Genomic DNA, 144,179 nt, shown 5'->3' with positions numbered 1-144,179 from the left:
AGTATGTGCCTTAGTAAACTCCACCTGTTGTGTCTATGTCAATCAGGACATGCGAATCGAAACTGACATTCGCAAAATCCGAAATCAGTTAAGGGTCCTACATCAAGTGGCCTCAGAAAATACTGACTGGGGTCTAGAAGAAATGTGGTCTTGGCTAACCTCCTGGCTCCCAGATTTCGGGGCCCTTGGCAAGAAAATCCTGTATGGAATATTGTTTGTCTTGATAGTTCTGATAATGTTCTATGTCTTAATGCAACTGATCCTCTGCTGCGTGAAAGCCAGCAGGGGAAGCTTTAGCAAGGCAAGAAAACCCACAGCAGAGTCTAGAATAATGGTGTTACAAAAGTGTGAGCAGATTGAAAGAAAACATGAAAGGCTGCATGATGAAATAGAGGGGCTCATGAGAATGGAAATTTAAGGCTAAAGTGAGACTAAATAGTCTCAAAGGGGGGGGCTGTGGAATCAGAAAAAATATATGCCTTAAACTTTGATTATTTTAGTTATAAGATGACATAACCGCTTTGTGTAGAATTGCTGGCTCGGTACAGTAGAACAGATAAGGGCAAGTGTTTGTTCTTTGTAACTCTTCTGCAAATGCTTCGCTCACCGCGGCCTTGAAGGTAGAAAAAAAAAAAAAGTATGTACAAAGTAGATTTCCAGGTGCAAGAAGGAGGTTTGTGAACTAACCCTATCTCCCCCATAATTCCCATCCTGATAACAGCAAAGAAATAATGAAGTAATATTATAGCCGCTTTTCATGCCAATTTCACTATATGATCACGTGAGTTGTAAGCGACTGTTAAAAAGTATATAAGCCTCCTGATTTTGCTCTTGGGGGGGGGACCCCTTCCAAGTGCTTGGAAAATCCATGTCACTTTGGAACTCCCCCTACAGCTGTAGTTTCTTTTGAATAAAAGCTTCTGCTGACCTGACCCAAAAGTACTCTGTGTGTGTTTCCACGACAATACACAGACCCAACCATAGGGTGCAGCTTTCATATCTACCACAGTAACGTTTAGTGGAGTCAAATGTTACCTAGCTGCTACCAATGTCTAAATCAGTTTTGTGTAAATCTAAACTTTGCAGTATCCACATAGAGTTACACAGGACCTTCCTCCTTGGTGTGCCTGTTTCGTATATCTTGTTTTACTGCTAAATGAAAAGCAGAGCAAGTTCTTCACGACTCTCATTGATCCATATTCTTGGATTCCATAATTCTGTCTCAGTTGCTGAAGAGTTTACTATCACTGACACAAGGAAAACTATTTTGGGCGCTCAGGTAAATATTTGCTTCAAACAACCTAGTCAGTATCTTTCAGCTTAATGCTAGAAATTCAATCTGTTATAGTGACCTGCACTGCAGGGTCATGTGGTATTTGACTGACGAACAGAGAAAGACTGTTTCAGTGCTATTTTTTACACAGAAATATTTCACATGCACTCTAAACAGCAGCACTTTCCATCCATTCTGTCAATGAGCTGATATCCTTTTTTTGCTTGTTATAATTGCCTTCTTCCCCCCACCCCCCAACACCTAAACCAAAAAAGGCAGTCAGGATCTGGGAAGTGACAATACAAACAACCAGTCTGTTGCTAAAGAAAAGTCTGAACTCTTGGATTCACTATAATGTGCTGTTGTATCAGTGAATGGGACTGTTACCTTTGCCTGTGGTCAGGTGCCCAGCCCCACTGTAAGCAGTAGATAGTGTGCAGGCCGGGCCCCAATCCCGCCGCCAAGTGCGAGTCGGGGGGGGGGATCCGCGGCCCGTCTTTGCGCACACGGGCTGTGGCCAGCAGCCCAGGCACGCGGGGTCAGAGAAAACCGGTGGCGAGCTAGAATTAGTCACAAACGCGTAGTGGTTGATTGAAAGATTATTTACTTACACCAAAGATGGTCGCAGTGCAGGCAGAAAACTTGCTTGAGTTACAGTTGCAGATAGAAAAGAAGGGAGACGGACTAGAGTTTCTCCCCGTGAACACTCTTCTAGCCCATCCGATTGGAGGCTCTAAACCGCGAGCCCGTTATCCCAACTGGAGAAAGTACGTACGGTAAAGAGCTCTGAATACACTCACTCACACGAAGTTTGCTAGGCTCCGTGGATCCTTTTTGCGCGCAGGGAAGAAGGATACGTTGGGATTGCGCTCGGTGACGGGGAGAGGCTAGAGGCTGATCAGACCTCTGTTGCCTGCTTGAAATGCATTGGGTCCGTGAGGATCCGCAGCGCTTAGAGATCTTCACACAGTGTGAAGTCTCCTCCTCCTGGTGTTCGTGGAGTTCTCCAATTTGGGTGGAAACCACACAAGCTTTTTATACGGCTAGCAAGCCAATCACTAGCCGCCACGTGTGCATAATTTAGAACTAGCCAATAGCGGAACACAAATTTGAATACGAATGGCGGGAACTCCTTGCAACGTGCATCTCTGTGCTGCAACAAAGAAATGCACCCTGCAAAGAAAGCTACAAAATGGCAGGAATTTCTTTTGCACCCGGGGTTCTCCTTTGCAGCGGAAAACTCCACCGTGCAAAGAAGCTGCAATTTGGCGGGAAATAATTCAGTGGTGCCAATGCACACACAAAACAAAAATCACAACTTTGGGTTGTGACAGATAGAACTGAGAAAACCCAGCTTCCCTTCATGAAAGCAGTGGCAGTGGTTCTGCTGTAAAATAAAACCATTAACTGAATATCCTTTACAACAACTTGAGGAAATGTCTCTGATACCCAGTGCTTTCTGATGGAAACTGACTTCAGTCTTTTTGGGCACTGTCAGAATATGAAGATATCAATTTTGGGACTGAGCTGCTGCTGCACCTAGTACTACTATTACTCCAACTGTTATATAATCCTTAGTTTGCTGGTAGAGTTTTACTGTTTGCTAGTAGATGAAAGAATTACATTGATTTATATTACACTGAAGTTTTCCACTGAGCCATTCCACTATTAGCCACTAGGGGGATGCACGTAAGTCACATGATCTGTACTTTCCTCCTTGGGAAAGTTCTCTAGGTTGCCATATGTCTGGGGAAATAAGGTCAATCCTCAATAGAGCCCCTATCCTTTCTAATACATTGTGTCAATACCTAAAGTCCCTTTCTCACATTCTTACTTCTTTTCTTTCTTCCCTTTTCATAGATTTCTAGAGTCAGAAGGGACCTGGCAGATCATCGGGTCTGACCCTTTTATTTTTTAATCCTATGTGATTTCTCTTTTCAATCTGTTTAGTCCATTTTGATTTATTGAGAAGAATTCCTATCTAGTCCACAAATGACTATAACTGCAGAACATCTGCTGGCTCTCCTTTGCCCCTCTCCACCCCCAGTTAGAAGATCAAATTGGATGGGAATGAGAGATGAAATGAAGAGGGGGAAGAGAACTGCAGCTATACTTGCATATATAATTTCCTAATATTGTTGCTCCGGTGTAAGGGCTGTGGTTGCCTAATGGATATAATGGGATGTAATGCCTTTCTAACAACATTTTGTCCACAAAACAAGAATGTATAGGAGCCCCCAGATTCTGCATTGCACCCTGTATGCCCCTTGACACACTTTTGGGATATTTATAGGGACTATAATAGCATTTCTTATATCTTAACTAATGATGATGAAGCAGAGATTCTTTTCTTAATCACTGGATCAAATTCCTTTCTGGTGTAATGCTATTGAAAGTTATTCTTTTCCACATCTCCTTGACAACCCTGTTTCTTCTATTTGCTCTTCCATGATTAGCCAATAAGACACTCATGACAAGTGTTCTGGATTTTAGACCGTGATTTATTTTGTGAGTTTATTTGAGCATTCATTTTCCTTTACTCTTGTCAGAAATAGTAGAATGGTATATTCTACTTGCTTTCAAGGGCCTGCACAAATTTAGGGTGTTTAGGTCACAGAAAATGACATCCTCAACTGTTCCCACAACATTTAAGCTGAAGAATGTAATCTAGGAGAAGGATAAGCACTAAAATATTGTTTTTGGGTATGGGTTAAAACAAATCAAAACAGCATATAGAACATACTTTTTTGTTGATATAATTTTAGGAGCCCACACCCTTGACTCCCCAAAAGAACCCATATTCATCTGGCAACAAAGATTTTTTTTACATATATGGATTTTTATGTTTAGTACAATGTCACCGATCATGTGAAAGCACAAATCTACTAAATAGTAAAATGAGGGATTAATTCCACTCATCTGTTGACAGACACTTCTCTAAATTGGATCAAACTGATTAAAGGTATTAGAATGACGTCTTGCAGATCCAGATCAAATTATTTGAAACTTCTAGATTGTTTCTTCTTTGCTTGGAAGGGACCACCAGAAATAGCTGTAGGTGCTCTTTGCCAATTATTTTTATTAATGTATAAGTAACTTGGAATTTTAGATATTTACTTGCTCAAACCATAGGTTAGGGAACTCAAGATGGACAGACCAAGCAATGGCTTCCTTAAAATGATCTCATTCAGAGTTTTTTAACTATCTTGATGGTTCTTTCTAAAATTTCTCACAATCAAGGAAAGGATTGATACCGTGTAGTCTTCTAGTATCCAACATTACAAAGATGGCATTGATGAAAATCAAATTTACCCAGAAGAAGAGAGTAAAACTAGCTCAGGGACTATGGCTCATGAACTGGTTTTCAGTGTTTGCAGGAATCATTGTTTTTAGCATGGGATTGTTCCTCAAAATTGAGCTCCGGAAGCGAAGCGAAGTGATGGACAACTCTGAAAGCCATTTTGTGCCCAATTCCTTGATATTGATGGGAATATTATCCTGCACCTTCAATGGCTTTGCTGGCAAAATTAGCTATGATTCTCTGGATCCCACCAAGTTTGCAAAGTGGAAGCCTTTTCTGAAACCTTATCTGGCATTAAGTTTCTTTTTCAACACTCTCATTTTTCTCACTGCCCTGGTTTGCTTTCTCATGAGGGGCTCCCTGGAGAGTACACTAACCCAGGGGCTAAAGAATGGCATGAAGTTTTACAAGGATACAGATACCCCAGGAAGATGCTTCATGAAGAAGACAATTGACATGCTCCAAATTGAATTCAAATGCTGTGGGAACAAAGGTTTCAAAGACTGGTTTGAGATTCAGTGGATCAGCAACAGATACCTGGACTTCAGTTCTAAAGAAGTGAAAGAGTAAGTCATTTCATGTGGTTTATTTAACACTGTATTATTATTTGATCCATATCACATCAAAGGACTAGATGTTGAAATAGAGAGAGAACTATGGTCCTTATCTGGTTTTTATGTGGGATGGATTTTCATATACTTTATTTGAGAGACTAGAATTTCAAGTTATCAAACAGATTATTTTGTCTCCTGATCAATTCACCCAGCACGATCCAGAACATAAGTAACAGTGCGATAATTATCCTCCCCTTATACAACCTTAATATTGAAGGAATTTCAAAAACATTTCCTTAGTTTTTCTTTACCAGTTTGTCTTCCACGTCACAAGCCCAACTGTGCTGAACACATCCATACCTACTACAAAAATGAAGTATATGATAAGAGGATGGTACTGAATTACTGTAAAGAGGATCTCTCTCTGATTTGTAGGACTAGTAGAATTGTAAGGCTCTGGCACAGTCTCTCTCATGAAGACAAACTGAAACATACTTCTTCCTCTACTATATGGTCAGGGTTTTTGTTTTAAATCAAAGTTCTTTTTCATTTAGTTGCATGAATTAATTTACTGTTACAACAATGCTCTGCAATTAACTGCCATCAGGAACTCTCTGCCTATCCTTTAGTGTAGTACTTCTAATAAATCAGATAAACACTGTATTTTTTCAGTTTGAATACATTTTATCCCAAATATATTATGTAAAATTAAAGCAAAAAACACAGAGAAGAAATAGCACAGATTCTTCATGAAGTAGATTATGGAACATAATCACAAACCTTCTCTCTAATGCTTTTAAAATATGCAAAGTATGCGAACATTACATACAACAAAAGTGAGAAAATTTCAGAATGAAGGTAGGCTGTACCTTCAGGCACATAAAATTGGGCTTATAAAATCCTCTGACTAGAGAGAGGAAGTTTAAACAGTTCGTAGGCTTCCTATAGATCTCTCTACATTTAAATGGATTTTACACTGTCTTCTGAATTAACTAATACACCGTTTCTTTGAAGCAAGCGCTATGTAAGGATTATCAGTTACAAAAAGGAAAACTGACACTGAGGTTAACAAACTTGCTAATGACATCTGGGAGAACCAGTATCAGAAAAAAGATCTCCACAGATCAGCCCCATGCTCAGACTTTCTGTTAGGCAAGGCAGTGTGAGCCATCAAAACTCCTTTGAATTCTGATAAATAATAGAAAATCCCTTTAAGAGTGTATCCCAAAAAATGTAACGTCATCCCCCCACTTTTATACTTGATACTTCAAAATAAATTAAGACAAAGACATTAATGTTCTTTATCCTGTTTTTCTCTTTGATAATAAATATGTACTTGAGATCTCAATGAATGTATAGGAAATATTGACTGCTGATAAATTCCTTTCAAGCTCAGATAATTTCAGTGAAATAACTCTAGGGTTTTTTTAAACAGACCATGTAATGGCTGGCTCTGAGGTCACAGCATAGGAACACTTTGGTCTCTAGATCAGTTCAATGATAACTAATTTCACACCATAAAACAAACAAGCCCTTCTCCAAACCTTAAGACAAATGCGCTTTTTGAATGAAAAAATATAACAAGTCAGCATGAACATGCAGAAACCTTTTGGCTAAATTAAACACCCAAGGGCATTGTGTTGGAAATAATAAGTAAACACAGTTTTATTATCATCTGCATGAAAAATGTCTTAAACCAGAAACACATCTATGTTTTAGATATATATTATGCATGTTAAAAATGACTGAAGTTGTTTAAAAAAAACCTCTCTCATGCCCCAAGCCAGCTCCCTATGTGATTTTGCCTGTCTGTATTATTTAATTTGATCTTTAAAAACCTGCAGTTAGACATTTTATACTTAAAACAATGATGGTCTTGATTGTGCTGTAGCATTTTGACCTGACATTGTGACAATACACATATTTTTTGCTTAAAATAGGAGCACTGAATTGCAGGAAATGCCCTTAGCTATAAATACCTACTTGAAAACATAAGGAGAGGTTGACCCTGCTAGTATTATCTTAAGATTTGCAAACTGGAATGTAATCCATCAATGGCAGAAGGGCAAAGCACAGGGAGAAAACAGGATTATATTGTTCTTAAAAATGGGGGATATGAGTGCCCTGGTAATTTCCTTGGAGATTTCTTCAATGCTAAAACAAGTAAGAAGGCCTTACAAATTCATGTCTGTGGCAATTTGGGACTGTGGGCCAAATTCTGATTTTTGATAGTGCTGTATATTGCAAAGCATGCAGTTTATTAACAGCGTATGAAACCCTGCAAAACTTCCAGTTATTTCAGTGAAGCTAGGATTTAACCCACAGCATCTTATTTTTGCACTGACAGGCCCTGATCCAACTCCCACTGTTTTGCTAGTCCTGCCAGCGACAGACAATGTCCTAAGAAAAGAAAAGGATTCTGCTCAATATTCAGACATGTTTACACCATGTTTCCAAAATTGGTTTCATGCTTTAGAATCATAGAAAATGAAGGTTGCAAGGGACCTCAGGAGGTCATCTCGTCTAACCCCTATCCCCAACTGGATCATCCCAGCCAAAGCTGTCTAGCCAGCTTTTGAAAACATTCAAAGATGGAGCTTCTACCACCTCCCTCAGTAACCTGTTCCAGTGTTTTACTACCCTCCTAGTGAGAATTTTTTTCCTAATATCTAACCTAAACTTCCTATTGCTGCAACTTGACACCAGTGCGCCTCATTTTATCATCTGCTACCACTGAGAACAGTCAAGCTTCATCCTCTTTGGAACCGCTTTTCAGGTAGTTGAAGGCTACGATCAAATCCCCTCTCAGCCTTCTCTTCTCTAGACTAAATAAGGCCTATTCCCTGAGCCTCTCCTCACAAGTCATGTCCCCCAGTCCCCTCACCATTTTTGTTGCCCTCCACTGGACTCTTTCCAATTTGTCCACATCCTTTCTGTAGTGGGGGGCCCAAAACTGAACACAGTATCCAGATGCGGCCTCACCAGTGCAGAATAGAGGGAAATAATCATTTCCCTTGATCTACTGGCAACACATCTATCAATGCAGTCCAGTATGCCATTATCCTTCTTGGCAACAAAGGCACACTACTGGCTCATATTCAGTTTATTGTCCACTGTAACCTCTAGGTCCCATTCTGCACAGTTGCTGCCCAGCCAGTCAGCCCCCAGCCTGTACCACTGCATGGGATTGTTCTGTCCCAAGTGCAGGCCTTTGCACTTGTCCTTGTTGAACCTCATGAGATTTCTTTTGGCCCAATCCTCCAATTTGTCTAGGTCACTCTGAATCCTAGCCCTACCCTCCAGTGTATCTAGTACTCCCCCCAGTTTGGTGTCATCTGCAAACTTTCTGATGATGCACTCTATGCCATCTTCCAGGTTGTTGATGAAGACATTGAACAAATCCGGCCCCAGGACTGACTCCTGTGGTACTGCACTTGATACCAGCTGCCAACTAGACATTGAGCCATTGATTACTATTCTCTGGGCCTGATGTCCCAGCCAGTTTTTTATCCACCTTACAGTCCATTCATCCAGCCCATACTTCCTTAGCTTGACTGTGAGCATGTTGTGGGAGACCGTATCAAAAGCCTTGCTAAAATCAAGGTACATCACATCCACCAGTTTCCCTGCATCCACAGAGCCAGTCATCTCATCATAGAAGGCAATCAGGTTGGTCAGGCATGACTTGCCTCTGGTGAATCCTTGCTGATTTTCCTAATCACCTTTTTCTCCTCCAAGTGCTTAGAAATGGATTCCTTATTCATAGATTCATAGATGTTAGGGTCAGAAGGGACCTCAATAGATCATTGAGTCCGACCCCCTGCATAGGCAGGAAAGACCCATAGTGCTGGGTCTAGATGACCCCAGCTAGATGCTTATCTAACCTCCTCTTGAAGACCCCCAGGGTAGGGGAGAGCACCACCTCCCTTGGGAGCCCGTTCCAGACCTTGGCCACTCAAACTGTGAAGAAGTTCTTCCTAATGTCCAGTCTAAATCTGCTCTCTGCTAGCTTGTGGCCATTATTTCTTGTAACCCCCGGGGGCGCCTTGGTGAATAAAACCTCACCAATTCCCTTCTGTGCCCCCGTGATGAACTTATAGGCAGCCACAAGGTTGCCTCTCAACCTTCTGTTGTGGAGGCTATAAAGGTCCAGGTGCCCTAGTCTCTCCTCGTAGGGCTTGGCCTGCAAGCCCTTAACCATACGAGTGGCCCTTCTCTGGACCCTCTCCAGGTTATCCGCATCCCTCTTGAAGTGCGGTGCCCAGAATTGCACGCAGTACTCCAACTGCGGTCTGACCAGCGCCCGATAGAGGGGAAGTATCACCTCTTTGGATCTATTCGTCATGTATCTGCTGATGCACGATAAAGTGCCATTAGCTTTTCTGATGGCTTCGTCACACTGCCAACTCACGTTCATCTTGGAGTCCACTAGGACTCCAAGATCCCTTTCTACTTCTGTGCTACCCAGCAGGTCATTTCCTAGGCAGTAGGTATGCTGGATATTTTTCCTCCCTAGGTGCAGCACTTTGCATTTCTCCTTGTTGAACTGCATTCTGTTGTTTTCTGCCCACTTGTCCAACCTGTCCAGGTCTGCTTGTAGCTGTTCCCTGCCCTCCGGCGTGTCCACTTCTCCCCACAGTTGTGTGTCATCCGCAAACTTGGACAGAGTACACTTCACTCCCTCGTCCAAGTCACTGATGAAGACATTGAAGAGTATCGGTCCAAGGACCGAGCCCTGCGGGACCCCACTGCCCACACCCTTCCAGGTCGAAACCGACCCATCCACCACGACTCTCTGGGTGCGACCCTCTAGCCAATCCGCCATCCACCGGACTGTGTAGTCATCCAAGTCACAGCCTCTTAACTTGTTCACCAGTATGGGGTGGGATACCGTATCGAAGGCCTTCCTGAAGTCTAAGTATATGACATCCACCCCTACTCCTGTGTCCAGGCATTTTGTAACCTGGTCATAAAAAGAGACTAGATTAGTCAGGCATGATCTGCCTGCTACAAACCCGTGCTGGTTTCCCCTCAGCATGATTTGTCCTGCCGGGCTCTCGCAAATGTGAGCCTTGATAATTTTTTCAAAGACTTTGCCAAGGATGGAGGTGAGACTGACTGGCCTATAGTTGCCCAGGTCCTCCTTCCTCCCCTTCTTGAAAATGGGGACCACATTGGCCCTTTTCCAGTCCTCCGGGACTTACTTGGCCCATGCGCCACGAGCATTGAAATATTCCTGCCAGTGGCTGTGCAATGACATCGGCCAGTGCCTTCAGTACCCTCGGATGGAGCTCATCTGGGCCTGCCGAGTTAAAGGCATCCAGTTCCTCCAAGTGACTCTGCACCATCTCAGGGTCTACGCATGGTAGTCTGGCACCTTGCTGCTGTCTCTCTACAATCCCAGTGAGAGACTTGTCTTGGCTCTCTCTTAGGAACACTGAGGCAAAGAACTCATTGAGGAGTTCAGCCTTGTCCCCCCTGTCTGTCACCAATTGCTTCTGCCCATTTAGAAGGGGTCCTATTCCTCCCTGGGCCTTCCTTTTACTCCTTGAGGACCTGCTCCACTATTTTTCCAGGGACTGAGGTGAGGCTGACCAGTCTGTAGTTCTCTGGATCCTCCTTTCTTACCTTTCTTAAATATGGGCACTATGTTTGCCCTTTTCCAATCATTTGGGACCTCTCCTGATCACCATGATTTTTCAAAGATTATGGCCAATGTCTCTGCGATCTCATCAACAAACTCCCTCAGCACCCTTGGGTGTACCCCATCCGGCCCCATGGACTTGTACATGTCCAGCTTTTCTAAGTAGTCCCTAACCTGTTCTTTCAGCACCCTCAAAACTGTACCTGCCATGACCCCCAACCTCCTATTTTTGCTTTCCACTGCCACTGAGGAAGGAAGGGTTTGGAAGTCATCCACATTGAAAACAGTTTTGGAAATGTTGCCCTTATACTTCATGATTTTCAAAATTCTTAAGAGATTTTTTGCACGCTTCATGCATCAGCAATGCCACTCAGAAATGTTCAGGCTTGAGACAAGCTCTTCATTCAGGTCCTCCTCCCTGTCTGATACCCACATATGCCATTTGTGATCCATTAAAAATGAGCCAGTCCAGATAAAAGAATAAAATCCCCAGGTGGCGCCACTACCATGGACAGCAGAGCATGTCAGAATTAAAATATTGTTTGGGCACCAAATATTGGACATTTTAGAAGCTAGTGGTGGTTCTTGAAATCAAAGTCCTCAATTCAAAGTCAGATTCTTTGACTGTTGCTGAGTCTTATTCAAGGTCACAGAGAAGCAGTGGTTTTTTCTGATTGTCTTCCTCCCCCATCCATAATGTCAAATGCTGTCAACATTGGTAATGGGTTGATTGGTGAAGGGACTGGAAATGTTAAGTGCCCACTATGGAGTACTGGTTACACACACTAATCCAGCAAAGATGTTACAGAAGTCCCAGGAGAAGAAAAGCATATGGTACAAATGTATAGATAGGGTGGACAGAGACAGGACACTGGGCACTTCATGATCATAGAACGCTATAGAAAAAAATCTGCTTTTGTTTCTCCCTTTCCCATATATTAAAGTTCTGTTTTTTTCCTTGACTCTACACATTGACACTTCCTTCTGCCCTTGTCTATTATATAGTCGAATTAAAAGCAATGTGGATGGAAGATACTTGGTTGATGGAGTCCCCTTCAGTTGCTGCAATCCTAATTCCCCAAGACCGTGTATCCAGTACCAGATCACTAACAACTCAGCTCACTATAGCTATGACTATCAAGCAGAGGATCTCAACCTCTGGGACACCGGCTGCAAGGATGCACTTCTGCGCTACTACACCAACATGATGAGTTCCATGGGCATTGTTGTCCTCTTCGTCTGGATCTTGGAGGTAACTTGTGGTTATGGGAATTTCTCTAAACATATCTGTTGTATTAGAACACTGATTGAGGGAACACAGAGCGTTCTTATCCCACAAGAAATTCATTTCTGTGTTAACTATAAGCTTAAATTTAAGAATCCACCAATATGTGGTTGCACATATTAACCACTATTTGTACAGGGGGCTTCAAGGCCTGGGTTGCAGGAGTAGCCTGCAGCCAGAGGAAATAAAACCTGCATTTTCCTGTGATAGATTATAACCCCTCTTTCCAGAAAGGTGTTGGTGTATCATGGAGGATACTAAAAAACATACTAAAAGCCACACAAAAAAGGCACTAGCTGTTGATTTCTAATTTAATGCAAAATACCTTTTGCTGAACAGAAAAAAGCAAGACAGAGATATGGGTCTTTTTTAAGAATACATCACAATTGAAGGAGAATCATATGCATTAAAACATGAATAGTGTATTTTGGAGCAGAAAGTGAAATTAAAGTTCAATACAGAGATGACATCATCCTTAAAATTTTAATCTGAACCAGGATCCAAGTGCAAGACAACAGGGCTGGAACATGGAGTTGCATCTAGCATTTTCATCTAGGCACTAAAGTTGGTTCTACAAATATTCTGGGCAAAAAGGATGGTTTAACTGAAAAGGCGGGATTTAGAACTGCACTTTGAATTCAGTCATGGTGCAAACACCATGACTGGTGGTGATGTGATGTTTTAAGATAAATTCAACACAGTGTGAAGAATCCATGTTCTCTGCATCTAAGTGAACACTGACTCCTGGCTGCTACATTTGATGAACACTAAATGTGAATGAAGCAGAAATTTAGGTTCGAGTTAGCTGGAGCTAGCATGAAGAAGTAGGGGCAGGAGGGAGGAGAATAGATCATGCTGCAAATACAGAAGTAGACTTAAAATGGCTGCCAACAGGAGGGAGGAGCCATTTTAAATATTTAATTGTAAAATTCAAATATATACAACCCAAAGATTAACTAAGGCTCTAATTTAATTTTTATCCGACTCTCATTTACTTCTATGAATGACCAAATTTGCTTTTTATTGACAGAAACCTATTGAACTTTTCCATTTATTTTCCATCACTATGGTTAGAATGCAGAAGATGGCAAATTACTTTTTTTTTTTTAAACCTCCCATGAGACCATGTGTGGCTTGTCTCCATGGCTCTTATAACAACTATATAATTTCTGGCAAACAAATAAAATCTTCAGCCAGAAGATTTGATTTAGGCAAAATCAAAAACCAAGATCTCTTACATAGAGGGGGATGAAAATACATTTCTGAGTAATAAAAATAAGCAGGGGCTTAAAGGACTGATAAACAGACCATACAGCAATGATATAAAAAACAATCTTGGATCAGCCTCTCCAAAACACTGAGATTTAAATTAACAATGTGAGGGTTTGTTTTTTGTGTTTAAAAATACATTTAATTGTATGAGATTTTTGTTTCTAAACCATCAGGATGCATTTGGGGAATATTTTCAAGCTTCTTTGCAGATGTATGGAGTACACGTTTTAAATGAAAGCTAAGTTTTTCATGGAATCAGAAAATCCCTATAGTCTGAGGTTTTAAGAAAACATGAAAAATGACGACCCAAAAGAGTGAGAGTTGGCAGTACTTGACAATAATTGTTCAGGAATGGGACACCTCACCTATGCCTGGCTTCATGTTCAGTCCTGTTCATAGGTCTGTTCAGGCACAGACAATCCAGATATAGGTTCTGGGCTCCCTTTGCTGTAGAGCTGGATGACCAGCATACAGCCCCTGTCTAAATAGATAAAAGAAACCCATTTAAAGTCAATGCTTCTCAGTGAATACAAGCTATAGTAACACAAGGCCTTTGAAGAAAAAAAAACAGTCTAGGAAACAAATAGACACTGCTTTATTCTCCCATAATACAGCACAGCTTTCATAAAATGCATAGAGTAATGCGGCTGGAAGGGAACTCAGGAGGTCATGCAGTCCAACCCCCTGCTCATAGCAGGATCAGCATTGTCTAAACCATGTCAGTTTTGAATAAAGAGAAGACAAATAATCCTGTACTGAGTAACAATGATATATATAAGGACACTGTCCCCAAGCCAGAGTTGAAAATTCAACCTGGCTAACAAATGGCAATCACATGGGGGAGTTATCTTTCAAACTTCTAAATCTCTCATTATGTTTTCACCTACTACTGCTTTGCTGGGAAGCTGAATATAATAGCTGTACCACAGCCTCCCCATTTTGCTTTGCCTCTGAATACAATGAAAGTTCAAAGCAGCAGCACTATAGTGGCCCCTGACTAGTAAATACCATTCTGGGTGTTGCAGAGCTGTGCACATTCTAATGATGGCATTGATCCTAAATTTCAGAAAGAGGATTAGAGAGAAAAAGATGCCCACTTTAGAATCATGGGCAAAAACAAAAGGTGCCCAATGTAAAGAAGTGAAGTGGGAGGGGAAAACCATTTAAGTGAAAGCTTTTGTAGGAACATGATGAGCTAAAGCAAGGGAATAAGTTTGATATATTAAAGTGGGTATAAAAACATGTGACATGATGTCTCTTTTGTAAATATTTACAAATTTACACACCAGGAATTCTGTACATGCTGTTTCTAATAGCTGAAAATGTACACTCCCAACCCTTGCTTTAACAGACAGCCTTCAATGTGACAAAATAAGATCACGCCACCTTCCACACAACTAATCCACTGCAAGCCAAAGCTTAGTAAGCAGATGAGACTTGTCTCTGAAGGTCAAACAGTGCAAGCTCTGCTGCTTTTCCTTACTTGCTTTGACCAATAGGGAAAATAAGCACCAGATTTAAGGACTGTCCACAGAATGTACTGTCCAGAGCAGTCCAAGCTGAGAATGCTTAGGATAGGAGGCTCAAGTGGTTTGGTAAGGCTGATGAAGTAGGTTGTCATCTCATGCCTCTCTCTGAACCATTTGGTCTCTAAGGGCATTTATAGGCGTGCTCTGGGAGTGGGGAGGGGCACTTTAATTAGATGGGCTCAGAAAGCCATCCTAATCAAAGCACCTGGAGCATCATGTGCATCAGCGAGCTTTAGTTAAAGCACCCCTGCCACCATTTTTCAGCATGGGGATGCTGATACAAGTGACACTGGAGTCTGTCGGTATGCAGTAATTGCCACAATCCAGAAGACTCCATTAATCAAGCCTGCTCTGAGGTGCTGTAATTACAGTGCATCAGAGCCACCTCACTTTACATGTATAGGCGCCCTAAGGTGCCACCCTGTCCTACCTTCTGCCAGACTTCAGACTAACTTGCCTGACCACCTCTTTGGCATGGAAGGCATTCCAGAAAATACCGTGATGGACAAGGCAGAGACAAATGGGACTTAGCCATCACAATGGTTCACAGGGGACAAGGTGGTCTTGTAAGTAGGTCTAATGTAGGAAATAATATAGGGAGTGTACTCCACAATTTTATTTGGACCCCAATGAACTGTAAAATCAGAGATGTATTTGATGTGCAAATATAATATGATCTGTATTATTTACACAAAAAAGACAACATGCTGCTACCTTCAACATTTAGACAAAATTAATGGCGGGGGGGCCATGATAAAGGCAATCTGTTACTTCAGTGCAGGGGGTGACAATGCTAGAAGTAGACAGGGGCCTAAGTGCTCTCTAGTAACTAAAGATTTGTTTCAGTAGAACAGAGATTCACCATCTTCACTGGATCCATGTGATGCTTTCCTCCACCTACCAGCATTCCTGTCTGAACTGAGTGACAGCTAGTGGAGCACATCTCCTAGCTTAGTAAACCACTGTGAGAACAGAGACCACAACATGTTCAGTCAAGGGATTAAAGCTGAATGCCATCATTCTGTAGAACACAAACCATCACACCTTCTCTTCTTGCATGCTCCTGTGCATGTTGAACGGTAATAGTGAAAACATTTACAATTAAGGAAGGAAGGAACAAATAGTTTCACCAATAGGCTCTACCCATCCCTCTCAGATGCAGCAGCAAGATTGCAACGCTTTGTTATGCAGTGTCCACAAAAGCTATAAGAATTGTTACAAATGCTCATTCATTGCGAAGAGGAATGGAACCAGCAGAGCTCTCAGGCCACAGCTATCAGTATTTCTCTGCTGCACAGTAATTAGGTGAGCCCCTACTTCAAGTAAAAGCATCAAGGCAAACTGAAGCAGCAAACTTTAGTCTAGTTATGTTATTTCTTTCATAAGAATAGTTCACTGCATGTAGCTTTCACAGTCCTAGTCAGATGCCATAATAAAGAGTGCCTGGACAAGCAATGCTGGTAGATAATTGACTGATAACTTGATTAATAGGAGAGGTGGCCCAGTGCTCTATGCTGTCATACCAGAGATGCAAGCTCACTTTTCAGACATTGGACTTCAGCTCCCTAGGCTCTCATAAGCTGGTACTGCAGCAGAAATGCAGGTTCAGCCCAGAGGTTTGGGTTGTAGCCATGTTGGTCTAAGGACATAGGCAGACAAGGTTCCTTGGGTGAATTTAATATCTTTTATTAGACCAACTCAAATGGTTGGAGAATAGTTATTAAGCAAGCTTTCAGGTTCAAAAACCCTTCGTCAGGCTAAGGAAGCTTCAGCAGTTGCTGTGTGCTCTTCCTGGATGGGGGTTCAGCCCAGATGCATTCATCTCCAGGCAAGCCTCTCTCAGTCCTGAGGGGCATTTGGGGCTCAAGGTCTTTTAAAACCACAAAATGAGGCCTTGCAGGAAGAGGTGGTGTTAAATTGGTGAAAATTACTGGGAATCTTCTCTGAGGCTGCCTTAGCTACAGGGCATGAAATGATGATGCCTTACTGCTAAACCATATCCAAACAATGAGAGCACCTCTGGCAAACTGCCCCATACAAGCAATTTACTGTCAAGTAGTAAAGCTGCTGAGGCACTCTGCAAAGACCTTCTGTTGATGAACAGTGATGAATGCAAGACAAATCATTACTGGACAGTTATAGAGACTGTATTTTAGGCCCAAAGCCTGAAAGCTATTTATTGGCTCATAGCAGTAAGCCTATAAATAGCACTGGTCCCATAAGAAAAAATAATAGCATTAGGCTCAAAATTGGAAGGATTGATCTCTCAGATTGTCAGAAGTCTGTTAAATTCTAAGTGTGATTATTGTGAATTAATGCTTCCTTTGATAGAGGTATCCGATGGTGCCATCTGGTTAAATGAGAATTGAGGCACTCAGCATCTTCCAGAAGCAGGGCCCTGGCGTATTTGTAAAGGTCAGGGATCTCAAGGGTCTTTGTATGTGCCCTGAGAGCCAGCTGTCTTTGAGTATGGAAATATGTGGACATTTGGCAAAGCCTGTTCATTTAATCAACCTTTTCTCTTCTTGAATAAGAAAGAACAAATACTGCTACCTGCAGTATTTGGAGGAGACTAAGAAGTAGCCTTCTTTACCCAGGAGTTTGAGACAACATTTAGATCTATCCAATATGCTAGGCCTGGTTAAAATGAGAGAGAGTGATCTTATAAGTATGTATCTAAGCACCTTAAACTTAAGAAGCATCCAAAATCTGGATGTGAGTTTTGCAGATAACCGTAATTGGCTGAACCAAATCTATCCATATGCACCACCACCAGAATACTGTAAGTCTGAGCTTAAGTTTTACAATTTGCCCCCATGTCTAGTTAAAATAGTGCAGTAAATATTAATGCTTTACATTTATGTGACAATTTTATATCATAAGATTGGTGCAGTTACAGCTGTGCCATAAGATGAATAAGGGACAAAGACCATAATCATTTTAACCATTACTGCAATATGGCCTCTAGGATTAAAGGTGGGACCAGTGCAATGGTTTAGGATCAAGTGAAGAGGACTATCACATTCAGTTCAACCTGGAGGGAACTTGGTAAGACAGGATTGCAATTACTTCATTTAAAACTTGAAGAAGAAAATGGCATTAGCCCCCTTTTCTAGTAGAACAAATGCCAAGAGATTGTTAATGACAAGTGATCTAGACCTTGGTTGTATGCAACATCTGAAATCCGTTCCCGCTGTTAGCCTACCTGTCCTTCCACTGCATGAAGCTTTTCCTTCAGAACAGCATTTCCTCTCTCTCTCTCTAAGTCACAGACAGCACAATTTCTTTATAAACACAACACAGCAGGAAGTTTGATTTTTCTGAGCCATGTTCAAAGATAAAAGAATACTTAAAAACCAATAGGCTCCTGTGACTTACCATATTTTGTTGGCAGGCAGGTTGGAGACAAACCCACCATAGTTCTTTAGTATGAAGAAGGCTTTGGGGATCAGTAAATATTTTACCCCAGCCAAAATTTTCTTTCAGATATACACAATGACAGATAAAAGTCAATGCAATAGGTGGAGTATAAATATTTTTTGTATAAAAAAGCAACATAGACAATTATAACTGAGTAACTGATGGGTCACTTACTAATCCCACTTATTTCTGGATAGCATGATCAGCTTAGGTTCAGGAAACCTTTTTTTTGACCTTCTTGATACATTTACCAAAGATGATGATGATGAATGAAAGAGTCAAAGTGTTTTATTCAGAATTCAAATGGACTGAAGACAATGAAGTTAATGTAGCACGTATAAATAGTTTTAATAAAGGTTAATACAGAGTTAAGGTTAAAATTCCTTGGGAAATCCATACACCTCAGATCAGAGCTTCTAGAAGAAATGGAGAGCCATGTACAAAGTAAATTTAGCCAGAATACAAATGTATGTGCAGACACACACATGCGCACATGCACAGTCAAGCCCATCATTGCACAGCAGCCTGACACTACATTTGCTTCATGATTTCGGAGGTACCAGCAAAATTAATAGATTGATGCACTGTCTGTCAGCCAGATACTACAATGCATGTTCCACCCCGTGGTTATTTTGTGATTCCCAGATTCCAAGCAATGCAGTTTCTCTTTTCTACTTCCTCTTTTCCATTCCTTACTCCTCATACCGCCTCACTTCTTTCTATTCCACATTGGCTGGCTGTCTGGAGGTGATGGGATCTGTTTTCTTTCCTCCTTCTGTTATTCATAGGAGCTCAGGTGACTTCTTTCATTTGGGGAATTCGTGTTTCACTGTTTTCAGCTGCATGGATTTTTCAAAGTTTGTATCTGGCAAGGCGCTGGCTCTTCCTGAGTGAGATGCAGGTAAAGCAAATGAAATGCTACTCAGACCTGCAGGGTCTAAGAGTCAGAACAGTGAATATTGCTTTCATGATACTACATGATGACAAGGGGAAGGAGCATATTCAGTTGCCTGAGGATCTAAGATGTTTGCTGGATTTCACTGCCTTTTCCAATTTATCCCACCCAGGTGACAGTGATGATTGGTTTGCGTCTTTTGCACACTGCCCTAGAAAGCATTGCAAACCCTGAAGACCCTGAATGTGAAAGTGAGGGCTGGCTTCTGCAGCAAAGCATGAAGGAAACTATCAAGCTCGTGTTGGACACACTGAAACAGCTTGGTAAGACCAATCAGGTAGAAGCAGGAGCCGAAGGCGGTGAACCGACTCCAACTGTTGCAACTGTCAGTTGAGCTTCTTGATTGATGTGGACTTTCACTGAAGTTAAATGAAAAACTGAAAATTGTGAAGATTTACTTTTAGAATGTATGAAACATCAAAAACACATTTCTACATACACCTTTTTATATATGGCGACTGTGACACATTGTACTTTAGAGTGATACATCTATCCTCATAGTAAGTACATGTGATATTCATAACTTCCATGGGGCATGAGCCCAGCTGGGGTTTTCAGACTCCTACTCACTGGTAAGGGATTGTTACATCAATACATAACTACAAGCAGTTCGTTATGCCTCAAACGGATGTAAATTAAAAACAATTAGCTGACATCATTTTGTGATTCTTTCCATTTCTTTTTCTTGGAAATAAGAAAAGAAATTTGAAAAACCTAATAGTTTTTTTTAATTCAGGTTTACAAAGGTATTCAAACAACATACCTTGCATTTTTAAAGTTAAGGCAATCTGGTTGATCTTCTGGGGAGTACAAACATCAGAAACCAAACTGAAGAAAATGCAGTCAGAAACTTATATAAAACTTTTTAACTACTATTTTAAGGAATCTATCCTGAGACAAGATCTTTGTTAATATATTAAGAGATGGTATTTTATCTTAAATTCATAAGATGCACAAAATAGAGCAGAAAAAAACTGTACTGAGAATTTATGCACTGTGCAAAAATTGCAGTATTGTGGAACAGTGCAACTAACATGACAACATTAAGGTAAGGTTTGTGCTTACCATTTCTCAGATATTTTCTGCCAATATATCCTGAATGAGCATGGTAGATAGTACACTGGATCTTATATATAAACAAGCAGAGGGTTGAGGGCTCCTCCTCTCATGGGCTGAATCAGTAATTTGTGCATCTGTAATGGTTATTCTGCATACACCTGACCAGTTAAAAAGTGTATGAAACGTTAAGATATTTTCTCCAGAGTATGTGTGATAACCAGCTCCAAAAACAAGACCAGAAATGGTACCTTGGAAATCAACACTTAAAGTACAGGAGTTTTCTAAGTTATTGGCAAATCCATTCAATTTGTCCATCAGTAGTCTAGCCCTTAGACCCTTGAGGAAAATAAATCTTTTCAGACTGGCCCTGAAAAGACTAGCTGGCCAGTTTTCAGTCCTTTGATTTCCTCAACCAGTAACCACACTGAAGAAAAGCTGCTGAGGGAGACAAGCTAGGGTTCCCCTCTAGGAATCGTCCAATTCATAGAGTCAGATATTATTTGTAGGTGCATTTTGAACATACAGCTCATCCTAGAATTAGTTGGAGGATCCTCAAGCAGTTATTTATTTTAAACTCAAAAAAGTTGGAATAAAACATGGATTGAGTTGGCGGTGGTATTTGGGATCCTGTAAAGGAATAGAACATTATCTTTGGTATCTGCACAGCTGCCAGATAAGCCCAGCTAAAGAAAAGCAAATGGTAGAGGGCAAAACTTAGCCTAACCCTTATTGTTAGTAGTAGAATGGCAGAGCTAAAGATACCAGCTCAACTTTCTAAGGTTTGGGCATCAACATTTTTAACTATATCTGTGCAAAATTTTACTACTCTCTGCTCTAACTGGGAATATTTTCTCAGAACATCTTTGCAGTCCAGTTGTTGCTGGTTTTCAGATGCTATGTCGACAGCTACCTGATCGCTGTACAGCTAAGTAGTTTTGATTTTCAATCAGCTGTTTGTTTTCCTCAGCTGAATTCCAGAGTCACAGCTACTGTAGCGGTTGTTTAAACTAATGGACAGCTCCTCTTGTCATGGGTAAAAGCAAATAATATAACGTGAGAGCTACAGATACTCTGTATGTTGAGCCATATCCTACATTTTAGCATCCAGACTATTACATAAAGGGTTTTTTTTTCTTGTTGTACCTTTCCATTTCCTTGAACTGATCTAAACAGGGTTCTTTGCTTTTGGTGTGGAAAAAAAAATTAAATTCTCTATCCCTAACAAGAAGGAAACAGAATGAGGATGTTAACAGAAAAGCTCATTTGCTAAACACTACTGGCTACACATCTAGCTTTGCTGAAGGAAACTGCATGGCAGAGCTGCACAATGTACACAAACTGCTTTGTTCTCAGTAAGAGAGCTACATGACCTGCTGCTCCTCTCAGCTGGTCCACTGCCGAGGACAAGCTGTTGACAGGTGTATCATATGTTCAAACCCATCAGTCAGAATGGTTTTCAAAGGGGAACCAGATGGAGAAGAATTCCGGTACAGGGAGTCCAACCTTTCTGCGTGAGCTGCCACTGTTCTGTCCCCTATACACACCATCAAAACTTGGGGGTGGGGAAGGAAAGATGTAGGTTAATTGCTAAACTAGGTGTTTGGTTTAGCCTATCACGTATTTCCTTTACATGTGGCTCTGTCCCATTATCTGTGCTTCCTATTTTGTTCGCTACATTGCTTAAGAGACATAACAAACCATCGGGGGCTTCTTCCAACACCACGCAGTCAAAAAGCCAAACCCCAAAGCAATGGCCTCATTGTGTTAGATAACCTGACAGACTGTAGAAGACAAATTTGCGTAAGGACACAAGAATGGTAGTGTGTTACTGAAACTGGATCTTGCGCAGATAAAACAAATAGTAAATATGCTAACATTGTCTATGCTGAAGCCTCCCAGTTAATGAAGGCCTTTGTACTATCTCATGGTTATTACTTGACTGTAATATGACAGCTTTGTATTATATAACCTGTAACATAAAATGCATTTGTCCACTCTCAGTCAGAAACAAGAGAATCTGTAACATTGTAAATGCTGTTCTAGACATATTCAACTTTGCTGCTTGCAAATGTAAATTTAGATATTAAAAAGATACTGCAAGAAAAAAACACTTGTTAAAAGAAAATGTTTAAATATATACCATTTCATACAGCTTTTCCTTAATTTGCATGCTTGCTGACCTTTGAACTCCAAATTATTTTGTCTTCAGTTTGTGTATAAATTACTTTATTTTATGAGTTTCCATAATTGAAAGCCTTCCTTTCTGTGAATAGTGTGTCCAGTGAAATCAGCTGTTCCCTCCCTCTTTGCTAAGACAGAGGCATGGACACACCTTGTTCCACATGGAAACACAATTCAAATGACAGGTCTCAAATTTGATTCAAGAGAACAATTTGAGTTCCTAAGACTTAAACTAAATTCACTGTGGCTTTTGAAACCGGATTCTTAACACATAAGAATACTTAATTCCATGGGAGTCAAAGTAGACGTAAAGGCCAAGATTTCCAAAACATAATAGCCCAGTGGTCCTCAGCCTTCCAGCCCCACAGGTTTGGGTCCATGAGTGCAATCTAGTGTGCCAGCCTGGTCATGCATGCTGGCCCAACATGGCGCACGGCCCAACCCTGCCAACTGGATCTAGCATCCTGCCAGTGCAATCTAGCACGCAGGAAGAGCCGTGTCATCTGACTTGTGAGGTTCCCCATGGGTCTGGAAATTTGGCAGCAGAGGAGCTGCAATTGACTCTGCCACTGTTTCCTGACTTCCAAATCTTTGGACCTGTGGGGAGTCCGACAAGCCAAATGCTGTGGTCTCACAGGCTGGGCCAGAGGTTGAACACCCTTGCAATAGCTCATAGGTGGCTTCTTAAGGCTATATTCAAGCACCTAAGTAAATGGGCCTGACTTTAAAAAGTGCTAACAGACACCTTCTCCCAATGTCTTCAGTAGCAATATAGTTCCACTTGGCCTGATTTTCACATGTGTGACCAACCAGGATTTCAGCTGCAGTCAATGGCAGCTACAGGTGCTCAGTATTTCTGACCATCACCCCAACCATATTTTACAGTTCAGTTTCTCAAATGAAAAACCAAACATATGACTCTCAGTGACAGACATTAAAAAAATACAAATCTTTTTTTGAAGTTTAAAGCCAGTTTTCAAACCTGTATTCCTTGGACTTTGACTTCAAAATCCATATTTAGGCACTTAAATGGCAGTGTTCTGATTTCCAAAGGCACTGAGCTTGCATTGTGATTTCAGAAGTGTGTGAGTTTGTCCATTACTGATACAACTAAGACCCCTCCTCTTTAGATGCTTAATTTAACATCTGGCATTTAGATGTGGATTTGGGAATTTAAATTCAGACATTCAAGTCTGAAAACTAGCCCATGTGAAATGTTAGAAATGCAAGAAATAGTTTAATATGTTAAAAAAAAATGTGGCTCACACAGCCTAGACAATATTTTATTTGAACAGCTACAGGATATTGAATATAACATTCCAAAGAAGAAAGTATAAACAGCTTCTTCAGAGCTAATAATTCCTAAGTAACCTTAATACAATTTATGAGATTAGCCTTCTTGCATTACACACCATTCTGGTCACCTTATAATACCAGACAAGTGTTTCCTTCTTTGTGTGGGTGCAGCTTAGCAAGTAGCAAAGGAATGCTATATGAGGCTCCCCAAGCTACCACATTCTTAGTAAACAATTGTCAAAGACAACTTAGAAGGATGTAGTAAAGATAGCGCATTCCAGCAACACTCAGTTGCCGAAATTTTACCAATTTAAATCATTGCCCTTAAATTTGTCATTGTAAAATGAGGACAGATTACATGATTACTTAAAAACATAAAGAGCATTAGAGATTAGTTAATTAAGAGATAAGGCCAGAGAAATAGAACAGTGTCATGTGACAATGGCTCCCTGCTGGGAGATGAATGCCCATGTCAAATTTATTCCTTGCAAACAAGCGGTGAAGGAATGCAGAGACCTTTATTTTCAGCTAAATCTAAAGTGGTCAGTACTTGTAGCTACTTTCTTCTGCAATGACTTTACATGTGTTATGCTCAAAAAACTGATCCAGTAAGCTTTGATTTTCTGGCACCTCTATGCCAAGATCCCAAAGTACTTCACAGGCATTAAAGAATTATGTCCTTATAGATGCTTCAGAAGCAGGGAAGCTCAGCAAAGCAAGTTTCCAATTAACATTCCTAATCCTACAGTTAAAGCTCCTGGCATGCTACATCCAATCATTCCAAAATATTCTATTTTAAGGGTGATAGCACAGTACTATAACAGTGCCTCAGTGTACCTTTACTTGAATAACTATGCTGACTGACATGTAGAACAGATGTAGTTAACTTGTGCTTAAAAGTAGGGTTTCTGCATATGCACACACACACTGCAGCTAAATGAACAGTCTTACCTTAATTATTTTTTTAATTTAAAAAATTACTGACAATACACACAGATCAGCCATCAAGTTCATTATCTGGTAACCCTTCCACATGATATAACAGTAAGGCAACACTGGTAGTTAATAGGGCTGTGCAAAGCTTCAGTTCCAGATTCAATTTGGCAGAGATTCGGCCCCATTCGGTGGCCAAATCTCTGAATTCAAATTGAATCAGAGGACACTTTAATCTCTCCAAATCAATTCGGAGATATTCAGAAAGATTCAGTGACTCAGACATAGGCACAGCTTTAAATGTTTTTTCTACATACCTCGAGGTACCAGGTGGCTCGTGAAAGCTGTGATGCTGGGGTGGATGGAGCATCCCACAGGAGTGCAGAGGGGTCCCCAGCATGCTTGTCAGCAGACCCGGAAGTGGACCAGGAGCACTTCTGGTCCACTTCTGGGTCCTTCAGGGAGCACGGGGGGGGGGGGGGGGGCCGCAGCCCTCCAGCTTGGTGATTGGTGCCTCCTGGGTCTGGGGGGGCACCCAGGCTCCCCCTATGGCCAATTGCTGAGCTGGGAGGGCGGGGGGGCCCCCTGCGTATTCAGTGGCAGACCCAGAAGTGGACCAGAAGTACTTCTGGGTTTGTTGCCAAGCATGCGGGGGGGGGGGGGGGGGGCCATGCTCCTGTGGGACGCTCCATCCACCCCCCCATCACAGCATTCACGAGCTGCACCTAGTACCTTAAGGTACGTCGAAAAAGCATTTAAAGCTGTGTCTGTGGCCGAATCTCCGATTCACCAAATCAGCATCAAATCTTCAGATACGGATTCAGCTGAATAGAATCAGGAACAGTGATCTGAATCAACAAGTGAATCACTGTCCCCAATTCGGGCTGAATCCAAATCCGAATCCTAATTGAATACGGCCCGTTTCACACATCCCTAGTAGTTAAGTCTCAGCACATTTGAGTGCCATGCCACTTATCACAAAAGAACCAGCAACCACAAACTAGAAACAGAAACTAGGGGATACAGATATTGAAAGTCAGTTAAAAACAAGTCTGAGAGCGCCAGGGGAAAAACAAAACCCCAAAAAACATATTTTTGGACAGTGGAGTAGACATATGCTTTTCCAAATTGACAGGCAAGATAAATAATGCAATTAAAAAGAAGACAAAAATGACACACCATTCTAGCAGTAAAAGGTCAAAACATGTCTTCAAAATATGCAACAACCTGCCAATGAAATAAACAATAAAATTCAGGGAACCATTATTACTGTCAAGTATATCCTAGATCAACAGAAGTCAAAATCTCTGAGCATTTCATATACCTGCACAGGCACAGCCCATTTGATGTAGTTATTTGGACCCCAGAAATATTGCTGTTCACCAGAATGCAAAACTTTAATTTAAAATATGTATCTATACATTTAGCCTTTCAAATTAGACTATTGCAAGAATAGTCTTTTGAACAGAAACAAGGATAACTATATCTGAGACAAATTACTGCTCCAAGAAATGTGATTCGTCCTATTTATCTTAATTTAATTTTGTCTGATACCGATACAAATTTAAAGAGTAGAACTAACAAAAATGTCAGTCAAGTCGTGTGTGCTAAATTTGCAGCTAATGTGAGTGCCTAATTTGTGTAGATGCTCCCTAGATTTGAAACTGCAACTGGCCAGATAACAAAGAGTAGAAATAATTCTAGTCTTATAAAACCCTTGAATCATTTTTTTTTCCTATTGAGTGACATTATGCCTGCTTGGATGTAATTTGGGATCACGTACCACTGATCTATATTTTAGTCAAAAGCTGAAATTTAACAGTGTAAGAGAATCATCTAAAATTTAATTCACTTTCTCTCTAACCTGTTACTTGCAATAAACAAGAAAGTGTTTGAAATAATTAATAAAATTAGAAAACATAAAATGGTTAACATGTTTCCAAAAAAACCTGTTGTCCTAAAGTCTGCATTAACAGTAAGATGTTTTCCATTCTAAAGTTTGCAAGGGAAAAACTAGGCCCACAAGATATGTAAACATTTAGATTCCTATCTTGCAATTGATAGTACAAACACAAATAGTGCAAGAACCATACTGCAGAACCATATTGGTCACTTGGTCATTTTTTTTAAACACAGAAGTGAACAAAACACTCACCTTTACTGAAAACCTTGCACATCACTTAATCAAACCTTTGATAATCACAGCAGAAGGCACATTCATGAACACTAGATTCAGCTGCTTCAGAACTAGTTTGCATTAGGAGCGCAAAGGAAGAACAACATCCTACTGGGGAAAAAAGAAGAAAGAAACAGGAGAAATGTAGATAAACCAAAATATACCAACTAGAATAGGAATTTTGACATGTTGATTTACACACACAGGGTGGGAAGGACTCTCATTAACTGTCATTCTTTTAGATTCAAATTCTAACGTCATAAAGGGCCAGTCTGTCTGTCTGTAACGCTTTTGATCAAGTGCGCATGTGCCGCCACTGAGATAGGATTACCATTGGTCTGGGTTTCCCCGGATGTGTCCCTGCCCTTTTTAATCCCTCTGATCTCTGTCCAGATGGGTTGTCTGGTGGGAGCAGAGGGAGAGCGATTGCAGGCAGCACACACAGACCTGCCTGCAGCTGCAGAGGCACGCAGACCCATGCAGTGCTCCCTCTGCCTGCAGTCACCCTTCTCCTCCTCCCACCCCTGTAGCAAAGGAGAAACACAGACATTTGGTCAGCCATGAAACGCAGTCATGAGACACTGGCCGGGGGTGGGGGAGGGAGGAGGAGAGGGCCATGGCCAGGCTGCCTGGTGCAGTGCAGCAGCCTCATCCCAAGGCAGGGGCTGCCACAAGCCTCCCCTCCTCTTCCCTCAGCCTGCGCTGGGGTTGGACATGCTCCGCCACCGCCTGCATGAATCGGTGCCACCGTGCACCGGCCCAGTCAGGCCAGGGACAGCTGGGCCCCTCTGGCAGGGCTGGGGGGCAGGGGGCTGTAGGTTGGGAGTGTGGGGCACCAGCAGGGCCGAGGAGGCAGGGTACTGCAGTTTGGGAGGGAGGGGTGCCGGCAGGGCTAGGGGGACTGTGTCTTGGCAGTGAGAGGCAACAGAATGGGCAGGGGCAGGGCCACCCTTCAGGGTCGGCCATGTAAACACTTCTTTGAAATCCAACATTCATGATGGGCATTTGACTAGTATTTAGATATATGCAAAGCAATTTTTTGTGGATTGGATAATCCACTTTGAAAGTAGATGAATTTTGTTTCAGGATGAGTTTTATTCAAGAAAACAGATCATATGGACATATCTATATTTCAAAATTCACTTCTCTGTTTCTAGAAGTGGCAGTTTCAGTTTGTACTCCATTTCTGTCTGACACTGCAGACTTATGCACTGGATCCACTTGTCTATTTACCTGCATGTCCTCTGCCACTCTGGGGTCAGGCCAATGGGATGTCACTTCCCTGTTTACACGTTGACACAACATATACTCCTAGTCATATCTAGTACCAGATATGGCTCATGCATATGCATGAACCTGTATAGAGATCATGGATCTACTTCATATCTGGAGAGATGACAATCCAGTCCTTCCTTAACAACAACCAACAGATTGCCAAGATATTTGAACCAATATAAAGAGAATAGCGGGGGCGGGCTCATTCCAGGACAACACAGTTCTGACATAATAAAACACAAAGTTGCAACACAGTTCTGACCTAACAAAAAAACCCCCAAACCTCCCATAAGGATAAAGGCAAGACCTCTAGCAATACCCCTCACATCCGTCTCTGCTATCATGAGCTGTACTGGATTTTGTGCTAAGGCGGCCACCACTAAATCCTGGTATTTTGCAGCTAAGTGTTAGGGGATACCCAGGAGAGCAGGGACCCCAAAAAAGGCTCCTTTGAGATTTCCTGAATGCACCAGAATCGTTTCCCCACACAAGAGCATGAAGAACAAGATACTGAGGAAGACAGGGTTTCTGACACCCATGAAGACACTTACCATGACAGTGCTCATAATGGCACTTTGCTTCAAACATGCTACGTGGTGGGTTACAATACAATCACTGGCAACATGTAGGGGGCACACGGCACACTGGTGCACCCCCTGACAGCCAGTACTCCCCAGTTAGGCAATAGGCGGTGGGGGCAGGCAAGACCCCCTCCCTAGTTGGGATGATTGGCCATGGGGGACCCCCCTGGTCGCTGACTGGCTGCTGTGGGGGCATGTGCCCCCTGACTCAGGAGGCTCCAGTCACCCATGTATACACTAGTGCTAAGGGTACAATAAAAAATAGAAAAAGACTTTTGCTTTGGGTACCCAATGGCAATTGTTATTTTAAGGGGATGTGATGCACCATTCTGACCCTGCTCAATTTTTACTGCCCTGCCCGCTAAGTCATAGTCCAAGTGATGACCACACTGCAGTGATAGAAGTTACAATTTATAGATGGTCCCTAAGAGAAGACTGAAGGAATTGGAAAATTGGAAGATGGTCCCCTCAGATAGGTAGCAACAGTTAATCAGTCAGACAGGCCGTGTCCACACAAGCAAGCATGTCTGTTGCAGCACCTCAAAGCACTTTGAGACACCGCAGAAGGCACACCACAAATGAAAAAGCGTTCCCTGAGCTGCAAATACACAGTGTGGACTCCAAGTTTAATCCTGGGGAATCCCAGTATCAAAAGAAAACACTCTGGAAAAAACAGTGCAGAAGCAACTGGAGACTGGGTTGTTCAAAGAGAGGCTCTAGCACCTGGCCAGAGCATCTCTATGCCTGCCACATGCCCATGCTGCCTCAGCATGCTAGAGGAAATAGAAGCGGGGCAAGACTGGCAGCAGTGGTTCAGAGCTGGCTGGGACCTAGGCTCCATCCCCAATAAGCAGGGACATGGAGGCAGGGAGGGGTACTGTGTATGGGTGGGGAGACTGTGGGGGTCTAGGGGGACCGTGTGGGAGGGGTGGGTCCCCTGACCGTCTCCACCATGGTGTGCAGCCCCCACCACTGGTGGCAGCAACAGCAGCCAAGAGTGCCCCAAGGGCCTGCTGATGGCCTGCTGCAGGCAGAGCCCCTAGTGGCGCACATCAGGTGACTCGCCGCCTGAGTTCTGGGGGCTACATGTGGTGCAGAGCCGGACCAGTCTGCTGGTGCATGCCTTCAGGCAGGACCAGGCTAGCTCCTGCCACTACCTGGGGCTTCCAGCACTGTGGTGGGCACGTGGAGGCAGGAGCCAGCCCAGCCCAGCCCAGCCCAATGACGCATGGGCCACATGGACGCAGGAACCAGCTCAACCTGATGGTGTACGGGGCCACATGGAGACAGAAGCCAGCCCGACCCAATGGTGCACAGCTCCTGCCTGCAGTGCCGGGAACCCCAGGTGGCAGCAGGAGCTGGCCTGGTCCTGCTTAAAGGCACACGCCAGCATACTGGGCTGGCTCCATGCTCCACAGGTAGCCCTCGGGTCTCAGGTGGCATCACATGCCTCCAGGGGGCTCTGCCTACAGCCATGAACGCTCCCAAGGGCTGCTGCTAGCAGTTGTGCTGTGGAGGGGGCATGCAGGTAGTTGGGCGTGTGGTGGGTCCTCCCCACAAACCCCACACTAACCTCCCCTACAAACTCCCCACGCCCCACTCACAAACTCCACACCCACAACCACCCCAAACCCACCCACAAACCACCCCTACCAACATACACATCCACAAATCCCACACTGACGAACCCCTCCCCACCCCCCACAATCCACCACAAAACCCACAGGGGAAGCTGGCCTGGAAGAAAAGGGGGTTATCCAGCCCTGAGTCCCAATCAAGGGTTTCCCAGGAATGGCATGGGGATCACTGGGGCCTGGACACAGGCGCAGGGAGCAGAGCAGAAAGGGCTAGTACTGCTCACAGCCAGAAAGCAGCGAGTGGGACAGCTCCAGCTGGACCTATGTCCTGGTGCTGGGAGAGAGCTAGTGAGGGGCAACCAGGGACTGCAGATCAAGAATGAGGGGCACTGGTGGGGCTATGAGACGGGAGTGAGGGGCAAGATCATGGGCAAGGCACCAGCATATCAATGCTGCTCAGTGCCACAAAGCAGCTGCAGGTCCAGCTGCAGCTGTCTCCACATTCAGGTGAGCAAAGGGGGCAGGGCAGCTCTGATTTTTCTATCTTAAAAAAAACCAAAAGCAAACACCAAAGTGTATATTTAGAATTTATTTTATGACGACAACAGAGGCACTGGTAGTCCATTAGCACTGGTAGTCTTCCAAATTGCTTTAAAATTATAAATATATCAATAAAACATTGCCCAACTGATCTCTCTCTTTATATATATAGTGGCATTTCATTTTAATCACAGAACAACACGGATTTGGGGTATTTTAATGCGAAAATTTTGGGAAGGTTTATCAGAGAATTTACAATTTTTAAACAGGAAACACCAGGATCCCTACTGGTGAGGCAAGTGGCTGGAATCAGGCAGAGGAGCCTGCCCAGGGCTAGCACCAGGGACCCAGCTGGAAGACAGACGAGGTGGCTGACCTTCTAGCCATTTGGGGCCAGAAGAACACACTGTGACAGTTCAGCAGGTCACCACTCCACGAGATAGCAGCCCAGTTGGCAGAGCAGGGGCACCAGAAGACACAGAAGCAGTGCTGCACAAAGGCCAACTGTGCAGCCATAGCCCATTCTCAGCTGGTCCAGAGATGCAGGCAGTTCTGCTGCAATGCCCATACCACAATCCAGGTGGCCATGCAGTCTCAGTCTGGCTCTGGCAGGCACACAGCCATGGGGCCACAGGTCCAAGGGGGCGGATGCTGTCGTAGGAGGCAGCAGGTCACAGCCAGGCAGAAGCCCCCACTGCCAGACTGCTGCGTAGTGAGTCTAAGTTAGGGCCACTCTAAGTTAGGGCTTCTTCAGCAGTCCAGCTGGCACAAGGGGATAGTGTCCACAGATACCAGCTGGCTGGGCCTCAGAAGTTCCCGAGGGCAAATAGCCCTGAGCTGCTCACCAGGTCAACTTTTTATACTGCTTTTATCCTGCTGGGCCCAGCACGGATGCTGACCCCAGCCTCTAACTCCCCCTGGCTGAAGATCCAGGAGTAGCTGGGCAAGGTCAGTTTGCCCCAAGTGGTAAAATTTGCCCCACACCAAAATGCATGTTCAGGCACGTATGCAGAGGCACAAATTTGTGCCACTGTTACTTGAGCTGCTGCAAGTGCATATGCCTCCACGTGTGGATATGCCCACAGAGACCAAGGGTCTGCAGAGGTTACCTATTGCTCCACAATAAAGTTCATTGTTTAGTTCTTCACATTCGAGTATGCCTTGATAATTGAACCTGGTGATCCGTACAGACTAGAGAAACTGCACTTTAGAAGCAATTATTTGTCCAGAATTTTCATATCTTCCTTCTCATCCTCAATCAGCTCTCTCACCCCACTTAATATTCTTTCTCCCTCCATATTCACTCCATATGCTCAAAATGGCATCCACTTTATTACTATTCAGCATTTATTCCTTCAAAATATCAAGGAACTCCTTACCACTTCCAGTCAACTGCTACTACATGTAGCCCCTCATACTCAACAGTGGCACACACCATAAAAATGCAGACATGATTGTTGAACTGGTAGATACAGAAAGAAAAATTGCAATATAGACAAATACCTTTCTTTATAGCTCAAAGCAACTCACTAAGCTTTCAGCATTTTATGATGAAACATCAGTACTGTATATTTTCCAAAGCAATATATTTAAAAATGCATTTGGTTAGTTTTAGACAAAGTATTGTTAAGCACTTGGGTTCAGAATAGTTACTGCAGATATCTATTTTTCAGTAGAGTGTGTGTTGATGTGCAGGTGTTGTAAAAGATAATTTAACTAAAATATAATCCTCTATCCTGGCAAGCAGCCTTCTCATAGCTGCCTCTACAAGTAGGTGTTACCCTTCTAGTCAGGCAGCAACTCTGAGCAGAGGAACACTGGTGAATTATATCACTATGTATATTTTTGGCTCATTCATGGCCTTTTTGAACAATGCCTTGGCTCAACCGTGTGATATTCCAGTTACCCTCCTCCAACAGCATGTAGAGGTGTGCATGGAGCTACACATTGGCTCCCTGTTGTCTATCACTGACATGCTGATGGGTGCATGTATTATAGTAAAAATTCTGTTAACCGGCAGGTTACAAGCCGGCATGCTCCACTAACCGACATGCCGGGTTATAAGATAAAGTGAAACCGGAAGTGCCCACCGTGGCACTTCCAGTTTCTCCAAGCCCCCATGGCTCAGGGCAAAGCAGCCTGCACTGCTGAGCCCCTAGGGCCCAGGGGCATAACAGGCTGTGCAGGGCCCACTGGGCCCCATGGGAGGGGTGGCGATGTAGTGGGGGGGGCGGTGGTGATGCCGTGGGAGAGGCAGAAGGATGCCCCAGACAGGGCGGGAGATGTGGCTGCTCGGGCCACTCAATTAACTGTCGGGGGATGCCAGATAACAGAGCTTTTACTGTACTACCAAATCTCCTGATAAGCCACTCTAGCTCTAGCTCACAAAGCTGTAGCTCACCATTCACCAGGGATTCTTTAAGGAGTCCTATACAAAGGAATAGTAAGAAGGAAAACTTGTTAGCCATGTCCAAAACCCCCACTAGACTAGAAGGAGACTATGGGAATCACAATCCAAAACAGATGAACAAAACATTTATTTAGTGTTGCTTAGAAGACCAGAAGTAGTACAGTAAATTACTTTTTTCAGTTCCATATCCCAGAAGAGGAATAAAATGATAAAGGAAAGGAAAAATGATGAAGGAGAAAGATCTCCGTATGTAGAGGGAAAAAAGGTGAGAGAATTGACACAGAACAGGGTTGAGAAAGTAATTCAGAAACAGCCCCTGGAACTGATGTAGAGGCAGACAGTCCTGCTAGGCAATATTTTTGTACAGGGTTTCTACCCACCATCGTAACTCCAAAGCACCCCTGCTCTACAGTCTTAGAAAAATAATGGAACACTTCAAGCAGCAAAGCAATTGCAAGCTCAAGCCACAGGCGTCTCATTTGACCTGGGACTGACTGTCCTGGATTTTGACTAATCACAACAGGAGTGGCACTGCTATATCTACATGTAGCCTTTCCAAACTGCATTCCTGTTCTTCTGTGAGTACGTGGCCAGGAACTGCACATGGCCTGATTCAGATGTACTGAACCCTGTCATTTGTGCCTGGAATGAACCACAGTTAAATTGAGTTGCAGTTACCATAAGTAGGTCATAGACCCCAGGATCTAGGGACAAAAGCCTCTGCACTCACCCCCTTCAACTCCTACACCTACTCCACATCTGAAAACTGGCTGGAAATTAGAGCAAAATCAGGTTCCATAACAGCCCCTGAGAGAAGAAAACATTGTGGAAGGGATTATATGGCACATGTGCATGACCCCAGGGGACTGGACTCTGTGGTGTTTTGCCACCCTGCCATTCTACATGCCAAGACAGAAACTCCTCACCTATATGCATTTGTAACCAGAACAGCACACATACACGCACTCAGCACTAACTAACATGACTCCACACCCAGACTGACACGGTTCACAAAGTTTAGATGTTTTTGTTGTACTGTACATTCCACTAATGTAGAGTTTATGGTATTTGGTTCAATGAAGGAGTATATCACTGGTACTTGCACCATTTCATATTCAGTAAAGGTTACTAACAAAAGCACCACGGGGTTTCATAAAAGCATACACAGGCCAGAAGATCCTTCCTATCGAATCACTGCACAACAACAAACAAAAATACAGTTAATTTCAAACTTCTAGGTTGTCACCTCTAAGCAGGAGCCCAAAACAAGCCTGACCCCTTGGTCCTGACAATCTGCTGTAGTTTGCGGAGACTTTATGAAAATCTCTGCACCCCTGCCTCCTGCCGGTGAGCCTGTCTCCCTTGCCATCATCGATATTGTGAAAAAATGTACTTAAGACAGATAGTACTGACCAGTTTCCACAGTTGCCCTTTAAATGTTTTTCCATGGGGAGTCCAGGAGAATAATATTAAAAACAGATGCACTGAACACTGTCACTGCTGGGTCTCCAAGGCACCTGCCTATACTGCTGTCAGTGGAACATTAGGTCAGCTGATGCACTCAGTTCTGGACCACCATTTTGCTTTCCAAATTACACGTCATTCTGCAGCTAATTAGGGTACAGTCAAATTGTTCCTTTCAATCCAGATGTGCAGTAAAAGGAACAACTAATCAGGGAGTGGGGAGTAAGGTCTTCCAAAATGAGAGTAGGAATCACCACCATTAGTAGCCAAACAGAAGACAGGGCAGGGCAGCACTTTAGGGCACCTTTACATGTTCTCCAACATGTTCCAATTCGAACTCGGAGAGGACTTGATTAATTGAATCTTCTGGTGCGTTCTAATCAAAGTGTTCCAGTATGCTGAAGCGTCTCCTGTATTCAGCACCCCATATTTTAACATGGTGGTGGGCCTGGGGTGGGGCGCTTTAACTAAAGCATAATGAACAAGCTTTAAAGCGCCCCCAATGCCGTTTTGAAATGCAGGCTGCTGAATACACGAGACTCTCCCAAGAGCCGCTCTAATTAAAACACACCCTCTACCCCAGAGGACATGTATGGCACCCTTAGAGATCAACTGGTTCAGACAGACACAGCTTTCAAAGACAACAACCTACTTCATCAGCATCTGTCCATTCATAGCATCAGACAAAGTAGGTCATAGCTTTCAGAAGCTCACACCTCTCTGAATCAGACAGTTCCTAATGTGTCACCCTGCACTACTTTCTGACTTGAGACTAACAATGCCAACCATCTGCCTGCATCATTAGTGGCCATAATCATTTTGGGCATGGACTTTCCCCTCCTTGAGGAAAACAACCTTGAATTTCTATACAGCCTTATGAACCAATAGTATAATGAACCTTCCCTGACTATTTCCGCCCAACATTAACAGTGGAAAATCTTTTGCAGCAAACAGCCAGGTCTTGGACTAGCCTTCTATTTGTTAAATCTAAGATTCAGTGTAGGGGACAAAGAAGAGGCACACTGAAACGTTTGGATGCTTATCTTGCTGGGATCCTTTGACCCTAGCTGACTTCCTGCCCCTGGGGCAGGGGGCTGGACTTGATGATCTTCAAGGTCCCTTCCAACCCTAATGTCTATGAAATCTATGGTGTCATTAAAAGCTCCAATATAATTTGAGAATCTCAGGTCACACACGTCCATCCATAACCTCTTACGCACCATCAAGCTTTGTAACTGAGGGCATCAGCACCCCCTTTATAACATCACACAACAGTCCCAACAATAGATCTACTAACACAAGTTGGTAGTAATTGTATGTGACAAGCTTCCAGATAGCAATGGCGATCCAGTTCTCCAGGAAGGCAGTTTTGCATTCGTGTGCTGCCACATCAGCTCCACAGCAACTCTACACAGATTAAAGTAAATGTCTCTTTTCTGTTAGTCATCCCATACTTGCATCACTAGCCTTTTCCACTAGTCATTGCTAGCTTCCCAAGATACAGCATGCTACTGAGCAAAGCTGCTCCAGAAAATTTTAATCTGCAAGTGGCTGCTTGAGTTGTTTTTTCTTCTTCCTCTGCCCAGATTAACTCAGCAGCACAGCATCCAACTCCAAAGTAAAAGCTATTTGGTTACAAGACCACAAATGGAAGTACAGGTACTCCTCACTTAACGACCTACCTGTTTAACGACCGCGCGGACTTACGACCAGCGAGAACTGGTCGTAAGTACGAGAACTTTGGTCGTGGAAACAGCAGCGCGACGTCTCAAGCCAAGGCACGCAGTATCAAGGGGCGGCTCCTCGCTTATTGACCAATTCGCTTAATGACCTAGTTGCAGGAACGGAACTCGGTCATTAAGTGAGGAGTGCCTGTACAGCAATCTCTTTGTGTTAATGTCAGTCAGGATTGGAGCACAAGTGGTTTTCCCTCTACACAGTGGTCAACAGTTTGAAAATGAGGGGAAATGAGGAGTTTGAAAAGTGGGTTAAGAGTCCTGGGATTAGCACAAGACTTCAGCCTACGGAAACCCAGTAACAGACAACAGTGACTAGTCAGTGCAGACTCATAAACAACACTGCCATCAGCAGCAGTGAGAGTAGAGGCAGAGGCCAAGTTGGACTGTGTCATTATTGTCCCAAGAGGTAGGCTAGGGACAGTGCAAAGAAGTGGTACTATGAAGCCTAACAGAAGGCCCCTGTGAGCAAGCCAGAGGCAGGCTCATGGAAACAACAGATCAGATATCAATTCCTGGTTTTCTGCTGAAGGAAAGTCTCTCTCACAGGGTAAGTGACATTGAAGGGGAGTGTAATCTGAAGCAGGTATCCTAAGTGAGAAAGCTGGCCTCTAAAGAAGCGAAAAGTTAACCTTCTGGTAGCTGTGCTCATCAGTCCAGAAGAACATAGCCTAAGGATCTGAGGGCTGAAAAGATAGGCTGCACTGGAAAGAGTAAGAGGTTATAGCTGAACCTGGCTGAATGATTCTACACTGAAACAAGTAAGACCTGTGTTCAGCTGCTGCATGTGAAATCCCAAAACTGCACAGTCATCAGCATTTTAGGACTTTGTGGCCTTTCACAGAAAAGTGAATGTGAGGCATATCTTAAGGAATTGAGGCTCATTCACTAAACAACATTAGAGACTATAGTACTGGAACAGATTTAACAGATTATAGTTTAGGAGGGACAAGAGGAAGAGGTTTAGACAAGAAAGGAATGAGAGAAGCCCAAGGGAAGTTAAGCTTAAATTAAAATTTTCTACCAAACAGAATCTGTTTGCAACATTAAAGACAATGTCCTGCACACCAGGAAAAGGATCAACAGACTTCTGTTGGTTCCCTAACATGAAACCGACTCCCCTGAGTAAGAGTAAATTGTGTTTACTGCCTACTGCATTTCCAAAATCCTTGTGAGACTGTTCCACTTAATGGCCAGCTGAAACTTCAGCCCCTTACAAAATGTATCTTAATCTCTTAAAATGATGATCAGACCTTCAGGTAGAGGTCAAGACAGGTTTATCTAATTGACACTAATATTATAATCATCTTAAATTTTTAGTCAGGGAACTGCAGCTGTTGCACATCCAGGTATTTGTTATCCTCTGATTAACAATGTGACATACTTGGAACATCAAAACAATCAAAGTTAACAATTCAAAGGCTCAGCAAAATTCTTTCTAAGAATAAAAAGTTTAAAAAGTACCAATTTAATGTCAACACCTAAAGCATTTATTTTGATGCTTTCAATTTTTTCTTTTTACATATGATACATTCCAAATTTTACAAGTCATCCACAGATATTAAAGTTATAGCCAATTTATTACATGTATTACACTTCCCTGATACTGAAACCATGTTATATAAACATTTCTACAATGAACATAAATACATGCAAAACAAATCAGAAAAGAAAAAGAGTTTAAGTAAAGAATGGCTAACCTTACCAAAAAACCCCAAAGAATAAATTGTGTACTTTGCAATTACTTGCAGTCATTATTTATCAGCCCATTCAACCTCAGTCTCAAGACTATGGTACCCAAGAAAAATAAGTTCTATCAATATTTAGTTTACATAGAAATTCTGTCAGTATTATTAATTGTACCAGATCACCTTTCACTATTTTTTAAATATCTATGCCCATGGTAAACTGAATTTTTAAATTCAAATTTAAATAATATGTTACCTGAAGCTATGGAATTCAGCAAAAGCAGCAAGACCGTCAAGTCAAAGAAACAGTTTTGTAGCAAAGGAAGAATCAAACTATTATGTATTGTGCACAGCAAAAACTTGACAAGAACCTAATTCAAGAATGGGAATGCAAATATGGAACCTCAGTGCTGATTATCTTTCTAATGATTCTGCAGATGTAGGAAGAAAGACAAAAATGGACTATTTAATACTGGCCTAAGGAAACAAGAGTTGAAATTGGCCAAGTTTTCTATTTTGTATTTCATGTCAATACTATTTCCAAGCTTTTGGAAAACTATCCTGTACATCATAAATATACAAAATTCTGCTGAAGCATTACATCTCTAAAAATGAGCAATTCAATCAAACCTATTCTAACTGAAGACACAACAGACATTAAAAAAGATTACTTGTCTGGACTGAAGAGGAAATAAGAGAGCAAAACTTTGTCAAAGTATAGTTTTGATTATTTAAAAAAAAAAATCAGAGTTAACTTGCCAGAAGTCTGGCAGGACTTGAGGTCATGGATTTTTCTGTCAATAGGCATAAAGTCACTTTGAGAGATGTCTTGGAAGTCTAACACAGTATTTGACTACATACAACTAGAAAATTCACTGCCTTCAGGCACCCACATACCAAGTGCAAATCTGTGCAGTTATAGAATATATTTATAAAATATACTATAAGCAAACATCTTTACAGAACTTTAGCCAAGTGCATACTATGCCAGAAAGTAAATATACCTGATGATAAAACAAAAAGGAAATGAATAGATGCAAACACACAGACAGGGTAACTGCTGCCCTTCAAACAATAGAGTAATCTGCTCATTTGTGTCTGAGAGTTTCTATTTGCAGAACTGAAATTTAATAAAAATGGGATTTGAAATTATAGCTTTTAAAATTAACAAAAATTAAGAAAAAATCCTTCTGTGCTTCTCCAAATTAATACAAAAATCACATTTCACATGACATTTTTTGTTATGTATTGTCATTGCCTTAAAACATCTCCTAGAGCACAAAGTCAACCTTAAATATTGAAAACCACCATCAACCCATGGAAAATAAAAAGGTTTCCCTGCTAAATTCCAATGGCAAACTATACAATACTTCTATGGAGTGCAGTGCTCTGGAAATAGCTTTAAATTGTTTTACATGTTAAGCTAATATTAATTATTTTAGTAAAAAAACAAAAAAAAGTCCCTATAAGAATACAAGTGGCAAAATTATTTTAGATGCGCTAAATGAAATAGTTATCCACTGATACAGACAGCAACATCCATTTGCTACATTATTTGCATCCTTACTTCATTCCATTGCATGTACACACAGTTAAGTATTAAAATGCAGAATAATAAATAAAATAAAACGGCTCAGATTACTAGCACAGGGCAAAACATAATCCATAGTTGTGCTCAATTTAGTCTCCATTTCAGCAGTCTCTTTTCCTCTTTTAGTTCATAAGAGAAATCATGGCCAGACTTCCAAAAAGAGTCATTCCTTTTATATGAGAAGCTTAAGTTCATTTGCCCAGGTTCTATAACCCAAGAGGTTTCATGTGAAGGAAGCACAGTGCAAATAATAATACTAATAAAACCTGCTTACATAGAAAAAGAAGCTTACATGGTTATTATAACTTGTATCTTGACGAAATAAACTGGAAAACAAGTTAAATAAAAGGACTGGGTTCTTTTTATTTTATCAGACTTTTTTTCCTAATCCCTCTTTTGTTTGAAAAAGCTTATTGGGTTATAAAAATCATCATCATCATAAAGTTCCAGTCTTCAGAAGATAACAAATTATAAATGCTGCCAATCAATGCCAACAAGGGTCTGATTTGCTTCTTGTGCGTGTCCAATTTCTTCTGTGATACTGTGCTGTTGCCAGAGCTTTTGAATCTTTTTAAATCGTTCTTTGCAGAGATGCAAGGGATTCCCACGTCTGAAAATGACAGAAGATACACATCAGGGAATGAACATTTGTAAAGGTTTTGTTTTCACATGCTAAACAAAATCTTGATATAGCCTTGAAAGTTACTGTCTGAATATTACAGTTGCTAAAATTACATTGAGTATTGATACCAAAAAATCTGATCCTTTAGTACCTACTTCCAGAGACATAGCAGCACAGCTCTACATGCAGGTCACTGCCACTTCACGCTATGCTGATAGGAGCAGTATGATCAGCTACTGCTGCAGCAACAGCTACTTTCCCACTCCTTCCACAAAAGCATCACTTGGGGCTGCTGCCCTGGTGCACCCATCCCCTCCCTCCCCAGTTACATTACTGTCTACTACAGACAATACCAAAAGTTTCATTCCTATCTACATGATGTAAAGGGCTGTCTTCTTTTAACAGCGCTCCTTATGTGCACCTCTTGTGTCCAAGACAAGGTGATACACCAACTTGTCTTAGCCTATGGTCCTATACTCCCCATACTAAAAAGTACACAGGAGAAACATAAGCTGTAAAAGCAGAAAAATTAAGGAGAGAAACAAACGATGCACCTCTCATAATTCCATTCTTTTGGGGCTAGCTGGTCTGGGCAAGGTATCCATTATGTCAACCCTGGAGAGAAACTAATATGGGTCAAATAAGTCTTTTAAGTCCGTGAAAATATAATGCTAGATTCTAAGGTGTAATTATGCCACTTGTCCAGTATTATTGGTGTCATATGACCAAAAAATTACTTAGCTGAACAAGGCAAGCAAGATCTTGAATAGGCAATCCAATCTACACTCTGGCCAACATGCTACTCATCTTACCTCCAGTCATCGTTGCAGACAAAAATGGGCCACTTATATGAAAAAGAACATGCTAAATCATAGACTTTTTTGTTCCCTGTGACTGCTTTCAAATGCCATAATTCAGAGCAGCCCCTGAGCAAGTGTAAATTGATATCAGGATGAGGGCATTCTGAACGTAAGATTTAAGCAACCTTTGCATCTCACTCCAACTATTACTACATTTTAATTCTGAAATTCCCCCCAAATTCTTCATGTCTGCAAAATTAGTAAGTGTTAAATATGCCTGAGCTCTAAACTGCTCCTTTCTGAAAAGGAAATGACCTCGTCTCCCTGTTCTATCTGTCAAAGATTAGGGTGCTTTTGGTGTCTTTGTAGCTGTGTGGCACGGTTGGTTGACTGTGTATTTAGGTATAGGTTATAAAAGGACTCATATGCAATGGTTTGGATGTTCGAGAAGGTGGTTGGACAAGATAACCTCTTGGGGTCCCTTCCAGCCCTACTCTTCTAAGATTCTATGACTTGAGTATAGAAACAGATTCAGAATGACAATATTAAATGAAACTAGAGGCAATATTAAAGGTGTGAGTTCTGGACAGGATAAGTCTATGGGTACCCACAGTAATTTGCTTACATGTTTATTTCAAAGTCAGTGTTTTCAAATATGCCCCTTGCTTTATATTAAAGTGATGTTAAATGAAATCATCTCAGGAGGCTTTTACTGAAGATTGACAAGAGTACAAAAATATATTTAATAATAAAACTAAATCAATTCTACATATAAGCATGATCTTTATTTGTCAGTAGCACTGTTTACAGAGCTTCAGAAAGTCTCAGAGAATATTTAAGAATTCATCCCCTTCAGTATACCTCTTTATATCAGACAAGTTTTCATGAGATTTTTCTAACATTAAGTAAATGTTAATTCTAGATTTATTTTTAAAAGGTTTATTTAGCTCTTTTTGCTGCCTACAATTACAACATTATTGCCCAGCTATAGTATTTAGCTTAGATAATTATAATGTATAATTAAGACTTTATGAACCTTTATAATCTTCTTTAAAAAAAAAAATTACCTGAGTCCCTGATCTGTCTCTCCATAGTCATCAAGATAAGGAGGAGCATAAAAGCAGCCCTTTGTTTTTCCAGCTAAAAAGAGCACTTGACATTCTCGTACTCTGAAAAGAAATACACACAGGACATTATGGTCATTAACTTTATAATGTAGATGAAGTTTCTAAATTACCCTGAATTACCAATAAGTGTGAATATGTGCACACTGCAAAGTTTATAGTATAACTGCATTTGCAAAATAAGGTGAGAAATAAATGGGAAAAGTCTCTTATGAGGAGTTTTCAATTTTTTAAGAAACCATACTTTTATAAAACAGAAAGGCTTCCAAGCGTTGTGTTCTGAAGTACAATGAAGACAAAAACATGCTACTTTTCTTCAAATAGTACTGTCCTTACACACAATATACTGTTAGTTACATTTACTGGTAACATTCACCTTATGTACATACATACTACATAGCCTACTAATAAAATTTTTAGATACAACTATGTCCTTACCTAAGAAATATGCCCACTCCAGAGCCACATAAATATGTATGTGCAGTACAGGCTCCAACATCTTCCCCGTCTAACTCTGTTTGACAACAGTAACTCTGAGAACACAGCATGGTCCCACATACAAGGCACAATGTTGGTGCTCTGCTTTTATCACCACCTGATTTTGGACACCTTAATGTGAGCACACAAAAAATTTATATACGATGGTGAATAAAGTTCAAACCTTTACTACAGAATAAAGACTTAAATGGCAATCAACAGATCTAACTTCATTCCAGAAACATCTCTAGTTAAAGTTATAGCCCCAATAACCCTGAAATTTCTATTTCATAGGTATCTTATTAATCATAAAAGAAAAGAGCGCTATTAACATGTATTATTAACTTTGGGTGTACCCAGCTGTAACCATAGGCAGTGGAAGGGGGGGGGGGGGCACGCTAATGGGGCTTAGCCCCTCTAAATGTGGGGCAGTGATAGGGCTGCAAGGCAGCCTGGCCACGGGCTTCTAGCGGCTGCAGCAGGGGTGAGGAGGGGCATGCACACAGCAGTGAGCGATGCAGGGGGGCTGGGGCAGGCACTGCACAGCCAAGGTGGGATGTGGGACAGAGCTGTGAATGGCTCATCCAGGGGGCATGGCTCCTGCTGCTATGTGCACCCTAGGGGGGGCATGAGGCTGTGTGCCTCTGGATCAACGTGCAGGGCAGGGGCGGGCTGCTGCTGCAGGCTAGAACTGGGGGCTGTGCTAGGCTCTTCCTGGCAGGGTGGGGCTGGGCCACGCTTCACTCATGGTGGGTGGCAGCAGTGCTGGGAAGGGGCTACAGGGGGGAGGGGGGTTACATACAGGGGGTAGGGGGGGCTGCAACCACCCCAAAATTCACCTTGGGGGAGCTCCCAATACACCCGCCCCACCCTCCAAAGGGGTGAATAACTCCTAGACTGAACTCCCTCTGTTCCCTCTATCCCCTCCTGTTCTGAAGAGAGAAACAGGCTGGGAGCTCTGCAGACAAGTTAAAAAAGATGCTACATTTTGGAAATCTTTATCTGATACCTCAAGCAATGAGGGGTCAGATTTTCACCTGATTAGCCATTTTTGAAGCTGTCTACAGCTGTGCATTTGTGTTTGGTCACAGCTATAGACTGCTTTCTGTGGCCAGATCGGGTGAAAATTGTCAATTCTGTCTGTACCCTTTATAATTTTCTAAATCCTTTAGGAGATTTTCCACTTCATCAGTATCATGGCTTTTAAAGCTCCTCATCGTAACAGCATAAAACTTACGAGAAATTAGATGCTTGATTAATGAGGCAGCTGTAATCATCTGGAAGGTCTATTAATTTGTTAGAATCTCTTGCATAGCTAGAATGAAAAAATAAATTACCACTTAAAGTTTAGTAAATAATGGACACAATCATTGCAAAAGTCATTTAATCTTCCCAAATGTTACACAGGAAACATTTTTGTAAATATCAACACTTTTTGATTTGGCTTTCATACCTTATATCTTTCCCTATCTATGGCACTGCATTACACTGGCATATAGCTGTAATAAGTTACATATTAAAATTACTGTAAACACACCATGCTCAAAATATTGTATAACTTACTAGAAATCAAAATGCACTCTTGGATAATTAACTGATAATAGATTGCAGGTGGGGCATGCTAGAACTATTGGTCTGATCTCAAACAAGAGATGGCCTTCCAAAAGAAGTACAGAATATGCATGCTAATTTTCTGCTGATGATGTCAGCAATGTCACTGAGTCAATCACGTATCTATGTATTACATAAAATTCAAATAAAAAAGCAGATCAGCTTTTAAATACTTAGCTGTTATCATTTAAATGTTTGCTGCTATGTTGCACTATCTACTTAGCATCTAGGTAGCACTTACTTTTCCTGCTCTCTACCCATCTGAAACAGCACCTATATGTTAGATATAACTGATTTACAAAAAAAAAGATTCCAACATCCCACAACTGAAATACTTCCTGATTCTTTTGCATGGAGCTGGATTTTTATTGTTATTTTTCAGAGCCACATAAAAGAAAAATTCCAGAATTATATTCTTCCACAATTGTGTATTTTAGCTAAATCCCAGTCTGAAGCATTTTTCCTGCTTAAAGAGATATAAATATTGTAAGGCAAGCCTTATACCACTAATCTGATCTAATTGCTAGATCAAAAGACTTTTCTGCTTTAGGGAATTTTTTTTTTTCTGCATTATATGAACATGTTAATGTTGGATATTCATATAGTTTAAAAATTATGATTCTTGATGTCAAGGTGTTTTCCCCCACTGATTACTAAGATTTTGCATTGTGTAGAATCTTCCTTTCAAGGAATAAAACAATCTGGTGGTGAAATTCAAATTCAAAACAGTCCAAGAAGCAGCGCAATGTATCATGTTGAGAGACAAAAGAACTACCAGCATATCAGTCATTTGCATCTCTTCACTGCTTCATGAATTGCAAAGAACAGAAATAAGAAGCCTAAAAATCAAATGAAAAAATCTGTCTGCTATTTAGTTAGAATATTCTACTGGTATAAAAGGTTACTCAATTTAAAATTAATCAGATGACTGATAACTCTTGGATTTTTAACACATGACTAGGTACTATGTACAGATTTAGCAAGAAAGTTAATTTCTATTATTTAGCATGAAAACTTTATATTTAAGTTTTTTGGGGGGGGTCAGTTTTGTTTCTTCCTTTTTTTTGAATTAGGGCAGTGGAACACTAATATTTAGCCTCCTTCAACAAATAATAAAAAAATTAAAAAGACCACATCATTTAAATCACTTTCATCTATTTTGGTCTCAATGATAATGTTTTACTTCTTAAAACAGATAGTTTAGAAAGCACCTTTGATCACCTAATGTTTTTAATTAAGATTAGAAATCTTTTAGAAAGACAGGCTCTAAACTAATCTAATCAGGCTTGATTCAGGAGTTACTGGATATGATTGTATGACCTACATGTACTGCAGATCAGACTAGCTTAATTAAATCATCCATTCTGACTTTTGACACCAATTTTTGTAAATACTATCTTTACTCAAACATGAGAAGAAGTGTTTTTCTTCCAATCAGGATGGGGAATATAGCACCTTGTCTTACATTCACATATAAGAAAACCTTTTTAAATATCATTAATCTGCTGCCAAAAACAGCATGTACTCAGTCATGAAAACCAACTATGAAGCTGATTTAAATAAAAACATTATAAAACACATGGCCCCTGTTGCACAAACATACAGGAACCTACCACAAAGACAAGTTAGTACAGCCAATCTAAACAAGATCTATGGTAGTGCTCACTGAGCTCAGTCCCCTTCAGTGCCAACTCTTTTTAAAGTCATGGTGAGCCCTGAGACTGACTATATTTCAGTATGTATTCCCATTCACTAACACAGCTGAGCTGTACCTTTCTTTCCCATTTCTTCCAATTCCTGTTTCTTCACCAGCCTTAAGTGGCTAGCAAATATCACCAAATGGTGCCCTAAACAGGTCACCCAGAATCCCTCTGTTTTCCCCTCTCTCATCCTGGCACATATGATTAGTGGCCCCACCCTTTATCAGGTGCAGCAGGACCAGGCTGCCCTGCACCTCATCTGCGTAGAAATTTTTGGAAGATCCCAGGACTCGTGACAAAAACATCCATTTCCAGTCATGAGTAGGGGAGTTAATTAACACATGGATCCTTTGTGGGGGTTACCTAGAGTAGCCCCCAGTACTAAACAGTGCTGAACTACCAGGTCACCATGGTTTTGAATATTGTTGACTCCACTGGGGCATAGCCCAATGGACTATATGGTAAAATCATGAGCCTTTCAGTTTTGGACTAATATCATACACAGTTTCTACTACATGTAAGTAGGTACAAAAGTACTATTTATAAGTTTATGCTTATGAAGTACCTGTTCCAAAACTGACAGTAGTTATAAAAAAAGTTCTGGACAAACTAAATCTATGCATTCCCATAGTAATTTGCTTATATGTTTATTTCCAAAGTCAGTGTTTTCAAATTTGCCCCTCACTTTCATGCGTTTAGGGAGAGCAGTGTTTGACAGCAAGAGGAGGAGGGGCAGAAGGCAAGGGGGGCACCTGACTCCCCAGATATATTCTCCCTGTTGTAGCAGTGGGAAAGGGGCAAATTCAAGGCAAACTGCTAATAATTAGATTTCATACCTAGAAAATTATAACATATCTATATTTTTTCCATATATAGAATCTAATTATTGGGAGACAGTTTTAAATTTGAGTAAATATGGTAACCTTTTACTAGCAGATAATGTGCAGGGGAAATTGCTACATTTAGTCACATAAATGAGCCTTCTCCCTTCCTGACCTGAAATCCTACCCTACTTACCTTATGGCTGGTCTCTTGCCTTCCAGGTATCTTTTAACTTCACTGTTACTACACCAACTTTAATAAAGAAAAATAAAATGCCTTTTAGTTTACAGTAAGCAATGCTTTTCCCAAAACATACCCTAACCAATAAAAATACTGGTGTATATCTATTTAATATAATCTCTATCCCAAAATACTTTGTTGTGGTTGTATTAATCTTTCACTCAAGAAAACATGCATTACAGGGTAAAGATTTATACTACTAGTAAATTGCCCACCATGAATAATGAGGGGGTGGGAAGGCAGGGACAGAGCACCACCACCCAGTGCCCCATGGTGTTGCCACTCCGCCTCCAGCCCCATGCAACTCCAACCCCCGAGCCTCCCCAACCCCCAGGGGGCCCCATGCTCCGTCCTGATATCTGGTCCCATGGGCATCCCCCCACCCCTCCTGGTGCAGGCCCCCACTCCTCCTGCTCCACCCCACACCACCGCCAGCTCCCAGGAACAAGGGGGCAGGGGAATTTGCATGCAGCAGTGGCCACTAACACCCAGAGCCCTGCACTGCCACCAGTCCGCATCTGGTCACACATAACATCCCACCCCCCTCCCCTTCCTCTCTTCTCCCTCCCTCCCCACCACCTCCCTCTCTCTGCTGGCTGTTGTTGAGGCCAGGTGGCAGTGGGGCACTACCATCAGAAACTCCCCCATTCCCTTCTCTCCATCCCTTCCTCCCCTCTTCCCCACCACCTCCCCCTGCCTGCAGGGGGGGGGGAGGGGGGCAGAGGGGCAGGGACAGGGCGCCACTGCTCATCATCCCATGCCACTGCCACCTGCCAGGAACAAGGTGGGGGGAAGCTTGCCCCACCGTCCCCACCGCCAACACCCCACATCACTGCCGCATCCAAGGGGTGGCTTGCCCCCCACCTTGGAGGTGGAGGCAGCACGGGGTGCTGGCAGCACAGCACTGGTCTTGCACCCCTGCTCCATCCCCTCCCATCATGGAGGTGCTTTGCTGCGCCAGTCCATCTCAGCCATCCTCTGCGTTCCCCTGTCTGCTGGGGACGGAGCTCCGCCATGATGGTGGGGACAAAGCTTGCCAGTGCCACCTTTAAGGAGTAGGGCTGGGGGTAGGGAGTGAGGCCACCCCTTGGATGCAGCAGCGACGGCAGAGCAGGGTGGGGCCAGGCCAGCGCTGCGCCGCCATCACCCCACGCCTCCGTCCTCACTGTCATGTCAGCACTCCACCATGTCAGTCTGTCTCCACCGTCCCCCTCTGCCTCCAAGGAGCAGGGCTGGAGGCGTGGTTGAGGCCAGCGCCGCGGCCTCTGTCCCCGCTGTCATGGCGGCACTCCACCATGTGTGGTCTGTGTAGAGCACTCTGACTGGTTGTTTCAGTCAGCATTGTGAGTGGCTGCTGAGACAACCCATCAGAGTGCTCATAAAGCATTATGGACAGACCGGCTTTTAGGCTCTTATTATATTATAGTTTTTTGGTGCAAGATTACTATACTAAGTGTACATTGTACCTAAATTAGAATTAAGTAAAATTTTTCATACCTTTCTACTAATGTGTTCATAATTTTGTTATTTTCTTGGAAAAGGCAAATAAGGTTGCTTGGCAGGGAAAGATAACTACATAAATGTTCAAACTGGTTTGCCCCATTTACTGTAAACATAGAAAAGAGGTAGGTCAATATAATGCTAGCAATTTTTGAAAGACATTACCAATAGTATATAAAGTTTGACCTTTGATACAATTATTCTACAAAAGGGTGGCAATTTCTTTTTGTTCCTCCACTCCCACACAAAAATAGGATGTTGATTTACTGCTGAACAATGCCAGGCTTGGAAGCAAAGTACTGAGGTACTGACACACAAAACAGATAACAAAAGCAGTGGCAGTGCAAACTCTCCCATCCCACTCCACAGGGTGCATCAACCTGGACCTACATGAACTACTTCATTGTTCTGTTCAGTCTCCACGCTCCATTAAATCTAATAACATTTTCTCTTTTGAGTTTGCCAGGGAAGTAACTCTTATGAACTATTAGACGGGCCCTCCATTAAAGATGGGGTTGAAAGTTTGGGAGATTCTATTAAATAAAATTAACATCCTGGGGAAAAGGGAAGTATTCTTTTATTATGCAATGCAAAAGATGTGTGTGTTGCTACTTACTGGACTAATAAAATTGCAATGTTCACTCTTTTAAAAGTTTTCTAGAAGGACTACAATCTCAAGGATATGGTCTGTAAGAACAACTTACCTAAACAATAGTCCAAGGAAAACTACACGTATTAGTTTATTAGGCATTTAAAAACTTCAAATATTTCAATTTTCAACATAAGTACCCTGATGTTTGTGTGCATGCACATGCATGTGTATGAGACACAGATGGAACTTTTCTTTTTTTATAACTTATACCTTCAGATTTATCTTTAGCCCATACGTCTATCACAGCTGGACCTAAACTAGGATTGTTCCTAACATGGATTCAACTATAAATGGAGCATAACATTACCATGTTTGCAGATTACTTAAGGACCTGCTGCTAATTTCACTGAAATCAGTGAAAGAAGAAGCAGGTTTCATTTGAAGAAAAGAATGCCAGAGGTAAGATTTCAAATAAACAACCACACGATTACTTTGCTTCAGCATAATTGTAGGACATCAATATAGGCGTAAAAACATGTGGCTTTTACTTTAGAAACACAACTTTTAAAAACTAAGCAGCATTTTCTTTTGTATTTTTGGGTAGATGCAGTATTGCAACAGTCCTGCATCAGTAATAAGCCTATATACATTCATTTCAGTTACTATTGAAAAGAAAACTTAGTTCAGTATACTTTCCAATATTGAAATAAATGTTTTATATAATTTCCAAAGCTGTACAACCCAACACAACTAAACAGGCCTTACCTTTAATTTCTGGTGGTGCTGGGACCCCATTTAAATAATGGAAAAACATAGCAGAACATCTCAGGAAAGGCATGATTCCAGCTTTTATACTTCTCCACAGATGCCAGCCTGAGGAAATTTCTTTCAAGGCACTTAAAAGCAAAGATTGTATATATTTTTATAATAAGGATTTCTGACTAAATTAAAATGCAGAACTAATTCAAGAAAGTCTGGATTGACAGAAGGATTAACATAATAAATCTTAACTAGTTAACCCTAGTTTAAAAATTAGACTGAAATCAGGATTTATTTTGAAATTAGCACTCTAATAGTAAAGCAAAATTAGAGAGCCACTAAAATATATATCTCTAGTTACCTAATAAAGCTGAAATCTATATTGCTGATTAGCAAATTATAAAATTGTACTGATAAATCATAGAACTGTACCAACTTGTCATGTAACTATTTTAAGTCAAATGAATCAAGACTTATTGGACATATCTACATGTGTAATTAAGATGAAACAAACGCTGGAGCAGTTTGAGCTGGAGTAAACTGCTGCTGGGCACACCATCTACACGTGAGCCCAAGACAGCACCAATTTGAGCCAGGGCAGAGCAGGCCCGGACTGGCAGGGAGCACCGGAAGGTGGGGGGGGTTGACAGCCCCAGGCGGAGGCATTGGGCAACAGAGGGGCTGGCTGGGGTACAAAGCTGCTGACCATGTGGAGCCACGGAGCTAGGGGGTAGGCAGGAGTCTGGCCCCTGCCCAGTCACCATCTACATATGCATTTCAGTGCGGTTAATTACTCTGCCATAAGATAGTACTGTCATGGACAGTACTATCTTATGGCAGAGTTAATTAGTTTACAGCGTCTTAATACCAGTGCACATGTAGATGGTGATGCTTTACTGCAGAGCTAATTAGTTCACTCTGCAGTAAAGCACAGGTGTAGATACACCCACTGAGTAGCAAAACTTCGGACATCAAAATGTAAAACATCAGTTTATAAATTTAGTGTTGTGATATTGCAGCTTAATGGAGGAACTAGATGTGAAACCATGGCTATATACTTAGAAACTATTATTTTACCTTCCTGTACACTGGCAAAGAAATTTATGCAGAGCAAGCACTGCCAATTCTTCTTCACTGTTTGTGTTTTCTTGGTCCATGCCATTTTCTTCTGAAAAGCAAAGGAAAGATAAATGTGGCACATTATAAAACCTAGAAACAACTTGAGTTGTTACTTAAGTTGTTTTTAATAGATAAACAAGTTTTGGGAATGGAAGATTGAGAGGTATCCAAGAGCAGGCATATCCATCCTCTGGCCCATGAAGCCATGCATCCAGCCTGGAGAGGTCCCACCAAGACAGAAAATTTGGTAGCAGGGGAGCAGTAGAAGCTCCATGCAGCCAGATCAAGCCTCACCCCAGCCATTGCTGTTCCCTGTTCTCGTGGATGTCCAGATCAGGGTAACCCCAACCCCATCCCTGCCTCCCATCCCACACATCCAGATGGGGCCAGACAATTCCTCACACTCCCATACCCACTAAACGGACAGATCAGGGTTGGGCTTCATACCCTGCTATGCTAGCTTGGCCTACCAGACTGAGCCCACTAGACAGATCTGGGCCACAGACAGGCTTGACACTGCCCACCCAGCCCTGGGGCAAAAAGCTTGGGCACCACTGTACTAGAGGTGTACTACTACAAGCAAAGACCTGGCTATACTGGCACCTCTGCCAAACATCTAAAAATCAGGGCTGCCCAACTGGCAACCCACGGGCTGCATGTAGCTTCCTAGAGATTAACATATGGCCCTTGGGTTCCTGGTTCAAGTACCACTTCCCCCTTTGCTCTGCTGATGGAGTCCCTGGGTTCCCCCTCCCTCCTTGAGCTTCTGCTACCTGGGAGCCTATGGCCAAAAACCTCAGGGTGACCCAAAAACCTTGCACAGCATTCATGCTGGTGTAGTGCACCAGAAGTGGCCCACTGTGGGGTGGGGGAGAGGAGGGAGCAGCAACGTACTACAGCCTATCTGCGTGGCACGGGGTAGGCCCGGGGTTGGGGGCACATGGCATATTGCAGCATAACCATGTGGCATAGAAACAGGGAGAGTTAAGTGGCACATCCACACAGGATACGGAGGGGATTAGATAGCGCATCGGAAGGGGGAGGGGATGGAGGAAGCTCATGGCTTGTGGAGTTCACATGGCACATCAGCAGCCTGTGCTGTGTGGTGGGCTGGAGGGTGGAGCCCTCACTGAAGTGTGCAGCCCGTTTCCAGGTTGTGCGTGGCCTTTCTGGTGTGCTGCCGAAGGTCCTGCAGCCCCTAGGCACTCAGAATTTGGACAACACCAATTTAAAATGATACTGATGTATAACAATTTTTTTAAATGAGAGACTAAGAACATACGAGTAAAATACTCCAGTAGACAATTACACCTCTGATAACACAAGAAAAAGCAGATTGCCTCACATAAGGAATCCGATGCAACTGTCAATGACTGTATAGACATCCAATACTACCAGGAGGAAATGTCTCAGAAAGTCCCCACCCTCTCAAGGAGAGGGAGCAGTAGAGACATGCAGTCTGTAACCACCCCTTCTCCCCTGCTTTGTGCCTTCCCAAGACAAGGGTGATCCCGTTCTGGGGAGGGGAGCAGTGCCTGCTTTACTCCTCTCAGTCCTCAGGGGGAGCAGAGTAGCAAGTGAAGGTACCTGCCCATGATCAGGCTCTGGGAGCAGACTCCTTCACTCTACTCCCAGTCTCTGGAAGCAAAATGGAGGGAGCACTAGGGCAAAGTTGCTGCCCCAAGCAGGGCAGTGGCCAGCTTGGAGAAGAGACAGGGAACAGCAGCGTCTGCTCCTCTCCTCCCCTCTCTCAGACTGGTCAGACAGGAGAAGGGAGTAGCGAGGCATACCCCCCCAGCCCTCTCTCAAGCTGAGCATTTTCCCTGGCTTGGGGAAGAGGAAAGGATTAGTGGCGACCACTCCTCTTCCTTTCCCCTCCTAGACTGGTCTGAGATGGGGAGGAAGCAATGAGGAACAGCCCTCAGCCTCTTCCCAAGCCCAGGCTGGGGGCTGTGCCTTGCCACTCCCTTCCCTAGCTAGACCAGTCCAGGAAGGGAGTGAAGCCATGGAGCAAAGCTCCCCTGCCTGGAGCAGCTGCTCTTCCTCTCTGCCCCCAGTCTCAAGGGAGAGCAGTGGGTGAACTAGAACAAGCAAAACCAGTAAAAGCACAGTCCTGCTGGTATAAGCTGCACTCATATACTATGAGCACTTTACTGCTACTGTGTGCTGGTACAAAATACTACACTAGCAAAGCTAAATGCTTGTTTAAAGAAATACTGGAAGAGAGAGAGAGAGATCATTACCTGTTGATGAGGTAAGTAGAATTTGCACTATGTGTGCCATAGTGACAAGATGGAAGAGGTGAAGATCTCCAGTGGCTAAACTAACGCCTGAAAAATCCTGGCAGTGTATGGCAGGGAAGGACAGCACCAAGCTTACCTGTAAAATAAAACAAAGAAGGACATGTGTCTTCTCCTTTCTCCACCATAGCTCAAGAATCTGAACTTTTATTCCTGCACAGGTTGTAGCCACAATCCTATGTGCTGCAGGACATTTTGATGGGACAAATTTTGAAGGCAGTTTCCCCAATGGTTCATGGGATAGAGAAATAACTATTAAACAGTGTGGGTTTCCCTGAGGCTGAATTTTGCTTCCACAGCATTCCCAGGGAGGGGGATAAAGATTAGTTATAGCAAAAGAAGTATTAAAATGTTAAAGGAAAACATATGTTCCTAAATAGCTATACCCCTTCCACAAAATGCAATGTTACACAGAAAATAAAGCATTGAGGCTTGGACAAATAAAGATCCTCATGGACCAACAATTTAGTTTATATGAATTACTTACCAATAAATGAAGCATGTCAATATCAAGTATGCATGGAAGATTTCCATGTTTTTCATTAGGCACCAGTGCTGAATATTTAAAAAAAACAAACAAACAAAAAACAACCCACAAAAGGTCTCAATTTATATTATCCAGCAAAAAGATTCTACCTCTACTTTTTATACAACCTAGATTACAGCCACCAGACTTGTACATTAAATACTTTAAGGGCTTATTGAAAAATCCTTTGTCTTGGTTTGACTTGGTTTACACTACAGGAATAAGTTATTTCATTCACTAGCCTTTAGACTGCACCAAAATAAGGCAAAAACAATACTTCTAAAATTAACTGCTTTATCCACAGTTCTGATTCAGATTTTTCTTCTCCTAATTATAGTTAGGACTTAAACAAGAAAAATAAGGTAACAGTATTCTCCCCAAAACTGCCCCTCAAAAATACCATCTCTCCTTATAAGTCAAAAGAACATTTGAGACGCTGCTCACTGTATCACTGCAGACTGCACAAATGTTCAAGACACAGCATATAACTGTCTTAAGTCTGCTGGGTTATTGGTGTTTGGCTCCCCTCTGTGGACTTAAACACATCTATAAATTCTGTCAGATTCTTTGCATCTGGCTCTAGCAACCCCTCTCTAAAGGCATCCTTACTCTGAATTTTGCAGATCTATAGCATCTTCTTTGCCTTCCTTACATTAAAAATGAATGATACAACTGAAATTAACTCATGCTTCACAGCAATACCACTTCTGAGACAAATGTGTTGGTTCACGCTTCAAAGTTATTGTCCCTGGCTCTCAACAGACCTCAGCATCGATCACATTTGGTTCACATTTGAGGTTTGCCTGGCAATTATAACAGCTAGAGATTTGCTTTTATATTATAGGTCAGATTGCAGAGAAGAAGATAACCATATAGCTTACTGATATTTCCTAGATGCTGCTACATACTGGCTTAAATGAAACTTAATGCAAGCCTTTATTTACCACTCATTTCATGTTGCACTAATGAATTTCTACTGTGTTATAATATTTATTTTAACTAAGTTTAGATCATGGAAAGATTAAAAAAATCATACTTCATTATTACATTATGCCCAAAGCAAATAAATCTGGACATTTAAGCTAACAATAACCAAACAAAATGTATAAAGCAAGCAATCTGGACAACAGCTAGACTTCGCTATTCCTTCTGCATTCACTAGAGCAATGGGGACAAATTTTCAGCAGGCATGCCAAATTAGACCTTCGTTCTGCCTAAGTGCCACTCCAAACCTCTTCCTGATCTCCTGCTCTGTTTTTTGTTCCTTACTCTGTGTTCTCTGCCCAATCTCCTGCTCTGATTTCTGCTCCCTGCCTTGCCTGGTGCTGTACTGCCTGTCCCCTTCCTGATCTGTTGTGTGCCACAAATAGAGGCTGCTTGTACCCCTTGCGGTAATCCTGCTGCAGGTTGGTTATCCCTGCACTTAGATTCATTTAAAAGCAAACAAATCACGCATGTTTTAACATTCCAGCCAATAAAGAACGTCACTAAACCTTGTAACCCCTAATATAAAAATCTCAGATTACAATGAAAATCAGGGTAAGACTATTTTAATTGCATCACACTGTAAAGTAAACCAGCCACCACACTGGACAATATTGAGAACTGACAAAAGTCGTGTGTGCGCAGGACATGATTGTCATGGGTGACTTCAATTATCTGGACATCTCTTGGGAGGAACACTTGGCTGAGTTAGACTGGTTACGTTCCTTCCTGACCTGCACTGAAGAGCTCTTCCTGGCTCAGGAAGTATACAGACCTACCAGAGTTAACGCTCTCCTAGACTTGGTCCTGGCCAAAGGAGATGACCTGGTGACCGACTTAAAAATAGAGGGTAGTCTGGGCAACAGTGACCATGAAGCCATCACATTCACTGTCCATCGCAAGGCAGACAAATCTGATAGCAGGATTGAAGTCTTGGACTTCAAAAATGCAAATTTCAACAAGCTCAGGTCACTAGTAGTGCTGCAGGACCAGGGCCCAAAGGCAAAAGATGTGCATGAAGTGTGGTCACTCCTTAAGGACACGATCCTTGAAGCACAAAGGAAGTCCACTCCCATGTGGAGAAAGGGCAGCAGAACGGCTGGGAAGCCCTCCTGGCTAAATAGGGAAATCACAGTCCTCCTTAGAAAGAAGAAAGAGGCGTACAAACAATGGAACCTGGGGAGAAGCTCCAAGGAGGAATATGCAACAACTGAACGCACTTGTAGGGAACAGATTAGAAAGGCTAAGGTGGCAACTGAACTTAGATTAGCAACGGGAATCAAGGACAACAAAAAGTCCTTCTTTAGGTACATAGGAAATAAGATAAAAGCAAATGGGAGTGTGGGGCCACTGCTCAACAACTCAGGAAAGCTGGTTACCAACACTCAGGAGAAAACTGAACTCCTGAATGACTACTTTTGCCTTGGTATTTCACAGGGCCATGGGGAAAATTATGCTGGATAAGGTACAGAATGAGCAGGGCAGAAATGAGTGCCTCCCTACTGTTGCTGTAGAACTGGTGAGTAATCAGCTAAAGAAATTAGATATATGTAAGTCAGCAGGACCAAATGAACTCCATCCGAGGGTGCTGAAGGAGCTGGCCAATATCATTGCAGAGCCCCTGGAAAAACTGTTCCAAAACTCATTGTGCTCTGGAGAAGTCCCTGAGGACTAGAAGACGGCCAAGGTTGTGCCCATCTTCAAGAAGGGGAGGAGGAAAAACCTGGGTAACTATAGGCCAATTAGCCTAACTTCTATCCCAGGGAAAATCCTGGAAAAAATAATGAAGGAGTCTATGTGCGATAGGCTTGCAGAAGGTAGGATTCTGAATGACAGCCAGCATGGCTTCGTAGCAGGCAGGTCTTGTTTTACCAACCTCATCTCCTTTTATGATCAGGTGACTCGCCACCTGGACAAGGGAGAAGTGGTGGATATCATGTACCTTGACTTCCAAAAAGCCTTTGATCTGGTATTCCACAATATTCTCACGCGTGGACTTAACTGCGAGATGGTTAGGTCGGTATGAAACTGGCTGTGGGGTAGGACCCAGAGAGTCCTAATGAACGGATCTGTGTTGTCTTGGCGAGAAGTGGGCAGCGGTGTCCCACAGAGGTCAGTGCTTGGTCCTGTACTTTTCAGCATCTTCATCAATGATTTGGATGAGGGCGTGAAGAGCTCACTGGCCAAGTTCGCAGATGACACCAAGTTATGGGGAAGCGTGGTCACACTTCAAGATAGGTTACGGATACAGGTGAATCTAGACAGGCTAGCAAGTTGGGCAAGTCAGAACCAGATTAAGTTCAACATTGAGAAATGTAAAATGCTCCACCTGGGGATAAACCTTCCCATGCACACCTACAGGCTTCGCAACACCAACCTGACCAGCACTACGAATGAAAGAGACCTGGGGGTAATAATAGACCACAGCATGAATATAAGCTGGTAGTGCAACTCTGTTGCCAGCAGGGCAAATAATACTCCGGCATGCATCAATCGATGCATCTCCAGTAAGACCAAGGAGGCAATTCTTCCGCTCTACTCAGCACTGGTGATACCCCAACTGGAGTACTGCATCCGGTTCTGGGCACTGCACTTTAACAAGGACGTGGTACAACTTGAGAGATTCCAGAGAAGGGCCACCCGCCGTATGATTAGAGGCTTGCATGGCAAGTCATATGAGGAAAGACTGAGGGACCTGGGACTCTGAAGGCTGAGAAGGGACTTGGTAGCAGTTTACTGCTACATTAGGGGAATACATCGGGGGCTTGGTAAACAACTATTCACCAGGGCACCCTTGGGGAGAACCAGGAGTAATGACCACAAACTCCTGGAAGACTGTTTCAGGCTCAACATTAGGAAAAACTTCTTCACAGTTAGGGTGTCCAGACTAGAATAAGCTCCCTCCAGAGGTGGTGCAACTGCCTACCCTGGAAATCTTCAAGAGGAGACTGGGTAGTCATCTTGCTGAGGTCACCTGACCCCACCTGTCTTTTCTGCCTGGTGCAGGGGGCTGGACCTGATGATCTTCCAAAGTCCCTTCCACCCTTACAATCTATAAATCTATGTCTTCTTATAATTACATTTCTTGCCAGTTATATAGGTATATAAATAACTTCAGATTAGAAACATTTATAAACTTTCCTAGCTTCACATTACTTCTATTGCCTGATTTTATTCTCAGCATTCTCCCTTCTTAAGCTTCAACACAGCTTTCTTCATTATCTGAAAGACTGCAATACAATTCCTCTTGAAAGCCATTCGATAATGAAAAATACATTGAATAAACACAACTGCAGTCACTACCCTGCACTGGACAGCTTATCTTTCTTCTGTAACAGTCCACAGAATTCCAGTCCCCAGGCTTGAATTTATTCTCAAAAGAAGTCTTTACATACTTCAACATCATGTGTTCTGGTCACATATATAAACGTAAGAGCTAATGGTTTATGACCTAAAACTGTACACGATAAGCAAATCCGTTCCTCAAATGATCACACTGCTAAATGTAAGCAAGTCTGTCTGCTTTAGGAGACTGCACTTTTATGCAATAAAAAATAATGTAAGAGTACATGCTTACATGCTAAAAGTGTACAAAAGTGACCCTGTACTGCCGACAGAGAGGCAACTGTCCAGTGTGCTGCTGCAAATCTCGTTAATGATGTAAGGCAATCATCCTAAGAAATCAAATAACAGAATGTCACAATTAAACCAGGTCTTCAAGATAAAACAAAGTTTAGTCTCCATACACTATATATATCAGCTATGTATTGACAGTATTTAGTACATTTATTTTTAAGGACAATCAATGCATCTTTCTGAACATGTGGGCTAAGCAGAGACCGTCAAAAAGTCCGAGACTGAATTGATTCAATCTTTGTAGGTTAGTCCAAGCCAGGGGTAGGCAACGTTTCTGGCTGGAGTGCCGAAAAACACCATAATGCCTACCTACCTTGGAAGGTGCCGGAGTGCTGGCATGCCAAAAAAACAACAAAATAAGGGCAAGGGGTACATGGCAGGATGCCCTGCTTGTGCCTCCTGCCCTCCACCCAAAGCCCCTGGTCCCCAGCCCTACTGCCCCTTGCCCCACACGCAAAGCCCCTACCCCCCAGCCCTACTGCACTTTCCCCCCAGCCCTACTGCTCCTTGCCCCTCACCCATAGCCCCTGTCCCCCAGCCATACTGCCCCTTGCCCACCACCCAAAGCCCCTGCCCCCCAGCCCGGGCTCTGTGGCTGCCAGCAGCTACCCCAGCTCTGGGTAGCTGCTGGAGCCCAGGCTGTTCCCAGCAGGGCTTGCAGCGTCCCAGCTGCCTGCTAGGAGCAGCCCTGGATCTCAGCTGGCAGCAGCTCCCCAGAGCTGGGGCCGGCTGCAGCCGGGAGGCTCCAAACATCTGTGCCGGACTCCAGCATCAGCTCCACACTGGCGCGTGCAGGTGTGCCTCTGAGCAGGAGGTGGGGGCGGGGCCTGCGGCAGCGCAGCCCCTGTCTCTCCCCTGCTTCCGGCACAGAGGTGATGAGCCCAGCACAGCTGTTTGCAGCCAGCCCACTGCTTGCTGAAGCTGACCAGAGCCTGGGCTGGCTACAAACAGCTGCACTGGACTCATCACCTCCATGCCAGGAACAAGGGAGAGACTGGGGCTGCGCTGCCACAGGTCCCGCCCCCACCGCCCACTCCAAGGCACGCCTGCACATGCTGGTGCAGAGCTGATGCCAGAGCCTGGCACAGCTGTTTGGAGCCTCCTGGCTGCAGCCGGCCCCAGCTCTGGGGAGATGCTGCCAGCCGGGATCCTGGGCTGCTCCCAGCAGTTAGCTGGGACACAGCAAACCCTGCTGGGAGCAGCCCAGGCTCCATTGCTGGCAGCAGCTACCCGGAGCCGGGGCTGACTGCAGCATGCCAAGCAAAATGGCCTTGGTGGCACACATGCCAGGGGTTGCCGACCCCCGGTCTAAGCTGTGTAGACTGAACCAATAAGCAAGTGAACAGACATTCATTTTTGATTCTGGAAATGCAACCGTGCTTGCAATGGCCAAAGCCAGAAGCCAGGGGGGGACCAGAGCAGGCCTCCCTACACTGCTGAAGCAGACAGCTTTGGCCATGGCTAGACTACCCACCCTTCAAGGGGGGTGGTTTGTGGGGAGGTGCAAAGCATCCTGGGATGCATGAAGACTGAGTTAACTTGAACCTACAGAGGTTCAGGGACAAAAGCTCAATAGATTGATTTAACCTAAATCAGTCAGGTCTGATACTACATCCATCCACGTTTATCCTCAACCTGTTTTGGCCATTTTGAAAGAGGTTTATGTACACTGAACTTTTGTTGCGTTATAGATTTGAACCAGTTTCTGATCATTTATACCAGTTTATGTGTAATTTCTGTCCCTAGCCCTAATAAAGATATCAATGTGTGCATAAACAGAGAACGTACTGTCAAACCACCTTGCTTAGGCTATCACATTCATGACTCTGAAAGAGGAAAGGGTGGGATCCAAATTAAAAAAAACTGTCCAATATTTATAATCTACATTTTTAGCATTGCAATTAAAAAAAATAGACAATCTATGCTCGGTCCAGTGATTCAAAGAACTGAAGCTGCTATTTAATCTTACCTGTCGGCAAGGTAAGTGACCAAATAATGGTTTATCTTCATCAGCTAAAATTCGTTCTGCAGGAGGTAAAACAAAAATCCAAATAAAGTCTCAATACTGTGAATTTAAGTCTGTCTGTAAACACATATTAATGTATACTAATAAAATATTACCTATAGTCTGTATTGTGTAAGCACAGCTACCCCAGCACATTATGGGTACACGTGGATCCTCTTCATTTGGATGAACCTTCAGTCCCACCTTGTAGGTTGCTGTAGCAAATGTGGTCAGCATCTCTCTAATGCTCTCAGAATATGGATTCCTAAGAGAAATAAGAAACATACATTTGTTTTATCTGCGAGCTTAAAAATATTCTCTCTCTACCACATCAGAAAATTTTATTCTGTTAGCAGACAAGTTAATCAACGAGTAGCCTCATCTCCAAATGTTCTGATGTGTAAAAATTTGTCACAACTTAAATATCCTCCTTACCTTGAAAAAGCATGTAGAACAGTGGGGGCCAGCCTTTTAAATTGGAATGCCACAAACTAGCCCTGCATCCTCCTCAAGAGCCACTGCGATCTTCCTCTGCCTGATCTGCTGCTCTGCTTTGTTCCCTATTCTGTGCTCTCTGCCCAACCTCCTACTCTGCTTTCTGCTTCCTGTCCTGTGCTCCCTACTTGATTTTCTATCCTGCTTCCACTTCCTGCCCTATCTGCTGCTGTGATGCTGCCTGTCCCCTCCCAGTGATCTGTCACATGCCACATGGAGGTTATTTATGGCACTTGAGGCACTCGTGCAGCAGGCTAGCCACCCCTGAAGTTAGACTATTTGACCTACTTGACTTGCTTGTGTGAATGCTTTAGGAAGAATTTGTCCCTTTTTATTATTCAACTGCTTCTCTCAGTTGGAGGGCAATCCAATTTTAGTATTTTTGATCAGATTGGAATTTTATGAGTTTATATACCAGTAACCATGTTCTGCCCTGGAAGAAACTGGATAGAACACAATTATGACTCTACTGGAAGTAGCAAGTACAATTCTGAAGGCAACATTTTGTAAACAGTTAGGACTATAGAGTTTAATATATGTGACCATACTGACAACCACCAATTAATGAAGTACATTCTTAGAATACTCTCCTATTACAGGAAAATTATTAACATACAAATAGAAAAGTATCCAAATATCTTGGTCCTGTAAATTACATTTTAATATGTTAAGAAACGTACAACTTTGTAATTTAAAAAAACTGTATTTATAGTTATATTGAATTTTCTAACTCAAGTAACAATCAACTTTAATTATGACTCTGAAATTATGTAATAGATACAGAATCATAGAAAGTTAGGGTTGGAAGGGACCTCAGAGGGGTCCTCTAGTCCAACCTCCTGCTCAAAGCAGGACCATCCCCAACTAGATCATACCAGCCAAGGCTTGGTCTAGCTGGGTTTTGAAAACCTCCAAGGATGGAGCTTCCACCACCCTTCTGGGTAACCTATTCCAGTGGTTTAATACCCTCCTAGTGAGAAAATTACAGATTTTGCCTGTTCACCTAGAAGTCATGTCAATCCCAGAAACAGGTAACTGTACAGCCCCTCTGTAACTACTATTTATGGCCCAAATTGTCTACACTAGTCAGTACTCAGCATTGGCTCAGCTCTTCCACTGAAGCAATTCAGAAGGCTTTTCCCCACTTTTTTAATGAAGCGCCACAGAACATAACTGTACCCTGTTTTTGTCTTATATTCCCACAACAAAATATTATTTGTTTATAAATATACGAAACATACTTTGGTTGGAAATCTGGCCTAAATCCTTCAGGTAACTGTAACTGATCCATTTTTTCCGAGTTACCACAGCAGTTGCTACCTGTATAAATAAAAAGTATCATATTTTGTGAGTCTTTAAATTTATCTCTGTGAATTTTACTGTTTTTGAGCACTGTAGATTTGACAGCACTGAAAACTGACATTATGAATTATTCTCAGCATAGTTTTTAGCATAGACACTGATTATAGATACAAGCATAACCACTTTGTCACCATTTTAACTCCAATTCAAGGTGAACTGGATCAGCACTACAGAAAATATTAATTCAACTTTCATTCTCACGTAATCTTTGTCTTAATATTGAGACTGTCTTAGTACTGATATTTGGAACAAATACAATGAGAATTAAGCTTATATTAAAGTCAATTCACATTACAGTAGTTAACAAAGGGAAACTTTTAGTTTCTATCAACCCGATATGAATTCCAATTAGAGATACGAAGACATAATATATATAACAATGCAATATTTCCACAACTATGTACACAGAAAATTTGTATCATCATACTTACTAGCACTTTCTTCATCTTGAAGTAAGCAGAATGTTCTTATCTGCTGGGATACTGTTCTGATCCAATGAGTTAGGTGTGGCTGACCTGCAAAGTCTAACCTGTCAAAAGACAGAATACTTGCATTCTTTAAAAACCATCTAAGAATCCCTTTTTCTGCAAAAAAATGCATCATCCCTATTGTTTAAAAGTGAGCATAGAGTTCAAGATAGTAATAAAATTAGGTATTAAAGTTATGATATCTACTACTCCTGAGTGATTGCTAAAATCTAACACTGCTCCCCTGTGGTATGGGGGACATGGTAGATCTAAGTCAGGGGTGGGCAAAATATGGCCCATGGGCCAGATGCAGCCTGCCAGGCCATTCTATCCAGCCTGCAGGGCCCCTAAACATTTTAGAAAATTAATATTTATCTGCTCCTGGCTGCCTTTCAAAGATGACAGGAGCCAGGAACAGTAGGACCCAGGGGAAGTTGACAGGACCCAGCAGCCTGGCTCTGCCCCCCAGCCTCCCTCTGCCAGGCCCTGTACTCCTGCCTCTCCACTCTAGGCCCCGCACTCTTCCCCAGTTGTCACTGCTCTCTGTGCACCCACTTGCTGCCACTACTCCCCTGCCCCCCCGCTGCTTTCACCATTTCCCTGCCCACCCACCAGCTGCTCCTGCACCACATGGCTCCCGGCTGCATGGCCAGGAGCAGGCGGGGGGGGGGGGGGGGTGTCTGTGTGTCCATGCAATGAGGGAGGAAGGGAGAGCGAGCAATGAGGGAGGGACAGAGTGTGTGTGTGTTCATAGGGCGAGTCCCACATGCACACCTCACTATATACATTCACTCACACACCCCCTTGCACTGCCATACATGCAAACCCTCACACCCACACCCCCTAGCCACCCTTCCTTCACACAACCCCCCACAAACCCCATACCCACCCACAACCCCCACACACACACACACACACACACACACACACACTTACATGCTCCCTCACCCCACACCTATGCACTCCCCACAGACACACCTACACCCCACATACCCACAGTCTCCCGCAAACCTATATCCATCCCCCATGCTCCCACCCCTCCCACAATATACAAGAGTAAAACTTTATTTTAAGCTACTGTGCAATCACCTCTACGTACACTACACATACAGATGTAAATCGGGACAAAAATATTTTTTGAAACCAAATAAATGAATGCTGTACATGTTCAATTTTTAGAGTATAATTTGGTATTTTTCTGGTTCCAAGATGGCAAAACCCCTTGCTGAAAGGAATACTTCTGGAGGCAAGGGGGGTTATTTCTGGTGGCAAAGGTCAGCAGTTAGAGGGTAGGACTTCTCGTGACAAGACAGCGACCAAGAAATGGGGCACCTGTCAAGGGGCGGGGCTACCCCTCAACAGCTTGCCAAAATTCGGTAAGCGGCCCTCCACCCAAAATAACTGCCTGCCCCTGATCCAAGTAGTTTATAGAATAGCTGCTAAGTCACAGGTGGTCAAAATGGCAGATCTGGCCAGAGGCCAGGTTCCATTTCCCAGCAGCCACTGCATGCATCGCCGTGGCCAGTTTCCACGGACACCCCAGCAGCAGCAACACCGTGACATCATGGGGCCAGTGTTTCCATGGAGACTGGCCCCAGTAGCACTGGCAGAGTGGATCTTGCAGTGGTGACTGTGTGGTCCTGAGCTGGGGCATGCAGGGGAGCAGATCACAGCTCTGCCCCAGCTATGCTGTCAGCACCACAAGATCTCTGCCACGGAGTAGCTCCCTGCCCAGGTGCGTGCCCTGCCAGCTTTGCTGGGGCCAGTGTCCATTGAAACCCTGGCCCTGCGCTGTTACCATGCCACCACTGCTGGGGTCTCCATGGAAACCAGGCAAGGCCTGCTGGGAAATAAAGTTTGCAGCAAACCCAATCTGACCCACAGGCTAGACTTTGCCTGCCCCTGTGCTAAATGAAGGAAGTTCCTTTACTTTTCCTACAGAAGTAGCTATATTATTAATATTTTATTCAAAATAAATATTTTGCACACAATAAACAAAAATTAAATAAATTAAATCCTGAAAATCTAAGGTCTCCTTAGAGATGTTTTTACTAATGAGTGAATTTTTTTTGAAAATACTGTATTTTTTGCATTGCAAAGATATTTCATTTTTCACCCATATTAAAATTTGCCAACAAAAAGTCTGCTTCAGGTTGTGACAACAGTTTTGACACTAAACTGTAAAACAACTGCCACAATAAGTCAGCATTCAACAGAATAAAAAACTCTACAGTCCCCAAGATAATGATAAAACGAAGAAATGATCTGAAATCAATCAAATTAAATTCAGTAAGGGCAAATGCGAAGTCCTGCACTTAGAACAGAACAACTGCATGCAGAAATACATACTGGGGAAAAACTAATTAGGCTTACAGTATACAGAAAAGGATGGTGGATGACAAGCTGAATAATAGTCAATGGTGTACTCTTATTGCAAAAAAAATGGCACTAGCTCAGTGGGCTGTATGAACAGGACAGTTGCTTGCAGACCAAGGGAAGTAATTTTTCTGTTCTATTCAGCACTGATGAAACCACACTTAGAGTCCTGTGTCCAGTTTTGGGCCTCTCACTTCAAGAAAGATCTGGACAAATTAAAAGGAGTCCTTCAGACTGCAACTAGAGTAATGAGAGACTTGGAAAATAATGCATATAAGGAAAGACTCAGAATGTAGGATTCTTTAGTATGAAGATGGGGGAAGATGGGAGCATGTGACCACTTCTCAAATACCTGAAGGGTGATTATATTAACGATGGAAATAGACTAATCTCTGTGGCTGCAAGAGATAGGACAAGCAGCAATGGGTTTATATTGCATGTTTACAGTCAGGTTACAATTCTGCAGTTTGCTCAGTTTAATGACCAGTTTAGAATTTAAAATAGACTTTTTCCTATTAACATGGATACCCCTAAAAGCAAACTGACCTGTTAAATAAAGCTCTTGGTGGAGGAAGCAGAGGAATAACAGTGTTGCTTAAACACTCGCAAAGAGGGCAAAGGAATTCACCATTTTCTACATCATAACTTGTATGCACGCGTAATCTTTGTTGTCTTCTTTGCTCCTTTGCCTGAACAGCATCAAAATACCTTTAGAAAAAAAGAACAGCACGTATTAATTTTCTATCAATACAGTCATTATTTTAGTGTATAAATCTATGTATACTCTGGCAGCATTTGTTTTTTCTAGATATACACAAGTATATTACTTAAAAGAATTATTGGCTATTACCTTCCTGTTAGTCAAGGTTTACTAATTACTATTTGTTGATGATGATTTTTAAAAATAAGTCAGTCCACTAAACCATCAAAATTAAAGCAAGACTCTTGAATCCTCAAGATCAGGATTTCCTGTATTATTTTTTTTAAAAGAAACCTGAAAGACTTAAGAGGAAAAAAAATACTGATTTTTACACAGAAAATCTAATTTTAAAGTATGCTTACATATGACAGCATACTGTTTCATCTTAATACTTGATGGTGCCAGGCCATAGATATACAACTGCCAGCCTGAAAGCTAATCTCTGAAGTGAGCAAAGAGCCAGTATTAACCTCTACAGTAAAGTGCCATATAGAGTTACTAGACCTAGCTCAAGTATTGGAAGCAACACAGGGTAAATTCATTTATTTAGCTCTGGAGAACTCATGATTGCATAACAACTGTCTTTATACTTAATGTCCTCTTGGACTAAGGAACACAACTGTCAAAAAACAGACTGAGAACAAGTCTTCATAAGGAGTACAAAGAAGCAGTACATTCCTCTCTATCCTGCTTCTACAGGGAAGTTAACCCAGGTGGGATGCTGCACAAGCACAACTATATTATTTCTTGGTACTCAATCTAGGTTGTTTAGACTCAGCTCTGCATTGCCTTACACATGGAAATACCTTTAGAAATAGAGTGCCTCATTGCTCACTTTTTTTTCCCTCACTTTGCTTGCTCTCAATTTTGCTGGATAAGGCCAGGAAGTTTCAAGTACAAGCATTTTTATGCTTTATGCAGTCATCAACAGACCAGAACTAAAGTAAGAATGCTTCAAGTGCAAAATCCTAGGTGCACTGTGAATTCAGACAACTGCTTCAGTGAGCCACAGAAACAAATGCTGAAGGTAAACCCAACAGTTATGGTTCTTTGCATGTTCAACTCAAAGTTTAAATGTTAACAGTATGTAAAAACTGATGCAAGTGAAATTAGCCACTAGTGAACCTTTCTTTTCAGATGCAGTTAGTGAACAGAATACTGAAAACAAAATTAATAAATTAATTTCAGAAGTGAGCTGAGCTATAGCAGAAATAAAACCCTCAAACTGAAAGTGTCTATAGAGGCATATGCTGAAAATACATTCCAGCATTGTGTACAAGAGAAGTTTTTGTGGGCAAAATCTTTTATTGGACCCATCTGATACTTAACTCTCCTGTGCTTGATGCTCTGTCAGAGACTTGAGGAAGGGTACCGTGATACCCAAAAGCTTATCTAAGTCTATCCCGAGCACACAGGTGGCCCAATAAAAGATACTGCCCACAAAAACTCTTTAGCATATTTCCAGGACCATTATGGTTACATATATCACTTCAAACACTTCCAGAATTGATATTTGGTAAATTTAAAAATGTAGACAAGCCCCTACCCTATTGCTGCTATCTTTCACAAGTTTTCAAGCTCATTTTCTGATTAAATGGGTTGTTGGCTGATTAGATAAACACCACACTCGGTTTCTGTTGACCAAACAATATATCAAAGGCTCAGGTCCTAAATACTGAATATTTGAAGCAAATTATACTACCAAAATCATCTACCAAATTCAATTTAACAAAACTACTGAATGCCCCACAAGTAGATAAAATTATGCTAATCAAATAAGTTATTTGTTGCAAATTATTTATTCAACTCTAGGTTTAAAATATTCTTGCTTTCCTGGTTAATTTTTACATTAATCAACAGCTGTAAAAATAGTAATCACATCAGGATCCATGTTCACCATTATGGCAATATGACAATTTTTTCAAATACTGTATACATATGCAGGGAAGTTCCTTTAGCTTGAAGAGAAAATTTCACCTCTTATCCTCTCAATGTTGTCTATAATTATAATTTACAGTCTACTTTTTTTAAAGCTACACCATTCATGCAACTCCCACTCATCAAGATAAGAACCTTCAAATTAGTTATGAGGTTTTCAATAAATTACTCCCATTTGCAATATTAAAAATTTTCTTAGCTATATATGGTGTATGTAAATGAGCACACATGTGGTATGTGACACCACAGACCCACCTGCAGTGCTGCATACTGTACATGCTGCACATGTAGGTATTCCCCATGCTGCTAATTTGAAACGTGGGGAAAAGGGGGGGTGACACCAGGAGATTCCAGTGTCAAAAAAACTCACGCTAGAAAAAAGCGGGGCAGCGCACATGGCAGCAGTGTGTGCCACCTGAAACTTGAGTCTGGCTGGCTGGAGCCATGCTCTGGCTGCTAGCCAGGCTCCCTGCTGCTGGACCACCACCACTAGAGCCCCAGGAGGACCCAGGACCCCAGGTAAGGCTGCTAGGGCCAGCCCAGGTGCTGACCCCAGCCTCCCCTACCTGACCTGGGGCAACTTGCTGCGCACCAGACCACAGGTGCACAGGTGTTCCCCAGGGACAAGTAGCAGCGGCACAACTATATGCTGCTGCTATTTGACCCTGGGGAAACACACGTGCACACTCATCTAGATGCACACAATGTCTTTGCTTCTTCTAATCTGTGACACCATTTTATTTTTTTAAGTCCATATTATGGCCTAATTCTTTCTTAATGTAAACATTAAAACTCAAACTGAAAATAATGGGAGAAAGAATGGACTCAACACCTAACTGAAAATAAAGCCTAGTTCTACCACCTTTAAATATGGTAATTACCTCTGCCAACAGTGGGCATGCATAATATGTCCACAGCTACCTGTGTGTGTTCCACAAGATAAATCTGGGTGCATGAATAATGGATCGTATTTTTCTGCATAAAAAAAACAAACAATTATGCATTTAAACCCATCTTTAGCGTATTTGTCACATACCAAAATCCTATAACGTCATTTACATGCTTTATTAAATTTTAATGTTATATCATCATGATTTCTATTTTCAAGTTAATTAAGGTATATTCTAATCCTTAACAAGTATACTGTCTTAGCTGCTTCTTTTATTGCACAATACAACAATGCTGAACACCACCAGCATCTGAGCTTAAATGGGCATTTCAAAGGTTCTGGGCACGCAAAACTTTCATTATCTGCAAACAGTAAGAGCTATGGTTTGGTAGAAGAAATATATAGTGTATTTACACACTAACCAAAAATGGGTTGTTTCAGAATGTCTTGAAACCAGTTTTCTTCCCCCACCCTCCAAGTTTCTTCCCCAGAAATAGTCTAATAAAAAATAACCATGGACAGATGGAAATGTTTTAAATGGATTTCTTCTGTGTACGACACCAGAGGAATTCACTGCGGCCAAACTGTTTCACAGAAAATTAGGCAGAACTACTGGATACACTAGTCAAATTGTAACATAACATGCCCCTCAGTTTAGATTTGGAGAGGGCAGGGGTAATGGCTTGGACCATTTGAGAAGGGCAGAAATGGGAGAGGCAAGGAGACACTTCCAGAGAGCTCATTAAAAAGTTTCACCAAGTGGGGCAGCAGTGAAATATCCTTTCCACACTGTGGTCAGTCTTTTAGCTAGAGGGAAGGTAACGAAGGGATTGACTTTTACCTTTAAAAGTTTTTAATTGTTTGTGCTAGTTTATGACAAACACTAAGATTTTTTTTTTTTTTCCTACAGGGCTTTTTTTTTTTTTTAATTTTTTTTTATTTAAGACTTTCCGTAGGGCCAAAGACAACTCAGACTCAAAGGGCATTTTTGTACATGCAAGTGCTGCAGTACCGGGAAGCTTTGAAAAGCGCCCAGCACTGGGACACTTGAAGCTGTATAAGCAGCGAAATGCACATCAACACTGAGAAAATGGCAGCAGCCTGCTTTTGAACTAAAACACACTGGAGGTGCTTTAGTTCAAAAGTGCACTGCCACCATTTTCTGCGCGCTGACACACATTTCGCCACTTATACAACTGCATGGGGCACAGCGCAGTACACATCAGCTCAATTTAATCGAGTCTGCTCCAAAGCAGCGGATCTCCAGCATGGTGCAGGACAGAAAAGTATGTGTATAAATGCCAAACTGTTCTGTTGTCTGAAATATTTTATGTCACGACCTATTGCCTTGGTATAGTGAAAACCTAAGCTTTTTGTTTGTGTTTGTTTCTGGTTTCACTTGGCTTTATTATTTCACATAGGTTTCTGTAGTTGCTACAAGAAAAGTAGCTTCTGGCACCTGAGTATCTCCACTGCACTGCATGAGGTACAGACATCCTTTATCACAGAGAGCTTATCAGGGTAGCATTTGTGAAGTGAACTGTCTATAAAGATGTGGGTCACATTACTCTAGATTTGGAAAACCCTTGGGTTATACCAAACTATTAGTTCTGCTCCTATACTGCTTAACAGAACTGTCTCTGTAGTTAGATTTCAGCATCAGCTCTACATTTATTTCTGCATATTTTGTTTCCAATTCTGCCTATGATAAAGAGGTGTGTTGCTGCCAGACTTGCACTATTAGGGGCCATTACATCAATAATGGAATTGAATAAAGAAAAGATATGAGCTTAATGTCTGACAGCATTTAAGGACAGTCTCTGAATAAACTCAACTGGAAACTGAAGCTAAACAGCTTTTGCACGGAAATCATTAACAACAACTTGCATACCTGGCAGTGTATCAATGCTTCCTCCCCCTCTCATTCCTGGTACCATAAAATACAAACAAAATTCCTTTACCTGATATACCTGTTTTCCATAATTATAAATCTGAACGGTCTGCTGGAAGTGCTTAAGATAATATGCTACCTCTCCATTTTCCCCTATTACTCTAGATAAGGAACACTATTTCACTGAAAACACTGAGAATTTTGCTACCGAATACAGAATTTGCTCACAGTTATATAGTTAACAATGAAAAGTATAGTAGCAGAACAAATCTATTTCAGGGAAAGATAGAAGACAGATATCAAATATTCTGCCTTTCAAATATTATAGTAACAATATATACAACTCACCAGGATCCTGAATTATTTTATTCCGGTTTTTAGACAGTACAGTTGATCTTTGAACAAATGTTGCCAAGACCATGGCCCTACTGTCCACTTTAACTTCCTCCTCTTCTTGACACAAAATACAAGTAACCACTTGTCTCTTTTCAGTCACTCTAGTTTGCTCTGGACCCAAAGCTGTAAGCTTTGTATCTGAAACTGTAGGACTAGAATCAAATTATATTTGTGAGAGTATGCTATTTGAAAAATATTTCAGTTAGCTCATGTCTTAAATTCTCTTAGAAAAAGGTAATAAAATTATGTTACATGTTCCCATCTTGAAAATAAGCAACATTCAGCACATATTCATGCATGTTTCCCCAAAAATTATTGTACAAAAAATGCAATTCAGAGAAACCATATGTCTTCTAAATCCATGGTTCGCAACCCTTTTTTGTACCAGGACTCATTTGTAAACATTAATGGCCAGTCCCGACCCAGTGCCTGCCCCTTATTCCTGACCTGCTGTCCCCCACCCCCCGAGTGTGTGGGGTGGGGAGGGGAGGTTTGGGGAACCCCAAGCAGCCCCTTGCAAGCTGGAACTCAGCCAGCCTGCAAGGGAAAAGCCATGGTTTCCCAGTTTTCTCCTTTAAAGGAGAATCCATTTTTAAAGTTTATTGATTCATCTTTAAAGTCTGTTTGTGACCCTTTCATATATTCTTGACACCTGCTTTTGGGTCATGTCCAAATGGTGCCACATTTAAATATTCTTTGCTTCAGGTCATATAACCAACCAAACTAAAATTATGGTTAAATCACTAAATTGCTGATTTTGAAACAAAACTGGCAAGTATATCCAAACATGAGTCTTTAGTTTAATTTTTCTTTTTTAAAGTGTAGGCATTGAAATATACTGCTAATTCAGTGCCCATGTGATTCAGTTATGCACTATACAAATTAGCCTCCCATTTCAACTGGTAGGTCAGAGCTTAGAAGGTTTTTGGTTTTCGTTTTTTTTTAATCCTTAAAAAAAAGAATCACTATGTTGTTTGTTACAATGAAGTCTTAAGATTTCTCCTCCTGCAGATTTTTTTAAATATAAATTTTCAACAGTAAGGTTTTGAATACTATTGACTAGATTTGGTAAGTATAGCCAGAGTTTTGTAAGAAACTCTACCGTACAGGAACTAAAAATAAATTTCCATACATTACCTACTTCTTTAAAAATAGTAGTGAAGTACGTAGTTCTCCCAGCCTTCCCTCAATTTGCTGACACTGTAGCATAATGTGGGGTGGGTGAGTTAGGCAGGTGCCCTGAGTGCAACTTAAAGGGAAGAGCACCTCAGTCTCTGGTTCCCTGCTTTGCTTGCACTTGGTCAGCTGCACATTGCAGTGGTGCAGGCAATGTGTCTCATGGAGTGCAAGGCATTCAAGGAATCAGGTTTGCAGAGTGGTAGTAGAGTTCAATACTGCCCGAAGAAAATTGAACCCATTTTTTGCCACCAAATTTCACATTTTTTGGCCTCCTGACATGGGGTGAAAGGGTCCTCCTGCCCCAAATGGCAAATTCCACTGCTACTCTAGAGAGCTACAATTCCCAGAACACCCTGCACTCTATGACACTGCTCAGGTCCCTGCTTGCTGCTGCTCCTGTATGCTGCCCAATGAGGGAGACTGCCCCGGCATATTATTTGCACATTATGCCTCTGTACGGACATACCAGACACTACAGGCATTTTCCATCTTTCAGCACCTCAAAAAAATACCAACTTGCCTTAATTTAGATCACCACCTGCTTTTAATCTCTGCCCCCAAGACTCTCAGGCACAGATATTAGTTACTCCCATTTCTTTATCTTTAATAACATTTTCTGCTCTAGACAATTAACTATGCTGGCTGTACTTCCTAACCTGGTTTTTATAAGAAAGTCAAGGTATTTGTCAGTTTACCTTGAAAGCTCCAAAAAATTAAATCAGGAATATTTAGTATAATTATACCATATGCTTGGCAATAGGTGGCAGGGGGATTGACACAGAGGACACAAACAAACAGTATGAAAGAGAAAAACAAATGGTCAGAAATATAGCTGCATAGCTGTTAGAAAGGTTCAGCTTTTCAGTTTAGTAATTATTTATACAAGAGCATGATTTGATTTGAAAGGTACTAAGGAATTTACAAATTCTCTCAAGCTCTCACTTAAAATATTTTTACCTATTATCAGGCACTTTGGAGGATGAAGTGTCTAGTTCTTCCAAAGTCTGCTGAAAGAGTTCTTTATTCTCATCAATGAAGTGTCGCTGCATCTCAGACATCTGAGCCATGATCTTCTCTCTGCGTAGCCTGGCAATCTCGGCTTTTCGCTTCCTCTCAGCTTTGTCTTTATCTCGCGAACTCTAAAAAGTTGTTGTTCAGTTAGCCATTTTAAAAAATATTTAAGTGGAATAGTGTGTTGTATTATACCTGCAACTTGTAATTTATTATTCATTTTAGTTCCTTAGATTTCAAAGTTGATAAAAGTTGGGAATATTGTGCCTGCATCATATCTCTTTCTCTTCTGTCTGGTTCAAGTAAGAACCAGGCAGAATTGGATGCCATGGAATCCCAGAGATGCACTGGTTAATCCATAACCTAGCTCTCTTGTGAATGTACCATATCTCAAATAAGACAGATAGAAGAATCAGGACCACAACATGACCTTTCTTCCACCATGCTGTGCTTTCCAGGCTGCTGTGGCACCCCAATACCCTCCTCTGAGTGGTGCCTAAAAAGCACAATCTAGATCTAAACAAACGGGTAAGATGAAAAAACCACCACCCATCTGAAATGGCTGCAGGGCAGAAGAAACAATCAACATACAACTGTCTTCTAAATTTGTTTTTGAACTGCCTCCAAACAAAGTAAAAGATGATGAAAAATGATTAAAAGCGCAGAGTCTATACTGCTGTTACTTAAAGCTAGTATTAATCAAAAAGATGAGGACAAAAGGCTCAAAGGCCTCGGGCATGTTGGGGGGGAGGCCTGGGACATAAAGGGCAATGGTAGTACTCTCCTCTATAAGAATGAACCACTCTTTCTGTACCAAGGCAGACTAATCTACAATTCGTTGGCCAGAATTACTTTTTAACATATCTGGACTTTGATTTAGATCAGTAATTAAGAGCTTCAACCACTGCTATTCACGATCCATGCTTGTTTCAGAACATGTACCACATATACCCAAATCCAAGACAACTTTGAATTTAAGATGACACTCCAATAATTAAAAACTACACATGGAGAATTACAAGTGTATTATAATTTTCCACATACAGAATCTGTCTAGTGGAAGGTCAGCTTAAATTTGTCCACCCACACTGATGTGGCAGTAAAAGCAGCAGCAGGGTGCAAGGGGCCAAATACGTGGCTCTTGTTCCCTTGCCCTCCCTGCCTGTCCCCGCTGTCTTACTATGCCTGTGCCTATCCTCTTTCTCACTTGCCCTTCTCCCAGTATCTGCACCACGCTATGTGCCCCCTTGCACATGCCCCCATGCTGCCTATGCCTGCCCCTTACCCTCTCTACTTCCAGTTCCCCCCACTGCAGCCTGCCTATCATGCCTGCTCTCCCCTCACTTCTCCCTTTCAGCCTGCCCTCCCCCAGCTTACCTTCTGCTGCAGCCCTACTCTGGGCCTGCAGCAGTCAGCAGCAGAAGCCTCTGCCCTACACCCAGCCCAGCCTGCCCAGGAAAAAGCAACAGCAGCTCCTAGCCAGGTGATGTTGAGGCTGCAGGGAACAGAGCCAGAGCAGAAGGTAAGAGGGAAAGGCTGGTGGTGGATGGGGGGCGGTGGCGGCGGCTTTGGAAGGAGTCCAGCCGCATAGTTGCCCTGTGCTTCCCAGACTATAAGCCCGCTCCTCTGCCAAACAGGCCATTCTGCCCTAGGGCAGATGGCAGCTCAGCTCTGACTTCTGCCCTGAACTTGGGTCTAAAGCTCAAGATGAGCTGCCACCTGCCTTGTGCCAGTGCTCAAATCTAAGATAAGGCTTTTTTCTGCCCCATGCTGATCGGGGGGGACAGGATGGGATGGGAGGACTTGTCTTGGATTCAAGTAAATACAGTAACAACCTTTTTATGGCTTATTCTTACCTCTTCCATAATATTTTCTTCAGTCTCAGCCACAGGACTTGTAGAAGAGCTTTCTCTTAGTTTCTTTATAGTGTTAAAAGTCTGCAAAAGAAAAACTAGTTATCTTATGACATTTGAATATTTAATATATTGTTGTAAATATTTATTACAATACTGTCCAAGTTATGGACTCAGAACCCATGGTACCAAATGCTGTGAGAAAGCAGACATACAACAAACCCATTGGAGAACATACGGAAGCTATGATTTTTGTCATATTGCAATTCCCAAATTAGCTCAGTTTAGCAATGTATTGTAAGCATTGATACTATTCATGAAAAATCCTGGAAATAAAACTAATATTTTACCTTCAGTATCCACCTGATCATGTCCTTGTGCACTTCCAAATGAGGTGCATTTTGCAAAGTTTCTAGCATAGCCAATATACTTGGAGAACTGCTAGGTGCCTCACCAGGCCCTAATGTAAACAAGAGAAGATGCAGCTGATGTGATAAATCAATATAAACAGGTTAAACACACTGTGTAAATAGCTTGAATCAAATACAATGCACAAAACAACAGCAGATCATAAAAATCATTCTTGCCGTATAAATACTTCTCATAGGACTGTTCATTTCAGTGTCTCAAGGTTACCTTCATTTCAGTGTCTCAAGGTTACCTTCAAGGTTACCTCCTCCCCCCACCTCCCCCCAAATATCTTGTTCAGAATATCTTCTTTTAATCAGAGGTACAAGTGTTGAAAGTCTAAGCCCACACATTATCTACTTGCACTCTAGCATTTTAATTCTTGGGAACCGGTATATGGAATGGAAAACATTACGCTTCTGCTTGTTTTCCAAGTAAGAATGTGTCTAATATTAATGATTTTAAAAGGCAAGAAAAACTGGCAAGCAGATTCAAAGATGGGACAAAATACTTGTATCAAGTATGTATACAATCTGAATAAGTTCAGTGTCTGTTCATGCAGCTAAGGAACAGGACTTAAGATTGCTGCAATTTCAATTCAGTTGGCTGGTAGTAAAATAAAAGACAAACATATCAATACAATATTTTAAAAGGTAATGTGGCTCCTGGGCAATGTTGCTTCAGAGCCAATGCACAGTCCCAGACCTGGTGCACAACCCCAGAGTAACTGTGTAGGGTCAGACCTAGTAAGCTGCCCTAGCAACCTGGATCAGCCCTTGCCACAAGGCCAGCATGCCAAATGGAACTGGTGCATGGGGTTGGGGCTGGTGCTGGCCCCAAAACAACCCCACACATTGGCTCAATCCTGCTTGCAGTTGGGGACTGGAGCTCCCCATGCATCCAGAAATTTGGTGGCAAGGATGGGGATGGAGTAAAGAGGGGAGGGGAGGGGAAAGGGGAGCCAAAGTAATTAACACTATCAGTGCTCTGCCTTCTCTCCCACAATGCCACCAAATTGCCAGACATGTGGAAAGCCCTTTTCCTCCCACATAATGCACACCCCAATTTTCCCCAGCTGTTTTTTTGGAAAGAAAGATACAAGTTATATGCAAGAAAACAGGACGGACACACACACACACACAATTATTGTATATTAAAAGATCATATTTTAAAGTGATCTTTCAGTGCACCTTGGTTTTGAACAACAGAAGACATTTAAATAAAATATTAGAAATTGACTTTTTCATTATTTTAAATTTGCTACACATTAGACAGGATGGACATACTTGAGATCTTCTGAGTATAAGTGAATGTTACAATATTCTCTTCATTGAGATTCTCAAGGTGCTGCTTTTCTTCTTGCAGTGCCATTCCAATCAAGTGTAAAACCTAAGTAAAATCACCAGTTTCAGAACTTGTAAAATATAATACCATTTAATGTCAACAAAGAGAAACAAGTAAAAGCATAAGAGAGAGAGATCTATATACATATCTATATCTATATCTATAGATATAGATATAGATATAGATATCAAGACTGCCTTTTGTGTCCTGTTTTAGCCCTAAAAAGACTTCCTTGAAGTAAATTCTTGTTATTGCGTCAAAGTCATTGAAGTGTTATACTAATACATCTTTTCATTGTTTTCCTGCACTGTCACCATGACCCTTATTTGGTTAATCACAACTAGTTTTTTTTCTCTCTCAGCTTTTTCCTAGTTAATTGTATATTAGTCTCTTGCATACAGTCTGTGTACACATTTAAACATCTCTTTGCCTTACCAGACACAAGTTAACCAACATAATTAAAACACGAACTATTAACTGAAGTCTATCAGTCAAGCAACCTCTTAACACAAAAAAAAAAGGGAAGAATGAGTTTTCCAGCAATTTATCAATTTATAATGGCTGCCTTCCAACATACCTTAAAAATACACTAAACTTGTCCTAAAACACTCTAGAGGCCAATTAAAAGTTTATTTAGATTAAATTTAGCCTTGAGCTCTAAAGCATGTTATATTTCACTTCTCTGGTTCCCAACGATTAAGTTCTTGAAATGCTAGCCTTTCAACAAAGAAGGCCTATCCATATGTCCTGGTGGTCTGAACTCCAGAGACTGTCATCAAGAGTAGCTGAACAAACTAATCACCTCAGGACATTTAATGGACCAAAGTTACTAATCCATATGATGATATTATATGCTACAGTTAATAAAGTAGAAGGAACTCCTCTATAATGAGGAAAAAATATGAAGCTCAAATACAAATGAATTCTTAGGATAACTGTCAGCATGATGCAGCTGATCACTCTTTGGTTACCAGAGTAACATCATTTTGAATTTTCCAGCTATGTTTGCAAAGATTCAAGATCCAAATAGGCATGAAGAACCTCAGAACTAAACATATTATTTCAAAAGCCTGAAGTGTGGGGAATAATTCTAAAGTCCTTATTAAGATGAATAAAATTACCTATGCTAACTGGTGTATGAATAAATGTGAAATGATATAATATACACTACATGTTTTTACATTACCATAGACAACGGCCCTCAGAGAGACCTAAATGTATGCCAACCTTGAAGGCTTGGGTTTATATAACGTAATTATTAATATTTATGAACTACTGAATAGTTCCATAAACTGAACTGCTTTGGTATTCCAAAAACAAACTAAACAAAATAAAACAAAACCCAAAAACAAAATTTAAAAAAGGATTACTTTCAAAAGTTTCACTCTCCCACTGAGATTATACCAAGGAAATGTCAGACTAAAAACAAACTATGCTCTGAAATCAACACATATTTGAAAACAGAGATGATGCAAAAGATTAGGAAAAAAATCCTTTTCCTATCTTAAAATGACAAAATTGTTGTGAGCAGTCCAGCAATGTACAAATAGCATCTTCTTGCACGTAACAATATTCCTGATATTTCAAAACCACCTATTAGATGTGTACCTCCATTTTTAAATTTAAAATTTGTTGCAAGCAATTTTAAGCTAAGCAGGAAATTTTTAAGGACTTTAAACTATTAAAAATTCTCAAATTCACAGTTGTACTTTTTGCATATTAAGCACTTATTCAATTTGGGGCTTTACTCAGTTGTCACTGAAAGTGTGAGTATATACAGCGAGATCATGAATGGACATTGTTTCTCTAACACACGCACATAATTTCAAATATCTAAACATACCCTTTGCAACATGGACTCTGACCAGGCATAGCCATTATGTTCTACTGCCCACTGCAGTATCGTCCCCATAATACACAACATGACATCACACTGCAGAATATTAATTAGGCTTGCAAAGAGAGGACAGAAAGGAGGCAGGACAGGTGGTGGAAGTGCTGAAACAGAAATTGGTTTGTTACATCAATCTGAAACATTCCCATCATCCATTTGATTTAGAACTTTTCTTTTAAAATGATTTCGTAAAATCTAAACCTCAATTCAAAGTAAGTGCTTAACAAACATTATGTGGAACACTTCATCAGATTTAAAACTCCTTAAATGAATTGCAAAAACGCTTTTGCATTACATCATCACTGTAATTAAATGAAGTAAAAGTATTCATTGTGTAAAAAGACTGGAAGATAAAGCCACAGTTAACCATCATTCCCTCCCACCCCAAGCAGACGCTTTCTTTTCACAACTAGTGAAGTGCAAGCATTACTCTCGAAATTGTGAAGAGCAAATCTGTTGAGCAAGGAAGGTTGTCATAAGCATAGCTCCAAGATAGATCTTAATTCATACCCTTGCTTATTCAGATTAGGGGAAATAACTGAAAACTGCTATGTTTTAACTGTTTTCTGGCTAAGCAGGAAGGTGGACTTGGTTTAGCACAGCATCTAACAGTCCACCCACAACTCCTTACTGTCCTCCCTCATAAAACAAATACCTGTATCTTCTCGGTTTTGTCTTTTCAGCTTTCTTTGTGCTTCCTCTGCCTGAAAAAGGAATGTTGCAGTTACACAAAAGCTGTACAAAAAGATAAAAAAAATAACAGTGATTTGTTCTTCAGAGCATAAAAACAGATCTAGACTGCCTTATCACCTATCCATTACCCTCTTTGGCATCCATTATTGGTTTAGACATGCCAAAGGAAACTGTTCCATTCAATAGGTATTAACACATCTATCATTTATGAATTTGTCTAGGCCTCTTTTGAACCTGGCTACACTATCTGCTTCTGTACAGGTGATTCACATTCCACTGATATGAAACTCACTGATTTTAATGAGACTTTACACCATACAGTGTTCTGCCGGCACAGAAATTATTGTAGAACAGTTCTGTCAAAGTTCAAGAAAAGTTGAATTCGGCTACAGATCACCACTCCATACTCTTCCTTTCTCCAAAGAATAATAAAGATTTAAAAGCCAAGCATACCAAAGACAATTTCACTCGTAAGACTTTTGCTCTTTATTAATTACCTTAGATTGCTCTGCCCTAGAAAAGTGATAGAAATATAGGTTGAAATCCTTGGTACACTCCGGTTTCAATTCATACAATCCTCTGCCTGTTAATCCAGGCTTTCTATAAAAATAAATATATATATATATATATAAACAGAATGTTAATTAGGTATATACAGTGATACCAGCAACTTAATACTAATGTGGCACAGCTGAAAAACTACTGCCCAGGAAATGCCCTACGAATTACATGACAAGGTGTTAAGGTCAAGAATAAGGTACATTAGCCAACCTAAGTGAGGAGATGTTTTAATTCCCTTATGCTTTCATTTCCTTTTTTCCCCACTAATTTACATAGTCAATTTTTAAAACTGAGTTACTGAAATAAAATGTAAACTTACTTGAAACAGGCAACTTCTTCAATCACACTTTCCATCCCTGTCTCTCTATTCTCCTGCACGGGTTAAAAAAAAAGAAGAAAGAAATAATATGTTATTCTCTTTCCCCTTCACATAAACCATGAGGTAAATGAAGCAAAATAGATGCAATACCAAGCCAGGTATTGGCTTTTAAAATAATGGTTAAAAAAAACCTAACCCCCACAAAAAAAACCCACTCCTGTACATAGTGTCAAGATGCCTTCAATAATTTTAACAGAAATAACATACCTTAAATGAAGCAATGCCAGCTTTAAACAGTTCACTGTAATTCTTGTTTTACACTAGGATTGCCAAACTGGCCGCCTGTGGGCAGCATGTGGCCCTCAAAGGCTTAACATGCGTCCCTTGGGCTCTCATCCAGCCATTGCTGCCCCTATTGTTCCAGCTGCAGCAGCAGCCAGGGTCTTGGGGTTTTCCCTAACTCCCCCAGCTTCTGCTGCATGTCCCTGCCCCAGGGAGTAAAGCAGTGCACCACAGCAGTATGGTGTGGCCCGCAATACTGGAAGAGTGCCTGTGCAGCACACTACCACAAGGGAGCCCACAGGGAGCCCAAGGTGAGGTAGGGTGCCACATTGCATAGGGGAACAACTGCCTGTGTGGTGCAGTGGCTGGGGAGGAAAGAGGGACGGGGGAAAAAAGCCATACGCCCATGCATGTACAGTGTACAGCCTAGGGGGCTCATGGCTGGTGTCACCCCCTAAGCTGTGAACTGATAGACTTAAAAAGTAAATATTCTGTTTAGTTACTTTACTATGAACATTTGACAGCATCTTCCATACAATCATTTTTTCTCCTGTTCATGTGGACTATTGAAAAAGGAACAAATATGGGAGAAAACTAAAAGAACAGGATATCAAGGTCATACATCACACATTAGCTAAAAGGAGTGCCAAGTGCTTGACTCCTAATTAGGTTTCCTTTAAAAATATTTTACAAAAACATTGCCACACAATTCACATATTCTTCTGGCCTGTTAGATACTATTTAATTATCTCAAGTTCAAAAATGCAATTCATTTTACATTTTGGATTTTGCCCTAGTTTTGTTACTTTCTGTGCTAACAGAAATTGCACCCATTCCTTAAAACTTCTACTGTATTTACTTGATTCCAAGATGAGGTTTCCCCCCACCCATTCATCATGGGGAAAACAAAGCCTTGTCTTAGAATCACATCATGACTAGGAGTTGTGAGAAAGATGTGCAGGGAACCCAGCTGGGGCAAGGACAGCATCAACTGCATGCAGCAGCAGCTCTTCTCCCTGCTCAGATTTTCTCCCTGCTTCCTTCCCCTCCTCCCTCCCCTCCCCTGCTGGCAGTGAGCCAGACAGGCAAGGAGAGGTCTGCCTTCTGCTGCTGCTGCTTTTGGCTGCAGCCTACCCAACCCTGCAGGAAGCAGCTGTGCTGGGAGCCCTGCTCAGGCTCCGCAGATTTCTCCTTCTCTGCCCTGCTTCCTTCCCCCTCCCTTATCCTGTCTCCCTATAGACGCAGAAAGGGAGCAGGGAAAGAGAAATCTGCTGGATGCTAAGCCAGGCTCCCAGCACAGCTGCCTCCTACAGTATGGGGCAGGAGCAGCTCTGGGAATCATCAGGATCCATGCCTGGATCAGCAGGGAAAGCAGCAGGAGGAGGTAAATGGTGGGGTGGTAGCGATCAAGAGGGTAAGGGGTGAGAGGCAGGATGCCTGCTCCCCCACCTGCCCCTGCTTTCCCTACCTCTTACCCTTGCTTTCCCCACTATCCCTACTGCTTACCCTCACCTTTACTTTCCTCTGACCAGCCCCCTGCTTCTGCTTTTCCCATTGCCTGCTCCTCTGCTGCTGTTTTCCTGCCACAGCAGTGGTGGGGAGGGGCAAATTCAAGACAACTCCCCAATCATAAGATTCTAGACAAGGAAAATTATAACAAATTCATAATTTTCCATGTCTGGAATCTAATTATTGGGGGTCATCTTAAATTTGAATTCGTCTTAGAATTGAGTAAATATGTTAATATCTTTGGTCAATAGTTACTATCAATTATTTAGTATCAATAATACTTTTTCATACTATTCTTCAAGAACTTTCCACTTCAGTATTTTTAAAGCCATATTTTAAAAACATTGGCAAAGTTCTATCTCCATCATATACAAGTGTTTATCAGAAATTCACAAAAAATATGATTCTTCTGGTCCAACCAAGTGCAAGATACAATTCACAGTCTTGTACTTCAACATAATTCAGCATACACTCAATTACCTAGAGACCCTATGAGTATAATCTATATGCCTTAAGTTAACTGAGATATTTTATTGCAGATCAGCTCTTGCAACAAGCTTTTAACCCTACAGATACGGTTTCCTGACACTAGATTTTGAAAGTACAATGACCAAAAGATGGTGGATAAGAAAGAAGCAGACAACTGAGAAATTCGTGATGGTCATCTTCAACCTCTTCTATGTACCTCATGTCACTCTTCTTCAGGACTGCCCTTCCCTTCTACATAAAGGATGTCCTGCTAGCTACTGAAAAACTTCTATCTGGATTTTCTCTAAACCCTACCTTATACAAGGTTATGCTGCCAATTTAAGTGACACAAACCTATATCAAAAGATTTGAAAACTCAGATAGGTGGGGGTGCTCTGTTCATCTTCTTTCAAGCTACTTACATCTTCACGTAATGCCTTTACTAATTCACTGTGGGCCATGGGCCTGATGCTCAGTTGATGGATAATTTCTCGCTTGATTTCATCTGTGGGACTTACTTGTCCTATTCCAGGACTAAATCTTTCCCCTGGAAAGGTAACAACAAAATTACATAATTACTGAAGAACCTTTACCTGTATTGGTACTATTCAAAAAGGGAAAAAAAAGGTTACTAGGTATAGCAGACAAACTGAGTTATGCTCAGGCTTGTAGCATAACTTTAGGCCTTCCCAGAACTAAGCAATTACATTGTACAGAGTATCTTATAAGGCACTGGGAAAAGTGAGTGCTGTGAATGGCATAGTGGGCTGACCAGGTACAGTAGTTCCCTAGAAGGAAAGGAAACCAAAAACAGAATAGGATTGGAGTACCTTATCTAAAAAGATGAGGTAACAAACTTAAGGATTGGACAATTTGAGATAAGAACATTACAAAAGTAGTGGACAAACAAAGAGACAGAGTGTGTTTTGTTTTGCCACCCTGGAGAGACAGGAGCAACCTTGGAATTCTTGTTTGAACAATGAGGAATCCAGAAACTAACATCCCACGCACCCAACAGAGGATTTGAGGCTGGTACCACCAAAGGTTGCTGTTATAACGCCTGAAGGAAACCTCTTGTCAGGTTGTATTGCAAGGAACAATACTTGTAATAAGTCTAGGGGTTACTAATAAAATTAACCTGATATCAAATCGGATGAGAGGCAGTGTTAATCCTTGGGGGTCTCTGGTAAAAGGAATCCTGGGGCAACACGAGGGACCAGTAAGCTAGTGAGTTCAAGGAGACACAAATGAACAAGATAGCATTCCCTTCCTCCTAGAAAGGCAGGCTTTGGTACAAGAAATAGGGAATGGCACCATGAGCGGGTTGCTCACATGCTGATTTGAAATGTTAATACAAGGCCACCAAACTGATCCAAAGTGAAGTGAAATGATTAAATATATTTTAACTTACCAACAATCATTATAATTAAGCATAGCATTTCTTCTATAAGAGTATTATTTTGCTGAACCACATCCTGATTGAAAAACAGAATAAGAATTACATTCATTTTTTCAGTTCCGAATAAGTAAAAAATGTTACATCAGTTTTTAGAAAATTTTTTCAACACTTTCAAACTGCAACTTAAGGGGCGTGCAAGCATTCATTTCTAGCAGTGAAAAATTTTCAGCGCTAGAAAGTATTCTGAGAGAAGAAGCATACATCCCCTCTACCCTGCTCCTTCTGCCTTCCCAAGACTGGGGTGATGGCTGTCTGGAGAAGGCGGGGACAGCAGCAGCTGCTCCGGTCCTCCTGTTCCTGGCGTACTGGAGAAGCAGGGCAAAGGCTCCACCAGTGCCTGGTGTTAGAAGCAGGCAGGTAGCTTGCAGCACTGCTTGGCTCCTGGGCATCAGGAGCCGAGCAGATGGAACAGCATACCACTTCTCATGCCAGAATCCTGGTGTGTAAGGACCCAGCAACAAGGCCAAATGCTTGTCCCCTAGGGCCCCTCCTATTCTGGAGGGGAGGAGGGGAAGCTGTCCTCCAAGCCAGGGTGACCCCAGAAAGCAAGGGAGGAGTTAAGCCATGGGAAGAGTACAAACAGTTTTCCTCCTGGAAGAAATTCTCCCAAGACTATCTTCTATTGAATTTGAGTTAACTATTCCCCCCTCCCCCCGAACTGCAATTTTTTCATCCGAGAGAAACAACATGAACGTTTGTGCAGTTTCTATTGAAAGAATGGCCATTCTCCCAGTACAACATAACACTTCATGTGGCCTCAATTCTATTGCCAATTCTTGCCATTAAGATTAATACTAATTATGAGCTGTAATCTTTTTTCACACTCCTATCAAAAGACAAATAAACCTTTATTAATTTGCTATGTTACTTTAAAATTTCAATTTATTTTATAAAATGCACACTTCACAAGAAAACTACCAACCTGGCAAATTTAAAATGACAGGGAATACCTGCCAGCCAAAAAAATTTATCTACAGGTATGCTGATGCAATTGGCCCAATTTCCATGTGCAAATACCCAGAGATCAAGCTCTCTGTGTGTTTCTATACTAAGAGGCAAACTTTTAGGGCAATGGAATGGCAGAACACACAAGATCTCCATATACAGATGAAAAAAATCTCAAGTTAATTGATAGAAAAACATCAAAAATGTAATCATTATTCTGCAGGATATTTTTTGGAGATCTTGCGGGGGAAAAAGTTAGGACAGATAAAAGCAGATCTACACTGTATGAAATTCTTAATTAATGTGTTATAACAGATTATTTGTAAAGCTCAGCACCAGCAAAACAGCCTCTCCTATTTCCTTACTGTGCTTTTGTTAACACATAGAATATGTTACATTATTTGAATTCAAATTACTATATTTCCGCCAGAGGAGTGAAATCACTTCAGAATTCAAGAGTCACTCCTCACCAAAAGTTCAGCCTGTCTTTGTAGAACATCAGAACTTAATGGGCTAAAATGTGAGACCAGGATACTATAATAATTTAAGTCTCTGTTTAACTCAAGTGGTACCATTTTGTTCCAATACAGGGTGTTTATAAAGTCCTTGTGCAACTTTAAACTTTAATAACTTTGGATGTACACATGATAGGAACAAACTGTAAATGGCAATTGAAAGCATAATTTATTAAGTTCTAACACAATACAGCTCAAATTTCTAGACCTCAGCGTAACTGCCATCTTTCATGATACATCATTCAATCCAATTTTCCAACTCATAGAAAACATTTTCCAGTTGCTGCTGAGTAATTTCATTAATTCCATTTGTAATACTTACCCTAAGCATAGCTTACACTATGCTAAAACAAACTTAAAGAATTATGCTTTCAATGGCTGTTTAGTTTGCTTTTATCATGTGTATATCCAAAATTATCAAAGTTTAAAGTTGCACAAGGGCTTTATAAACATGCTGTACTGTATGTGACAAATTCTCTAATAATTGGCCTAGGAAACAAAATGGTGCCTTTTCATACCCTTCTTGGTATTTTTAAAATAAAAAGTAGAGAAGTGAATACTAAAATGAAGTCTAAGTAGTTTTTAAAAAATGGGTTTTTTTCATTCAGAGGTAACAGAAACATATAAAGTACCTTATTAGTATTCTCTGTGCTAAATCTTTTGCCATAGTCTGGAGTGCTAAATATCTGATAAAGTTCAAAACGACTCAGCATTATCATTAGGAAATGGTTTGGATCCATCATGGATACACCAGTCTATTAAAAAAAAAAGGAAGAAAGAGACTAAGCAAAAAAAAGGTATTAAAATATTATTACATATGTAAAAATGGAATGGGTGCATTTGTGGGATGTAACTTTGGATTACACAAATACTGCATATACAATGCATATAGACACTGTATTTTTCTTATGGACTTTATTTTTCCTACATAGATTTAATTACTAAAATTACTCACATAGACCCCAATCATCCAAGTGAGTCTGCAGAGATATACAGGTTTGCTTAAGTAGAAACCCTTGCAAGATCAGAGCATATTTTAAATACATTAGCAACACTTTAAATGCCACGCCTTTCAAAAATACATGACCAAAAAAAAAATTCACAAGTGCTTTTAGTTTCTGGTCATCATCCCAACTTATGAAATTAAATACTGTTAATAACTAAGGATACTTATACATTATATTTCTACTTATTTAAAACCAAACTCAAAAATGCGCTCTCTTCCAGAAAACTTAGTAAATGTAAAGACTTTCCAAGCTTTCCCATAAGGAAACAGGGTGAGAGATAGGAATACTGATTTTAAAAATGTAACACTCATTTCTTTCACACACCTTCAATTTGTGAAAAACTAAGCTCTATGATCTGGAAATGACCGATATAGACCTATATTTAATAAATAAGCTGTGGTCAAGTGGTTGTGTTAAGGATCCGGAGACAACCAGCCCGATCCTAAGGAAAAGGTCTGTTCTCTCCTAATGTCCATTGAAAAGAACAGGAGATAACTGGAAACTAACACACCCTAACTTTATATCTTCACATCTCACTTAGAGCTGTACACTTACCAGGGTTCAGTTTCCTTCCCCACACCTGCCCTTCTTTGTGTTACAGGAAAGTGGGAAGACACTATACACCACATCTGGACAGCAGAATAGGTTTTCCCCACTCTGTCCTCTATTCTACTGCCAGTGGGCAAAGGGGATGGTAACAGGTGTGGATGACTAGCTCCAACCTAGTGGACGTCATAGAATTTTTTTTTAAAGGTTCTGCCGTAATGATTAGCCATTCTGCAAACCTTACTTCAGCTTTCAATTTGTCCCACCCTTCAACTGGTTCTAGATCTACTTTCCTGTTTGGGGTTGAGCAATCATCAGTTTGGGAGTCTTCAGTTTGGGACAAAAATCAGCAAAAGGCTTCACCTTCCATCCAGTATTTTGGAGGCCTTTTTGGAAGCAGAAGCACTGAAATATAATTACTGAAGTTTCCACTGTAATCAATGGCTTATAAGGATCAATTTGTGGTCCACTTGAGTCCATGGCCAGTGCTGAGCACAGCACTGCATAGTGAGGGGTATGCCACCAGTCTTGGGCAGCATTTGGTTTCCTTTATCTCACTGGTCTGTAAGGGGGGGGGTGTGTGTGTGTGTGTGTGTGTGTGTGTGTGTGTGTGTGTGTGTGTGTGTGTGTGTGTGTGTGTGTTGGGGGGGTAGAATGAAACTTTGGCTTCTAATCAAGACCCCGGCAAAGACCTGAATAGATGGGACACAATACCTTCACACCCACCCTCAGGTTTGCAGTACCCTGGGAACTTTGGTCCCAGTAGAGGTCCACAACCCTGAAATAAATCTGCTGAGTAGTTTGAGATGGTTATCCAAGTTGAGTAATGTTGTAAAATAAAAATTGTATTTTAGATACTTCATGGCCTATATCTTCAATTTGATAACTGCACCAATTATGCTTTTCATAGTTGCAACTAACACCAAAGACAGTATTCCCCTCTATATAATTTGTTCCTCCCTTGTAAAGGCACTTAAAACCAAAGAATGAAGGATTGTAAAAAAGTAAATATGTTTAGAAAATTCAGGTCATATGAAGATTTCAATGCTATACAGTAGATTTTTTTAAATTAAAACTACATCAATAGGTATATAGTGAAAATGTCTATCACAAAAACAAACAAACACACTTAATACATTTACCTGAAGCATTACTATGTCTTTGTCAAACATTTCTCTCCTGCATTTCACATTATGATAGTAATAGATCTGAAAAATATGATATTTTATTATTTAACCAGTTTCCTGGTCTGAACCTGTTTTCAATTCAATGAAGAATTTATCTCAATTTTTCAGTGAGAAAGAATTAAAGGATAAATTAGCAAACTGATAAAAGGCATGCCTGAACAAATATGAACACATATTAGGTACTTTCATTTGCAAGCAACATTTCTGATATACTGATGAGTTACTCCACTGCCTCTATAGCAGTGATTCTTAACCTCTTTAGACTCAAGGCATTCCTCAAAAAAGGCCAGCTCTTGGCTTTCATTCATTTTTCAACTACAAGAAAATAGAACAATTCTTCTGTTGCATAAAACTTAAAAAAACCACAAGAGATCAGAACGTTTTCGACACTATGGATTCCTATTTGAAATCTGAGTTGATCGTGTTTAGCATGTAGGTAGTCATACACTGGTTGAGAATGATTACTCTATAGGTTTAGGTTGCTTGATAAATCTCCATTAGGGAAGATTCTCACGAACTTTTCTTGAATAGCTCCCACTCTTCCAATTGCTTTCCTTTGACATTCTATGGGGAGAACATCTTGGGACCAATCTAGTGTCTTTCTTCCATGACATTCTATTCAGCTAGCTACCATATGTATTTTTGCCATTTCCTTTTTGCTATGAGTGCCGTCAGCATGACAAAGAAATTGAACATTTTAATTTAAGACTGAGAACATGGTTCTAGCAAAGCAGAATCATCAAAAGCACCATACTGTACTGGAAATCCTGTGAAAGATTGGCCATCCAGGAGAGAAAAATAGTCAATACTGCCTACAGCATACAACTCCAGTGGGCCACTCCTATGCACAGAGGCCCTGCCAACAGAATCACAGAATCACTCCTGACCCGCTGCCCCCCATCCTGAAGCCCCAGCCCCCTCAGTGTGTGCGGCAGGGAGTGGGTGTATAGGGGCCCCAAGCACCCCCTCGAGGCTGGAACTCTGTTTTCCATGTTTTTCTTCTTTAAAGGAGAATCCAATTTAAAAGTTCTTCTGCAACCCTTACATATATTATTGCAACCCACTTTTGGATCATGACCCACAGATTGAGAAGTGCTGGTTCTAGTCCAACCCCCTGCTCAAAGCAGGACCAGCCCCAAATAGAACATCCCAGCCAAGGCTTTGTCTAGCCAGGTCTTAAAAACCTCCAAGGATGGAGAGTCTACAAACTCCCTGAGTAACCTGTTCCGGTGTTTTACTACCCTCCAGTGAGAAAATTTTTCCTAATATATAAGCTAAACTTCCCTCGTTGCAATTTAAGACCATTGCTCCTTAACAGTCTAGCTCCATCCTTTTTGGAAGTATCCTTCTGGTAGATCAAGGCTGCTATTAAATCCACCCACCAAGTCTTCTCTTCTCCAGACTAATTAAGCCCAGTTCCCTCAGCCTCTCCTCAGAAGTCATGTCCCCCAGCCTCCTCACCATTTCCATTGCCCATCACTGGACTCTCCAATTTGTCCACATCCTTTCTATAGTGGGGGGCCCAAAGCTGGACACAGTATTTCAAATGTGGCCTCATCAGTGTAAAATAGAGGGAAATAATTACTTCCCTCGATCTGCTGGCAATATTCCTACTAATGCAGCCCCGTATGCTGTTAGCCTTCTTGGCAACAAGGGCACACTGCTGACCCATATTCAGCTTCTTGTCCACTGGAACCCCACAAGCTCCTTTTCAGCAGAGCTGCTGCTTAGCCAGTTGGTCCCAAGTCTGTAGTGGCGAATGGGATTCTTCTGTCCTAAGTGCAGGACTTTGCACTTGTCCTTATTGAAACTCATGAAATTTCTTTTGGTCCAATCCTCCAATTTGTTGAGGTCTCTCTGAAACCTAGCCCTACCCTCCAGTATATTTACTACTCCCCACAGCTTGGTGTCATCTCTAAACTTGCTGAGGGTGCACTCTATTCCATCTTCCAGGTCACTGATGAAAACATTGAACAAAACTGACCCCAGGACCAACCACTGGGGCACTCCATTTGACAATGGCTACCAACTAGACACTGAGCCATTGACTACTACCCTCTGAGCCTGATGATCTAGCTAGTTTTCTATCCACCTTACAGTCCATTCATCCAACCTGTACTTCCTTAGCTTGCTCACAAGAATGTTGTGGAAGACTATCAAAAGCCTTGCTGAAGTCAAGGTATATCACATCCACTGATCTTACTGCATCCACAGAGCCAGTCATCTCATCATAGAAGGCAATCAGGTTGGTCAGGCATGACTTGTCCCCGGTGAATCCAGGCTGACTGTTCCTAATCACCTTCATATCCTCCAAGTGCTTACAAATGGATTTCTTGACCTGCACCATGATTTTTCCAGGGAATGAGGTGAGGCTGACCAGTCTGTAGTTTCCCAAATTCACCTTCTTCCCTTTCTTAAAAGATGGGTACTATATTTGCCCTTTTCCAATCATCCAGGACTTCTCCCAATTGCCATGAGTTTTCAAAGATGATGGCCAGTGGCTCTGCAGTGACATCAGCCAACTCCCTCAGCACCCTCAGGTGCATCCCATCCGGCTCTGTGGACTTTTACACATCCAGTTTTTCAAAGTAGTCCCTAACCTGCTCTTTTGCCACTTCTGGATGTTCACCTTCTCCCCAAACTATGCTGCCCAGTGCAGTAGTCTAGGAGCCCACCTTGCCTGTGAAGAATGAGGTGAAAGAGATATTGAGTACTTCACCCTTTTCTACATCCTCTGTCACTAGGCTGCCTCCCCCATTTAGCAAAGGACCTAAATTTTCCCTGATCCTCCTCTTGTTGCTGACATTTATAGAAACCCTTCTTGTTACCCTTTATGTCCCTTGCTAGCTGCTACTCCAGTTGTGCTTTGGTGTTCCTGATTTCATCGTTGCATGCCCAAGCAATACTCTTATATTCCCCACTACTGGTTTGTCCAAGTTTCCACTTATAAGTGTCCTTTTTGTGTTTTAGCTTACTGAAGAGTTTCCTGCTAAACCAAGCTGGTCTTCTGCCATACTTGCTAATCTTCCCATACATCTGAATGATTTGTTCCTGCACCCTCAGTTATTGTCTTTAAAATTCAACCACCTCTCCTGGACTCCTTTCCCCCTCAGACTAGCTTCCCAGGGAACCCTGCTGATGAGTTCCCCGAGTGAGCTGAAACTTTCTGAAGTTCAGAGTCCATACTCTGCTGCTTTCCTTCCTTCTTTTCCTCAGGATCCTGAACTCAATCATCTCGTGGTCACTTTTCCCCAAGCTGCCATCCCCTACCCACTACCCACCAATTTTTCCCTGTTTGTGAGCAGCAGGTCAAAAAGAGCATGCCCCCTAGTTGGCCTCTCCAGTACTTGCACTGGGAAGCTGTCCCCAACACTCTCCAAAAACTTCCTGGATTGCCTATATGCACTGCTTTATTGCTCTCTGAGAAGATGTCAAGGTGACTGAAGACCCCCACGAGAACAAGGACTTATGATCGGGAAACTTCTGCAAGCTGTTTGAAGAAAGCCTCATCTACCATTTCCTTCTGGTCTGGTGGTCTATAACAGACACCCATATCATGACATCACCCGTGTTGCTCTCCCTTCTGATCCTAACCCAGAGACTTTCAACAGGCCTGTCCCCAGTTTCATACTGGAGCTCTAAGCAATCATACAATTCTCTTACATAACAAGGAACTCCTCCTCCTCTTCTTCTCCCCTGCCTGTCCTTCCTAAACAATTTGTACCCATCTATGACACTGCTCTAGTCATGCAAGTTATCCCACCAAGTCTCTGTTATTCCAATCACGTCATAGTTCCATGACTGTGAAAGGACTTCCAATTCTTTCTGCTTGTTTCTAAGGCTCGATGCATTCATGTACAGACAGAAGCAGTCTTTCATCTCCAAGCAGAGAAAGGTAAGGGAGATAGCAAGTTTAGCCACACAGTCCCCAAAACACAAAGCCACACACAGACTCCCTTTTATATTTCCAAAAAAACCCTTCTCTTGCAGCCAGCTAATGTAATTATTTCTCTAGTTCAGCGATTCTCAACCAGGATGTCACAGCACCCTGGCATGCCCTGAAAATACTGCAGGGGTGCTCCAGAGTACCGTGCAATCTTACCACTGTTAGGTGTAAAACGCGAGTAACAAGATAAACTCAGAAATTTCAAGTAGAAATCCATCATGTTAAAAGCATTTTGACCTGTCATGATCTTTCTGAGTTCTTTGCAGCAGCAGAATTGCTCTATTGCTTTCAATAACCAAAAATTAAGTGAAAACTAAGAGCTGACATTTTCAAAGCATGCCCTGAATCTGCTGAGAAATGCACTGAATCCTAAAAGGTTGAGAAACACTGCTCTAGCTCAACCTACACTGAAATGCTTAAAGTTGAGACTGCATACTCAACCAATAAAAGATAATGAGATCATTACAGTACACAACTGGGCCTGGTTTTCTCTTTTTTCCCCTCTTGAAAAAAACTACATACAATCCCACGCCCCTCATGTTATAACAATATTCATTAAGTTACAAAATCATGCTTGTGAAAGTTTGGAAGCATTAGATTTACGTTGCTTCCTTGTGCATCTGCACAAGACAGGTCTTTAATTACATGTCAGAGCCCCTATCTCATTCAGTGCACAGGGAAAATAATGCTTAGAGAACAAGTTAGAGTTGTGTAGTAAATATAGCTATTTTTAGGACTGCTGCCTCATTTGTTGTGAAAACTGTTAAGACAGACAGGGCCCCGAGGGCCCTATTTGAGACACCTGAAGCTTCAGTTGCAAAAAAAAAAAAAAAATTAAAAAAAATGCAGCACTCACACTTGCAAATGAAGTTAGTAGGAGAAGAAAGAACTCAAAAATTGCTAAATTCTAATCCTAGTTCTGCTACTTAGTTACTGGGTGACCTCCAGCAAGTTTGCCTCTGTATTCTAATCTGTAATATGGAGACAATATGCAACGGACCGTAAAGATATGGAAATATTAATTTAAGGAGACACTTTGGGCAAGGTTCTACAACAAAAGGCAGTGCCACAAAGAGAAACGCTATACACACTAGCTTTGGTAGTGGAAGCAAACCAGCTGTGTTCATGGATTTTGAAAAGGAGGGTGCAGATGGTATGGCACAACACATATAACGCAACACATTTTTCTGCACCTAAAAAGAAACTAGAAGCTTTGTTAATATGATAGGGGGCAAAAACAAATATAGCTTTTAGAATGTGCACTGATTTGGTAGATTATATAGCAAATTTAAAAGACACAACAAACTAGGCAAAAATAATCAGAAGATGTTGTGTCTTTAGCCCTTAGGCAATATAGTTAATTGTACATCTTTATTCAGATTCATAAAACAAAATCTAACTGTCTTGACAGCACTATGTCTGAATTAATATTACCACACCTTAGTTAAGATTTTTAGCTAGAGCTAAAAAATAGTCTTCAGGGCTGTGAAATAGAAAACACACATTACCAGGAATGGCTAACAGACCGCAAAGGTACAGAAGAAAGGATAGTTCAAATAGTGGAACATCAAGACCATTAAAAAGGGCAGAGGGTTGTTAACACTGGTAGAGTAGAAAGAAATTAGCAGGAATCAGGGAGATGATAATGAAGCCAATTGACTCTCAGCACTGCCTGAATAAGAATACCTCCCAGACAGATGGTTTTAAAGACTGGATGGAGGAGGAATCAAAGGGGGATGGCAACTGTCCCACCCTGTATCCACCCCTAGCTGTGTTACCAGTGCACTATGCACTGACTAATTAATTTGTCTAAGCAACAAGGCTTATTAGGGTAACACTATACTCAGGATATGCTGCTTTCAGTTCTGGAGCTAGCACACGCTGAGCCAGCTCTTTGCATCTGCCTAGGCCAGCTTTGCAAACTAAAGATTCTTAATACTAAGCAATGAAACCCTCTCCAAAGACTATAATGAAATAATCCTGTATATGTGCAGTTTTGGATGGTGTGCAATAAATGAGATGAAGGTCATTAAAGAATGATGAAAATAGAGGTATTTAGCAGCTGTCTCATTTACAGAACACCACCTGTTAGAGTTCACTGAATAAAAATATGAAAAACATGTAATTAAGGGCAAAAGTAAACATTTTTAGAGCACCAATAGAAGCTTTGGTCCAACTGCCTTTCAGTTAACATTATACTCCTAAGTGAGTTTTGAATATGAGACTTGGATGTTGGATCTGGGAGTGTAAACTACACCAGCTTGGGCACAGACTTCAGGGCACTGCAGGGACAGGATGCACAATTGCATCAGTGACACAGCAACAGCTGGAAGCTTTGTTGTGCCTCTGGCTGGGTAATTCACATATGGAAGCGATGTGCACTCTGACCTGCTCTTAATCTTTTTCTGAGAGACCCTACTCCTGGGCTCACAACTCCAATTCCAGCCTGAGCCCAATTACTAAAATCAAATTTCTGTGGAGCTTGTGACTTCTCTCTCATTAAATGCCCTATTTGGGGTCACAATCCCTAGTTTGGTAACTGCTGATCACATAACATAAAGCAAACATTTATGTATCACAGCTAGCAAAGAAACACTTACTTGATTTACAAGAGAGAACCCATTTCTTCGCCACATTCCTGCATGCACTTGGGCACATAAAACTAGACATCGTAGAGGGTGCTCTATTAACATAGGTGGACTAAGTTCACTCTGCAGAATATAAAAATATGAAAGCCTTAATGTAATTAGAATTGTAATTTTCTTTCTTTTTTTTTCTTCTTTTGCTGGGGGAGGGTGATATGGGGGCTTTTAAAGAATTTTAGGAACAGAAAAAGGTAACAAAATCCAAAGCCAATTAAATTGCAAGGGCTGCATGAACTCAGTCATCTCTGCATGTTAACTTGTCTCATATTTTACCTTTGCTTTATATAGTACTACTACCTGAAGTCCGTGGTTTACTCTAATATCCCCTAGTTTTCAAACTTCCCCTTAATGTGAAAAACGTACCCACATCAAATCATTTAATATATTTTTTTAAAGTTTACCACAGAACATCATTTATACTCTTAGCTGGCTGGCTATCTTCCCTTTGCTCTGTATATCCTTTTATTTATTGAAAGATTTAGTTTCCTTTTGAAAAGACAGTGCAGTTTCTTCTACCAGTTCTGTTGCCTCCTTTTATTTTCCATGGTCTCTTCCCCTGCGCCACCCCCCACCCCCGCAACACACTCTTTCCATTTAGATTTTTTTAACTTCTCACTTAAGCAATGTCTTCATTTATATTAAAAATTAATGGTACAATGAAATGAGATGTGGGGGGTAGGAAATAAACAAGGAGATGACATACAGCCTCCCCTATACAGGAAAGAATCTAGTTCCTGGACGCAGTCCCAAATCAGCTTTAAACATTAAATAGAGACAGAGTATGAGACAATCCAAACCATATATCTTCTTCAAGTGTTTAAATAATTAAAAACACACACTAATAGCTTAAAGACTCATGCCTAAAGAATTACCAGTAAGGCAAAGAGACTGTTTTACCTAGCTTGTAAAGACTGTCTACACCAGGGGTTAGCAAGGATTTTGCTGTGAGGAACCCACTTCAACAGAACTTAGCTCTGAGCACAAGCTGGTTACAACCCACCACATGTCGCCAGAGCCCTAGAGACAATCACTACTCCCCACTACAGTGTCATCACTTCTGCTTCTCCCTGATGCCTGGCAAAACCTCCTTCCACAAAAATTCTTCTGAAGACCCCCCCCCCCACAGGCTGGATAAATGGGTCTGCAGACCAGATACATCCCACATCCTGTAGTTTTCCAATCCCTGATCTACACAGAAGCATATATAATGCAATACACAAGTGTATACCTAAAAAGTTATTTTGTTACCTTTATTACTTAAGGCTGACATGACACTTTAAAGTATATAACAAACATTAAATGTCACATACCAGTGGTAGCAGCTCTGGAAACTTGTAAGCCACTTCACTTTTACTTAGCAAGACATGCAAACCTATATTAGATAATAAAGTGAGCATATTATTATATATGTTCTTCAAAACAGTCCTGAAGATGCATCTATTGTAATATTAACAATCCATATCAAGTTTTCCATGTAGCTTTAAGACTTACTGGTATATAACGCCAGAAGTCCCCAAGCCTTGTGGGACATATATAATTTATTTTTCATTCATTTCTCAAGACACTTATGACAATATGTGAGGCATAGTGCAGACATATTCAGATAAGTTTAGTTACTACTTTATAAATTCTATTTTATCCAAAAGTGATGTTAACCCTCTTCATCAAACAGAGGCTAGAACTAGCAGATAATATGCTATTAAATTCAGCAAATATATTTCAAAAGATGCAAAGAGGCCTTTTAAAATTATTTCATTCTTTCCATACTGAACTCCTCACCACTGTACCTGCCCTTTTTCTGAAGTAGAGCCCTTTAACTGGTTCTGCAGATGAGCAAATACCTGGCAAACGCATCTAACATGCATAGGCTACTAAATATGTTATACAAGCATTATGTTTTTTCAGTCGTCCTGCAACTATTATGCAGGTAAACAGTCTACGTGCTTTTTGCTCAATATTCGGTCACCTCACAGAAAACCAATATTCTCTAATTAACATCCATTATCTAAAGCAGGGCTGTCAAACATATGGCCCACAAGCCAGATATAGCCTGTGGAGGTGGATCATCTGGCCTGTAGGACACTTACAGACTAGATCATACCCCCGCACAGGGCAAATCCAGGTGACAAAGGGAAAAAAAGTTATGCCAAATTCCCAACTCTGGAGATTCCTAGGGCATGAGCAAGTCTCCAGCAGGCACAGTCAGCATAGACACAGGCACAGGGGAATGTCTTTAACAGACTAGGGAAGTGGCTACTGAGCAACGGATTCTACTTAAGCTCAGTGTGATTGTAAGTTCTTTATGCTGGGTCAGTGGTTTACAAAATATGTTCCAGGGAACCCTGTGGTTCTGCAAAGAGATTAGGGGTAATGGCAGAGTGGGCCAGGAGGTACACTGCCATTGCTGGGCTGGGTCACCTGGCTCTGTGTCAGGTTTTATGGTAGGGGGAAGGGGGTTCTGCAGCAGAAGACTTGATATGAAAGGGTTCTAAGACTTCAGAAATTTTGAGAACTACTGTGTTAGGTGTATGCAAGAAGTTCACAATACCTTTTGTAAACTAAGCAGTTCCTACCTGCAAGCAACCGAGATACTGGAAGATGAATGCTAACTCTTTCCTGAGAAACACAATATCTGATGGTCTCAACTGAATGTCCACACATATTGAGCATGATAGGCTGTTCTCCATCAGCAAAACCACTGTGACAGTGCATCAGCACACTCAGACATTTCTTATAAGCTTCAATGAGTACCTTTTCCTACAAAAAGAGATTGTGGCTTAGATAATTATAAAGAATACTGAGCTCTTTGAAATAACATAATGTGTAATACTTGGCATAAGATAATGGAGTACATACTTGTTTCTATGTGCAAATTTTATTGTTGTCTTTATTAATACAAGCTTAACATCTTAAAATTTAAAAATTCCTTTTAATTCAAGTTATTGGTTCCCCACATATCCAAAAAGACAGTGTTCACATGTTAAGGAGGATGTAGATCAGGGCAAACCTAGGCAAGTATAATTAAATGCAACAATGGTTATTGCATACCTGGTACTAGATGAGTCTACCAAGTACTATCATTATGTTGGGCTAACAAAAAATACAAATGCAACAAAGTGACAAATTAAGGCTGAACTGAGCCTCTGGCTATTGAGGGCTCACTTGTTCCAAGGGAGCTTGAGCCACATTTGAAGTCCTACTCAGCAGATCCGATAGGCTACAGCAATCTGCTTTCCCCTTGGATAGCATCAAATATGTATAGATAGGGATCTAGTAAATTCTCCACTGAATATTCAGTCTCTCTTCTGTCTATGACTGAGCTCTTAAAGCCATCGTATCAGTCTCAACTACTGGATGCTTGTTTGAACTCTAAAATATACAGAACAATTGTGATCTGTGGCCCTTCTAAAAGGTATATGCCCAGGGTGGGATCCTAACTTTTTCCTTTGTTTTGTTAGCCTGCTTGTACATACACTTCTTTAACAGAATAAATAATTAAGATTGACATAACAGATATATATGGTTTTTTAGACTACTACAAATAGATATTTATCTACCTGCATCTTCCTTCATACATTCATAGGCTAAAACAAGAAGCAGCTTACATCTAATGCACACCAGTCCTGCATCATTGAAATAACAAGTGTTAATTTCATCTGTAATGTAAAGGCTGCTTCCCACTCTGGTTCCATTTCTATGTGCTGTCCTACTTGACGGGTTATTGGATCCATGCCCTATAAACAAAGAATCATACAGATCAACTGTCTCTCAAAACCCCTAGTGACACTAAACAAAAAAAAGTAATCACTTACTTTAAAACACTGCTAATTTTATATGATGAATAAGCCCACTGAAAATATATCAAAGTATAAAATTTTAAAAGAAAAGGAGATAAGGTGCCAAACAATTCAGAAGGCTAGGACACAAGGCTAATGGACAAGACAATTAATTTAAGAGACCCATAATAGAAAATCCTATTTTAAAATTCCCTGTATTTGCGCTAAATGAAGCAGCAAACTCACAAAAGAAAAAAAGTCTCTAGGTACCAATCTAGTGTGTGGATAAATATAATTTAAAATTGAAAAGAACATGAAAGAGTGGTCTGATTGTTGCAGCACACTGTAAATGTATTAAAAAATCTTCATAAAAACTTCAGAGAATATCACCTAGCCACACAGCACTGAAAAAGTAAAGATTAGTTGGCCAGGCCTCTGTCTTCACAACTGCTTTTCCTTGTAAAAGCTGCATTCATCTTACTTCTTTTAAGACAACATGGTTGACAGTGATCGCAGCGAAGGATATCACTGCGTATGTATATCTGTAAGCTTATATGTTCCTTCTGAAAAGGACTTGCTCTCCCAATATGTTTGTACAGAGCTCAGAAGCAATTAATTTCAAATAATATATAGGACACTCAAACATAATGGAAGCTGGCAAAGATGGACCAAGTCAAACTTCTGTCATGCATTTAAATGTGCACTGTCTTAACTGTATGAGGGAACCGTATATATACAGAGGAATATATACACACATACACACACACATTTTATTTTATTTTTTTATACCCACAGAAGAAAAAATAAGTTTATTTCGTATTTTAAAACACTAATAAAAATTCTAGTTTGTTCAGTACTCTTTCTATTAGGACAGAATACAACCTTTAGAGCTTTGCAGATTCACGTACCTGCATACACTTCAGTAATTCTAAAAAGGCATCAAAACCTTCTAGAAACTTTTGTCTCAGGTCATCTGACCAATCAGCTGGCTTGCTTATCAACACATACCTGAACAACAAAGGAAAAATTAGTAAGTTATTCTAAATTTTTAAAGTACTTTTTAATTTGATAAGAATCAAGACACTTACTTGAGATCCGAAATAAGACTCTGAACCCGCCTGAATTTAAAAGCTTGCAGGGCTGTATATCGTTCAAACTGAAACCTGCCTTGAATATCACGGTGCCTTAAGTGGTCCATAAAGGTTTTGATGATAGTGGTCATAAGATTTTCTTCAGTTATTAGCATTCGTGCCTATACCAAAATACATAAAAGTTTGTTATATAAATCAAAAGACACTACTGATGGGAATAAAAAGTAAACTACTTAAATTTTGTCACTAAAATCTATTCATTTACAGCCAAACACCTGATACTGTTGATATGTTCCTTTATGTTTTAATATTACTTAAATAGAAAAATGAGACTCACAGTGTTCAGCAAAGAAAATCAAAATCTAGCTGCATAACTACATTATTCCACTTCAAATGTCACCTTGTACTTCTTAGTGATAGTGACATACCACTATCAAAAACTTGTGTTGTAAGAGTAATTTAAAGTTTTTCAATACAGATAAAAGCAAATATAAAAATGGCCCTATATCTGAGGAAGCCGGTATGAATCTGGAAATGAATGATGCTTTTATTCTAATGTTACTGCACTTGTCGTTTTGAAAATTTACCTTCCTATCTCAAAATAAAGTAAAAAAAGAGTTTCTCTGCCTCAGTCCTTTTCCTTTTTGTATTCCTTACAGGATGCAACTCAATTTCCACACTTCTTCAGTTTTCTTCTGCTCTATGAGGAAACTTAACAATTTTTCCTTTTAATAAAAAACTACACTGAGAAAACAAGCATTACTAATGCTAGTCAGACAACCCTAACAGCACCTTACGATGTGATGTCTCCACTTTACAGCTGAGTAAAGGATTTTAATATCAAATCTAGGCCACAGGGTAAGTCAGAAATTGAGGTAGGACAATAACCCTAGGTCTTGACTCATGCTTCCAGAAGACACTCCCAGCACCTAGCAAACATAAAAAATGGCAATACAGAATAGCTATCTGGAAATCCTTTTTTAAAGACTCCCAACCAACTGCCATAATTTCAAGTTTTTTGCAGTACTTTAATTTTCCTTTAAGTTGATTCTACCTGGAAAATTGTAAGCATTTTAGCAACAATTCTAGTCATACAAGTCATTTTTGTTCATTTTATTTAGCTTTCAAATCCATTCTCACGGAGACAGAGTACTTATTCTTCAATTTATCTGCAATATTGTTACATTATACTGAAAATGGTTTGTTAGAAAAAGGTTTTCATAATTCAAGAAGCATCTATATATTTTTAAAATAAAGCTCAACTGTTGGTCTGTCCCTTTAAAGTAAAAAGAGAATATTCTTAATTCAGCCAAGAGAAGTCTGGAATCAAGACAGAACTACAAGAAGACTCTTCTAGTGCAATTATACAAGACTGGGGAAGCCTGTCAGGATTCAAGCACAACACCAAAGGATGTGAAGACTATCCCAAGGGAGAGGAAAGTTTTAATTGGGAACAGAAATGAGAAAAAGATTTTGAGCGGCACAGGCTGGAGTGCAACTGGTAAAGTCTCAAGTCCTAAAACAAGGGTAAATTGGCAATCCCCGGGGAAAAGGGGTTTGAGCCTGGAAGAACCAAAGGAATAAAGAGTTTGTTTTACAAGACTTGATAAATCAGAAAACAACAATAGTAGGGGGATTTAATTCCTGATTACCTCTGGGCTGCCTGGAAATCCAGGAAGGTTACAGGAGTCATGTTAACTGCAATCCCACACCATGGGGTGGCAAGCTCCAAAGCCACACTGTATAACGCAACTTTGTCCAAACTTTTGCTGACTGTAACTCATTTACAGTGGGGATAATTTTGTGCAACTCATACAAAGAGCTACCACTGATCACATCCCCACAACAGGGTAAGGGCTTTTCTCAATTGCTTTCCAGTGTAGAATAGGACCATGCTTACCTAACAGAAAAAGCTAAATGGGGGCATCTTAGCCTTGACTGAAAGAAGATTAAAGAAACCCTGTTTAGTTTCAACTTGGCATTGATAAGAGTAGACACAATTTCCATGCACCAGTTAAGGAAGGGTAAGTTGCCACTCATTATTAATTGCAGATACCATAACGTGGTGTAACTGCAGGCATCAGTTAAGTGAAATTTAATCTGAATATGCTGGGTTTTTGGTTCTAGCCACATTGGTCTAAGGACTTAATTCTGTTTTATTCACAGATAAATTGCTCCAGTTTAAGCTCTCCCTAAATGAAGGCATAGGGATATAATCACAAGAGAGCTGCTGGGGGACAGCAAATCTCCAGATCCTCTTAAAAAATTAACAGCACAGATCCTATGCCCTTAAATAATATGGCATGGAGATTTACCCTAATAGTGGTAACTGCTTGTATGCCTGCAATAATATGGGAACCATACCTTGTCTGCTCCACAGTAACTATCACTGGGCCTGGTCTTACTCCTAAAGGAGATTTAAAGCAGGGCCATTTACCTATTAATGAAACAGGGACAAGTTCACTAGATTTAGTTCTTGTGGCCCTCCTTGGGGTCACAACTCATAAGTTGGCAACTGGTATAGCAACATTTAATGGTAATACTTACAAATACTAGTTTTTGGCTTGATTGAATTTAGCTAAAAAACTGCAAAAATATGCATCTTAATGTGTGCATGTACATGGAGGTGGCCATCTATTAAATGAAATATCAAAGAAACTCAAAAGAAATGAGTTAAACCCAAAATTTCCAAACTCCTCTGGCCTCTAGGACATCCAGACAGAAACTGTATAATGCTGATTAACTTTTACTTAAGAAAGCTGTAATTGTACTTACAAATTATTTGATATGTTTTCATAAAAGTCAGCAGCACTTTGTATTTGCATAGCAATACTACAAACATACAGAGAAATCTAACAGTCTGAGCTTGTGTTCTTACTACAGCACCTAACAAAAAGTTTCCTTTTTTAATCATTTAGTACTTACAAGTGAAGGCACTGTGAATATCTGTACCGAGAGGTCAGCAATTGAGAACTCTCTGTCGTGGTCATCTTTCACATAATCACTCTGCAATCGCTCATAGTTCTATCAAAGAGGCAAAAAAAGGCAAGGAGTGCCAACTATCAGTTTTAAAAAAGGCAAGCACTACTCACCAGAGTAGGAACAGTGAAGAGTTGGACAGACAGAGCAGTCACCGACACTGCCCGCTCGTGATCATCCTCCATAAAATCTCTCTGCAACTGCCGGTAATTCTAAACAACAAGGGGGAAATTCACCTCTGATCCACACTGACCTGCTTTCTTTAAATTTAAAGCCAGCCCTGGGGAAATTCAATGCTACAATGAAGACGAGTATGCTAATGCGGGGGTTGTCAACCGGGGGTACACATACCCCTGGAAGTACTTGAGTATGCGGCAGCAGCACAGGGAAGCGGGGCTGCCAGCACTTCACACCACTTGCAGCACCATACGCCACCAGCACTTTTGTTTTCATCAGGGCTGTGGTTTTGCTGCCGTGTACAGTATGGGTGCAGGGGGCACCCCCCTCCCACTCATCGACCGGCCGCTAGGGGGCTGCCCGCTTCTCCACCGGCTGCCAGGGGTACACCAACCAAAAAAGGTTGAAAACCCTTGTGCTAGTGGATCCAAGGTGTGAATTAAGGGGGAGCTCGGGAGGACTGAGCCCCCCCATAAGAGCTGAGATTTCAAATCCCCTGTAAGATTTGAAAATCAAAACCTGGATGGGTCTCCAGTCAGACTCCTCCTTCACTTAGGTGGACTTGTTAATCAACGAACTAATTTAATTTTTTCTGTAGAACCCCCGCAAGAGTCAAAGTTGTAATTCAAACTCTGAATAGTAGGGCTATGCGAAGCTTCAGTCGCTGATTCGATTTGGAGGAGATTCAGCCTGATTTGGCAGCCAAATCTCCAAATCTAAATCAAATCAGAGACCTATTACTAATCTCTCCAAATTGAATCAGAAGCCTCCGATTCAATTTGAAGAGATTCAGCGATTCGGCCATAGACACAGCTTTATATATTTTTTCTACATACCTCAAGGTACCAGGTGGTTTGTGAATGCTGAGATGGTGGGGTGGATGGACCATCCTACGGGAGCACGGGGGGTCCACGGTGCGCTCAGCAGCAGACCCAGAAGTGGACCAGAAGCACATCCAGTCCACTTCCAGGTCCACCATGGAGTGTGCAGGGGAGCCCCGCCAGCCTTGGTGACCGCTGCCTCCTGGGTCTTGGGAGACACCCGAGGTTCCCTGTGGCTGATCACTGAGCCAGGGGGCACAGGGAGGAAGGTGGGGTCCGCTGCCGGGCAAGCGGGGAGCCCCATTGTGCTCCTGTGAGATGCTCCATCCGCCCCACCATCTTGGCATTCATGAGCCACACTAGTACCTTGAGGTATGTAGAAAAAAAACATATAAAGGCTGTGTCTATGGCCGAATTGCTGATTCTCAGAATCAGAACTGAATCTTCAGATTCGGCTGAATCGAATTGGGACAGTGATCCAAATCAATTAATCGAATCACTACCCCTCGAATCAGGCTGGATCCAAATCGAATATGGCCCACTTCATATGAACCCCTGCTGAATGGTTCATTAAAAGACACCTTTCAAAAGTGACTGTGGTAAATTTAGCAGTCCAGGCATAACATCTACTCATTCTAATTCCAACAATTAAGACTAGTTTTTCACTTGCCAGTACAAAAAAAAAAAAAAAGAAAAAAGTGATTTGTCTCAGGCAAGAAGGTGAGCAGACTGATTTTATAGCATTTCAATCACCTGTTAACATAGAAATGTTAATAAAAGTGTGGTTTCCTTTCAGAAACCACCTCTGGGTAAGCACTGAAACAACTCGCATACCACCACTGGCCAATAAGTAGTTTCTCAAGCAATGCGACCCCAGACAACTGACCAGGAAGATAAAATATCAGAGGTGTTTAACTTTGAAATTTTATAAAGAACTGCTTTATTTTAGTAACCTAAAGGCTCTATTTTCTTTTCATAGGACAAGATCTCATAATAAATATGTTTTTACTTAAAAGTGGTTCCATCCAACCAAGAGAGAGTAAGGACAATGTTCCAGGACAAAAAAAATCTTGTGTTAGCTTTTTTTTTTTTTTTTTTTAAGACAAAATGTTGTAAGCTCTAGCTTAGTAGTTCTCAACCTCACTGGACTCAAGGCACCACTCGAAAATTCCAACTCTTAGTTTTCACTAATTTTTTGACCACAGAAAAACAATCAAGAAATTTTTCTCTATTATTTCTCTGTGGTCCTTCTGAGTTGCAAAGAACTCATAAAGACCACAACAGGTCAAAATGTTTTTGACATTATTCCTATTTGAAATCTGAGGGTTTATCTTGTGAATCATGTTTTCACACCTAACAGCACTAAGATTGTGTGACAATATGGTTCACAAGATAATCATGGTAAGCATGTGTTCAGAAATGATGCGTGGTACCATATAGCACCCTGAAAAAATCCTGGGCACCGTAGGGTGCTACAGCACCCTGATTGAGAACCACTGCTCTAGCTGAAACTCTTGCATGGTTTCAAAGCTGTATCTTTTGAATCGTTTAACATACAATATGAGAAAATTACTTACTCTTGCAAACCGGATAGCAAAAAGCTTCTTGTATTTCAAATCCATAAGTAGACTGCTCATAAATAACTGATGGTACACACTTCTAGCCCCTATTGAGAAAAGCTGTGTGTTATTATGTACCAATATTCTCTACCAAACAATTACAGAAACAACCATAACAGTAACCTTGCAGAAAACAAAGAAAATTCTCTCCTCAATCTAAAGAGATTTTCAACAACATCTGGAAGGTAGCAGTAAGTGATGAGGAAAATATTCAGAACCAAAAATGGAACTTTTCTTGTAAGATGATTTCTTTTTCCCCTACATTTTTCAGTGTATTTACTGATTCAGTTAACTGTTGAATTGGAAATGGAAAACCCTAAATACAGAACTTCCCAGGTAAACGAAGAAACTAATTCAGACCTATTTTGTTTTAAAATACATATTTTGTATAATTTTCACTAACCCTCCACAGATTCCATCACTAATTGGAGACAGACTTTTCTAAGTAAAATCTTTGTAGGTCACTTAAAACAAACACCGTTAACATTTATTCTGTTTAATGAAGAATGATTGTGTGCAGAATACAAAAGGGAAAAAGCAATTCAAGTTACAACAGAAATGCGAAGTGTTCCTCTACTTATTTACGTGGGAGATTCTATACCAAAAAAAACTTTGTTAAAGGGGAGCTACGATACCACTCTTCCTAAATACTAAAATTTGCGGTCAAAAACAGAAAATTCTGAGAAACATTAAAACACTCAACCACATAAAACAAGTATTAGAAAAAAGCTGGTGGAAAGAGAGGCGGGACAGAAGAGGAAGAAGTCAATCTATTCACACTACACTTACTTTCAACCTTAAACTTTCCCTGTTTGATTATCATCCTATGGGAGAGAGATCACATTGCCACATATGCCTCCTCAAGATATCTGGAGGTCAGCAGAGAGGAAGAAAGATAGCAATGTTGGAGAAATACTGAAGTGTTTAAAACTGTGATCCATGCTCTAATGAGTCCCACTGGGAGATTTGGGTACTTTATCATTCACTTGGTCTTAATGACCAGGTGAATGTCTTCCAATCTCCATTATTCCCCAGATCAAAGCCACTGCCATAGGAATATGTATCACTAGAGAATGAATATCTAGAACTTTGGGAAGCAAAGAAAACAGCATCTGTTCAGCAACAGTAAGGCTTTAAAAATATATTTCTAGTATAGTCAGGAGGCAAACCATGTTTTCCCTGGTTTTATAATGTTTGTTTTAAATGTAATTTTTAAAATATACCGATTTGGAGATAGATGAATATGTTCAACAAATCCTACACCAAAGGACCCAAAATTTGCAGCACAAACTCTGCACACCACTTCCTGAACTGACACATCAATATACAGGTTATCACATTACGTCTGCAGATATCCAAACACACTGAAATAACAGCAGAGGCAGTTCACAGAGGTATGAGCTGCTCCAATTACCTCCACTGGGTATTCTCAGCTCAAAAGACGACAATATAAAAAGAGAACAATATAAGGACTTGAATACAGCCTGAACAACAATAACTGAGACTCAATGTATCTCTGTTCATAAACAAACACATTAAAAAAAAAAAACATTTTGGAAGAGGGGAGCATCTACTTTTGGAAGTCTCAAATTTGCACTTCTCTGGGCCTGGATACACAATACATTTATACCAAGGTTCATTTTGTGTCCCCAGTTGGAAGAGCAAGTTTCAGGTTCATCTGTTTAATGTGAATTTGGCAGTATTTTGAAAAAAAAAATGATTTCAACAAAAAGCCAACCTCCATCTTACTAATGGGCTAAATTGGTCACCGCATAATTTTATCATTTGGAAAGAGCTAACAAACAGGAACCAGCAATCACGCAACTGCATCTACAATGGATGGCAGTAAAACTGCCTAAAGCAGGTATGACAAAATAAAAACTGCCACTGTGATACTCGAGCACAAACAAACATTCTTGATAAAAATTATGGCCGAATTACCTTTCCACAGCTTAGAATCAGACAGCATCAGTTTATCCACAAGAGAAGAGTTTTCACCATCTGGTCCCTCTTGTAAACCAACTTGACACAATATCCGACGAAGGCCATCTTATTGAGAAAAAAATAATGAAACAAATATTCAAGTTAGATGACACACAAAAGATCATTCTTACGTGTATTTAAAAGAATGGAAATTCATATAATCTACTGTAACGGTATCACACTTGTCTGGCCCTACAAGCCAGATGAGTGGTGCAGGGCCAGAACATGGGCTGTATGAATGGTGCAGACCTGGCCGTGGATCAGGCTCATGAACCCTCCTCCATGCCAAATCCAATGCACTCAATGCCTGCTCCAGTTGGTCTGGGACTCTGCAGGAAAAAGCCCAGCATTGCACATCATTAATGAAGATGTTGAAAAGAACAGGCCCAAGGACAGAGCCTTGGGGGACCCTACTGGTCACGGCACACCATGATGATTGACTTCCATCAACTACCACTCTCTGGGTCCGACCTCGGATCCAATTCCCCAGCCAGTGGACTGTGATGTAGCCGAGGCCACAGTTGGCCAGTTTTTCTATGAGATGATTGTGGGACACAAGATCGAAGGCTTTTTTAAAATCAAGATATATGACATCAATCTCTTCTCCCTTGTCCAGGTGATATGTTACCTGGTCAAAGAAGGAGATGCAATTCATCAGGCAAGACCTACCCGCAACAAACCTGTGCTGGCTATCCCTCAGGAAGTTGCCTTCAGCCAGTCTGTCAAGAATAGACTCTTTGATGATTTTTTCCTAAGATCTTCCCCCGGACAGAGGTCAGGCTGATGGGCCTGTAGTTCCCCAGATCTACTTTCCTCCCTTTCTTGAAGATAGGCACCACACTGGCCTTCTTCCAATCTTCAGGCACTTTGCCTGAGCACCATGAGTTCTCATAGATCCGTGCCAGGGGCTGGGCTATGATGCTTGCCAGCTCCTTAAGTACCCTGGGGTGTAAGCTGTCTGGGCCAGCTGACTTAAAGGTGTCCAGCCTCTCAAGGTGTTCCTTCACATGGTCAACATTGATGAAGGGTAACAATTCTCCTTTGCCCTGGCCATCCCATACCATATTGAGCAGAGCTGTCCCTTGGGGTTGGTGAAAAACTGACACAAAATACCCATTAAGCAGGTTGGCTTTTTCCTGAGCATTGGTTGTCAGTTGACCCATATGGTTTAACAGGAGTCCAATGTTACCCTTGTTTTTTCTCCGGCTCCCCACGAATCTAAAAAAGGACTTTTTATTGTCCTTGATACGTGTAGCCAGTTGGAGTTCAGTCGCAGTCTTGGCTTTCCTGGTTTGTTCCCTACAGGTCCAGATCAGTGCACCATACTCCTCCTTTGGGGTGGATCCAGTCTTCCATCCTTTATAGGTCTTTCTTTTTAGACGCGAGTCTACAAATTCCCTGCAAAGCCAATGGGGACGCTGCTTGAGCTTCCAGGATCACTCCCTTAAGGAGCAACTACTCTTCCTGAACACCCCTCCCCTTTGGGTCAAGGTCCCTTAGGGCCTTGCCAACAAGCCTCCTGAGCTTGTCAAAGTCAGCTTTTTTAAAGTCGAGGACTTCTGTTTTGTTGACTGACTTGTCAGCTTTATGGCAGATGGTGAAAGTGATCAGCTCATGGTCACTGTCTCCCAGCTTCCCTTCGATCATGAGGTCGCTGATTAAGTCATTCCCCCGTTGTCAGTACCAGGTCGAGCAGCACTTTGCCTCTTGTTGGCCCATAGACTTCTCGAGTCAGATAGAGCTCATCTACACATGAGGAACCTTTGTGACTGTTCGGATGTGGCCGAGTGCTCTTCCCATGAGATGTCAGGGTAGTTGAAATCTCCCATGACAACCACGAACCGGGAACGCGCAGCCTAACCTAGTTCCCTGGCGAATTCCTGGTCAAGCTCTTGATCCTAGCTAGGAGGTGCAGTAGACTCCCACCATTGTGTCCCCTGTGCCTTATTCACCATGGATTTTGACCCAGAGAGTCTCATAACATCCCCCGCTGGGTGCCAATGTCAGCTTGCAAGGACACATAGCTTTCCTTGACATAGAGAGCTACCCCCCCCACACACACCTTTTTTTCCCCCCCACGCGATCTCTCCTGTACAACATATAGCTGTCTATACCTGTGGCCCAGTCATAGACAGAGTCCCACCAGGTCTCCATTATCCCTATGAGATTGTAATCCTTTTTGTTTAGCAGGAGGACCAGTTCCTCCTGTTTGTTCCCCAAGCTCCTGGCATTGGTGTACAGGCACGTAAGTGTCCCATTGGGGGCTCCTGCCTTCCCTACGGATTGCTTTGGGGCTGGAGTAGGGGTGAGTTCTCCTGAGTGCCTTAGCCTGCTGGGTTTACAAAAGCTGCCCAGTGGGCTTGCAGTGGCAGTAGTCCCCCATCTCCCAGCGGGCTCACTTTAAAGTCTGGTGGACCAGGTCAGCAAGTCTGGCTGGGAAGAGCCTCCTCCCCAGCAGAGTGAGGTGGGGGCCATCTCTTCCCAGCAGCATACTGCCTCTCTCACCAAAGAGTGGATTGTGATCATGGAAGCCGAAGCCTTCACAATGACACCAGCGCTGCAGTCTCTGGTTGACTACCTCAACTCGTCTCTCCCTCCTCAGCCCATGACCCACAACCGGGAGGAGCAAGGAAAAGACCACCTGCGCCCCCAGCCCCCTACACCCCACTCCCAGAGCCCTGTAGTCTCTCATGACATGGCTGGGTTTGCTCTGAGCTGTGTCATTTGTGCCCACATGGATAAGGAGCATAGGGTAGTGGTCAGAGGGCCAGATAATCTTTGGGATCCTCCCTGCTATGTCCCAGATGCATGCTCCCAGGAAGTAGCAGACCTCCCAGGCTAGGGGGTTGGGGCGGCAGACTGCCCCCTCAGGAGGGAGAATCCCATGACAACCACGCTGCATTTAGTCTTAGGGAAAGTACGGATGGGTGATCCTCCCTTGTCTGCAGGAGCTGGCAGCTCTGCAGGCTCTACTGGGGCTGCAAGAGGTTTGTACCTGTTGCAAAGCCCCAGAAGGGAGGGGACCTTGGTGCAGCAGGCCTTAAAACATAAAATATCTTTTTCTAGACGTTCCTTCTTAAATTAAAAGTTTACAAGCAGCAGGAGAAGGATACAACCCAAAAACCTTGCTCTGAAAAGTCTAATCACTGCCAACCAACATTTTTTACAGCAATATTAAAAACATTTTTATAAAGTCTACTTTAGCATTAAAACCATTTTAAATGCAGACACTAGGAGTAGAGCTGCTGCAAACCATTTTCAGTTACATTGTTGTTGACTAAACCAAAATTGCAGCATTCCAGAAGAGGCAACAAGTAAATAACAGCACTTTTCATGGAACAATTACTTTATTATCTGTACCATATTTAGCAGCCATGGACAATGTCAGAGACAGCAAACAGAAAAATGCTATCAAATAAACAGGACTGCAGGCTATCAGTCTCAGTGGCTCAGCGGCTCAGCAAAAACATTCCAGAAACATAAAGCCTACATAAATGGCAGAAGCTAGAGTAATTTCCTCTCTATTTAATATGTTGTTCAAGTTATGCTACTATGACCACACACATTTACATAAAGGACTTTCCTGGGCCTTGTAACCTAACCTTATGGATTATTGGCAACTGCTATACCACATAATGATTTGTTTCAAAGGAGTAGAGAAACCTTTTCTGTGATTGTTATATTGCAAAATGTTGAGTGTCTTATGTTGGCTAACTGCAAAAGTCCAGATCACTCCTTTTAAAAGTATATTTGTCCATCTTATTTCCTAGCAAAGGGGCCCGAATAAAAGAAGGTTACACTCCCCTAACAGAATCGCCACATAATGGCCTTGTTCATTTCTGATCTTTCCTAACTTCTTTGTGCTTGATAGTGTAATCAAGACATTCTTTTAATATGGAAAGGTGGCATACTATGCATGCATATTTGACTCTTACAATCTGACCTGATTATAACAGACAAACAAACAAAGACTGAATAGACTCTAGAGTCTTTGTACAACAGAAGATGAACGGATAATTTATTTTTGAAGAGCTCATGTCTGCTAACACAGATGTCATATTCAAGTAACTGCATATTGAAATGCAAACACAGTGGTATAATTTGAACTTCACATGCTGCCAAAGGTACAACACATTTCAGAAACCCAATTATCACTAACTGTGTGGATACAGAGCCACCTCTGTGGCTGGATCTCCCTCTCCCAAGGCAAAACTAGGAGCTCAACCATCTCTAGGGCCCATTTCTCCCTTCAGACCATGTGACGGATGCTCAGCGAATCCCAGGCTTGTACAAAGTGAATGAAAGGAATCAGGATGCCTGGAGGAGGCAGTAAAAAAAAAAAACAACCAAGGGAAATCTCTTATTTCTATTCAAGTTTCACACCAAAAAACAATATTTGAAAGGACAGTATAATAATATATTTCTGAAGTGTTTAAGTCAGTCAAGGTAATTTTATACAGATCTCAGACAACGTGGTTAGTCGGATAACATTTTTTTCCTTCTGAATCATAACTGAACTTGAAGTCGAGTCATTTGACATTTTAGTATAGAATTTGCAAAAACAAGTTGTGGTTGAAAAATAACAGGTGCAATGCTATACAAAAACTTACGGTGCCTATCACTACCCAGAATGTCTTTGAAAATTCTGATTCCCATAATTTAAACTTGACATTATACAATAAGTACATATTCAAATCAAATTAACATGTTACTACATATTTCTATATGAAGTGATGTATAGTGGCATGGCCGAAAGGGACGTAGGGGTAGTGATCGACCATCACATGAATATAAGCCAGCAGTGCGATGCTGTGGCCACAGCAGGGCAAACAACATGTTGGCATGCATTAACCATTGCATCTCATGCAAAACTAAGGAAGTGATGCTCCCACTGTACTCCGCACTGGTGAGACCACAGCTGGAATACTGAGCCCAGTTCTGGGCCCCACACTTCAATAAGGACTTGGAAAAACTTGAGAGTCCAGAGAAAAGCCACCTGTATGATCGGAGACCTGCAAGACAAGCCATACGAGGAGAGGCCGAGGGACTTGGGCCTCTTCAGCCTACAGAAGAGAAGACAGAGAGGGGACTTGGTAGTGGCTTACTGCTACGCGGTGAACAGAACTCGGTGAACAGCTTGCTCACCAGGGCACCCCTGGGGAAGACCAGGAGCAATGGATACAAACTCCTGGAAGCCCGTTTCAGGCTCAATTCCAGGAAAATCTCCTTCACAGTCAAGGTGTTCAGACTGTGGAATAAACTCCCTCCAGGGGTGGTGCAGCCACCTACCCTGGAAATCTTCAAAAGGAGACTGGACAGTCACCTCGCTGGGGTCACCTGACCTCAGTTGTCTCTTCCTGCCTAGTGCAGGGGGACTGGGCCTGATGATCTACAAGGTCCCGTCTCACTCCTAACAATCTATGAACCTATGAAAATACAAACTAATAATTCTATAAGATTATTGTCTTGAGTGCAACAGAAACAATAGTTTTCAAGCAGGTTTCAGTCAAAATTGATATGTATACACTCGCTTTGTCCTAGCTTCCACTGTCTCTCTCACTCACTCTCTCTTCAAACCCCACCCACACTTCCACTCCACTTCTTTACATTTAGGCAGGAAACAAAGGAATCAAGTGAGTCATTAAGCCTATGGCTTCATTAATTAGCTCTCCTTTCCTACCTCTGTTCCTATGACAAGAACAGAGCTCTTTAGCCAAAACTGACAAGGTACCTGTCCATGAAATGACCTTGTATATATTGATTCCCTGAAACAAGCCTCCTCCCCTAGTACTTGCCTGTGTAAAGCTTTAAGTACATTTCTTAAGTACACTGTAAAAGATCTGACATAATAAGTTTTGCTGTCCTTCGTAAAAGGAAGTCATACTCATTACCATATTTATTCGATTAGAGAAGAAGGTTTTTCTTCCCCCCATTTAACTTGGGGAAAAAAGCTCCTTGCCTTAGTCAAGCATGGGGCAGTGGGTAACGGGCTAGGGTTGGAGCTGGAGCTACAGCTAATGCCTGCCCCCCACTGCCTCCGCATGCCCAGTCACTCCTTGCACACAGCCCCTAATCTTTCCTCCCCCTCTAGCCACTTCTCCCCTCTCTCCTATGCTCTTCCTTACCTTTGCTTAGCTCTGGCAGGCTTGCCCTCCCTGCAGCCAGGAACATGGAGTATGTAGCACTGTACCAGCAGTACCAGCTCTGCACCACTGCTATGGGGCCAGACTGGAGCCATGTTCTGTGCTCCAAGCTGTATCAGGGACCAAGTCTGCTGGCACAGAGCAAAGGTAAGGGGGAAAGAGTGGGGTGGGAGGGAAGACAGGAAGAGGGAGGGCAAGGACCTGAGCCTGTGGGGGGCAGAAGCAGTGTGGAGGGAGAAAGAGGAGGGGACAGGGAAAGACAAGCTGCCTGCCTCTCTGCCTGCCCCCTACCACTTGCACCCCTACTGCCTATTCTCCACTGCTCCCTCCTTACAGCCTCCTATTGCCTGCCTTTCCACACCCCATACTGTATGTCCCCTACTGTCTCACCCACTCTATGTGTGCCCTACCACCTTCCCCATTACTGTCCCCAGCATCACTTCTCGTCACACTACCTCCAATAGTGGGGGGAAATATTTACAATAATCCTCCAATAATTAGATTCCATACATGGAAAAGTATAATAAATTTATAAATTCTCTGTGTATAGAACCTAATTACCAGGGGGGCATCTTACACTCAGAGTCCTCTTGTATTCAGGTAAATACTGCACTAACATTTTAATAATGTTGAGATGTGTAAACACAATCATTTTGTTTACACTTATTCATTTAAAATGATCAAGTGTTGAGAGATATCCAGCACTTACCATTCAACAGCAATTCTTGAAGTTTTCATTCAATGCCAACCAAAGAAACCAAAAAAAACCAATATAAATATACAGGGTCTTCATAAAGTCCTTGTGCATTTTTAAACTTTAATAACTTAGGTTGTAGGTATGATAGAAACAATCTGTAAACGGCATTTAAAAGCAAATTTATTAAAGTTTTAGGACAAGTGGAGTACACAGTACTAGACTTCATAAATAATAACAAATTTATTCTTAAATAAAATGGAGCTCCATGCCACTACACTCTGAATGTACAACAGTTCCTAAATTACATTTTCCCACAGAAGTGGATAGGCAGAGGTGGACCAATGGCTTGGCCACCTCGTTCACCTGACTTGTCACCGCTGGACTTCTTTTTATGGGGACATGTTAAAAGTGTAGTTTACTAGTCAAAACAATGTTCTTTGGTGAAACTTAGGGCTAGGATCAGCAATGTAATTAGTGCTGTAACTCAAGAGCAACTGGGAAACATTTTCAATGAGTTGAAAGATCAGATTGAGCACTGTATCATGATGGATGGTGGTTATGTTGAAGTCTAGCCTTGTGTACTCTAATTGTCCTAAAACTTTAATAAATTTGCTTTTAAATTCTGTTTACAGATTGTTTCTATCATACCTACAACCTAAATTATTAAAGTTTAAAAGTGCACAAGGACTTTATGAAGACCCTGTATAAAGTAAGACTCAGAACACTTCTATATGAGGGTTAGAATTTGGGGAACACAAACCCAAGAGCAAAAAATGAGAATGAGACACAAATCAACGGGTTAGTCATACAGATTGCATATCTGAGGTAAGCCATTTAACAACTTATTTTTTTGTTATTTCTAGGATTGTTTGTCTCTAAATTTACCAATAAAACCATTCAAGTTTGCCTACCTGAATATCCAATCACATTGCCAAGCCAAGTCAGGAGTTTCAAACCAAAGCTCTGATGGGCAACAATACACGAATGCATAACCTGAACCTTCAGTGGCTTTGTCTGACGGCTGGTATTTCTCTTCAAAAGAGAAGAAGGGAAAAGAATGCTTAATTACAAATAAGAAAAAGCACACATACACTTGTAGAGAAAGATGTAGCATGCCTATATCCCAAATTAAAATAATTTTGCATAGAAATTAGAAATTGCAATACATTTTATTAAAACATTGATCATAACTGTTCCAGCACAATCTTATCCAACAGTGCAACAAAAACTAAGACAAACAACTTGATATTTTTTTTAGCTAATTCATCTAAAAATAAGTTTTGTGATTTCATGCTGTTTGGACAGTATACTGAAGAGCGCATTTTGTATTTAATTTAAAATTTAGACTTTTTTTTCCTGTTCTGCAATTGAAATGTTGAAAGCTTTTTGGCCAAGTCAAAAAAAGACATCCTACATGTTCAGGCTCTTACTTTTCCTACCTTCCCCTTCCTCGCAGTGCTGCATCTTACTGATAAGCACCCTCTTGTGAAGTGTAAGGAGCAGCAGCACACATGCAAGCTCCCCTGAGGAATACAAAAAACTGATGCAGCTGACTACCAACATAACAGTGAAAGTGATCATCCAAAGTGTCGTCAAATGTACAAAGCAAAAATATATCGGGGCAAAAGATATAAAAATTAAAATTCAGATAGAAATGCAGTTTGTCAAACTAATGTTGCCCTTCAACAAATTTAGTTTGACTTTATTGGTATTAACTAACAAGCCATTCTAGTTTTTAAGTTTTCGTAAACTTAGCCTGAGTAGTCTCCCTGCAGCACATTAACAAGATCGTTTTCTAGCCTGGAAACAAACCTAATTTTTCCATAACCTTAAATCAACTGCAATAAAAAGGTATATATGCAACACCCTTAATCCTAGACAGCATATATATTTAAAAAAGGTGTGAAATACAGTAAAATCCCTGTTATCTGGGATTTTACTAACCAAAATACTTGATCAACCAGAATTTCAGCAGCAGGACACACATGGCACCACACCCTGCTGCTTTCCTGCCTGCTGCACCACTTTCTTACCTGGCTGCATGCGCACAGCTCCCTCCGCTGCAGCAATCTGTGGCCGGACTGCCTTGGCAGTTGGGGGAAGAGGAGGAGTGGCATGTGGCCAGACATGGGGGGGGGGGGGGGGGGAAGATACCTGACCCTGGCACTGGCACTTCCCGCCCCACCCTGCCCAGGGTCAGAGCTAGGAGCCCCGCACCCCCGGGCAGCAGCTCCAGCCCCTCAGGCCCGTGTGGAACAGCTGGGTGCAGCGCCTGCCGCAGGGAGTGGGGCTGGACTCTCCTACCTGCCCCCCCCACTGCGGGGCTCCCAGCACCTGAGACAGGGCCTCAGCTGGAGTGCAGCTGGGACCCACCCGCCCAGGAAATGATTCTTGTAGCCCCTCCCGCCCCACCCAGGGTCAGAGCCGGGCACAGCCACTGCCACAAGCTTCCCACCCCCCACAACTGGCTGGAAACCTGTGCCTCAGGTAACCGGCACTTTTAGCTTACCGGCACCCCCCATTCATCACTCATGCCAGTTAACAGGGATTTTACTGTAGTATCTTTTAGTTAGCTCAACATAGAATTTCTGATTATTAAAGGAAAGTCTATAATTTATAAGTTTAATAAGTTGTTCTGCTTCTGAAAATTATTTGTCTTAAAAAAAAACCCAACACTTATTAGTCTTCTTATTTTATAAAATAAGATTCAGGAATTTTTGCTGCTTATGAATATGTACTTTAAAGACTAATTTGCAAACTAAAATCATTCCCAATGAGGCGAATTAGCTGAATGTGAACAGAGTATTAGGAGAAATAAGTAATAGTAGATTAATTAAGTTTAAAAAAAATCTGCTTTTACACAAGCACCCCTAACAATGAGAAACTGAAGAAAGGGAAAGGAAAGTTCATGTATTAAGGCAAAATATTATAAATACGAAGATTCCCTTGAGATATTTTTTGCTCTTAAAGAATGAAATAAGAATATTATGCCAAATGGCCAGTAAAGTATTATGGATAAGAAGCAGAGAAATATGACCCATCTAAACAGCCTAGCTCATAGAGGAGAGGTGTCAACGTATGCCCTGTGGGCTAGAGCTTGCCTGCAGACTCGCTCAATCTAGCCTGTCAGACTACTGGTGGACCACCAGAAGTAGTGGGGCATAGTCTGGTAGAGAACCTGCAAGCCTTGGGCTCCAGTGGACATGGCAATCAGCGGCAGGAGGATGAGCAAGGGTTGATATAGCCCTAGATGCCCTCACGCTGCTTCGCCCTCAGCTGCAGACTCTATCAATGCCCCCATGCTGAAGCTGCCATGGCCACCATGTGCCCTGTGCTAAAGCAAGAGCTGCCGCATGTTCTGGACTGGAGCTGGCCCACAAGGAGCCCAGTGGTCCAGATCTGGTCCAGGGCACAAGGTGAGTTTGACACCCCTGTCCTACAGCATTGAACCATCTCCTTCTAATTGCCGAAGAGCTGTTCCCAGAATCTCAGTTTGGGTTTCTGGCATTAAGAGGCAAAGGTGACATGATTTTTCCTGCAGCTGACAAGCAGTGAAGATGTCAGGAACAACATAAACCACTCTACATGGCTTTCTTTACCTCATGAAAGCTTTCAGCTGCAAACCAAGAAGCACTGTGGAGGATCCTTCTGAAGTATGGATACCCACTGAAATTTGTCACCATTCTTTGCCTGCTCCGTGACAATATGCAAGCAGTAGTTCTCAGTAATGGATCCATCACAAATTGCTTCAAGGTTAAAACAGGAGTTAAGTAAGGCTGCATCATTGCTCCAACACTCTTCTCGATATTCCTTACTGCAATGTTACAGCTGACCACCAACAAGCTTTCAGTCGGAGTGGAGCTAAACTACCAAATGGAAGGTAAACTGTTTAATCGCAGCCAACTCCAAGCCAAAACCAAGACCACCCTGACCTCAATCATCAAGCTCCAGTACACTGATGATGCTGTAGTGCATGCTCACTCAGAAGTAGACCTTTGAGCAATCGTCAACATTTTTACCGAGGCATACAAGAAAATAGGACTGACACTTAACATTCAGAAGACCTCTATCAGCAAACTCTTGGGGCATGTCCACACATGCAGGCACATGTGCTTGCAGCAGCTCAAATAGCAGCAGTTCAAATTTGTGCCAGAGATTTCTGCCTCAGCACACATGCCTGAACAAGCACTTTGGTGCAAGTTGTGCCACTTCGGGCAAACTGACCCTGCTCAGCAACTCCTGGATCTTCAGCTAGGGGGGGAGCTAGAGGCTGAGGCCAGCAGTATAAAAAGCTGCCCTTGCGAGCAGCTCAGGACTACTTGTCCTTAGGAGCTTCTGAGGCCCAGCCAGTTGGTATCTGGGGACACTAGCCTCTTGTGCCAGCTAAAATGCTGAAGCAACTCTAACCTAGAGTGGCCCCTGCACCCTCTACCCATTGTGACAGTCTGGCAGTGGGGGCTGCTGCCTGGCTGTGATCTGCTGCCACCTGCAACAGCATCCCCCCCTTGGACCTACAGCCCCATGGCTCCATGCCTGCCAGACCCAGACAGGAACCTCATACCCCCAGGCCAGGAGGGGTCCTGCCTGTACGGAGCCAGCCCAGCCTGACAAAGCACGGAGCACATGGAGGGGACCCGGCCCGATCCAAGGGTCGCACAGCTTCTACCTGCAGTGCTGGAACCCCAAGTGGAAGCAAGAGCGGCCCGGTTCTGCTCTGCACACCAGGCAGCTGCATGTGGCATGCACAGGCAGCACCATGTCCCAGGTGGCCAGGGCTGCACCACACCACGCCGCTGGGGGTTCTGAGTAGCAGGCTGTGAGCACCCCGACAGCTACCACTGCTGCAAGGGGGCTATGTGCTGTACAGGGGTGGGGGAGGAGGGAGGGGGAAGGAAGGGGACCCACCCCTTTTGAGCAGTCCCTCCCCACCCAACCCCTCCACCCCATGTCCCTACTTACCAGTGACAGCACCTGGGTCTGATCCACCACTGCAGCCTTGCCGTGCTCCTATTTGTTCCAGCACACTGAGGCAGTGTGCTGGAGCAGCAGGGGCACAGGGCAGCCATAGACACTCTGCCCAGGTGCCAGAGCATCTCTATGGAAGACCCAACCTCCAGTTGTTTCAAGGCACGCTCCAGAAGCATAACCTGTGTCGCTTTCTGACATGACTTGTTTTTTAATACCAGGATTTCCTGGTATCAAAATAAGAATCTGTACTGCAAATATGTAGTGTGGGGAACCATTTTTTTGTTCCCAGCATGCCTCTTTCAGCGTCTCAAACTGCTTTGAGACACCACAACAGGCACGTGCTTGCTCATCTGGAGACGCCTTTAATGACCATTCCACAGCTCCACTAATTCAGATTTATGGTGAGACTCTGGAGAATGCTATTTCCTGTACCTCAGAAGCCATCTCTCTCAGAAGGCTGACATAGACAAAAAAATCCAGCATTGCCTCAAAAGTGCAAGTGCAACCTTTGGATGTTTGAAGATTGCAACATCAGATCCGAAACCAAGCTCATAGCTTATCAAGCACTCGTAATCCCCACCTTACTGTACAGAGCTGAAACATGGACAATGTACAAGAGACACCTCAAGTCAATTGAGAAGTGCCAACAATGCTGCCTGATGAAGATCCTTCAAATCCCCAGGAGCTTGGGGAATAAGCAGGAGGAACTCATCCTCCTGCTCAGTGCAAATAATTATGATGTCATAGGGATAACGGAGACCTGGTGGGACTCCACCCATGACTGGACCACGGGTATAGATGGCTATACCCTGTACAGGAGGGATTGTGTAGAGAAAAGGGGCGGGGGTGTAGCTCTCTATGTTAAGGAAAGCTACACGTCCCTGCAAGCTGATATTGGCGACCAGGGTGGACAGCTGGAGACCCTCTGGGTTAAAATCCATGGGGAACATGGCACAGGGGACACAATGGTGGGAGTCTACTATAGACCTCCCACCCAAAGTCCTGAGCTTGACCAGGAGTTTACCCGGGAACTGGCTGAGGCCGCATGCTCCAGGACCATGGTTGTCATGGGTGACTTCAATTACCCAGACATCTCGTGGGAGGATCACTCAGCAAAATCTGAGCGGTCGCAAAGCTTCCTCTCGTGCGTGGATGTCCTCTACCTGACTCAAGAAGTCTATGGGCCAACGAGAGGCAAAGCGCTGCTTGACCTGGTACTGGCTACTGGGGATGACCTAGTCGGCGACCTAGTGATCAATGGGAAGCTGGGTGACAGCGATCACGAGCTGATCACCTTCACCATCCGCCGAAAAGCTGGCAAGTCAGTCAGCAACACGGAAGTCCTTGACTTCAGGAAAGCCAACTTTGACAAGCTCAGGAGGCTTGTCAGTGAGGCCCTAAGGGACCATGACCACGGGGAGAGGGGAGTTCAAGAAGAGTGGTTGCTCCTCAAGGGAGCGATCCTCAAAGCACAAATTAAGTCTATTCCATCTCGGAGGAAAGGCAGCAAAAGGGCACAGCAGCCCCCCTGGATCTCCAGGGACCTGGCAGACCTCCTGCGGCTAAAAAGAAAGGCCTACAAAGGATGGAGGATGGGAGTCACCTCCAAGGAGGTACTCTGCACTGGTCCGGTGCTGTAGGGAGCAGACCAGGAAAGCCAAGGCTACAACTGAACTCCAACTAGCTTTGAGCATCAAGGACAATAAAAAGTCCTTTTTCAGATATGTGGGGAGCCAGAGGAAAAGCAGGGGCAACGTTGGACCCCTGCTGAACCAGATGGGGCAACTGACAACTGACGCCCAGGAAAAAGCCAACCTATTAAATAGGTACTTTGCGTCGGTCTTTCATCAGTCCCATGGGACGCCCATGCCCGCTATGGGACAGGGAAGTCCAGGTGAGGGTGATCCCCTGCCCTCCATTGATGCTGACTTCGTGAAGGAACATCTTGAGAAGCTGGATACCTTCAAGTCGGCCGGCCCTGACAATCTTCACCCCAGGGTAATCAAGGAGCTGGCGAACATCATAGCCCAGTCTCTAGCACGGATCTTTGAAAACTCTTGGTGCTCTGGTGTAGTGCCCATAGACTGGAAGAAGGCCAATGTGGTGCCTATCTTCTAGAAAGGGAGGAAAGTGGATCCGGCTAACTATAGGCCCATTAGCCTGACTTCTATCCTGGGGAAGATCTTAGAAAAGTTTATTAAAGAGGCCATCCTTAATGGACTGGCCGACGCCAACATCTTAAGGGATAGCCAGCATGGGTTTGTTGCGGGTTGGTCTTGCTTGACCAATCTCATTTCCTTCTAGGACCAGGTGACCTATCACCTGGACAAGGGAGAAGAGATTGATGTCATATATCTTGACTTCAAAAAAGCCTTCGATCTGGTGTCCTATGATCGTCTCTTGGAGAAACTGGCCAATTGTTGCCTTGGGTCCTCCACGATCCACTGGCTGGAAAATTGGCTCCGGGGTTGGACCCAGAGGGTAGTAACTGATGGAAGTCACTCATCACGGTGTCCTGTGACCAGTGGGGTCCTCCAAGGCCCTGTCCTTGGACCCATACTGTTCAACATCTTCATTAATGATGTGGACACTGGAGTCAGAAGCGGACTGGCCAAGTTCGCCGATGACACCAAACTTTGGGGCAAAGCATCCACACCAGAAGACAGGCAGGTGATCCAGGCTGACCTGGACAGGCTCAGCAAGTGGGCGGACAAGAATCTGATGGTGTTCAACGTCGATAAATGCAAGGTTCTCCACCTTGGGAAGAAAAACCCGCAGCATCCTTATAGGCTCGGCAGTGCTATGTTGGCTAGCACTATGCAAGGAAGAGACTTGGGGGTCATCATTGACCACAAGATGAACATGAGCCTGCAGTGCGATGCTGCGGCTAGTAAAGAGACCAAAACGCTGGCTTGCATCCATCGATGCTTCTCAAGCAAATCCCGGGACGTCATTCTCCCCTTGTACTCGGCCTTAGTGAGGCCGCAGCTGGAGTACTGCGTCCAGTTTTGGGCTCCACAATTCAAAAAGGATGTGGAGAAGCTTGAGAGAGTCCAGAGAAGAGCCACGCGCATGATCAGAGGTCAGGGAAGCAGACCCTACGATGACAGGCTGAGAGCCCTGGGGCTCTTTAGCCTGGAAAAGCACAGGTTCAGGGGTGATCTGATGGCCACCTACAAGTTTATCAGGGGTGGCCACCAGTATCTGGGGGAACGTTTGTTCACCAGAGCGCCCCAAGGGATGACGACTAGGTCGAATGGTCATAAACTATTTCAAGACCGTTTCAGGCTGGACATAAGGAAGAATTTCTTTACTGTCCGAGCCCCCAAGGTCTGGAACAGCCTGCCACCGGAGGTGGTTGAAGCGCCTACATTGAACACCTTCAAGAACAAACTGGATGCTTATCTTGCTGGGATCCTATGACCCCAGCTGACTTCCTGCCCTTTGGCAGGGGGCTGGACTCAATGATCTTCCGAGGTCCCTTCCAGCCCTAATGTCTATGAAATCTATGAAATCCAGTGAGAAGACAGATGCACCAACATTAGCATCCTCTCAAAGCAAACACCATGAACATGGAGGTGACAATCACACAGCATCAACTTGGCTGGGCTGGCCGTCATCCAGATGTCCAACTCCAGATTCCTAAAGCAAGTTTTAATCTCCCAGCTCAATCAGGCATACACTAAAGACTAGGGCAGAGAAAGCACTTCAAGGACATCCTCAAGGTCAACTTGAAAAAAATGCGACATTGACACTAACTCATGGGAGACTTATTGCCCTGGACAGCCCCAAACGGAGGAAGCATCTGCTGCAAGGATCTAGAATTTTGAAACTTTATGATGACAACAAGAGATGGAAAAGCAGGAGTAGCAGCAGAAACAGTGTGTTGAGAACTGAATTAAGAATCCAAAGCCACCCACCTCACACGGAAACATGTGCCCAAGTTACAGAAGAGACTGTCAATCCTGGATCAGCCTTGTGAGCCATCTTCAAATGCACAGATAAAGCAATCCATAATGGAAGACAATCATCCTCAACTACGAGAGACTGATAGATATACAGATATATAAAGGGAGGGAGGGCATTGTTTACGACAGTGCCTTGGCTTGAGGAATGACCACTGAAAGGGACCAGCCACAGGCAGACCTTGTACTGGCTCCTTGAATCTCTACCACCAAGAACGTTGTTAAAAATAATATCTAGTGTATAAATTTAAAAGTAAAAATAACACAATTTTCCAAAACTGTTCTGTATAGATATTTACGGGAAGCTCAAAGAACAAAGCACATAAGACCCACTTACCACTATTACTGATTTTGCTTGATCACAATACTGGAAGTCTCCATATCGGACAGATCTGCGTCCCTTTAATTCGATAAAAAACAGAATTACTAGCAGTTTGTGGAAAAACAAAGAGAAAATTAAACTGTACGTTTTAATATAAACAGAAAAATCTCACAGGTAATAAATTGCCACCTGTACTAACCACACTGATGGATACAGAAAAGACTTAAAGCAATTTTAATTTAAAGTTTGTAACACTCCATTCCTGATCTCCCTAGTCAAAAAATAACTCAATACAAGTATAGCTTATGTTATGTTATCATTATGAAGGGGGGGGTGTCAGTTTTTTTCCATCATAAATTACACTTTAATAGCTTCAAAGAAGGTAAAACCAAAGTTTGTCAGACCTTAAGATTCAACTGTCTGTTTTGATAAAGTCCACAGGAATCTCATCGCAAAAACCTACTACTTGTATTTAATATGCTGTTTTAATCCCAACCTTTAAACACAAATAATAAACTTTAATGGTGATAAAATAAATTATGATCTTTTCAACCTGGAGCTATGGACTTCAATACAGAGAACTGTTTCCAAATTGTAAATCACGGACCGCCTAAAGTGTTCATTCTGGTAAATGCTTCCCCAATAGAGTGTTGCAGAACAAGAAGGGTACTGTAGAGACCAGTGTACTGCTTACAGAAAAGCATGTTCAGCTCCCTTGTTCTTCTGCCTATCGTGAGTCTTACCTTTAGTTCTTCTTTATTTGCTCCTGGCATTTTCTTTTACCAACAGAATAGAGCAAGCCAGCATATTGGAAAAGCTCAAAACCAAATTTTAAGAAAACAGAAGCGTCAATCTTAGTTACATATACATGGTCTAACCCTGCAATTTAATTAATATTTTAACTAGGAAGTTACTTACATCTCTATCTACTGTTGTTGCAAAAAAAATGGCTTCTTTCTGTGTACAGTTGACAGCTTTCTGTAGGGTGTATATAACTTGTTCATATGTGTGAACTTCATCATTAAAAAGCATGCAGTAGTAAGTGTCACTCTTCTCACTGTAGAGCAAATTTATACCATTAAGTGATAGAGCTTTACATTTTTTAATTTTAATGATATCTAATAAATAGGCAATCCATGCCACTGCTGAAACACATCAACAAAGCTTTACCCTGAACGTGTCAATTGCTCCAACTCTTACTTACATGCATGGGAGTTTCACACATTCTGCACCTCATACAGAACTCAGCACTTTACCCGTCAGGGGCCTGATTTTTGCAGACTCAGGGGCAACAGGTTAGACTGAAGAGTCCCTAACTTTACCTCTGTACATTTTATTATTTGCAATTGACAGTATCTCATTAAGGAAAAATGATCTCCTTTCAATATACCTGCGCTCATACTATTTTGCATTGCCTCCAAGACCCTGCCCAGAGCAGGGGGGGCTGGACCCGATGATCTCACGAGGTCCCTTCCAGCCCTAAACTTGTGTGAATCTTAGCAATACAGCATGATTTTCCTATGCATTTCTCTTTGGTTGTCCTCCCTTATAGTCCCTTCAACCTATGACAAGCCAGGAACCTCTCACAAAACCTGTTTATCACTTTGCAAAATAATACACTAGTCAGTCAGTCAGGCCACACTTTCCTTGTTTTAAAAAAAACTTAACATTCAATATAATCCTGATTTCCACCATTTACACAGTACTAATTACATGGATACTACTTGGTTACCACTAAGACGACAGAGAGCTCAGTGCAATATTGAAAAAACAAAAACTACGATCCATAATAAGATTTCTTCTAAGATAAAATGTTGAGATACTTAACAGCATCATCTTGTAGTAGTTCAAAGAATGTTATGACCGATGCAAGAATTTAACATTTTATACTCCAAATACCTGCAAGTTTTGAAAAAGCTCAGAGACAAAAATGATACTTACACCATCTCTAAGCCAGGTGGCAATTCATTTTCTTTTTCCCATGTTAATATATCTACTGCATATTGAAACATGATAGAAAAAATGTTATAAGCTCTTGCTATCATATCTTCAGATAAATGCACCAGAGGATCCTAAAAAATATTAAGTCAACAGAAGAAAAATGTTAGAAAAAACTGGATGTATTAAGTAGCATTTAAAAGAAGAACCTGATTTGTGCTCAAATCCTACTTCTACTCTCCTGTGTTGAACATTTTATGTAATCCTCTCTCATGTAACTTGAGAGTAAATACATATAAATGAGAAGTATCAAGCCCATATCTCCTTCGGCCAAATGCTGTTCATATACAGATCAGATATGACATCTCACAAATTAAATAAAACATTTGACTATTACCACTTTTCACTCCTCTCCCTCATGTTTCTGTTACATTATAATTTCTTGTTAAATGTGATGACTTCTCTTTATAGGCACATATGCACCAAAAAAATAAAATAAGTGAATGCTAAACTTATTCTACCCTATTTAAGAGAAAAAAAGTAAACAGTATTAAAAATTAAAATTAAGAGCAAACTTTAAACAAATTTAATCCTTCCATTTTACCAGTCTATGCATACCTTTTTTTTTCCCAGAAATGAATACCTTTTTTAAAAAAAAAAGATGAAAGAAAACTAATTGGACTAAATTTGTTCACTGAAGTGATTATAGCCTGGTGGAAAATTCATACAAAAAATTTACCACGTGTTAATGAGAAACAGAAATGGTACAATTTTTTTTTTTTATAAATACAGCAGATATTATGTATAGCAAGAAACTAGATAATATTAGAAAAAAGGAAAATGCTAGGGAGAATGACTAATTGTAACCATAACAGTTTCTGCCTAGTAGTTACTACCTCTGGTTTTAACTTAAAAAGAAAGAATGAAAATATAAGTCTATGAAGATTGTTCACTTCTCTATGTAATCTTCAGTAACTTCAACATCCATGTTAAAGTCTCATGCAACTCCTTAGCTTAATGTTTTCTCATCTTCACCTCTTCACTTAACCTGTAATCCTGGTTCAACCTTCTCACTCACGAAAAGAGTTTTTTGCTTCACTTGGTCTCCTTACTTCTGTCATTTAATTGGCTCTAGTACCTACAACCCCAGGGACCTTCTTACCACCTTTGACTCAACTGGTTAAGCTGTCCTTTCTACTACTATAGCCTACCCATTACTAGCTCACCCTGCGGCTAACTGGCTCTCAGCCTGGAAGCCTTCAGCCTTTGCATGACTGCTTTTCATTAGTAGACACAGCAGGATCTGCATCTTGATCTGCTAGTAGCCATCTGTCTAAGTGGACACAATTCCTAACTGAAACCAGATGAAGCTTACACATTCCATCACAAGTTTCTTCCCACTAATTCTATCCTGGACCCTTCTCCAGTCCAACTTCCCCACTTGCGTTCCACTGAAACTCCTTTAATCAAAGTCTCCAGCAACTGCTTCCTATGCAAATCTCAGAACCAATACTCCATCCTCATATTCCTTTGACTTGTCAGCCACCTTCAAAATCCTTGACCATCTATGTCATCATCATGGGATCCAATGACTGTCATTACTTGGCTCTACTCCCACCTACACATTCATTTCTTCAGCAAGTCCTGTGGAGGGTCCTCCTCATCCTCTCCCCACCACCCTTCTGTAGACAAAGCAGGGCTCTGCACTTGCTCCTCTTCTCCATCTCTTATCTCTGGGTAACCCTACCCATAAAGACAAATTAAATTATTACACTGGCAACTCAAAAATCTACTTCTATTCCAAACAGGTTTCCTTCTACCCAAACTAAAATCTCATAACTTTTCTGACAATTCCTCATGGATGCCTGACCATCAATTCAAGCGCAATGTGGCTAAACTAGAGACCTTACTCTCCAGGTCTTCACATGCAACAAAAACATCTAAACTATCTAAATCTTGCTAAAATTCTTACATGACCTACCTAACATATATTCCTTTCTATCCATTCACAAACTTAAAAAAAACACTGTCCCCAGGCTCACCATCTCACATTGCAGTTACACTATGATTTTCTCTAACCCCAGACCAGTGGTACTCAACCTGTTTGGACTTGAGGAACCCTTGGATAAACTCAAGACTCCCCTTCAAAAGGGCCAACTCTTACATTTTCACTCTTTTTTTGCCTACAGAAAATAGAGCAGTTTTTCTGTTACAAAAAAACTCAGAAAGAACATAGATATGGATTTCCATTTGAAATCTCTGGGTTTATCTTGGGAATCATGCTTGGGAACAGAGAGAACATTGTGTTCAACCCTTGAAAGGATGTCAAGTCACCCTTGTTGAGAATCACTGCCCTAAGCAAAAGGAGTCTTGCCTATTCCTATCCATTATGAAGAATGCAAAGATCATTTTCCTAGCCTATTATTTTGATCAGGTCATTTCACCGATTTCAACTTTTCACAGGTTCAAACATAACTGTCTGTGTCTGTTTTCCAGCCCTTCATGTGTCCATCATACCAAACATCTCTCACTCACTATCAAAATGCTGACTCACCTCCAATGGCTCCACTTAAGTTTTCCACTCAGCAACTTCATATTTTCTCTTAGGTTGCCCTATACAGTTCTCAGTAAATTCTGATAAACATTTATACACTGTTTCCTCATTCTCCCATGTATCTGAGAGGCAAAACCCACAGCATTAATTGCCACTCAGCGGTGGGCAGGCGGGCAAGCAGCAAAAAAATCAAGATGAAAGACGCCGCTGGACCACAAACTTCCTCCATGATTTAGGTAGGTCCCTAATAAGCTCTTTGGGACATACCACATGGAGCAGAAACTCCCCGCTCCCTACTACAGAGAGAAAAGCCAAAGTCAAGTTCCATCCCCACATCCCCTTAAGACACGGAACATGGCATCTGATGTTCATCTCTCCTTCTACGTTAGTAGTATACTCGCATTACTAGTAACTATAATTAATCCTGTAGCTCAGGTGGCAAAAGTCTGAGTTGTATTACTGAAGATACATAAATAAGCTGTTACAGTTATAAATAAGAGAATTTGTTTAACTTTTCCCTTAAACCATAAAAAAAAATTTCTAGGAATTTAGATTAAAAACATCTTTAATATACTGGACTTTGCAATGGAAATAACTTTTTTAACGTATACACAGCTTTAATGTGGCCCTCTCTATATAGATGATTATATTGAAATGCATATTCTGGAAGGCCCCTTTCCTCATCCAGTATAGGAGAGAAGAATAAGGATACAAAACAAAGGCTGTTTCTATTATTTTACATGCTTGACTTTAAAAGTAAATTATTTAGATTGCAAAGTAGATTTTGTAATCTTATTTAATATGCAAAGACTGCTATGATATAAATATTAAGTATGGTGTGATCTGTCAAATTGTTTCATTTAGCCTGTAAAGTAGAACACATCAAGATCTTCGATGCTCTGAAAGATTTCTTCTTTTAATTTCCTCACACTAAACATAATAAATATGAATGATGTGATGATAACAGTAAAAATATCAGGATAACATCCAATTTCTGGTGAAAATTCCCCATTTTCCAGTTTGAATCACTTCCAAAGCATCCCAGAAAATACTAGGTACAAAGTTTGAAATTACTACCTTTAAACAGTATATTGGAAGGACCTAAAATAGATTACTCATTAACAGCAGCAATTAAATGTATTAATTTTATTACATCTACAGCATTTGTTTTTCTTAATTTTGAGATGAACACTAAGCCTTGCAGGAGTCAGTTACATCAGCAAAATCTTGTGAAATTCAGAATCAGAGTTAATAAATTTGACCCGGCTATACAAGAATGACCCATCCTCATGCTTTTAAGTGTCTCATCTGTTATTACCTCTTCTTCTGCAGTCTGTGATGTGTTAAGATCATGCTTTTTACAGTAAGGGCCTTCTTTCCAAGCTTCAGTATCACCACAGTCACAGAAACCTCCTCCACCCGATGTTGTCATCTAGAATTGTTTAAAAACAGCAAACTGAATTTTATAAGTACAAACCTTTGTATACTGAAAGGTTGTCCGTACTTTAACCCTTAAGACAAAGCATTTTTCCACTATCCTAACTGAGATCCTGGTTTTCTCTGTTTAAAATTCCCTGATTAAAAAACCCAAATCAGCGTTTTTCCACGATCAAAATGAAACACCATGAGAGAGAGAGATCAGTACACAATACAGGTTTTCCTCAATTTATGCAGGTTCTTTATATGAGCATTCGCTCTTATGAGATGAGCATATTTAGACCCGTAATTTGTTATATGCGAGGTAAATTCACTCTTACGCGATCAGCATAGATGCCCCCCAACCCAAGCAGATAAGTCTGTGTGGGGAGGGGAAAGGGCCATGGCCCCACTCACCCCAGCCCTGGGTGCAGCAGCCCCAGGAGCAGCTGCCCGCACCAGGGCACAACGCAGCCCAGGAGCAGAAGTGAGTGGGGACAGGTGGTGCATGGTACAGCCCAGCAGCTGCAGGCCACTGGCGCCGGCTGCTCCCGGGTCCACTGCAGCTGGGACTGGGATGAGTGCTGCTCTGTTCCCTCTACTTTGCTGCCTTGTGCAGCCCCGGGAGCAGCACCCCACCCCCTGCCCCTTCCCTAGACCCTCCCTCCCTCACTGCCATGGGAACCTATCCCTATTTGTTACATTGTGAAGTGGGTTCACTTTATGGGTATTCGATATATGCGCTGTTCTCCAGGAACGCATGTACCGCATTAATCGAGGGAAACCTGTATTTGCAAGTTTAAAGCAATTTGGAAGCCTACCCGAGCCTCGATCACTATAATAAAATAAATTATGAATACTTATATATTTTGGCATTTGATTTTGTTTCTTTATCATGGAAGATCAGAGCTCTCCCTACCACCATCACTCACCAGGATGCAGGTCCAGCTGCAGCTGTCTGTCATCCTGGTCCCCTATGCTGCTTTGTGGCACTGAGCACCCCTGATAGGCCAGGTGCCCTACCCCTGCCCCTCACTCCCCACCCACAGCCCTGCTGGTGCCCCTCACTCCTGACCCACAGGCCTCTGGACTTGCCGGTTCACTCCCCACCCACAGCCTCCTGGCCCTGCCACAGCTCCTCACTCCCCAGTCGCAACCCCCTGGCCCTGCCAATGCCCCTCACTCCTGACCCACAGACCATTCTCCTGCCAATGCCCCTCACTCCTGACCCACAGCTCCCTGTCCCTAGCATGTGAGGAAGTGGATGTGTAGGGAAGGGGGGCAGGGCATAGGTGATGTACGCAAGAAGCAAGCACGTGTGCCCCCTCACCCCAATTTCTGTGCTCACAGCAGGGTGCAGGGTTGCCATCAGGCTGAACCATCTCCAGGCAAGAGCCACCCTCATAGCCCAGGTGGGACCCAATGCATGAGGGATCACCACACCAGCATAGCAGTGAGCTAAGGCGCCCCTGCCCACCTGGCAGCAGCGCGAGGCATATCCATACCACCACGCCTCACCTTGGCAACCACGGAGGACTTCCATGCCGGGTCTCACCCACTGGGCTGCAGAGACAGCTCCTGTCTGGAGCTGGTCCAGCCCAACTGCAGCACCATGCCCCACTATGGGCATAGAAATCTTAAGGGGCATATGTGTCATCCCCCCGCACCCAGTCCCCGTTGCATTACTTTGTCCATTCCACCCCCCTGCCACACGGCCTGTGCCCCTCCTGCCCCCGCCCATCACCTGTACCCCTTCCTCCACCCATGCGTTGCCTGTGCCCCCTCTTTTCTCCAGCCCCGTAGACTTACCTGGAGGTAGCTTCTCTCCACTGCTGCCTGGCTGCCGTGGGCACATGCATACACATGGTGCCCCGTGTCCTGTTTTGCCCTGTCCCAAGCCACCCCCTGCTGGCTGAAACTGTGCCAGACTGCTTGGGAAAACCCAGCATTTCCTGTGTTTTTCTCCTTTAAAGGAGAAATATGCATTTTTCAAACGGAAAACCTGGATCGCTGCTAATCAATAAGTATCTATACAAACACATGGCAGATGAAGGTTTATCTACCACATTCTTCTGCCCATGTTGTAAAAAACTAGATACAATGATACTTACAGTACATCCCAAACCCATGCTGTGAAGTTGTGATACAACATATAGAGTACAAGCATGTGATTTTTCTGAATCCACATTGGATGACTGGGCTTCTGTTTTTGTTTTTTAAACAGGATTGTTCAGATTCTCAAACTAAAAAATTGCATTAAAACAAATTTAAATGCAAAATACGTAGATTTGAAAAACTGTATACTGTCATTAATACATAGGGAGGAAAATATTCACATATAATTCACATATGCACAAGACCAATAGTTAGGGAGCAAGATTTACAATTGCTTCTGCTATACTTACAAAAGTTGATAATGTAAACTACTTGTGTTTGTACTCTACAATATTATTTTTCATGCTTCTAGTTAAGATTTCATTCTAAAATGTATACCTCTTGAAAAACATTACTATTTCTTGAATCAGAATGATGAACAAACTCAAACAATGAATTACCCTGGCCTGTTTTTAGGAGACAAAATCCTAAGGTACACATTCTCCTTTCTATCTACCTAGACATTTTGAAAGTATACTTTTCATTTCTGAAAGCCTCTACTCCAGGGGTGGACAACATATGGCCCATGAGCCATACCCAGCCCACCAACTGATCCTATCCGGCCCACTGGCCACTGCCACAAGCCTGAGGAGGGAAGGCTGCACCCCATACTGGTCTGCTCTGCCACAGCACCCCCAGGCTGGGCTGGGCAGGGCAGGGCAGAGCAGCACACAGACTCCTCCACACAACCTCGTCTCCTTCGCACTCGTCTCCCCTCCTCCCCCCCGCCCAGTTTCCTGTTGGTGCTATGGTTGCACTGTGGCTGCCAGCAGCCACGCCAGCACAGGATGGGGTGCAATACAGCAAGCCAAGAAGCTGTCCTGCCTGCAGTGATGAGCTGCTGTTGCCCTGGAGACACTAGGAGGTGAGTCTGTGGCACCCACAGGGGGTGCTCAGCCCAGGGCAACTGCCCCCGACTTTCACATTGCAGTGCTGCAGCAGCAGCTCATCATGGTAGGCAGAATGGCTACTCAGCATGCTGCATTATGCCCTGTCCCATGAGGGTCTGACTGCTGGCAGCCATGGTACCAGGACTGTGCAGCGCCAACAGAAAGCCAGGTGTGGGGGATAGGAAAATGGATGCAGGGGTGTGGAGCAGTCTATGCGCCACATGGCCCAGAGAATCAACTGGCATCTCCCTGCCCCCCTCCCACCCTCAACACCTCACCAAAACTTGTTAAGTGGCCCTACAGCACAAATAACTGCCCAGACCTGTTCTATTCATTCACATTATTTCTTTGTTCTATTGATAGTTATTAAGAGTACCTGCTAAAACACCGTCAAAGACAAGTACAAACGTAATTAAACCAGGGGTTGTCAACCAGGGGTATGTTTACCCCAGGGGTACTTGGGAAGGCCCCAGGAGGTACACAGCACAGACAGGCAGGGGCACTTGGGAAGCGGCAGCGTGGGGTCACCACCACCATCCATCACTTTGCGTTGTCATTGCACACCACTTCCCCACACCCAAGTACCCCCACTACTCTGCACTGCCAGCTTCAAGTCCAGCTGGCTGGTGGGGGCAGCATTGCTGACAGCCGACCGAACACGAGGCCAACAGCATGGAGAACCGGGGGTACCTAGGAAGCAAAAGCGCAGGGGGTGGGGCCACCGCCACCATCCATCACTCCCTATTTCCACTGGGCACCACTTTCCTGCGCCCAAGTATCCCCGCTCCTCTGCACTGCCAGCTTCACATGCAGTTGGCTGTCAGCACCCACTCCACTCCCCCTCAGCATGTGGCAGCAGCGCTGAGTGTATAGATGGTGGTGGGGGTGGCTGCTGTGTCTGACCTTCCTGCACGTGAGTTCCGCACACTGCTGCCATGCACCAGGGAGGGGGTGCTTACGGATGGACGCAAAGCCAGCGGTGCAAAGAAGCAAGGATACTTAGGCGCAGGAAAGCAGTGCTCAACAGTGACGCAGAGTGTATAGATGGCAGCGGCTGCCACGTGCTAGCTCCTTGTGCTGTCAGCTTTGTGTCCAGCTGTCTCAGCAACCCCACCCCACCCCGCTCCGCAGCCAGCCATCAGTACCCCCTCCCTGCTCCACATCCAGAAGGGGTACCCAGCTTAAAGGCTAAAACCCCCTGAATTAAACTATAAAAGAACATTTATTGGGGAAGAGAGTTCTCTCTGTCCTTGTATTATATGGCAAGTCTTCTCTGGTAATTCTACTATATTACAGTTCAAGGAAGTGCTATTAAATAAATCAGTGAAGAAAAAATACAAAGACTATATAAGATGTTCACTATTCTGTGCTAGCTGAAATGGACATCTAAATTTATTTTTAAAAACTCACTTATACTACTGCACTGTGAATTAAAGAATCAATTTCTGTTTTACAATTTTAGTTGTATGTTTACTTTTGATAGTCCACTAAACTTGACAAGAAAAATCAATCTGTTTCACTTCCCTTTTTACCAAGCTTCATTTCTAGTTCTCTGTAGTTAATAAATGCTGCTAGGTAGAAATTTACAAAAATACAGATGTGTAATTTAAAGAAAGTTTGGGGATTTCTCCACTTTCTCTTAAATGGTTGTTCAAAATCTTAAAAAAGCCAAATATTTAGCACAGACTAAATAAAAAAGTATTCCTATGTAATTAAGTCCATTTCACTCTACATTAAAAAGAATATACTCACAGTTACACAATGTATATAAATACACTAAGTTTTCCCTGCACTTAAGTGTTATTTCCTTGTTGTTCTGAAATATTAAGGGTTTAAGTGTCATTAAAAGACAAGCATTAAACTCATAAGCTGAAACCCTCTGTTTCTGATAAGATTTCAATACATGTTTTTAACGCCATACATTTAGTATATATGTAAGCATACTATTTTGACATAGTTAAATAATCTTAAAAAATGAATAGAACTTTGAATATACCCACTCATAAAGGAAATATTACACCCAAGCCATATTCTCCAATAGATTTACTAACCCTGTATCGATGTTCTTTATGAATACTTCCCAGAAAGCACTCCATGCATAATACACAAGTTGGGTCAACTGCACAGTCTCTGGAAACACAGAGAAGAAAACAGAATATTAAAAAACATTTAATTAAAATATTTTGACTTTTATTTATACATAATAAAACAAGTTATTTTTTTTTACAAGTCTTTTACATACCTATACAGGCAATTAGCATTTTCATTAATACAAAATATTTCCATCCAAACAGGTGACTTCATAATGCAAGAGAATTATTGAATTAAACTACCTGCAGGAATATGTAGGTTCTCCCACTTTAAAAACACGACCACAGAGGTGTGAAGGTTTGTTTGCTTGTTCAAGTTTTGGAAATCCAAATGCAGGGTCTTCACCACATAGATACCATTCCATTGGTCCCAGCAAAACATGCTGTGCCAGCATATCTTCTCTTTGTGGAGCAGGGTTTGGACCCTTGCAGTAAATTCTGGGTACATAGTAAGTTAGGTGCTGGTATACTTCTTTGGGAAGATCAGTTGCTTGCAACCATTTCTTTAATTAAAACAAAAGATTAAACAAATTACTCATAAATAAAAACACTACTCATCATTATACCTGTCAAATCAACAAGCCAAAAGGATAACAAATATAAAAATCACATCTCTCTCAAATGCTGTACCTACTATAATTAAATCATCTATATAATTACAAATAAGAGATGCTGGGAGGACAAAAAAAAAATCCTCTCTCAGTTTACAGTCATTATACATCTAAGAACACAAAGGGGAAGACTTCTAAAGCAATTAGGATTATATTCTCAAAAACGCCTACCATAATGCACAGTAGTGTTGGAGTGATACTGTGGCCCAAGAATTATGCAAGAGGCAAGGATTTTTGTGGGTTATATCTTTTATCCCAAACATCCAGTTGATCCAATAATGTTAGGCTTTAGAATACAAGGGATTCTACATCAGGTCTGCCTTCCCTTCAAAATCTTATCTAACTTTATCTGAACCATGCAGCTGGTCCAATAAAAGATAACATCCACAACAATCCCAGCCATAGTATAAAACTTATTCTTTCTTTACCTTTCAGTAAGGTAAAAGAAAATGACTTCTTTGCCTAATAGTGGTCCATTTAGTCCAAAGCTGTCAGAACCATTACCATAGAGAATGTTAGATTTTTTACCATCATACAAGGTAAACTGAAAAGTGAGGTACAACAAGCATAATGAAAAAGTATGCGCTGCCTTCATGACAGCACACGTTCAATTTAAATTTAATTACCCAAGATTTCAAAGGTCCAAATGCCAGAGAAAGTAATGAACTAAGGGTATTACTAACTAGACTTCATAAAGTAATGTTTAAGCAACAGTGGGCACAAATTACAAATATGAAGCTATTAAGTACTGCATGGCAAGCGATAAAGATTAAACTGTCGATACAAACCAGGAACATTGTTAACAAATAACCCTTGGTATAAAAATAGATGAATCAGAACTAATCTAGACATTAGATGAAAAAAAAAAAATCAATATTTAAATATACAGAAATAATTAGTCTTGAAAACTAGATGCTACGGCTTGATTACATTTGAATTAGTTGTCTTCCCCTAAAGACCTACATTAGAATACTTTTTTTTTCCAATTATATTAAAATTTTTCTAATTACTGAATTCATACATGGCCTACCTGGAAAATGCCCAGCATTTTAAATGGAACTATGGAAGGAGTGACTTGTATAATTTTCTACTGATAGGTTGTTGGGGATTTTTTTTGACAGTTCTTAAAATTGAGGCCAGCAAGTTAGGCCATCCTTCCTAGCATCAATCCTGATTCCATCAAAGCCACAGTAATGAACTTACTAATTCTTCTTGCCTTGGTTTATCTTTGATGTTGTGAGAGCTGAGAATTTTCCAAATTGACCCATGACAAGAATGGCATGACAAAGACAACCATAAAAATCCAGGAACCTAATACACAGAAACCTATTTTTTTCCATAGTTAATATTACCATTCTGAGCAAAATATACATCAAAGGTGATTAGTACTGTTCTTGGGGCTCCTTGTGGGTCTGCAAATTTGGCAGTGAGGGAGTAGTGGCAGCATTAGCTGCAGTAGATCCAAATTTCCAAATCCACATAGAGCCCTGCAGGCCAGATGACATTGCTCCACACCATTCATTCAGCCCTGCACCATTTATCTGTGGAGCTGGATGAGTTGGGCACTGCTGATATACACCAGCTTTTCTCATCAAGAATTTGACCCTTCTTATCTTATAAAGTTCAATAAAACATCTTGAAAATCTACCCATTGTTGTTTATGCTGAAGCTTTTCTATTACTCCATTAGGGACTAAATCTAATGACAGGAGAACTGACCAACTGTGTCCTACAAATTAATTAATCACTTTCAAGACATTTTTCCACAGTGTACATCAGTTCTACAGTTTTAATTTATTCAGCCCAGTATTTTCAACATGTTTCATCTCAGCTCCATAGTATATAACCAACATTCAACTGAACCACATCAATTACAGTACAAGCTCAGACAAATACCTACTCAGAGAAAAACCTTGTTTCTCAGAGAAACTTACCCTTCCCGGAAGTCACTGTAGTTATTTTTACAAAGGTAGAAATTTCTCTCTAGAGCTTCACAGAAAATATTACTGACACATTAATAGTTCATAAAACGGTCAAATATTTTAAGAGTATAGAGCTCTGAATGGAGAACAGATTACTACAAAACCTATTTTGGAGGTACTCTAAAGTAACTTTTAGCCAGGGGTAAAGAATTTACTTTCTAGTGAAGATCCAACCTTTGAAATATGCACATGAAACTTGACATACTGCAATTACATGCATGAGATCCAATGTCTGCATAAGCAAATAAAAACTAAATAAACAGACACCCATTAAAACAATTTATATTGAAATTTAGTAACTGTGTGTCTCCTGTATCTGTGCAGAGTCCAACAGATCTCAGGACTGGCAAAAGCTTTGGTCACAAAGGGCAGCTTACATAATCTGGGACTAAATGTATAACTGTACATGTGTGTCTGAAAGTTTAATTTTACCTAGCTAAACAGAAATCAGATGCAAAAAAGGATGGACTATTTGAAGTAATTAGCCTATCCAAAAGCAGGAGCAAAGGAAGTGTTTTTTCTTGAGCAGAATCTGATAAAATGAGGAATACAGGGGGGGCCGCCACGCACAGGAGTAAAATAACATAGTCAATAGCAGACTGTACAAACTCTGTTAGAACAGGACAAGGCTGAAGTCCAACAAATGTGGCAAGTAGAGGTCAGGAGAAGGTCTCAAAGGCAGTTTCCAACTAAAAATGCTTTTGACTTCCTTGCAAGAAATCAACTTAATACTGCACTCTATGTGTACTTAATAAATTAAAAATAAAATATCATTAATATATTTACATTACTAAAAGATTACTATTTTAGAAGACTGGAAACCCGAAAAGTACCACAAAGCCTGTATTTAGTAGTTCATGCATATTAGGGATGCCTAATTTTGGGGGGTTTAGAGGCCGATTTTGGGGGCCAATATTTAAGGAAGCATATCGGCTGATACTAATCCGATTTCCGATACAGCTGCCTCTACCTGGTAAGTCTAGTGTGGTGGAAGAGGAGCGGGGAGGGAAGGGGCAAATCAACGCCCCGTGCGGTGAGAGAGGGGCAGGGGCAGGCAGCTCGCGTGGGGCCAGAGCCACGGCTGTGGCGGGGGGGGGGGGGGGGGGGCACGGTGGCAGCTCCCACTGCTGCTTGCACACCAAGAGGGCACGTGGGGTGGGGGGCGGGCACGTGCCATCAGATCTGGACGGGGTGGGCTGCAGCCAGGGCTGTGTGGTGCTCGGCTCACAGCAGGCACCAGCAGCACTGGGAGGATGCTGCATCCACCCCAAATTTTGCCTCTGCTCCGCTCCCAGGGCCGCTGCCACCAGCCACCTGGAGCAGCCCCAGCTCAATGCCCTGCCTCCACCCACATGCCGGGAAGAGCCAGGGCAGCAGTGACAGCACTGGAAGCTGAGCTGCGGTGAAATCTGGGGTGGATGCAGTGCCGGGTCCCAGTGCCACCAGCACCCACTCCGAGCCCAGCCCCCACCGAAAAGAGCCCCACTCAGCCCCGGCTGCAGCCTGCCCCACCTCGCACAGATCCGGAAGGGGGAGAGCATATGTCCCCTGTGCCCTTCTGGTGTGCAAGCAGCAGCAGGAGCTGCCTCCTCCCACCCCCAACAAGCCACAGCTCTGGCCTCTCCCACCACCCGCCTGGGCAGCACCTTCCCCTGCCCCCTCCCTCACCGCATGGGGCCCTGATCTGTCCCCTCCCAAACCTTCCCTTCCTGCTCCCCTTCCACCACAATGGGCTGACCAGCTGGAGGCAGCTCTCCACATTGCTGGCTCTGCTCCTAGCTGCCTGAGTGCTATGCTGTGGCTGCATACAGCACTGGTATTTATTGGCCCCATAGAGCTGATATCAAATATAGCAAATTTTCTTTATGTCGGTACCAATCTGATGTCAGACCAATGTATTGGTGCACCTCTAATGCATATATTTCATAGTAGGTAGGGTCGGAAGAGACCTGAGCAGATCATCAAGTACAACCCCCTGCCATGGGCAGGAAATAATGCTGGGGTCAAATGACCCCGGCTAGGTGATTATCTAGCCTCCTTTTGAAGACCCCCAGGGTAGGAGCGAGCACCACTTCTCCTGGAAGTTGATTCCAGATCCTAGCCGCCATGACTGTGAATTATTGCCTCCTGATATCTAGCCTGAATCTACTCTCAGTCAACTTATGGCTGTTATTCCTTGTTACTCCCAGTAGTGCTCAGGGGAACAGGGATTCTCCCATTGGCTGCTGGTCTCCCTTGGCCAGTTTACAGATGGCCACCAGATCCCCTCTCAGCCTTCTCTTGTGGAGGCTGAACAGGTTCGGGTCTTGTAGCCTCTCCTCGTAGGGCCTGCCCTGCTGACCCCTGATCATGAAAGTGGCCCTCCTCTGGACCCTCTCCACATTATCCACATCCCTCCTGAAGCGCGGCACCCAGAACCGGACGTAGTACTCCAACTGCGGCCTGACCAATGTCATATAGAGGGGGAAGATCACCTCGTTGGACCTGCTCATGATGCATCTGTGGATGCATGACAAGGTGTGGTTGGCCTTCCTGACTGCGTCCCCACAGTGGCGGCCCATGTTCATCTTGGAGTCTATAATGACTCCAAGATCCTTTTCTGCTTCTGTGCTGACAAGATGGAATTTCCCCCGCCTGTAGGTTTGCTGCTGGTTGTTTCTCCCCAGGTGCAGTACCCTGCACTTGTCAGTATTGAATCCCATCTTATTCTCATCCACCTACCCCGTAACCTGTCCAGATCTAGTTGCAGCCTGTCCCTCTCCTCTAGCGTGTCCACTTCTCCACACATCTTAGTGTCATCTGCAAATCTGAATAAGGTACTTTTCACCCCCTCGTCCAAGTTGCTGATGAAGATGTTGAACAGTGCGGGCCCGAGGACTAAGCCCTGGAGAACCCCACTGCCCACATCCCTCCAGGTTGAAAATGACCCGTCCACCACCACTCACTGGGTGCAGCCCTCCAGCCAATTTGCAACCCATCTGACTGTGTAGGCATCGACACCACAGTCGCCTAATTTTTTAATGAGGATGGGGTGAGAGACGGTGTCAAAGGCCTTCCTAAAGTCCAGAAAGACTACGTCCACCGTGACACCTGCATCCAAGGATTTTGTGACCTGGTCATAGAAGGCCACCAGGTTGGTCTGACAGGACCTGCCTCTAATAAACCCATGCTGGTTGCCCCTGAGCATAACCTTCCCTGCTGGCCCCTCGCAGATGTGCACCGGGATAATTTTCTCAAAGAGCTTCCCCAGGACCAAGGTAAGACTAACAGGCCCATAATTTCCTGGGTCCTCCTTCCTCTCTTTTTCGAAAATGGGGACCACATTGGCCTTTTTCCAGTCCTCTGGCACCTCGCCAAAGCACCACGAGTGCTCATAAAGCTGTGCCAGGGATCCCACAATGACCTTTGCTAATTCCCTCAGCACTCTGGGGTGGAGGTCATCAGGATCTGCTGATTTGAACACGTCCAGTCCCACCAGAAGTTCCCTGACTAGGTCCTCTCTGACCCTGGCCTGGCTGCACCTCCCCTGGGACTATTGGGGATCCTGGTGGGGTGGATGACCTGGTCCCTGCTTAGAAAAATGGAGGCAAAGAAACTGTTAGTAAGGTTAGCTTTGTTCTCTGGTGAGCTCACCAGATTTCCAAGCGTGTCCTGCAGAGCCCCCACATTACCCGGAACCTTCTTTTTACCCCCTATGTATTTAAAAAAGGATTTCTTGTTATCCTTGATCCAGGTTGCTAGTCCCAGTTCCATCTCCGCCTTGGCCTTCCTAACAGCCCCCCCCCTACAATCCCGAGCAACGGAGGTATAGTCCTCCCTGGTGATGGCCCCTCCCATCCACTGGGTGTACGCCTCCTTCTTAGCTTTGAGACATTCCTGGATGCTTTTGGTGAGCCATGGGGGCTTTTGAGCACTCTTGCCCCCTTTGATCCATGTTGGGATTGCCACCCTTTGGGCTTGGAGAATCGTCTCCTTCAGGAACGACCACTCTTCTTGGACTCCCAACTCACTACCCCTCCGGGACCTCAGTGCCTCCCCAACTAGTCTCCTTAGCTCAGTGAAATTCGCCCTCCTGAAGTCCAGGGCTGCTATCTTGCTGCAGGCCTTTGCCACCCTGCGCTGGATGGTGAATTCCAATAGGCGATGATCACTATCGCCCAGGTGATTGAGCAGCCACAGTCCCCTCACCAGGTCCTTCATATCTGAAGGAGATCAGGCTATGAATGAAGATTTGTAAATATTGATAAAGCAGAATATGGAAGAGAAATAATGATGATATTCCAGGCTTATAGCCTTCTAATAAAAAAAACAAAAAAACCCAAAAAACACATAAACCACACATCCTCCACCGTGCCTTACTCTCCAGAAAGACCTTTTCTATCCAATACACTATGGCTCTTGCAGATTTTCAAAACATTTACATCAGTGATCCAGTCTTGTTAGTGTCAGTAAATATTTTAAATATCCACTATATGCAAAGTTTCTCTATTCTCCTTACACCTAATCAAAATGCACTAGATAAATATTGCCTTTATTGTCGCATGTATAAGTATCCCTATCTGTGCATGTATACTTATAGATACATGCAAAGGGGTGGCATGTGGCTGAGTGAGGAGCATAAGTGGCCCTCCTGGGAGGTCCACCCATGCCCCAGATAAGCATCTCTCAGTCTCTTAGTTATATTTTTTCTCTTGGCTATAGCTGCTTGGGAGTTTTTTAGTCACAGATTACAATGAGAAATTACAATACCATGTTTTGTTCAAAATACAAAAAAACTCACTTAAGACAATCGGTCTCTTAGTGTCAAACATTAATATTTTCCAACCAGATTAGAATATACACTACAATGCAAATATGCCACTATCTATATATAATGAATAGCATACATATGCATGCATTATATGATACACATGTATGTTACAGTCAGATGCTAAATCTAAATTTAATCTATAACATGCCATGGTTTATCAGACCCCAGCATATCTCTCAATCAATGTGCCTGAGAATGACTAAGAAAAATGGCAAAAATCTAATAATGTTTAAATAAAGACCTGCACTAAAAATGAACTGATAGTCCAGGCAAAAGACAGCTAGCTACATCAGGTGCTACTGTTTCAGAGTATTGTCTCTATACTGCAACCCAGTATAGCTGCAACTTTTGTAGACATACCCAAACTAACTTTAAACTAGCCCACTTTAGCATTACTAACAATGTAGCTGTGACAACACGGAACCTACTTCAAATCAACTCAGCCACCTATCAACCCACAGTCCTGGGCAGGTATGGCACAAACCACTCCAGTACTCTGGTCAAGTCAGGTTGACACAGCCAAGCTAGCTAGTTTAAAGATAGCTCAGGTATGTCAACACAAGCTGTAATCATACCTTTAACTGTAGTGCGGGCACACCTTCCAAGCGTGATGGTACCTTGAATTATTTCCTTTTGAAAATGAGGTCACGTTTAATCTCCCTGAACTATATACAAAAAGTGCTTTTGGCTCTGCCCCTACACTTGCAGGGGAGCAGCTTTGGTGAGACATGCACAAAGATCAAGGGGTCAATGTGCAGAATTGCTTATGGAATTGGGGCCTTAGCACAAAAGAGGACCCCATTACAAGGCTGCCCCACACCCTTCCCAAAACCCATCCCTTTCACCATCCTCCTATGAGCTGGGGGGGAGAGGAGGCAACGAAACAGGTGATTCTCTATCTTCAGTGGTTACCACTAAAGTGCTGTTGCTGGGCTCTCCTTCCCAACACCTGCAAAGGTGCTTGGATGTGTGAACTGGTAACAGGGGAAAGAAGGAACGGACTCAACTGGCTAAACCCCCAAGGGCCTGGGGTCAAGCGGTGGCCATGCCGAGAAAGACACCACAGAGCCCAGCCCCTCTGCCACAACAGCTAATCCTTGACAAGGGCCCAGAAGGGCGACCACTAAGGTACCCTATTAAAGCAAGAGGGTGGGAGGGCTTAAATGTGTTAATTATGATTTGGCATGTATTTGGTAGCCATGCTGGTCTGAAGCAAAAAGAAATGCAAAACTCTAGAATGCTTGGTTCAGAGATGACACCTTTGATTGAAGAAACTGCAAAAAAAAAATAAAAATTGCAAGCTCTCAGGTGCACACAGATGGTAAAAAGTCCCCACAGGTAGAAAATAAACATAGTTATTATTATTATTATTATTATTATGATTATAGAACTACAATAAAAATTATCTTCAGTATATTTTAAATAATTATTTTAAATAGATCTTTTATTCATTTTAAGTTTAATTTAGAGTAGCAAGCAGGTGCCTGCCCTATGCACACGTCTCCCCTCCCTCCTCTGCCCCTCAGGTCCCTGCAGCAGAGGGGCCAGGACGGAGCAGCCCCCTTGGAAGCCGAAGTAGGTCACAGCGCAGCCCGCCCCGGAGGGAAGGGGGAGGGCTGGGGGAACAGCCGCTGTCTCCCGTCTGCCCCCTCCCCCCCCGCGAGGCTTCCGACTCGAAGCTCAACGGCCCCCCCCCACGCGCGCCACGGCCTCTCCTAGCCCCTCCCCCCCACGTCACTGCCCCCACGGCCCCGGAGCGCGCGAGCCTCACCGCAGCCACCTCTTCTGCCGAGCACTCCAGCAGGCTCTTGTCAATGGCCGGCACCTCTGCCTCCAAGTCCGCCGCCATCTTCCTCCCTCCCCCCGCCGCCACCGAGTCAGGGACACCCGGAACCGGGCCCAGCCGGCCGCTCCACCACGGGAAGCCACTTCCGCTTCCACCCCGCCCCCACCTCAGCGCACGGCACCGCTCTCCCCCCTCCCCCCCGCACACGCGGGCGCCAGCTTCGGGGAGCGGTGCATCATGGGGTTTGTAGTCTTCCAACCACTTCTAGACTAAACTGGGAGGGGAAATTATACACCCCCTCTCCCAGCCCCCATCATGCTCCGGGCGCAGGCGCCATCTGTGGGGCGTGGTGCATTATGGGAGTTGTAGTCTTCCAAGCATCCCTGGGCCACGCTAAGTGGGGATTTTTCTACACCAGAGAGCAGCCCGTTTACCCAGTTTAGGCAAGCCATTTAGGACAGCATGGGTAGCCTCGCCCCTTGATAGGTGCCCCGCCTCCTGGTTGCCATATTGGGACTGGACTTCCCGCCCCCTGAGCCCTGGCCTTTGCCCTCAGAAGTCCCTCC

At 42.3% G+C, this 144,179-nt stretch overlaps 2 protein-coding genes across 4 annotated transcripts; one reads left to right on the top strand and one right to left on the bottom strand.

Annotated features, from left to right (window-relative positions):
* Positions 1 to 4,277: 4,277 nt before the first annotated feature.
* PRPH2 (peripherin 2) lies at positions 4,278 to 22,393 on the top strand. The gene is made up of 3 exons (XM_006266036.3): positions 4,278 to 5,140; positions 11,778 to 12,024; positions 19,346 to 22,393. The coding sequence occupies exons 1-3, from the start codon at positions 4,560 to 4,562 to the stop codon at positions 19,565 to 19,567; spliced, it is 1,050 nt and encodes a 349-aa protein (XP_006266098.1). The 5' UTR covers positions 4,278 to 4,559; the 3' UTR covers positions 19,568 to 22,393.
* A 15,535-nt stretch (positions 22,394 to 37,928) lies between these two features.
* UBR2 (ubiquitin protein ligase E3 component n-recognin 2) lies at positions 37,929 to 143,725 on the bottom strand. 3 transcript variants are annotated; one of them, XM_006266031.4, is made up of 47 exons: positions 143,599 to 143,725; positions 134,669 to 134,928; positions 134,387 to 134,465; positions 129,194 to 129,307; positions 125,325 to 125,455; positions 124,302 to 124,440; positions 123,399 to 123,461; positions 115,040 to 115,160; positions 107,247 to 107,354; positions 105,264 to 105,352; positions 102,802 to 102,900; positions 99,707 to 99,870; positions 99,527 to 99,626; positions 98,448 to 98,576; positions 97,416 to 97,599; positions 96,153 to 96,214; positions 94,798 to 94,908; positions 88,207 to 88,272; positions 86,144 to 86,266; positions 84,004 to 84,067; positions 83,015 to 83,139; positions 80,334 to 80,386; positions 79,951 to 80,053; positions 79,416 to 79,464; positions 78,710 to 78,864; positions 76,809 to 76,911; positions 75,465 to 75,574; positions 75,118 to 75,198; positions 73,208 to 73,389; positions 71,024 to 71,223; positions 68,777 to 68,870; positions 65,804 to 65,965; positions 62,846 to 62,943; positions 62,294 to 62,372; positions 60,674 to 60,822; positions 60,522 to 60,577; positions 58,494 to 58,590; positions 53,894 to 53,961; positions 53,350 to 53,485; positions 51,065 to 51,155; positions 49,994 to 50,124; positions 48,634 to 48,742; positions 47,092 to 47,148; positions 44,001 to 44,078; positions 42,725 to 42,895; positions 42,230 to 42,331; positions 37,929 to 40,350 (listed from the first exon to the last, which is right to left on the bottom strand). In XM_006266031.4, the coding sequence occupies exons 1-47, from the start codon at positions 143,674 to 143,676 to the stop codon at positions 40,209 to 40,211; spliced, it is 5,265 nt and encodes a 1,754-aa protein (XP_006266093.1). In that variant the 5' UTR covers positions 143,677 to 143,725; the 3' UTR covers positions 37,929 to 40,208. The 3 variants fall into 3 exon arrangements, with proteins under 3 accessions (XP_006266093.1, XP_014453571.1, XP_019338775.1); XM_014598085.3 differs by lacking the exon at positions 102,802 to 102,900 and adding an exon at positions 102,635 to 102,733; XM_019483230.2 differs by having other exon boundaries at positions 143,608 to 143,725.
* Between the last annotated feature and the right edge of the window lie 454 nt (positions 143,726 to 144,179).

The sequence above is a fragment of the Alligator mississippiensis genome, chromosome 1, assembly GCF_030867095.1.
Source record: "Alligator mississippiensis isolate rAllMis1 chromosome 1, rAllMis1, whole genome shotgun sequence".
Lineage (NCBI taxonomy): Eukaryota > Metazoa > Chordata > Crocodylia > Alligatoridae > Alligator > Alligator mississippiensis.
Note: the sequence above shows the minus strand (reverse complement) of the source record. Positions and strands in the feature narration are given on the sequence as shown.

Bases quoted from the DNA above. Each gene is read 5' to 3' on its own strand.
- UBR2 (XM_006266031.4), bottom strand. From the start codon at position 143,676: ATGGCGGCGGACTTGGAGGCAGAGGTGCCGGCCATTGACAAGAGCCTG. The intron at 62,373-62,845 runs GTAAGTATGATG...TTATTTATACAG, and splicing joins TCAAGATGAAGAAAGTGCTA to GTAGCAACTGCTGTGGTAAC. The intron at 60,823-62,293 runs GTATGTTTCGTA...TATTTCTCTTAG, and splicing joins AGGCCAGATTTCCAACCAAA to GAATCCATATTCTGAGAGCA.
- PRPH2 (XM_006266036.3), top strand. From the start codon at position 4,560: ATGGCATTGATGAAAATCAAATTTACCCAGAAGAAGAGAGTAAAACTA. The intron at 5,141-11,777 runs GTAAGTCATTTC...TCTATTATATAG, and splicing joins AGTTCTAAAGAAGTGAAAGA to TCGAATTAAAAGCAATGTGG. The intron at 12,025-19,345 runs GTAACTTGTGGT...TATCCCACCCAG, and splicing joins TCTTCGTCTGGATCTTGGAG to GTGACAGTGATGATTGGTTT.